The sequence below is a fragment of the Rhinichthys klamathensis genome, unplaced genomic scaffold (assembly GCF_029890125.1).
Source record: "Rhinichthys klamathensis goyatoka isolate OS25496 unplaced genomic scaffold, OSU_Roscu_1.1 h1tg000019l_1, whole genome shotgun sequence".
Classification (NCBI taxonomy): Eukaryota; Metazoa; Chordata; class Actinopteri; order Cypriniformes; family Leuciscidae; genus Rhinichthys; species Rhinichthys klamathensis.
The window spans coordinates 263,603-407,781 of NW_026606570.1; the positions used below are offsets into that span (position 1 = coordinate 263,603).

The 144,179-nt window shown below is 39.1% G+C and overlaps 5 protein-coding genes across 6 annotated transcripts; 2 read left to right on the plus strand and 3 right to left on the minus strand.

The window, feature by feature from the left end:
* Positions 1-7,008: 7,008 nt before the first annotated feature.
* On the minus strand, positions 7,009-27,570 carry anapc2 (anaphase promoting complex subunit 2). Of its 2 annotated transcripts, XM_056235806.1 has the most exons (15): positions 27,435-27,570; positions 27,212-27,288; positions 26,837-27,092; positions 25,316-25,640; positions 23,910-24,042; positions 21,738-21,939; positions 20,595-20,714; positions 20,379-20,496; positions 20,092-20,270; positions 18,963-19,104; positions 11,585-11,660; positions 11,029-11,232; positions 10,067-10,199; positions 7,727-7,968; positions 7,009-7,314 (listed from the first exon to the last, which is right to left on the minus strand). In XM_056235806.1, the coding sequence occupies exons 2-15, from the start codon at positions 27,275-27,277 to the stop codon at positions 7,102-7,104; spliced, it is 2,409 nt and encodes an 802-aa protein (XP_056091781.1). In that variant the 5' UTR covers positions 27,278-27,288; positions 27,435-27,570; the 3' UTR covers positions 7,009-7,101. The 2 variants fall into 2 exon arrangements, with proteins under 2 accessions (XP_056091781.1, XP_056091772.1); XM_056235797.1 differs by having other exon boundaries at positions 27,212-27,487.
* A 123-nt stretch (positions 27,571-27,693) lies between these two features.
* ssna1 (Sjogren syndrome nuclear autoantigen 1) lies at positions 27,694-32,437 on the plus strand. The gene is made up of 3 exons (XM_056235866.1): positions 27,694-28,007; positions 30,035-30,234; positions 32,281-32,437. The coding sequence occupies exons 1-3, from the start codon at positions 27,956-27,958 to the stop codon at positions 32,374-32,376; spliced, it is 348 nt and encodes a 115-aa protein (XP_056091841.1). The 5' UTR covers positions 27,694-27,955; the 3' UTR covers positions 32,377-32,437.
* Positions 32,438-35,144: 2,707 nt separating this feature from the next.
* tprn (taperin) lies at positions 35,145-71,252 on the minus strand. The gene is made up of 4 exons (XM_056235818.1): positions 69,105-71,252; positions 43,477-43,675; positions 42,720-42,835; positions 35,145-35,788 (listed from the first exon to the last, which is right to left on the minus strand). Exons 1-4 carry the CDS (start codon positions 71,073-71,075, stop codon positions 35,726-35,728), a joined length of 2,349 nt encoding a protein of 782 aa, XP_056091793.1. The 5' UTR covers positions 71,076-71,252; the 3' UTR covers positions 35,145-35,725.
* A 1,217-nt stretch (positions 71,253-72,469) lies between these two features.
* tmem203 (transmembrane protein 203) lies at positions 72,470-74,079 on the minus strand. The gene is made up of 2 exons (XM_056235842.1): positions 73,971-74,079; positions 72,470-73,449 (listed from the first exon to the last, which is right to left on the minus strand). The coding sequence occupies exon 2, from the start codon at positions 73,228-73,230 to the stop codon at positions 72,808-72,810; it is 423 nt and encodes a 140-aa protein (XP_056091817.1). The 5' UTR covers positions 73,231-73,449; positions 73,971-74,079; the 3' UTR covers positions 72,470-72,807.
* A 3,350-nt stretch (positions 74,080-77,429) lies between these two features.
* alad (aminolevulinate dehydratase) lies at positions 77,430-91,250 on the plus strand. Its single transcript, XM_056235703.1, has 11 exons — positions 77,430-77,531; positions 78,846-78,968; positions 79,142-79,192; positions 80,379-80,475; positions 80,575-80,710; positions 86,639-86,722; positions 90,307-90,395; positions 90,480-90,535; positions 90,655-90,742; positions 91,023-91,129; positions 91,217-91,250. Exons 2-11 carry the CDS (start codon positions 78,850-78,852, stop codon positions 91,248-91,250), a joined length of 861 nt encoding a protein of 286 aa, XP_056091678.1. The 5' UTR covers positions 77,430-77,531; positions 78,846-78,849.
* Positions 91,251-144,179: the final 52,929 nt, after the last annotated feature.

Consider the following 144,179-nt stretch of genomic DNA (forward strand, 5'->3'; position numbering starts at 1 on the left):
GGAGTCAGGATGAATTTCAGGGGATTTATAATTATAAGTACAATGTAAAAACTATATGGTAGCCGTTTCATTCTAAATTCACACACACTGAATCTCACTGAGGAGTTGGACGCTCCATATAAAGCATTTATTTGGCCTACAAGGAAGAAAGTCGTCACTAATGGATTGTTCTCTTCATTTAAAAGATGATTTTTCTCATTGAAGTTTGATTTGAGAAGAATAAATCCTCTTGGCACGCTCAAACTAACATGTTTGTCAACTTAAGACGGGATCGGGAGGATGGAATATATTTTTTACATTGTGCATTTATATTTCATTCTAAATTCCCCAACTTAGCTTTGCCTACTATTTAGAAAGCCAACAACAATTTGTTATTGGTAATAGCCTATAATATTAATTGTAATTTTATTGTTGTCATTTCTTTCAACTCATCAATTAGCCAGAGGAAAAGATTAAATCCATCCCCTTTTTTTAATCAAATCTTTCCCATATTTACCATTTTTAAATAAAATGCTTAAAATTGAATCGAGGCGAGTTGAACAATTATTTGGGACAAGTAAATTTGATTATCACAATTAATTCATGCAGATAATTTAAATTTATGTTCATGTTTTTATTTCTATTAGTGTTGCCCCAAGCCCATAGGTATGTGGGTTCTAACTTCTAAGAACGTCCTATGTTGTTACAATAAACTAAAGTTACAGAGAGGTTTAATATTACAACCTAACAATAATCATTTTGTAGGATAAATATAGGAATATGATTTCAAATTTTGAGACACACACAGCACAAAAGTAGCCTAGATGTTGAAGCAAAATGTGTTACAAGTGGCGCAAAAAACGGGGTAGGCCTATGCAGTAGGCTATGCAGTGCATAGGGGCGCCGGACGGGAAGGGGGCGCCATTGTGGCAAAATAAATCTTTGAAAATCTCCTTTAATAAAACTTTATAAATAATAATAAAAGAAATGTTAAAAATGATGAAAGGAAACGTTTTTATTTTTTACTTTTGTTTAGCATTTTAACTGATTATTGCTTCTCTGGAATAAGTGTTGTTGTTCCCAATCGGTCAGTGACTACTACGTAGGTAATGACTGACCAATAAGAATCTCACTAGAGAGGCCAATCTACTTCGAGTGAAACTAAACAAGCCAATGCACATTGGCGTGCAATCATTTGCATCAGCTGTGCAGCCTCGCAGCGCGGGTATTTAACGAGCAGCTGGTGCGATTGCACACTAGCTTTTTGCTTCGGAGCCAAGCACTTCGTCTGCAAGCCTCTTCTGGACACTTTGGTGTGGGCGTGACAGCATAGCAGCCTGAGCGGTCTTCTCTTCTCTCTCTCTTTTTTGTTTTCTGTTTTTTATTTTTAAACTGAGCAAAACAAAAAAAGCTGTTTTCACAGCTGGAAAGGGGCGCGGTGAGAGCGCTCAACAGCCGTTTTCACGGCTGGTAAGACCAGCGAGAGAGAACAGCGCACAGACAGGTGCACATTCCTGTCTGTGTTTGCGGTGACCGTTCCACTGCATGCTCACCAAGGAGAGCAGTCCCTAAAAAAGCTTACACAGATAGTTCGCATCTTTTTAAAGATGACGTTCTATCTGTGTGTTTCTGGATGTGGTCATTACCTGGGGTCCCGGGATGGTCACGATCGCTGTTCGTGGATGAGTCATGTACCCATTGTGGGAAGATAAAAATCTCGGAGCTGCGGTCGAGACTCTCGTTCCTGCAAAGGGGCAGAGTTCCCGTGCCTCTGCCTCGATCCAATCTTCCTCAGAGGGTTGCTTCGGGCAGTGACACGGGAGACCTGAGGATTACGGTGAGCGCGCTTCCTTCGGGGAACCAACCTCCTAGGAACCCTCACCCCTCTCACGCTCCGCAGCCAGTTGAGCCACCAAAGGAACGTGCTGGACCATCCTCGAGGTGTGTACCAGTCGTTTCATTTGGTGCTCCCCGCGACGATCAGATGTCGATCGCTGCATCGGGTCAGACTTCTCAGCGGACGACGTCTCGGAACCGCTGCCTCCTTCGGGTGTGCCAGCGGTGCCCGAGTCAGACCCAGAGATGATGGCCATGCTTTCCCGGGCCGCCAACAGGATCGGGCTCGAGTGGAACCCTCCACCGTGTCCCAAGCCCTAGAGGCTGGACGATTGGTATCTCGGGGTGATGCGTGCTGGTTCTCAGCAACCCACCCCAGTACCTTTCTTCCCGGAGGTACATGAGGAGCTCACGGGGATGTGGACTGCCAGAAACCGTGTCAGTGGCTCCTCCTCCCTCACCACCCTTGATGGTGGGGCAGCTAAGGGATACACACGTGTGCCACCAGTGGAGCGGGCCGCTGCAGTGCAGCTGTGCCCTACCTCCACTTGGCGCGGAGAACCGTGTCTTCCTTCCCGGGCCTGTAGGTACTCGTCGGACCTATTCGACGAGGCTTAGAAGGCCTGTGGGGAAGCTGCCTCTGCCATGCACCCCATGGCGTTACTGCAGGTCCATCAGGCCAAGGCACTGAAGGACCTGCACGAGGGTGGTCATGATCCACAAGTTCTTCAAGAACTTCGTGCCGCAACGGACCTCACGCTTCGTGCGACGAAGGTCACTCCGCGGTCAGTGGGTCATGCTATGTCCACCTTGGTGATCCAGGAACACCATCTCTGGCTGTGTCTGGCCAACATGAGGGAGACCGACAAGCTCCGGTTCCTTAACTCCCCTGTGTCCCAGACCGGCCTCTTCGGCGACGCGGTCGAGAACTTCGCCCAGCAGTTCTCGGCTGTACAAAAGCAGACAGAGGCTATCAAATACATCCTGCCGCGGCGGTCAGCTGCTGCCTCTACCCCACCGCCCGCGGCTCCTCAGTCTGCTCGTTGCCGGGGGCGTCCTCCTGTGTCTGCCCCTGCTCCCGCGCCGCAGCAGCAGCCTCCACCTAAATGGCGCCGTGGAGCCAGTCGCAGGCAGGCCGCCCCACCCGTCCAGGCCCCCGCCAAGAAGGGCGGAAAAGCCAGAGGGAAGCGGCCCCAGGATGGACGACCCAGAGATGGATGGGACTGCTCTCCAAGAGACGGTGACCGCACCGCTCCTCCCCCGGAAGAGGGCCGGGAGGAATATCCTTCTGTTTGTGTTCCGCCGCTGGCCTCATAAACCAGCGGTACCCAAATTTTCAATAAAAGAGCAGTATCTCCGAAGAGGGCCCAGAGAGCAGTTGGAGGAGAGAATCCTCACCACTCTCATCCGCCTCTGCTATCGCCAGCGGGCAACAGTGTGCGGTTCGAGAACACCACCGAGCCGCCTCCTGCACCTCCTGCCCCGTGGAAACAGGTAAGTGTTGCAAAGCACAATCAGACCCCGCTACGGGCCGCCTCCCAGCGAGAGCCTCCCGAGCCGCGTCCCTGTGTTCCACCTCGCTGCCCCACACCGGGTACACCTACGGTTCCTTTGGTCCCGCTTGTACGGTCTCTGCGAGCCTGGTTAGCGCTCCCCAGTCCGTCTCGCTGGCTCATTCGCACCATCAGGCTCGGCTATGCGATTCAGTTCGCCCGGCGTCCCCCCAAGTTTCGGGCCATCCATTCCACTACAGTGAGAGCAGCCGATGCCCATGTCTTGCAAGTGGAGATCGCAGTCCTACTGGCGAAGGACGCGATATAGCCGGTCCCTCCAGCTGATATGAGGTCAGGGCCCTACAGTCCCTACTTCATTGTACCCAAGAAAGGTGGTGGGTTACGACTGATCTTGGATCTGCGAGTTTTGAATCGGAGCCTCCACAAGGACCAGATAGTGAACCTGCAAGCGCTGCCCCTAGAGGAGGCAGACCCAGCCCTGGCTTTGCTCTGTCCCCTTCGCGCTCTGCGTATGTACATGGGCAGAACTCAAAGCGTCAGGACCTCAGACTAGCTCTTTGTCTGTTACGGAGGCCAGCAGAAGGGAAAGGCTGTCTCCAAGCAGAGGATGGCCCACTGGATAGTGGATGCCATCGCCTTGGCTTACCATGCACAAGGCGTGCCCTGCCCACTCAGGTTGCATGCACACTCCATGAGAGGTGTTGCATCCTCCTGCGCGCTGGCACGTGGCTCCTTACTAACAGATATCTGTAGAGCTGCGGGCTGGACGACACCTAACACGTTCGCTAGATATAATAGCCTACGTGTAGAGCCGGTCTCCTCCTGTGTGCTCACCCTAAACGTGTAGAAGCACCGAGAGGTCCGGCTATGTCGCCTCTCTAGCGAAATTCCTATTGGTCAGTCATGACCTACGTATCCGTTCCCTCCCTCAGGGAACGAGGGTTACCGTATGTAACCGAGACTTTTTTTTTTAAGGGGCAAGTGAAAGAGAATTTTACTTGCCCGGCCAGACAAGTAGCTTAAAAATCACTAGGGACGCATCGAAACGCGAGAATGATTCTGGTTGTATTAGCTACATTCTATGTGAAATTGATAATGGATAGTGTAACGTTAGGCCTATTTCTGGTAACAAGGTCACACTGCCTTGTCTCTTTGTGAGAGAGACTTTCTTTCGTGGAGAAATCGAAACAAATGAGCTCAATAGCACACAATAATCTCACAGAAGAAACATACTGAGGTAAAAATTTAAAATGTTGAGAAAAGAGAAAAAAAATATATATACTGTATATAACGTATGATAGGCTAGCTAGTTACATATGAGTGCAGTTGCGCCCCTGCTGTTACAGTATACTATTAGCCTGCCTGTCGTCCCTATTATTCTATATACTATGTATATTGTCACTCAGATTTATACTCTGCATTTTATATATCATCAAATAATATAAATTATTTTTATACGTGACAAATGCTATGCATGATCAATTATGAAAAATTGCATTCCTTATAGTGGTTGAAAGCATAATACATTTGCTAATCTGATTTACAGTTTAGATTCAAGTATGGTTTAATGATTCAGTTTTTTTTTTTTATCAAATGGTGGCAGAGAGAAAGTTGCTTCTTTTATGAAACAGTGAGACTAACAATTTGCAACAAAACCAGATAAAATCCCTGTTGAACAGTGAACACTAGAATTGCCATTTCATAAGTTGCCATTAGAGGTCAGACACGTTCATTTGTAACTACAGAAGGAGGACAACTTTTTTTATTTAGTTAAATTACAGACAAGTACAATACAAAAAGTACAAGACAAATACAAGGCATTGAGGTACAGTTCAGAGTATGTAAAACAAAGAATAACAACTAAAATGTAAAAAAAAAAAAAAAAAAAAAGGTGCTATATAATATTATGGCAGTTACATGCATTTGAAAAGCTTTTGTTTTGTTTTGTGATCTCATGTTTGAAAGAGTTTCAACGTTTATTGTGAGATCAATATTATGAAAGGTAATATATGAGGGTTTCTTTTGAGTTATTTTTATTTTATGAATATACAACTTTTTCAAAAGCCTTATTTTTCTGAAAAACAAAATTACATTATTAATCTTTTAATTATTTTGGCAAACAAAAAGGTCATGAGGTTCTAAATTAAGAGTTCTATTTAGGAGGACAACTACCACCAAAAATCTCAAAAATAATAAACCAATCTGAAAAAAGGATCACTATTCCAAAGTCAATGTTCATGGAGGGATTAAACACTTAAAAATACATTTTCATGTTTTAAAGAATTAAAACAGCACCTCTGTGATCCAGAATCAACAAAAACTTTACTGTGTTCCACAGAGCTGGAAACTACAGTGGTTGCCATGAATCCACTTTCATCCAAGGCCAACCCAGATGCATAACCTAGTGTCAAGAGCTCAGTCTTGGACACAGAGCAATGGGAAAAGCAGTTTGATCTGATGATTCAGCTCTCATCCTATTTCATACTGAGTATGTATGTATGTTCTGGGAAAATCAGAAGAGGCCTTCAGTTGACCATCTACTATGCTGCCCCTACAGCATTTCAACCTTCAGGGCAACGTTTGGAGCACAGGGTGCAGAACAGATGTCCACCTTTCTTTCCTCAAAGAACTCAGGGTCCTGGCTGCACTCTGAACATCAAGTAGTGACACAATCCAGCACCAAATTGATATGTAGTTGCAGTTACTTATACTTAGTAGAAATAACATGTAACCCTTTTATGTACAGGAAACATCTTGCACTAAAGGTATAGTTCACCCAAAAATGAAAATTCTGTCATTAATTACTCACCCTCATGTCATTCCAAGCCCGTAAGACTTTAGTGTGATGAAATCTGAGAGCTTTCTGTCCCTCCATTGGCAGCTACACAACTACAATTTTGACGCTTTAAAAAGTTCATAAAGAGATCGTAAAACTAATCCATATGAATTGAGAGGTTTAGTCCAAATTTTCTGAAGAGACAACTGCTTTATATGATGAACAGATTTAATTTAGTCTTTTATTCACATATAAACTTCGATCAGCGAACATGAACAGAAGCTCAACTGAACCTGCTTGACGCACGAGAATGAATCTCATTGGGTCTCGCACGTCAAGTGAACATGCTTGAGCTTCCGTTTACCATGACTGATGTGTGATTTGATGAATGTTTATATGTGAATAAAAGCCTAAATTCAATCTGTTCATCATATAAAGCGATCAAGTCTTTTCAGAAAATTTGGACTAAACCTCTCAATTCATATGGATTCGTTTTACGATCTCTTTATGAACTTTTTGAAGCGTCAACAGTGGTAGTTGTGTAGCTGCCAATTGAGGTACAGAAAGCACTCAGGTTTTATCAAAAAGATCTTCATTTGTGTTCCGAAGATGAACAAAAGTCTTAGGGGTTTGGAACGACATGAGGGCAAGTAAATAATGACAGAACTTTCATTTTTGGGTGAACTATCCATTAAGCAAAAGAGGGACAAAACCAACATAAATGTTTATTTATTTTTTCACTAAACTTTTCCCTCAAATTGTTAGGCTGATAATTTGTATTTAAAAATGTGTAAATCAAATATTTGAATTTGTATTTGAACTTAAAACACAATCTCAAAAGCATTTTCACTAGTGCCCCAGACCCTACTATATTTTACAAACCAAAAAGATTGCAACAAGAGATTACAAACATGTCATAATTTTATTATTTTGCACAATGAACAATTTGTGTCTTTGACATCATCATTTTTCTGGTCTCCGCTTACTAGTTTTTGACTATTGAGTGGTCTTAGGTAGTCTGTAGACACCAGTGGACACAATAAGCTGGTGGGCTCTGACTTTCTTCTGCAGGAAGGCCTGCAGCTCATTCACATCCATCTCAGTGACTCCAGGCCCGGCGGCCACGAACATTCTAAGCATGGAGTGGATCCTCTCCAAAGTCATGCTCTCCAGGTTAGTCAGCATGGCCTGAATGTAGGCCCAGAACAGCTGAGAAACAACAAGGGAAAATAGTTTATCATTAACTTAGCATTACATGCAAGTAAGGCCCTGAGCAGTGTTACATTATTGCGTTAAGACGGTAACATTTTACAATAAGGATCGTTAGTTAACATGAACTAATAATGAACTGCACGTATACAGCATTTATTAATCTTTGTTAATGTTAATTTCAACATTTACTAATACTTTATTAAAATCTTGTTAACATTAGTCAATGCACTGTGAACTAACAATGAACAGCTGTATTTTTTAACTAACGTTAAAAAAAGATGAACAAATACAGTAACACATGGATTGCTAATGGTTGGTTCATGTTAGTTAATACATTAACTAATGTTAACTAATGAACCTTATTGTAAAGTTTTACCGTTATGACAAGTGTTGGAAGTGTATAACTAACCTGTAGTTTCTCTTCTCTCTGTTCAGACTGTGTTGCGGTGTTGGAGTCTCCCTCCTCATCACTGTCTATGAGCATGACACTTCTGTCAGATCTCTCTCTGCAAGAGCTTGTCTCCTGGACAGTATATCGACCTCCGGCTTCCTCCCGCAGCACACCCTGCTGCTGCCACAGCGCCAACTTCCTGCGCACCATCTCTTGAGGTACGCCCAGGATGCCACTCAGCTCTTCCAAGGTCCATGTGCCTAATAAAGAACAACAATCAAGATTATGTCACTTATTGGCGCACTAGGTAGTGCGTATGCGTATGTTCCATCGTCCCGAAGTCGGTGGGAAGTTAAATGGCTGAAATAAGGTCTGTGGTTGACACAAGCTCAAGGTATTTTCACATTTAATTCTACAACATAAAATACATCAGTAATAGCTACTTGTGATTTTTATAAAACCTTTTACTTTTCTTAAAAAAAAGCCATTTGCTAACAAGTGGCTAAATGTGACAACAGATGTTGTTGTGCACATTAAACGTCATCACACCGAACAGGAAAACTGCTAAATATGCTCACTAGTCCGTTTTCAAGTCAAGTCACCTTTATTTATGTATCGCTTTATACAAGACGGATTGTTTCAAAGCGGCATTACAGTGATGACAGGAAAATGATGCATTGTGGGTGTTGTTCAGCTGAAGTCAGTTCTGTGCAACAGGTATGAGCTGCATTTTATTTGTGATCAGCTAATTTCAAGATCAAAGACCACATTAGGAGAGAGAGTGGCATCAGCGAGATAATTTAGTCTCACTACTCACTACTACAACCCGTCTCCATACCGGCATGTTGAGTCCGATCTTCAACCAGGTGGAACTGGATAAATATTGTGAATGTTCTGAACCAGTCTGACTTCTGACCTGTAATGCTGCCTGAATCATAATCATACACTGTTCGTTCGTTGACCAGAAGAGAACTGGCCCCCAATTGAGCCAGGGTTCTCCCAAGGTTTTTCCTTCATTCTGTCACCTGATGAGTTTTGGTTCCTTGCCACCGTCGCCTTTGGCTTTTGGGTTGCTTAGTTGGGGTAACTTAATATTCAGCAATATTATTGATCTGCCTGCATTGACGCCATTATATGAGAACTGAACTGAGCTGGACGATAACATCACTGTTTTCTCCAGAGCGGCTATATATATATATGAACTAAATTAATAACTTTTTTACAACAAAAATGAACTTAACTTAAAGGTAATCACTGAACTTACTTAAAGGTACACTGTGTAGTTTTTTAAAGTAGTTTATTAGCTAAAATCATTGTCTTTATTCATAAATAATTCCTCATTGGTGTAAAATTACCTCTGCCAATGATCTGACTTATCCTCGTAAGCGAAGAATTTCTTATCTTTAATTACATTGGATGGGTAATTACATTCCGCCATCTTGAAAAACTATAATAGCAGAGAGGGACAAAAATCACTAGCCTACCTAAACGCGTTTCCACAACGTGTTTTCATTCAGAGCCAGCGTCACGTGACTGAAACCAGCTGAAACGGACAAGAAGATCAGTGAGAGGCTCTTGTCACTGCCCCGGCAAATTTGAAAGGCTGCACTGCACGGTACTTCATAATGCAGGATCATACTTATGCCGAGCCACAGGAGAAGGAATCCTCGTCGCCAAAAAAGCAACAAATTTCAGGATGCAATGCCAAACTTTCAGTTTGCGCGTCGGATTGCTAAGGCTACTCATCAGCAGCGGACCATATGTGGTGATACGTGTTGCAGTAGCACTGTCATATCTGGCTTCCTAACACGCTCTAACACATTTATTTTTTTACCATTTCAGGAGGAGTAAAATTTACACAACCAGTTGCATTTACACTTGTCCAGTTTTGATTGGAATGAGTCTCATACCCTGAAACGTATGTTTGAGTGATTGGATTTAAATTCATCTCAAATGTGTTTCGGAGGGCATTTACACCTGATCTTTTCATGATCTAATACCTATCCAATCAGAGAAAACCTATGAGGTTAATAGGTGTAAACAGGCCCTGTATTATTCTTCAGCCAAAAAGAAAATTCTATCAGACCTTTTAAAGATTTCAGTGATTAAACACTTTCTGTCCGTTCTTCACACAAAACTGCAGTATGATTATAGAAAGCTTGGAATATTTTGCATATGTCGTACTACTTTTTTTTTATCATTTTTGGAGCTTGACTGCAATAGTTGCTTTTCACTTCATGTAGAAAAACGTAGCCATTTTTACTAAAGTTCTTTTGTGCTCCACAAAAAAAAACCTATACAGGTTTGGAATGACATAAGGGTGAAGAAATTATTTTTGGGTAAACTAATTTTCCACACCTTTGTCCTGGAAGTGTAAAATAATGGCAGCATGGATGGGAGACACTGTGAGGTTTGCGATGGTTCTGTCCTCGAGCTCCACATCCAGCGTAACAGAGCCCAGGTGAGGCTTCCACCTCAGAGTCCTCATGGCCTGCACAACAATAAAGAAAGAAAAAAGAAAAAACAATATATGGCTTAAGATATAATAATAATATTTCTACATTACACTGGAATCATAAAGACAAATCAGGTGATAAATCCTGTATAATCATGACGAACTAAAGAATCGAATCAAACTCTTGGTACTGTGTTGGGTGAACACTTGGGGCCTTATCATACACTTGGAGCAATGTAGCGCCAGGCTCGACACAAGTGTTTTTTGCTAGTTTCAGCCCGACGCAGTTATCATTTTCACATCCGCCATTTGTGTGCCCATGGGCGTGCTGTTCTGAAAACGAGGAGTGTTCAGGCGCATTGTTGGTGCGTTGCTATTTTGAGGCAACTGAAAAAGACTGCGCCATTGACCAACAAAAACCTGGTCTAGACTCTGAAGTCAATGGCGCAGTATTTTTTTTTGTTATTTAAAGGGAGCATTAGTAATATGCGCCTATAGGCGGGTGCACAACGCACGTACACTCTGATTATTACACACACAGGGACACACAGCAGCACACAAACATGCCAAATATTAAAAGATTATTATTGTGTACATAAAGATATGGTGGAATCCAGCTTGTCCCATAGACAAATGTTGTCCCAAACACACCCATTACTCATTAAGAGAATAGGGACCAACCCTTTTAGACCATGACCCAGGTGCGCCACCATTTTTCCCGTCGTTAAAATGGCAAAAGTGGATTCGGACACGCGCTAAGTGCACTTGCGCCATGTGCTTAGATCGTTAAAATGGGGCCCTTGATGTCCAATGTAAAATCTGGGTCCTAAAACAAAACCAGTTGAGAACCACTAGACTGGAGTACCTTGAGTTTCTCAAAGCGGTGTGTGTAGTCCTCCATGGCTTTAGAAGCAACTGCAGGCAGTTCCAACTTCTCCTCCTTCAGCTGGGGCCAGAACTCAGATGAGATGATCATGGCAGACAGCAGTAATGTAGACTGCTCCTCTACAGGAAGACGACTCTCTTCATCTCGGATATTAGTATTGATGCGCCTAGAGTCTGCTACATCCTGCAGAGGAAGACAGACAAGTTCAATATAAATAGCACACGTAATGGAAGTAAATCCCATTGAGGTTCAATTCAATTCAATTCAAATTTATTTGTATAGCGCTTTTCACAATACATATTGTTTCAAAGCAGCTTTACAGAAAGTGCATTTCAGAAATGTACATAGAAGAATACAGTTAGTTAATCATCATGTATTAATTTAGGGCATAACATATCGCCGGCGTTGAGTCGTCTCTTCACAGGCGTCGAGTCGTCTCATCGCAGGTCACATATCATGATAACAAGATGACGGATAACCAAGAGCAGTGGATTTGCGGACCAGAGCTGAGAAGCGAGCGGAGTGGAAAGCATACCTTTAGCATCACCTCGCAATAATGCATGTGGGACTCGCCAAACCTCAGTTTCAGCAGTTCAACGTTGCGAATCTCTCTATAAACACAAACACAGAGAGAATTTAAGGTCATTGTGCAAAAAAATTATAATAGTCTTTTCTTCCCTATTGTGACGTGCTGTATATCTGAGTGAAATGGCTTCTTAAAAAAATAATTACGTGCGTGGATAATTCATTTATAATAAATACTGCAATATTGCATAAAAAAATAAGATTTGTCAATTTTGATTTAAGTAAACAAAAACTGTACATATTAAAAACACGGCACATTCCATTATCTCATTGTCATGGGAATTTTTAATTTTCTCTTGATCATTTGTAGTAGTTCATTATACTATGAAAACATAAAATAACTTTAAGAACTCAAAAGGTCCTCTCCCATCAGAAAAAATTGCATTTTTACTAGGTTGAAATAAGGGTTGTAAAAATGAATCTGTTCCCTAATTATGCAGTTTTCACACAGTTGAATACATTTACATTTATGGAGATTATTTTATACAAAGTGACATACAGTGCATTTAAGGTGTAGGCCTACATTTTTAACAGACCATGTAATTTCCTTGGGAATTTGAACACATGCCACATCCAAGTGATCTGAGGGTGCGGGCACTTCGGTCTTTTCCGGAAAGCACCGGAAGTGATCTCTCGCGCATGTACGTCGGAAAAGACCGAAGCGCCCGCGCCCTCAGATCACTTGGACATGGCTGTGTTTACAAGAGGTAAAAACGATATAAATACTGTTTGTTTTCTCGCTCATTTCGTGTCTTAGGCCATCAATGTGTACTTACATTTACGAGTCATTAAATCATGTTTAATTTGGACTTCTCTGTGCATGCTCTTTGAGGAAGTGACCATAGACCTGCATTATATGACTGACAGACAAGAACGGTTTGACCTAAAAATATTAAAATTGAAACTACTGCGGAAACAAAGACACCTACATCTTGGATGCCCTTGAGGTAAGCTAAAACGTACCAAAAATTAATTTCAAAGTGAACTATCCCTTTAACACTGTGTCACATCACTCCTTTTAATAGTTTGGGAACTGAGGATACTAATTGTTGCAGTTTTGCAAGTGTCTTTTGTCCAATCTCGCCTGATACAAGACCGCTGGTCAACAGTCTGTGGTCGTCAATGTCTGATTCTCCTTTTCATGATTGGCCATACATTTTAAGTAGGAGACAGATCTGGACTTTTATTGTGTAGAGTGTCTAAGAAAGCACTCTGTTGTAACACATGCTGAATAAGGCCTGGCATTGTCTTGCTTCCCAAAAAAGATGTCATCTTGATGCCATTAAATGTACAATCCCAATATATGCCTCCACATCAATGGTACCTTCACACACATGCAAGTCACCCATTCCGTTTGCACTGATGCACCCCATACCATAACAGATATTTGCTTTTGCACCCATCGCTGATGAAAGTCTGGATGGTCCCTTTTGTCTTTAGGACAGAGAACGTCTCGGTTACGTATGGTAACCCTCGTTCCCTGAGGAGGGGACGGAGACGTCTCGTCGGAGGAGTTTCCAACGAATTGGGAACACGCTAGGGAGACCAATTGCCTTCGAGTGAATTAAAACGAGCCAATGAATATTGGCATGCAGGACTTGCATTCCGCGCCCCGCCTGCCAGTGCGGGTATAAAGCGGAAGCGAGCGCACACACATATGCTTTACGCTGAGGAGCCGGACGGTGTCCAGTCCTCCGCGAAGGTACAGCAAGCATGGCGATGAGACGTCTCCGTTCCCTCCTCAGGGAACGAGGGTTATCATACGTAACCGAGACGTTCCCTTTCGTTCGGGAACTCCTACGTCTCGTCGGAGGAGTTTCAAATGAATTGGGATCCCTAATAACACGCCATGGTGCTGGCCCCTTCCAGCGCCCAGCTTAGCTTCCCGCCAAAGCAGTTTCTTAGTTTTCTTTACGGCGGGAGCTAGCTAGGAAGAATCACACTGCTGTTCTGCAAGACGGTGCTAACCCGGAGGGTAGCTGGAACGTGCAAGAAATGGGTCACCGTAGGGAGGCACTGTTAAGGCCACCCAGTCTAATAACAACTCCTACGAGAGGTAATAGACCTGGCGCCGGACGATCCGCCTCGCCTGGTGCCGGAGGGGTGATGGAGGAACTCACGAGGTTAGCCATTTGTTGGGGAACTAACGGAGCAAAATACGCACGTATCCGGCACTACTGGCCGGGAGGAAACAGGTTCAACACGTAAGCTATAAAATCTAGCGAACGTGTTAGGTGTCGCCCAGCCCGCAGCTCTACAGATGTCTGCCAGCGAGGCGCCTTGCGCCAGCGCCCAGGAGGAGGCGACACTCCTAGTGGAGTGTGCCGTCAACCTAGGTGGGCAAGGCACGTCCTGGGACTCATAAGCCCGGAAGATAGCATCCACTAGCCAGTGGGCTAACCTTTGCTTGGAGACAGCCTTCCCCTTCTGCTGGCCTCCGTAACAGACGAAGAGCTGCTTTGAGGTCCTAAAGCTTTGCACTCTGTCCACGTAACAACGTAGAGCGCGTACGGGACAGAGAAAAGCTAGGGCTGGGTCTGCCTCCTCTGGGGGCAGCACTTGCAGGTTCACTACCTGATCTACAAACGGAGTGGTAGGAACCTTGGGCACATATCCGAACCGGGGTCTCAGAGCAACGTGAGAAAGACCCGGTCCGAACTCCAGGCACGATTCGTCGACCGAAAATGCCTGCAGATCCCCTACCCTCTTGAAAGAGGCCAGAGCCAACAGGAGAGCTGTCTTCATAGACAAGATATTTAACTCCGTCGTATTTAAGGGCTTAAAAGGGGCCCTCTGGTGTGCTCTGAGCACTAGAGTTAAGTCCCAAGAGGGTACGGGGTGCGGATTACGAGGCGGATTTAGCCTCCTAGCACCCTTAAGGAATCTGATGACCAGGTCGTGCTTTCCTAATGACTTACCTTCTACTGCATCGTGATGAGCGGCTAATGCGGCAACATACACTTTGAGGGTGGAGGGAGACAGCCTTCGCTCCAACCCATCTTGCAGGAAGGAAAGCACGACTCTGATCGGGCAAGTTCGGGGGTCTTCCCGGTGGGAAGAACACCAATCGACGAACAGGTTCCACTTCAACGCATAGAGGCGCCTCGTAGAGGGGGAATGGGCCAAGGAGGTGTTGTCCTTGGCCCATTCATCAGAGGAATGGGCCAAGGAGGTGTTGTCGCGAGGAGCATAAGTTCTGGGAACCAGGTCTGGTTGGGCCAGTACGGCGCAACTAGCAAGACCTGCTCCTCGTCCTCCCTGACCTTGCACAGAGTCTGTGCGAGAAGGCTCACTGGAAGAAACGCATATTTGCGTTTCCTCCCTGACCTTGCACAGAGTCTGTGCGAGAAGGCTCACTGGGGGAAACGCATATTTGCGAAGGCCCTGGGGCCAGCTGTGCGCCAGTGCATCCGTGCCGAGGGATCCTCCGGTCAGGGAATAAAACAACTGGCAATGGGTCGTGTCCGGAGAGGCAAACAGATCTATCTGAGCGGCTCCAAAGATTCCCCATATCAGCTGAACCGCCTGGGGATGGAGTCGACATTCTCCCGGAAGGGGCGGCTGCCGTGAGAGCTCGTCGGCTGCACAGTTGAGCACACCAGGGATGTGAATGGCCCGAAGCGACCTCAGATGCTTCTGACTCCATAGGATGAGATGGCGGGCAAGTCGCGACATACGACGGGAGCGTAGACCACCTTGATGGTTGATGTACGCAACGGTCGCAGTACTGTCCGTATGGACCAGTACATGCTTGTGCAGAAGCAGCCCTTTGAGGCAGCACAAGGCCAAGCGTACTGGCTGCAACTCTAGGCAGTTGATGTGCCAATGCAGCTGAGGCCCCGTCCACATACCTGAACTGCATGCCCGTTGTACGTGGCCCCCCATCTGTTGGCAGAGGCATCTGTGAAAACCAAACGCTAGCCAGGCTTCGAGAGACCGTACCAACGAGCCGATCCGGACCACCGGCGTACCCGCTGAGGGGCAGCGAGGTGAAAGGCAGGGACCGGACTCCGGAGGCATTGCTGCGGCCAAGAGAGGGGTCTGGGTGTGCGGGGCAACACCTACCCGCTTCTACCGGGGGCAGGCAGCAGGGAAGGCCCGTCTTTCTCTGAGGCGTTCGGCTGCTGGCTGCCCCGAGGCGAAGGAAGGAGGGGAAACGAGGAGCGAGGCCCGAGGGCGTCGAGGCCGTGGCGGTGTCACTGTCATCTGAGCGATGGAAGAGGGGGAAAGGAGTGGCAAGGCATGGGAGCGTCGCTCACTGCAGTCCGCACCTCTTGTGACCCAGAGATGGAAGAAATTGCTCTATTGAAAATGTGGGTACCACTGGACTCCGGGGAGCCAGCGGCGGAACAGAAAATGAACAAAGATTCTCTACCCGGCCCTCCTCCGGGGGAGGGAGAGGTGAGGACACCATCTCCCGGAGAGCAACTTCCTCCAGCTCTGTGTCGCCCGTCTCAGGGCTGCTGAGACAGGTGGCGCCGTCTTCCTGCGAAAGCTAGACGTCACAGTAGAGCTGGCTGTGACATCTATTCCACAGGGGACTGACACCCTTGGCGACAAACAGACTGAGGAGAAACCACGAGTGACTCGGTAGCACATTGGGTCAAGCTCTTGGTCTCCTCAACCTGCTTCTGAACTGTGGAGGGCCACTAAGCACAGTCTCCAACAGTGTCGCCGAAATAGGCAAACCTTGTGAGATAGGAGCACAGAGAAAGCGAACTTTGGCGATGTCTCGCACCTCTGCAAGGTTTAGCCGTGGGACGCTTCTGGACCACCAGTGTGGACATCGTTTGGCCGAGGGCCAGTGCTGTGACTTAAACCATTCTCTCGGTCAGTCACAATGCACAGCTCAATCCCGACTCAGAACTACCCTCGTGTACTGCGTGTTTTGGCCTCACACAGACTTGTAGTGGGGAAGAGGTGGTCTGCCATTAGCAAAGCCACCCCACCACCAAGGGTAATGAGAGAGGAAAAAACTTTCTCTGCAAATTTTGGCATGTTTGGCTTTCCACATTGGCACCATTATGCTTCCATACTGCTAAAGTTTTTTCACACACATCCGGGCAGGCACAGGGGCGGGGCAAGGCGATTACGCGTCGCACAGTGCCCCCAGAGTAGCCCGGGAAGTGTGGCTGTCAAGTCTGAATCTCATTCAGCATGAGTACACACACCATTACAGTGGGAACTCAGCATCATCATTTCCAAAGTGTAACAGCCCTCTCTCCGATGTAGCGATCGACATCTGATCCTCCCCTGGAGCCCTGAATGAAATAGCTGGTCCCTCATGAGAAGGACCAGAAAATCCACCCGAAAGCTGCCAGGCATGCAAAACAGTGAACGTGGCCATAACCTTGATGGCACACGGCACGCTGAGCGCTCAACCCCTCGTGAGAAAGGCAAAACGGTCATGCTCTCATAAGAGCTAGAGGAGTGAGGGGTCCGAGGAGGTGGTCTCGTCAGAGAACGCTCACTGTAATCCTCAGATCACTAATGCTATTAACCAAAGTAGCCCTTTTCCGGTGGCCACCAGAAGAGGAACTAGATCGGGGAATAGGCAAAGGGACTCCACCTCGTTTGAGGCACTTAAGTCTCGACCGCGCATCTAGAGCGCCGAATGACGCGTGCTGGGTTGCCGTGACAACCCGCGTTGTCAGCCGGCAGCTCGACGGCACACGGCACGCTGAGCGGCTAAAGCCTTTACGAGAAAGGGGAGACGAACAACGTGCCGACGGGGTCATGCTCTCATGAGAGAACATAAACCACCCACGAACGCAGTCTCAACTGGCACGTGAAACAGTGATCATGGCCGTCAAATGAGGACAGGAAACGACCGCATCCAGAAACACACGGGTGAAACGTCATCCTGAAAAGGACGCGATCTTCACCCGTGTTGCTCTTTTCACAGAAAACGCTCTCTTATTGTGCTGAAGCACACAGAGATAAACGCGGCAACACAGCGGGGAAACTGCAAGCCCGCTGTGCGCAGTCTGCGCACTCAACTGAATACCAGCTGTGACAACAGCTCTTTGAAAAAAAAGGCAGATCGCGTGAAGCAGCAGCTGGTACCCGGGAGATCGCGAAGATCTCTGAAGCGCCGTCACACCAACACAGAGAGGTCTCGGAGAAAACAGCAGACACGTTGAGCGTGAAGATAATATACCAATCTTGAAGCTCATCCACTCAGAGGACACAACCGGTCGGCTCCGAAGCAAAAAGCATATGTGTGTGCTCTCGCTTCCGCTTTATACCCGCACTGGCAGGCGGGGCGCAGAATGCAAGTCCTACATGCCAATATTCATTGGCTCGTTTTAATTCACTCGAAGGCAATTGGTCTCCCTAGCGGGATCCCAATTCGTTGGAAACTCCTCTGACGAGACGTAAGAGTTCCCGAACGAAAGGGAACTCAATGTCCTTTTTTCCCAAAAACAAGCTGAAATGTGGACTCGTTTGACTGCAGACTGCACTGTGTATTGAGCCCTCTGAGATGAGCTCAGGCCCAGAGAACTCGCCGCCATCTCTGTATTGAACAGATTTATAGATTTCTCCTTGCGTAACAGAGATTCAAGTGGCATTTCTTGATGCAGCAGCAGACTGTTAAGAGACAACGGTTTTCCAAAATACTCCTGAGGCCACGTGGCTATATTTAACAGAGTAGCATGACGGTTTCTCATGTAATGCCGTCTGAGGGCTTAAAGGTCACGCATATTCATCAGAGGTTTCCTGCCTTGCCCAACACAGACTGAAATTTCTCTGGATTCCCTGAATATTTTCACAATATTATGTCTGGCAGAAGGTGAAATACCTAAATACTTTGCAATCTTGCTTTGAGAAATGTGATTTTTGAATTGTTTTACAATTCTCTCATGATATTTGGCACAAAGTGATGAGCCATGACCCATCTTTGCTTGCAAAGACTGAGACGCTCCTTTTACCCTCAAACACAATACCATCCACTATTACCAATTCACATACTTATTGTGGACTGTTTCAAAAGAGTTTAACTTGGATATACTATAAGCTTTTCACTTTAAATTTGCCTCTGTCCCAACTTTTTAGGAGTGTGTTGCATCCATTAAAATCTAAATTTGTTTATATTTACAAAATACAATTAAGTTGTTCAGTGAAAACTTTGGAAAACTTATTTGTGCTTTTGTCAGTTAAATAAAGTTGAAAGAGAATTAACAAATCACAGATTCTTGATTTCATTGCATTTTACACAATGTCACACATTTTCTGCTTTTTTTCAAACCAGTTAAAAAGCTAGTTCAGGAGCATTAAGTAAAGGATTATAGTGGAAGTGGAAACAGAGTATTATATTGGTGGGTTACCTGACTGTGTTGTAGTTGAGCTGATGAAGAAGTCGGTCAGCCAGTACAGTCTTGTACTCATTAATGAAGATCTCTTTACTGCCATAAATGCTGACCAGCAGACTAATAATGTCAGAAGAACGCCGTTTAGAGCCAGTTTTATCTACAGAAAGACAGAGAAAAGAGAGAGAGCTGAAATGTGGACTGCCAGTTAGGACCCATATATCTGTGACTGCAGTTTGTATTGACTTTTCTACACAGGTTGGTGAATTTGAGAAAAAAAATATACTACCATCAATATATTATCATTGCCATGAAACTGCATTTAGCATTACATACTTTAGTTTAGATATTAATATTGTTAAAGTCCCCAAGTGGTAAAAAAAAAAAGACATCAAGCTTTTAATGTTGTTTATATGTCTATGTGGTGTTTTTAATATGCTTAAGTCAACACCATTGCAGAGTATTTTCTCTTTAAAACTGCAGTGAACCAAAGACAGTCTCGAAAACGCGGTTTGAAATCGCTGGTGTTTCTGACGTCACAAACTACCTTGTAACCAATCACGTCAACGTGTGATCGTCAATGAGTGATCGTCAAAGTGTGGATCTCTGAGCTGGTGTGAGTTAGTGGAGACAGGGCTAATTTGCATATTCAAAGAACCGCATATACTTAATGAGGCAATAGTGTAGTTATCCAATGGTGAATTACATTCAAGCAATTACATTTAAATATGTAATTTTGGTGATCAAAGGTGAGTTTTAAGGGATAAAATTGAGGACTTTAATACAATTAATAGTAATTATATATTAATGTATGTTTTTATTCAGAAAAGAATCCTGAAAAAAAAAAAAAAAGATTAGTTTCACAAAAATGTTAAGCAGCAAAGCCGTTTTAAAACATTGATAATACGGTAATAAGAAATGTTTCTAGAGAACCAAATCACCATATTAGAATGCTTTCTGAAGGATCATGTAAATTTAGCTTTGCCCATAAAAGGAATAAATTACATTTCAAAATATTAAAATAGAAAACGTTTTTTTTTTTTTTTAAAGGGTAATAATTATACGGCGTACAGTATATATGTCAATTGTTACTTTCATTTGGGGCTTGAAGTATTCATGTTGGTGTGTGTTGGTGGTTAATACCAACCTGTGAGAGCATCGGTAGGATCTGGAGTCCAGTCCTCTGGATCACTTCCCTCATCTTCACTATCCTGTGTCTCCAAGGTAACAGGGTCAGCTCGAGAAAGCTCATTGGCAAGATCAGAACAACCCTCCGCATCACCTGTCAGACTGCCCACTATCTGGCGCACAGTGTCCTCACGGGTTCTGTAATTTCCAACATTAGAAAAAAAGACTAACCACTTCAGTACTGGACCTGGTTTACAAAAAAGCACAACTTCTTTGAGACAGACGACACCAGTGCAGTTGACAAACCTGAGATACTTGCGAATGGGTTGGCAGGCCACTTGCAAGATGACCATGGAGGGGTCGAGCTCTCTTAGAGCTTTGATGGCTGAGATGTAAACAGTGATAATGTCAGATGTATGGACTCCTGAAGTGGGAAAAGAAAGGTAAAAGCATGGTAAATGTCAGAACATTTTTACACGAGTTTAGTATTCCACGAGTGTGAAAATGGCCTGAATCACCGACCTGGATGCAGCAGTCGTGTTTCAAAGGCTGATTTGAGAGAGGCCAGAAGCTGCTGTCTCTGATTGGTCCTTTCTAGACAGAACTTAAGATCCTCAATGGCGGGAATAGACTCTGGAAAATCTGCAACAATTAAGCAGAGAAAAATACATGAAAACAACTAGGATAAGTGTAGGAGCCAATTAGCGCTCAAATAGGAACCAATCTTTGGTTTCTTAGATGTTACCTGGAAGCACAGACAGTTTTTGACCACATACACATACACTTACGATACCAGTACAAAGTCACGTGTACATGAAGTTTATCTGGAGAACAATGGAGTATGACGGAAATAAACTGAACCCATGGTTTTAACTGCCTACGACATGGACTTTCATGAATCAGACAGAACTTAAGATCCTCAATGGCGGGAATAGACTCTGGAAAATCTGCAACAATTAAGCAGAGAAAAATACATGAAAACAACTAGGATAAGTGTAGGAGCCAATAAGCGCTCAAATAGGAACCAATCTTTGGTTTCTTAGATGTTACCTGGAAGCACAGACAGTTTTTGACCACATACACATACACTTACGATACCAGTACAAAGTCACGTGTACATGAAGTTTATCTGGAGAACAATGGAGTATGACGGAAATAAACTGAACCCATGGTTTTAACTGCCTACGACATGGACTTTCATGAATCAAACAATTAAGGTAAAAGTGCGTCAATTACTCAACCACGGGAAAGCACCTCAGGGGCTTAAAGTTTGGGCTTGGCCTCTATAATAAGATTACATGCAGTATATACGTTTTCCTAGCATTAGCCCCGCTCGTTTGCAGGGTTCGCTTCATCTGAATTACCCGCACACACACATTGGATTTGGCACAGGTTTTACACCGAATGCCCTTCCTGTCTATCACACTCACACACACTCTTATGGCCAATTTGACATGTCTAATCCACCTAACCTGCATGTCTTTGGACTGTGTGGGAGAAAACGGAGCACCTGTAGGAAACTCATGCTGACACAGGTAGAATATGCAAACTCCACACAGAAAAGACTCCTGGCTCAGGCAGGACATTCTTGCTGTGAGGCAACAGTGCTACCCACTGAGAACCCATAACAAGCAGTATGCTACACAAATGGAGTTTCTTTCTCACCTCGTATGATGCTGAAGAGTTCTTCGATCCTCATGTTTACGTAGATACGGCAGAAAAACTGGTGCATATGACAGTGCCAGCGCTGGAGGAGAGCATTGGTTGGCTGACCCGTCTTGCCATCTGTGGTTGTGGCATCATTTTCCACCTCTTCCACCTTACTGGCAAACACCCTGCTCAGCCATCCTAAAACCTGCCCCAACCACTGGAAACACAGTGATTAATAAGGCACTTTAACCTTGAATATTAAAATATAACAAAAGAGCTTGTTTTCACAAATGAAACAAAAAATGACTAAGAACATTTAATACATTTCAGTTGGTAACACTTTACATTCATGTTCTGCAGGTACATACTATGTAACTACAATAGTTAAAATAACTGGTTAAAGTTACTAGTTAATAGCCTTGAACCTGACTTTAACCTATGTACAGTAGTCAACATTTGAAGTAGATCAAAAAAGTTAATCAAAGTTGTCCTAAGACAAGAACGGGTATTGTTCAAAATTCATGTATAACTTTGATGAAAGGTTTTGATCCACTTCAAATGTTGACAAGTGTAGTTACCTATTACGCAGTACTTTGTTAGTAAAGTACACATACAGTTGTGGTCAAAGTTTACATGCACCTTGCAGAATTTGCAAAATGTTAATTATTTTAACACAAGAGGGATCATAAAAAATGCATGTTATTATTGTTTTTATTGAGAACTGTCCTGAATAAGATATTTTTAAGTTTACATATAGTCCACAAGACAATAATTTTTAAAACAATGAATTTATAAAAATGACCCCATTAAAAAGTTTACATACGCTTGATTCTTAAAACGGTGTGTGGTCACCTGGATGATCCACAACTGTTTATCCTGAACAGTTTAACTGCCCACTTTTTTTTTTTTTCAGAAAAATCCTCCAGGTCCGGCAAATTCTTTGGTTTTCCAGCATCTTTTACCCTGCATATTTGAACCCTTTCCAGCAGTGACTGTATGATTTTGAGATCCATCTTTTTCCACTGAGGAAAATTGAGGGACTCAAACACAACTATTAAAAAAAGTAAAAAACATTTACTGATGCTCAAGAAAGAAACACGATGCACTAAGAGCCAGGGGGTGAAAACGTTTTAAATTTGAAGATCAGGATGTATTATACCTATTTTGTCTTCTGGGAAACATCCAAGTATCTTCTGTAGCTTCTGAAGAGTAGTACTAAATGAAAAAATATATAATCTTTAAACAAAATAAATGTTTCATCCTGTTCAAAAGTTTTCAACCCCTGGTTCTTAATGCCATCAGAAAACAAAAACAGTCATGGATCATCTAGGTCAAGACACAGGTCAAGTTCGCAAACTTTTGAAAGGGGTCAAACTTTTTAAAACTATTATTTTGTCTTCTGGACTATATGTAAATATTTTTTATGTAAATATCTCATTCAGGATGTTACTAAATAAAAAAAATGAAAACATTTATGATCCCTCTTATTATGTTAAAATATTTAACTTTTTAGAGATTCTGCAAGGTATATGTAAACTTTTAACAACAACTGTACTTTTAAATAAAGTGCGACTATGATTTTTATGATGTATTGTTTTTTTTAACCAATTGACCATTTTGAATAGATTAGTCTTGAACAAATTAGTCTCTAATTTGTGTGATGGAATAATAAAGCTGAACATTATTTACTTATTAAATCTAGACAAGCACAGCCTTTTAATATTAGTGGTATTTGTTAAATTTGTTGTATTTGCATGACTACTACTGTTCATACTTAAGGTCATGTAGCTGAATATTGAATATTCCCAAACCCTCAATATTAAACTTTAGGTTATAATCCGCATTGTGGTTGAAGAGATCGACTTTGTGGCAGTGAGTTTTGCACAGGAGAGAACCACTAACATTTTCTCTAGAAAATTTATCATGTTTGTTTTCATAACTTTAAAAGTTCAATAGTTTGAGTAATGATTTAAATTAGCACACATCAGGATTTGCACACACTGAAGTCATGTTGGCCAAGGTTTTGTTAACTAATGCACCTCATTTTAAAACTACATGCATCAAGTGACACATTTTGGATTCTTAAAGGAATGTCGATACAAGTTTGAGTATCAACATGGTTAACGTTTCTGTAGATCATATAAAATAAAATATTTTCTGCTGTGTAACTGAATGAAAGTTGTGTACATCATTGAAGTCTGTGAGAAAAGAGCTCTCGTATTCTCCCCTGCAGCGCTGCTCCATCCTCTGCTCTATCAGCTGGTGCAGGATGCTGGTCACGGCCTCAGAGCTCACGCGTTCTAACAGCTGGAGTCTGGACCTGAAATCACCAAACACATTTATTAAGGCGTTATATATCCCAGAACTCTACCTCTGAGTCTGAAACAAACGCCACATTGGTATATGTGACCCTGGATCACAAAACCAGTCACAGTAGCACAGGTCTATTTGTGGCAATAGCCAAAAATACATTGTATGGGTCAAAATTATCGATTTTTCTTTTATGCCAAAAATCATTAGGATATTAAGTAAAGATCATGTTCCATGACGATATTTTGTAAATTTCCTACCGTACATATATAAAACATTTATTTTTGTGAGTGAAAGCAGCACAATCGCAAACATAAATGGACAACTTTAAAGGCGATTTTCTCAATATTTTGATTTTTTTTGCACCCTCAGATTCCAGATTTTCAAATAGTTGTATCTCGGCTAAATATTGTCACATCCTAACAAACCACACATCAATGGAAAGCTTATTTATTCAGCTTTCAGACTATGTATACATCTCAATTTAAAAAAAATTGACCCATGTGACTGGTTTTGTGGTCCAGGGTCACATATTTGGAATTAAAGACAACCATACTACTTTTGAAGTACATATCACAGAATATGCATATTTTCTTTATGTGTGGAATAATGTAACAATGCAATGAGATCAACAAACATACGAATGCCCCTGTATGAATTGTTGTTATATTTATATCATATATGATATAGTTACATAATATCACACAAGCAAGAGTGATGTTTTTCCTGAATCTGAGCATGATTGCAAATGTGCTATTGATTTATACAACAATTCAATAAATAAGTTAATATTGAAAGTTATATTTTAGACAGAATTTTGTTTATAACATAGGTTTTTGCTCAATTTCACCAACAAAAATAGTTTAGAACCAAGCCACAACAGAACCGTTGTGCGACTTCAAGCAACACACAACCGTGTTTCATTACTGAATGATTCTGCTTTTTTTTTAAGTTAAAAAGTCAAAGATTCAATTACCTATTCTTAAAAACAGTCACTTGCTTTAGTCCTGATTAAATCAGCCATTTAAACAAATTGGTTGAATGAAATACCAGAAAATATTGAGATATCATTTTCACACTCCTAATTGAAGGTTCAAAATAATCATATTTATTTCCAGATCATTCCTTTAAACATGATGCCACATAGTAATGTGCCAAATGCAAAAAAAACTATGTAACATACTACAGTGAATACTGAATAATGTTATATAGTGTTTAAAAAAAATACTAGGATGTAGTAAGCATCTGTAGTTGAATCAGAATGGTACTTCTCTTCAACTCACAGTATGTGGCTGAGCTCTTGAAGCTGCTCTAGAGCTTCCTGACACCAACAAAGGTGAAGGAGGGAGGCACAGCCTGGACACAAACCGCCTACATCATGTTCCGCTGAGCCCTCCTCAGCCTCCACAGCTTCCCCTGCCTGACTCATGTGCACAGAGAATGTGCGGCTATAAAACTCCAACACACGCTCCTGCAGCACAGGTGGAGGAGAGAACAGGAGAATGGCACGAACGACAGAGAAGGCTCTCTCAGTCAGACCACGGGCCCCTGGACCACACAGACCCCCACGGCTCTCATCCTGCCATGAGCCCAGTCTCTCAAGACCACCTTGAAAGAAAAAAAAGGGAGAGTACAATTAAAACAGTAGACTCAGGAAACACTGGACAAGTAAAAACTATTCAGATTTCACATTATGGCATTATATCAATGGAAATTAATAACATTACACTCATTAATTCTCAAAATTATTGTAATGCAAAAAACTATATATATATAAGTTGAAAAGTTTTAGATCGGTAAGATTTTTAATGTTTTTAAAAGAAGTCTCTTCTGCTAACCAAGGCTGCATTTATTTGATACATCAAAAACAGTAATATTGTGAAATATTTGTACAATTTAAAATAACTCTTTTCTATTTGAATATACAGTACTGTGCAAAAGTCTTAGGCACGTTAGTATTTCACCCCAAAAAAAGGTTTTAAACCAGTTATTTATATCTTTTGCTGTAGTGTGTCAGTAGGAAATATCAGTTTACATTTCCAAACATTAATTTGCCATTAATTGTAATAATCCGGTGAGATTTTTGTATGCACAAGCAGTCTGACAACAGCCGGTATGATCCACACAGAGATCTGATGTCACCATCATCGAGTCTGTCTGTGATTACAAGTAGAAATTGAAAAAACGGAGACCAAAAGAACCACAGCAACATTTCCAAGACGTTTGAAAAAACCTTCCTGCAAAGCTACCTGAAAAACTATGTGCAAGTGTACCTGGACAAAAGCTGCCTACTAAAGTGCCTAAGACTTTTGCAAAGTACTGTATTTTAAAATGCAATTTATTTCTGTGTTGCCAAAACTGAATTTTCAGCATCATTACTCCAGTCTTTAGTGTAACGTGATCCTTCATCTTCAGAAATCATTCTAATATGCTGATTTGCTGCTCAAGAAACATTTATTATTATCATAGAAAGCTTTTGTAACATTATAAATGTCTTTACTGTCACTTTTGATCAATTTAATGCATCCTTGCTGAATAAAAGTATACATTTCTTTAAATTCTTCCACTTCTGACACCATAATATTAAGTATTATAAATATAATAAAGTAACCTTGATTTTCGGTTGTAATATTCCTGACAGATTTCATAAGTTGCAACCAGCAACAAACAAACAATTTATATAGGCTTGTTTGATGTTTCCTAATAAAAAAAATTTTGTCAATGGGTCAGCAACAATATGCAAACCCTATACTCGTCTAACCCCCAAAACACATAGGCTTCGCTAAAATATAGTTGTGACATACCGAGGAAAGGTTCCAGCTGTTGCAGAAGGTTTCTGAAGGCTTTAAGTAAAGCATTTGCCCTGTCCCTCTCCTGAGACTCTCCCTCTGGCTGCTTGAGCCCCGTCCAGAACTCAGGAGCAACAGATGTAGTCAAACGAACCTGCAGAGTCTCCAGCAGCCAACCCTCCACATACTGACCCAGTCCATGCCCACCTAGCAGGGCCAAGGCATCACAGAGAACCTCATCTGTCAAAGCATTGGTTGACAGAGGAGACACCTAAAGAGACATGGTTAGAAAACAGCTTTTGGCACGCAAATGTACTTCAACAATACAATGCTATAACATGGTCATGTCCAAAATGGTATTTGATACACTGCAGTATATTTACCACTCACCAGTGCAGATGTCACTGTGTCCCAGGCTGCTGACAGTCCCTGTGGCATTGTCTGCACCTCGTTCATTCCAACTCAGACTGTAAACAATAGTCATATATCCTGGGTTAAATGTATATTGTTCGGTGCCGTTACCATACGTGCATAGTCATTTTACCACGAGACTCAAATTTAGTGCCAAAATTATATGATCAAAGCCATTCGAAGGATTGTCAATAGTAATTACACGGCGAAATTGTAGCGCTCTTCTTTAAACTCATGTCGCGCGTCGATGACGACATTGTCGATGCCGGAAGTTGTCTAAAATAGCAATATTGTTCAAAATAATAATAAGATACTTTGACATTGAATAAATGTGGGAGGCGCCCAGTGTATTTGCATTTCATTGTAATTTTAATGTTCTGACAGTATTTGGTTTAATGTAATGATTTTATTTTAAATATAACTATTCTAAATTCTAACATAAAAGTCCACGCAAACTGTCGTGGTGACGCTTCTTGGGCGTTCCCATGGAAACAGGAGGGAGACTTGACTTAGCCGCTTCTGGAATGTTTTCTTTAAAGTTACTCCCCTCGCAAGTTTGCAGCTTTTAACGCGCGGTAAAGTGTGTGGCTTGCGAATTCCAGAAACAGTTTACACCAGAAGGTACAACTAACTAACTGACTTCACTGCATGAAACGCTTTTAGTGTTAAAACGAGTGCAGGCAGGCCTTTTCTTGTAGTTTGCGAGCTAACCTGCTAATCAGAATGACCCAGCAAGGAGCTGCGCTGCAAACCTACAACAATGAGCTTGTCAAATGTAAGTAACCATCGACCCAGATGTACTATTTTGCTGTCAGGGGAACATACATTTTATTTTTCATATATATTTTTTTTTTTTTACTTGTACGCGTGATGATGAGTAAGTTAGAAGGAACTTGAATGCAGCTAGTCTCCGTTGACATTTGCAGTCATTATACTAGCTTTGAAGTGATTAGAAGACTACCGTGACACCTATAGTGTATTGTGCCTTTCTTTGTTCTTTCCCTGATAGAACAATTGTTTGCTTTTAGCCAAGACGACATCTGAGGGTTTGTGAGAGACATCAATATGATCTCATTTGAAGCTGGAGAAACAGAATCCATTAAATTACATTCAGTAGCCTTAATAAAAATTATTTGGACACCTGTATGTCAGTGTCATTGCATTCGATAACAAAATATTAAACCACTGGAATGAAGTCAGTTCTCTTCAACTAACACAGGTGTCCAGCAGAGTAACCACTGGTGTATTTCATTACATGAACTAAGAACATGATTCACCAATATTTGACAAGCAGCTGTTTATCTGTTGTAGTTTAGTGATTTAAAATGAATACAACACAATTTGCAAAAATGTTCCTCTTGGGGGAAAAAGGGTTATTTTTATTTTTATGAGGTAGTTACTGTCCAGATACTTTTTAGGGCAACTGTACCCACCCACAACACGATCTTTTCATTTAATTTTGCTCAAAAGTTTAGTATATTTTTTATTTATTTTTTACATTTTAGAGGGATTTTTTTTACATTTTAGAGGGACATTTTAGGTTTCTTTTTTTTAGCCTATTAACTTTTCGTTTCAGATTTGTGTTGTAGTTTTAAACTTTTTGGTTATATATACAGTACTGTGCAAAAGTCTTAGACACGTTAGTATTTTCACCCCAAAAAAATGGTTTTAAGCCAGTTATTTATATCTTTTGCTATAGTGTGTCAGTTTACCTTTCCAAACATTAATTTTGCCATTAATTGTAATTATCCAGTGAGATTTTTGTATGCACAAGCAGTCTGACAACAGCCGGTATGATCCACACAGAGATCTGATCTCACCATCATCGAGTTTGTCTGTGATTACATGAAGAAACAGAAAAAAACTGAGACAGACTAAATCCAGAAGATCTGCAGCAACGTCTCCAAGACGCTTGAAGAAACAGACGTAAAAAGCAAGAAGTGTACCTGGACAAAAGCTGTTTTAAACGCAAAGAGTGATCACACCAAAATATTGATTTGATTTAGTTAATATAAGTTAATTGATAAATAAAATCTATTTATGACATTGTTTTTGAAAGCATCCTCACTTTACAGCATTTTTACACAAGTGCCTAAAACTTTACACAGTACTGTAGTTTGCAGGATGGTTTCTTCAAGCGTCTTGGAGACGTTGCTGCAGTTCTTCTGGATTTAGTCTATCTCAGTTCTTTCAGTTTCTTCATGCAATCTCACTGGATTATTACAATTAATGGCAAAATAAATTTTTAGAAATGTAAACTGATATTTCCTACTGACACACTTTAGCAAAATATATAAATAACTGGCTTAAAACCACTTTTGGAGGGTGAAAATACTAACGTGCCTAAGACTTTGCACAGTACTGTATAGTTTATATATATATATATATATATGTTTAGTTTAATTTATTGATTTATAAAGCACATTTAAAAACAACAGATATTGAAACTAAAGTGATGTACAAGAACTATAAAACACAATTAAAACATGAATAATTAAAACAAATGTGTTTTATATATATATATATACACACACACAGAGAGTGTATATATATATATATATATATATATATCACTTTACTGGACTGTTTGAATTAGTGTTTGATAAAATCCTGTTCTTTATTGCACAAATCAGCAGGAAGAACTGCTGAGCAAGCCCTCATCAGCAACTTATACACACTCCCCTCTTAGTTATCACAACATGAATGTAAAGAAACACAACACTGATTAAACATATTTTAGATGTGCCTGGAGCTGCCTCTTTTTAAAGAACTGGCCCTTTTCATCCTCCTCCTCTTTTTCAGGTATAGAGGAGCTGTGCTCTAAAAGAGAAGATCTAAATCGGCTGATCCAACAGGAGGAAGCAGAGAAAACTCGTCTTCAGCATGACATCCGTGTGCTGACAGAGAAGCTGAGTCGTGTGAACGAGAGCCTGGCACGCCGTCTCAGTGCCCGCGCTGACTTTGACCGCACCATTGCAGAGACGGAGGCTGCTTACATGAAGGTAAGGACATAATCAACCTGTTTAATACATCATGTTGTCTTCATGCAGAGTGACCAGAAAAAACAAAAACTAGCTTTATTAATGTTGCACAGGTGAGACCTTCACTGTCTCCTTTTTTTTTTTGTCGACCAGTGCCAATATCTTAAATGAAACTTACACAACATTTATAAAATGAATGAAGTGAATTACTTAAATTGATGACAAGATAAATGTTGTTAGTTGGCCAGGCAAAATTATTAGGCCTAGCTGATATTGTCTCAAAATGGCCAGATGTTGGCTTATAAATATTGTATTGTGTTTTCATCATGAATATTTTGTTTATTAGTCGACCACTTATAAGTGTTTTTTCCTCCAATGTGCAGTGCTAATGTTAATATCACATATCTAGCAGGATGGCCGATAAAATTAGTCTTGTACTGTAATTTTGATATATATATATATATATATATGGCGAATGGAATGGAACAAATGCATATAACAAACTATAGGAGGTAAATCCAGTAAGTCAAGGAGCTACTATTCTGTAAATAGATATGACCAGGTTATATACCAGGAGATGTTGAATTGGACATTCAAGACTCACTCATTCATATTGATTGAAAGGGGAAGAGAAACCGGTTTGTGATTTGTGTAAAAATTTCTTGAGTGTAAAACATATTTTAATAGAATGCCCATTTTTAAATGATATTAGAAAACTTTTTTTTTTATTCAGAAAATATATTAATGGAGATTTTTAAAAAGGTTTCTCCTGGAGTAATTTTTTAATTTCTATCATTAAATTGAAAGATTCGATGTAAATGCGATTTATTACTGTTGTGGTTATTGGTATATACGTATGTATATCTTCGTATAGGCCTATTGATTGTTTTTTTTAAAGACAAAAGACAAAATTGTTAGATTATTGTAAACAATGTATTGAAGTGATATTGTTGTAATCATAATTATGTTTGAAAAGGGAAATACTGTTGATTGCCATGAATATAGCCATGGCTTCTATGGTGTTTAATCATAAATAAATAATATAATTATATATATATATATATATATATATATATGTGGTTCAAAAGTTTGGGTCAGTAAGATCTTTTTTAAAAGGGAATTAATAAATGTATGCATTTAATTAATGAAAAGTGACAGAAGACATTTAATTTGTTATAAAATCTATTTCAAACTTTATATTCATCAGAGAATAAAAAAAATAAAAATAAGCAATATGCAAGAATATGTCATTTTAACATTGATAATACAGAAATGTTTCTTGAGCTCCAAACAGCACATTTTGAGCATAATATATAATGATTGCTAATACATTTTCTTTATAAATCTATTTACTTATATTTAATTCTCCTTACTCAAATTAAGGCCTTATAAGGGTCTTAAATCAGATTATGTTATGGCATTATATGTTGCATGCATTGCAAAAAAAAATATCTTCCTAAGTATTTTTCCCTGTTTTCCAATACAAATATTTAAACATCTTTGATACATTTACATTAGATGCAAATGCAAGTCTTTAAATTTGAGTTTGAAGAGAATTTGAATTAAGTTTAAGCTTAAAACAAGAACACATATCTGTCAATGAGTTATGAAGATACAGTAAAAGTTATGTCCATAATCTTGTGGTGGAGAGTAGAGGTATTCCAGCTAGTTTTCTTTCTAAAATGAATTAAAAATGAATGGACATATGTTGGAAATTGTATTGTCAAACGTGTTGCTAATACAAATTATTAGGTTTCTCAATAGACATTTACATATAGATAACATATTGACGTATTTGCTTCAATTTTCTTTACTTAATCTTAAAAAGGTTTTTTAAAAATCTTTCAGAAACCCTGTTTTTTTAGCAGTACTTTTTTTTCTTTTCTTTTTTAAATAATGATGCTTATGTGTGGACAGCCACCACATTTCAGACTAATTAATCTGAATGATACAACTGAGCCAACCAAAGAAGTAGGGCAACATGCAGAGGTTAGTTAGTTAGTTAGTTAGTTACACAAAGAAAATGTGTTTTATGGTTTCAACAAATACCTTGTCTGTCTTTCTCAGATTCTTGAAAGCTCTCAGACACTGTTAAGCGTTTTGAAGAAGGAAACTGGGAATCTGACCAAAGCCACTGAACCAAGAAGCAGCAAAGATCATTGATAAATACTGAATTTTCCCATTCACTCAGTCCTTTCATTTGTCTATATTCCATTCATCTCCTCTCTCTGTGTAACTTCTCATTCTTATCAGGAAGCTGTGTATGTAAAGTGTATAGATTTGTAATAATGTTTTGATATACGAGTAGTGTTTAATGTAATGCTTTTATTTAAATTTAATGTTTTAATAAATCAAATGAACAAGTTATCTGTTTGATGTTATTTATCAATAACTATAAGCTATAAAGGCTATAAAGGGAATTTCTGTATGTAAATAAATAATATCTCAAGACAAAGTGGGAAAACTCCGCAACCTTCATCTGTTTATTGAATATTTCCTTGTGTTTTCCCCTCCGAGTTCATCAAAACCAAATTGTACATTTAATATTCTCTTGATGCAGAAAACAGAAAGAATGAGAAAAAGTTTTGACAAACTAGTACATTTGACAAAAAGTACATTAACCACCAGAGCAATGAGCAGCTTGATTGGAGTTACAGTAACTAATGAAACACTTAAAGTTGCATTACATTTTGTAAGACACAAAAGCAATAGTTCCCAACCCTCTAACTGTCTAATATGCATCCCTCAAGAATATTTTATGTTTGCTAAGAACATCTGGAGGATCTACTGTCTATAGACTGGGATGGTAAGCGAGTGCTAAAGTGACATACTGCAGAACTAGAATGTAAGATTTGGTTGAATTCTAACACTTGGTGAAATAGTTTTATTTCTTAATAGTTTTATTTAAGTTTTTTCTTAAATAAAAATTGCCTTTAATTATAATATATAAAAGAATCATGGGTTCAAATTTTTGTTCAGACAGGCAGCAAAAATCAGATATTTTTTTTTTTAATACACTACCATTCAAAAGTCTGAGGTCAATAAGATATTTTTTTATGTTTTGAAAGTCGCATGCTTACCAAGGCTGCATTTATTTAATTAAAACTGATATTATATATATTATTGCAACTTAAAATAATTATTTTCTGTTTTAATATATTTTAAAATGTAATTTATTCCTGTAATGGCAAAGCTACATTTTCAGCAGCCATTACAGTCCTCAGTGTCAAGTGATCTTTCAGAAATCATTCTAATATGCTGATTTGGTGCTCAAGTAACATGTCTACTTTTCAATGTTAAAACAGTTGTGCTGCTAAATATTTTTGTGGAAACCGTGATACTTTTTTTCAGGATTCTTTGATGAATAGAAAGATCAAAAGAGCAGCATTTATTTTAAATAATTTTTTTTAACAATGTAGAAGTCTTTACTGTCACTTCTGATCAATTTAATGCATCTTTGCTGAATACAAGTTTTCAATTCTTTCAAAAATCGTATTGACCGCAGAACGTTTGAAAGGTAGTATATGTTTAGTTTGTATTTAATGTTATGCTCCCAGTGAACACAGAATATAATTTTTATTAAATAAATTATAATATGAAAGTAATTTTAGATTCCTTAAAGGCATTATTCCAACCAACTCTCAAAACTTAACTGCATCAGGTGCAAAATAAAGCAAAAACAAAGACAGTGCAAATGAATGAATACAAAAGCATAGGACTAAGATGTACATGTAAGCTGTCTTATCAACACTCATGTAATTTTGTACATGATGTCAAATTATCAAAAGAATTATCCTGAAACACCTCAGTGCTACTGTTTGCCCCTTTGACTAAAAATATGAAAAAGTGGTAAAAGAGATCAAATAAATTATGAAAACTTTATCCTGGAGTGTACAAACTATACATCAATACTGGTCGGAAAGGCTGAGGAGACAAGTGAGCTGATACACCGAAGCCATTTAACAGACATGACACACTCAAGTCAGTTGGCATTGTGTGTATTTAGTCTTCATGTTTCTCACACACACATGCTTACAGCATGTCCAATCAAAAATCCACAAAATAATGTTTCCTACCTTCATGACTAAAACTGACCGCTCCCATTTGTACTGCAAGAATGTCCAGTTCAGAACACATAAGGATATAAACTTCAGCATGATTATTGATCAAACTGATGCATCAGTTAGTAACACTGTGCTTAAAATGGCATAATAAAACAATCTCAGATCGTAAATCTCACAAAACCTGCCAAGAACATTTCCAGGTCATATTTCATCCCAAAAATAGATACATTATATTTTGCTCAAACAGTATTTTAAGGATTATTAGGAGGCAAATAATTAGGTACATCCAGTCCCACCGAATTTGTCATTACCGTAACGTGAACATTTAATAATGCAATAAAAAAAAATCTATTATATATAGGAGTGTTTTTTTTTTTACTGTAATGCAGTAAGACTACCAGATTATGAATAATGGGGAAAACAACTCACACGTATTACGGTAATAAGAATTTCGGAGGAAAACAAGCTTAAATGTCATGGAAATAATGTCAGAATGATGGGCCTAAAAACAGGCATCATTTTAAAAAAAAAATGTAAAAAAAATTTTTTTCGGGGTCAAATGTAACCTGGGCATGTCTTGACAGGATTGACTTGAATTTAAAATTGCATTTGTGATCCAAATCATGACCAAGTATTTTTATGTATATTTGTGTAATCAATCAATTCTTTTACCATGAAAAAGCAAAACAGAATGAATTTGCTTAACCAGCTCACTCTATTCAGCAATTAAGAGCAGCTCTTAAAAAAAACAACAGATCTAGATTCACTAAGTCAACACTAACATGTTGTTAGTATTTCATCTGTATAGTATATCGGTCTGTGCATTAGAAATGTCTACCTTGAAACACAGACATACAAAAGGAAACATGAAACTAAAGTGGACGAATTCTATAGTTTGGGAGTCATACAGACCTACACATGCACATACAAAAACATCACATAGAACAAGGATTGTGGCACCCTTTCACCAGTCATACATAAACAAGTCACTTATTTCATTTTTTTTGTTGCTTCACCCTCTTATTGTCCTCTTTCTGGAGTCCTCAAGTTTCCTTCTCTGTTTAAAGGACAAGTCTTTCATCTTTCACTCTTTTAGAAATTTGGTCACTTTCATGAGGTGAGTATTACATACGTAGAGCAAGTACGTGATGGAAGAGTGAAATTCAAGAGCGGAATGGCTATTCAAGCCATTTTCCACGTTAACACAGTCCATCACGCTCACAATCGGTGGCAACAGGAGGTCAGATGTGTGTGACACATCCGCTACGTGGATCAGCGGTGAGGAAAACCCTGCTGTTGACGCTGATGGCGTACGGCCACGGAATACGAAATGTATGTTTACGTGTTGGTTGCTACAGGTCTCCATTGTTCTGGAAGTTTTTTCTTTGCATCCAGGCTGGTGCTGGCAGGCATTGGTTGGTCCCGTATCTTCCCGACGTCTGGAAGGTTTAGAAGTAGAGGGCTGGTTCACTGCTGAAGTCTGACAGAGAGGAGCTATCGGCAGGTGTCAGCTGGTGAACAACAACAAAGACAAAGTTAATCAATAGGTTTAATTCCATGGTTGTCTTATGAATTATAGGTGAAAATATTTGCTTTGACAATGATTTGATTATGGTTGTTGACTAAATGAACTTTTGTTCAGAATTTGGTTCTGTGCAGGTCAATTTACACTTTTACTGTCACTCGGGGGTGTGTTTCATTTTAACATATTTCGGGATTCTTTGATGAATAATTTCAAAGAACAGCATTTGTGTGAAACAGAAATCTATAGTAACATTATAAATGTCTTTACTGTTACTTTTGATGAATGTAATGCATCACTGCTAAATAAAAGTCTTAACTGTTGCTCAGGGGTTTGTTCTACTCCTAAAACGAAGTATTAAACTTTGGTGTGTAACTTGTCTTGAACAACTGTTTGTGCTATGAACATACAGTAAAAAAAAACAAAAAAAAAACATGTGGTTTGTTGAAAAGAGAAATGCTACCCGGTTTACAAGTGATCCAAAGCTGATACAATGGTAATACATCTCTGATCACTAATATTAGTCAAAGAATTAGTTAAATAACTGACTATCCACTGTTGTGCTGATGACACTCAATTATATATTTCATCACGGCCAGATGAAAACACTAACTCATCAAAATTGACAGAGTGTCTTAAAGATATAAAATGCTGGATGACGCGTAATTTCCTGCTACTAAATCCAGATAAAACGGAGGTATTACTTGTTGGTCCAAAAAACTACCCACAAAACCACTTACAATACAACTTTAATATAGAAGGATGTCCTGTTACTTTATCCTCTACGGTAAAAGACCTGGGAGTTATACCGTAACAGGTTGGAGTCTGTTTGTTATTGTAGCACTTAAGTATTGCTGTTCATAACAGCTAGTTTCGATTTGGGCCATTGTCGGGATATTTGCTTTCGCTGTGCTAATTGCAAGGGCTACCACAGCTGTCCTCACTCAGACGATTGATAGCATTATTTCTATGTAGTGTGCGCGCTGTCGCGGAAGCGTCAGCGGAAGCATTCAGCTCTCGTGTTCAGCCTCCTCGTGTGAAGACCGACTCGGGTAAAGACCTGCGACTCTACCTGCGCGACTCCACCGAGCAAGGACACCTGCAAGGCACTTAAAGTATCTTCTTCACCTTTTCCTTTCCCTTTTTCTTATTTCCCTTAATCATCATGTGCTTTCAATACATTCCTGTTGTCTCTCGACAACGCTCTCTCACCACGCACAGAAGGCAGCGCAATACTGCTTATCTGCGCCCTTTTCTCTCATCCTCACACTCACCTCTCACTCTTTCTATGGGTCTATGGAATTGTCAATCAGCAGTCAATAAAGCTGACTTCATTCCAGCCTTTGCATCTCATTTTACTCTTAATATCTTGGGCTTGACTGAGACCTGGATCCGTCCAGAAGACTCAGCAACCCCTGCTGCTCTCTCTAACAACTTCTCTTTCTCTCACACACCTCGCCAGTCGGGGAGGGGTGGGGGCACTGGTCTTCTCATTTCTAACAATTGGAAATATTCACCTCTCTCTTCTCTATGCAATAACAACTCATTTGAATATCATGCTATTACACTTACAACTCCCATGAAGATCCATATTGTAGTTATTTATCGCCCCCCAGGTCAACTGGGAAGCTTTGTAGAAGAGCTGGATGTGTTGCTGTCCTCTTTCCCTCAGGATGGCATCCCACTTGTAGTCTTTGGCGATTTCAACATTCACCTATCGAAGCCGTATGCAACAGACTTCATCTCTCTCCTAGCCTCTTTCGATCTCAAACGGCTCATCACCACCGGTACTCACAAGTCAGGCAACCAACTGGACCTGGTTTACACACGCAACTGTATCACAGACAACATTTTGGTGAAACCTCTCCAAGTTTCAGATCATTTCCTCATTACTTTCAATCTACAACTCACTACCCATGCTCCACCAACATCCCCACCATTTACTTTCAGACGAAACCTGCGCTCACTTTCTCCATCCCATCTTTCCTCTGCTGTGTCATCTTCTCTTCCCTCACCCTCACATTTCTCATCTCTGGATGTGAATACTGCAACGGATACTTTATGCTCCATCCTAACCTCTTCTTTAGACAATATCTGCCCTCTCTCCTCTAGGCCAGCACGCGCTACTCCCTCTAACCCCTGGTTATCTGAGGTTCTTCGTGAACACCAGACCGAACTCAGGGCAGCGGAGAGGAAATGGCGCAATTCAAAAGACACATCTGACCTCAGTAGGTATCAATCTCTGCTCTCTGCCTTCTCTGTTGATGTTCACGCCGCAAAATCTTCATATTTCCACAACAAGATCAACAGCGCCTCTAACACACGTTCACTGTTCAAGACATTCAATTCTCTCCTCTGTCCACCTCCACCACCACCCACCTCCTCTTTAACTGCTGATGATTTTGCTAACTTCTTCACTAACAAAACTACAACTATCAGCAGTCAGTTCTCAGCACAGGAACCCAGACTAACCTCTCCCACAGCCAATAACCTTCTCTCCTCCTTCACTCCACTAACCGAGGAAGAAGTATCTAAACTTCTCCTCTCCAGTCATCCTACCACCTGCCCTCTAGACCCCATCCCCTCACACCTTCTACAAGCCATCTCTCCCACACTTCTACCAGCTCTCACACACATTATCAACTCATCCCTCCACACTGGCATTTTCCCTACAGCATTTAAGCAGGCTCGGGTAACTCCTCTGCTTAAAAAATCAACATTAAACACATCACTTCTAGAGAACTACAGACCTGTCTCTCTCCTACCATTCATTGCGAAAACACTTGAACGAGTGGCTTTTAACCAAGTATCATCCTTCCTGTCTCTGAACAACCAGCTGGATGTCAACCAATCTGGCTTCAAGAAAGGACATTCAACTGAGACTGCATTGCTGTCAGTCACGGAAGCCCTACGGATCGCAAAAGCTGCTTCCAAATCATCAGTTCTCATTCTACTGGACCTGTCTGCTGCCTTCGACACTGTGAATCATCAGATCCTCTTGTCCGCCCTCTCATCACTGGGCATCACTGGAACCTCCCTCAACTGGTTTGAGTCCTATCTCACAGGTAGGTCCTTCAAGGTCACATGGAGAGGTGAGGTATCCAAAGCACATCAACTGACCACAGGGGTTCCTCAGGGTTCAGTTCTCGGACCGCTCCTCTTCTCCATTTACACCACATCACTGGGACCCATCATACAGGCACATGGTTTCTCTTACCATTGCTATGCTGATGACACCCAGCTCTACCTCTCATTTCAACCAGATGATCCCACAGTAGCTGTACGGATCTCAAGCTGTCTGGCGGACATCTCGGCATGGATGAGGGAACATCACCTGCAGCTCAACCTGGCAAAGACTGAGCTTCTCGTCCTCCCTGCCAATCCGTCTCTACAGCACGACCTCACTATCCAGCTAGATTCTTCCTCAATCACCCCATCAAGGTCGGTCAGAAATCTTGGAGTAATCTTTGATGATCAGCTGACCTTCACAGACCACATTACAAAGACAGCTCGATCATGCAGGTTTGCCATGCACAACATCAGGAAGATCAGGCCTTTCCTAACTGAGCATGCAACACAACTTCTCGTCCAGGCTCTGGTCATTTCTAGGCTTGATTACTGCAATGCTCTTCTGGCTGGACTTCCATCATGTGCAACTAAACCTCTACAAATGATCCAGAATGCTGCAGCTCGTCTTGTCTTCAACGAGCCCAAAAGGGCCCACGTCACTCCTCTATTCATCTCTCTGCACTGGCTACCACTCGCTGCTCGCATCAAGTTCAAGACTTTGACGCTTGCTTACAGATTGACCACAGGTTCAGCTCCCTCCTACTTCCACTCACTACTACAAGTCTACATCCCTACCAGAAGCCTACGATCGGTCAATGAGCGACGGCTCGTGGTACCATCACAGCGGGGCACAAAATCACTCTCCAGAACATTCTCATTCACGGTTCCATGCTGGTGGAATGATCTCCCCACCCTCATCCGGAATGCAGAATCCCTGACAGCATTCAAAAGACATCTGAAAACTCATCTCTTCCGGGAGCATTTAACATAAAAAAAAAAAAAAAAAAAAAAAAAAAATCCTTTCCTCTAAATCCTCGCTTGCCTGGCTTATGCTACTCCGAGCTATGTCTGAACTTTGTATTTTGAGCACTTCTTGCGTTGCTTTTGCCTCTTCACGATGACTCGCTTGGTTTAGTCCTCAGTTGTAAGTCGCTTTGGATAAAAGCGTCTGCTAAATGACTAAATGTAAATGTAAATGTAAATGTTATACTAGACCGCAACTTGTCTTTCGAAAATCATATTTCATATGTTACAAGAACAGCCTTTTTCCACCTTAGAAACATTGCTAAATTACGTAACATGCTATCTGTTTCTGATGCAGAAAAGTTAGTTCATGCATTCATGACCTCGAGACTAGATTACTGTAATGCTTTATTAGCTGGTTGTCCTGCATCCTCAATAAACAAGCTACAGTTAGTGCAAAATGCAGCCGCTAGAGTTCTTACTAGGTCAAGAAAATATGATCATATAACACCAATTTTATCATCTCTACACTGGTTACCTATCAAGTTCCGTATCAATTACAAAGTACTATTACTGACCTATAAAGCCCTAAATGGTTTAGCTCCTGTGTATTTAATAGACCTTCTATCGCCCTACAATCCATCGCGTTCTTTAAGATCACTAAATTCGAGGCTTCTGGTCATTCCTAGGATATCTAAGTCCACTAAAGGAGGGAGGGCGTTCTCACATTTAGCTCCAAAACTCTGGAATAGCCTTCCTGATATTGTTCGAGGCTCTGACTCGCTGTCCCAGTTTAAAACTAGATTAAAGACGCATCTCTTTAGCCAAGCATTTACATAATGCTTACCTTTTATACCACTGTTGAATCAGATCAAATGCATTTAATACTATAAAACTTGAAGAGACTGTAGGTTATTTGTATAGGTTGCATAGTATTTACAGTCATTTTGTTCCTGTGTATATTGCGTGAATGACGGGTGGTTGGGCAGATATTGTGTTTTGCGGTAGGTGGTATGCCATACGGAACCGTTGCCACTGAAACTGCATTAACGCACCAGTGGGGCTTGACAGCCTTAGTCAAACGGGTTGGCGCGTATGGTTGGGTTGCGGAGAGATTGTGGTTAGGTCTCAGCAGCAGGAGGGACGTAGAGGTCAGTAAGCAAGGCTGAGTTGAGTGGGGGACGGAGGGGGGTGATTTTGGGACGCAAGAGTCACTGTCTTCATGTTTTATCATTCACGCCTGTGTTATGGAAATCATCATTATGAACAGCAGCTACGCTAATTATTTTCCCTTTTTGCTTTTCTGCTGTTATCTCGGGACGCGAGTCCTGAGAAAATGGCGTTCGTCAGCTCCAGTTTGTATCCAGCCTCTCACGGAGACTTCAGATGCCCCAATCACAAAGCCTGTGAAGTGACGACTCAACACGGGCGATATGGACTCTCTATGGTGGACGGCACTGATCCTCAACAACTCGTCTTAATACCGGCGTGATTACTTGGACTTCCAAAAGATGGAAATGGATAAATACTCTAAATGTTCCGATCCAATCTGACTTGTAATGCTGCCCGAATCATGCACTGTTCCTTCGTTGGCCAGAGGAGAACTGGCCCCCGACTGAGTCTGGTTTCTCCCAAGGTTTTTTTTCTTGTTTTTTTTTTTCTCCACTCTGTCACCTGATGGAGTTTTGGTTCCTTGCCACTGTTGCCTTGGCTTTTGGCTTGCTGAGTTGGGGACATTTAATATTCAATAATATTATTGATCTGCCTTTCTTAAGGTGGACGTTGACGCAATTTTCTTTTAGAAACAAACTTTGTTATATTGTTTTCATGTTATCACTGTGAAGCGCTTTGATACAATCTGTATTGTAAAAAGCGCTATATAAATAAAGGTGACTTGACTTGACTATCCCATAAACTCTAAAAATATTGGTATCGATCTCACAATTCATACTATAAATTCACGTTTTTAAAGTTTTTCTTGTGTATTTATTTATTTAATAAACAGTAAAGAGTTTTAATACTGTACTTTATTGGTTATCGGCAATAATTCTTAACATATATCATGTTTAATTCCACAGTATACATATATATAATTATATATATACACAATTAAAAAAAAATCTGCAAAAAAAGGAATATATTATTTATATAAATATATTGGCAATATTATTACAATTTAAAATACGTACCTGTTTTCTATTTTAATATATTTAAAAATGGGATTGATTCCTGAATTTTCAGTAGTCATTAGTCTTCAGTGTCACATGATCCTTCAGGAATCATTCTGTTTTTTTGTTTGTTTTTTTAAGTTTCATATTAAACATATTTGCTTAATATGCTTATTTTCATGGAAACCTGATGCTTTTTTCAAGATTCCTTGATTAACAGAAAGTTAAAAAATAACAGCATTTATGTGAAACAGAAATCAATTGTAACATTATAAATGTCTTTACTCTCACTTTTGATGAATGTAAAGCATCATTGCTGAATAAAAGTATTAATTTCTTCTTCTTTTTTTAAAATCTGACCCCAAGCTGTTGAATGGTAGTGTTTCTTGTTTGCAGTTGTGCTTAAATGTTTCTATGGTTATCTCTGTAACCTATTGTGAACAAGAGACACTGCTGTATTCCATGGACACACAGAACAATAATTTATGAGAGTCACTTGTGCATTTTAATGCAGTTGTCATTACCATAGAGGCCACAGAAAATTGAGGGAGGGCTATTTTCACTTGGGCCCGTGATAAACCACCCAGAACGCCCAAGCAACTAGCAAGCAATGCCAAATAGAAAACACTGTACACCTCGTTTTACATGAACAGGGACCAGTCACATTTTCTATTCATTTTACACTGTATATATTCTTTTTTTTGTTTTGTTTTGTTTTACCATGACCCCCTCTGTACTCTGTGAAGTGTCTTCCTCCCGGTGAGCCGACTCATCGAGCTTGTGTTCCTGCCAGGCATTAAACTCCACTGAGTGTTTGGGTGTGTAACTGGACAGATCTGAGGACACGAGAAGAACGATATTAATCAATGTCAAAACAGACTGAAGAATCATCACAGAAACTATACTTCATCTAAAAATATTTTAGACATATAATTGCAATTATGTACATTTTTATATTATAACATTTTTATATACACCTTTCCTTGTACCTTTACATATACAGTATGTTGACTTCTTAAATGTTAAAATTTGTTCTTATTTGTTTCTGCAAAATGTGCTTGTCAACTACCCAAATGCAATAAATGTAACACCTCATTACTGACCAGCAGGTGTCCACACTGTTCAAATGTAGAGCCATAGAGCTTTATTGTAACACTGAGAGATCAGCCCAACAAATCATCCTCACCTCATTCATTTCAACAAGCATCTCTACAATACTGAACATGAATCATTATTTTATATCTACTATGGATTCATCAAACTGCCCCCACTTCCTGTAAGACCACAAGAAACAGGTCCCAATTTGCAATGCATCCTATTTATCATTCCAAGAGTTGCATCCCAAAAGATATATAGGACAAAACGTTTGGATAAAAATAGGATGTGAACCGAATCCATTTCCTGTTCACCTCATCCATGGTTTCTGTGCCTTCCTCTCATTCTATCCCTTTCCTGTCATTCTTCTCATCTTACTAACCCGTGGTGTTGTTGGAGTGAGTGGGTGAGCTGGTGTAGCTGGCACGAGGAATGCTTATCCTCCCTGCAATGATCCCTCCGTCATCTTCTCCTCTTTTTTCCTCTCCTTCGTCCTCTTCCTCTCCGCTCTCCCACGCGCTGGTCTCGGACGGGTATTCAAATGTGCTCTGTAGGCTGGACTCGTTGAAGGATATTTTTAACTGTGGTGGAGACAGAGGACAGTTTGTTAGGTTTCAGACCTGCACGCAATCTGCAAATGCAAAACTTCAAATAATGCTGTGAAGATTTCCACGAGTTCCAAGAGTTTGAATGGATACTGAAGGAAATGTCCAGCATATCTGTGAACTATTTCGATACTAAGTAGGACTAAGAATAAGATACTAAGACAAAGTGTGACGACTTTGAATAAGGTAAAATATAGGGCAGGTTTGATTTGTGTAACAGTTTTTGGTCACTACATAATTATCCAATTTGTGTTATTTTGTAGTTTTGTAGGCTTTAAAATGATTCTGAAATGCAATAATGAAACCTAAAATTAGGTGAGGTGTGTCCAAACTTGTATATGGCTCTATGGCAGGTCCTGTCCTGACCAAAACAAATATTTGTTTAGCAAAACTTTACCAGGCCTGTGCACCTGATGTATTTATCTACACCATGGACCTATGGAAACAAATGGAGGCATTTTTTTGACTATGCACATAATGCAAACGAAAGGGAAATTGTGGGTCCAAAATTAAGCATTAACAGAGAACACAGTTTCCTTATTGCTTTATTTGTTACTCCTTATTACGATTTATTTAAGCTTGTCTGATAATCTAAGTCAGTCATGGTCATAAATGTTGACACGCAAATCGATTGGGAAATCAAATGAACTAAGAGCACCTTTTTGGAAGTGGTGTGATGGTACCGTATCATAGTTCTTTCAAATATAACGTAGCATTGAATGATTACCATATCATTCACCATCATTATTTGTTACTGGACCCACTTTATAAGTGTCTTTAACTATGTATTAACATTCAAATTAATAATTTAATAGAATTGCACTTATTGTGTACATTCATGTACATTGTACTTATATTTAATACCGGCATGTAATTATAGCTGTAATTCATTTCTGTAGTTACTTCAGTAATTACACTGTTGACCTTACCCATACCCCTTAACCCACACTTGAAACTAAACATAAGAAATGTATCCCTGGCCTTTATCCATATCCTACCTCAATAGCTGCAAAAGTGGTCTGCAATATAACATGAACACAAGAATGTCATACAGACTTAAGGACTGGCTTCTTTAAAAAACTATCACCTTGAAACCAACAAGAACACTCTAGCATTCACATATTAACGTATTCAGGACTCCATAGCAACGCTTTGGCAACCACTCACAACACCTTAACATTACGTTAATCTTATTAAGGACTTATCAGACGAATAAATACTGTGTTGTCTGATTCAAACTCAACGTGAAGGAAGATATTATACCTATAGTATGTATGTAGTGTCCAAAGCACCCTAGTGAGAGTCACCTGGTCAACGTCTGTGCCCTGGCCCTTGTGTATCAGCGCTGTCCTAAATCTACTCTAATCTCAATCACATGTCCTAGACTACATATAAGCAAGCTTATTTTACAAGGATGTGAACATGGCCTTACATGGCATGCCCGTCAAAACGATCGGACAAAGGCCACACATAATTGGGTGATGTTTATTTGGTGTAATAAACATAACCTTATATACCCTCTTATATACAATGATCATGATCACACGGGTGTGTGTGTGTGTGCGGCGTGCACGCATGAGCAAAAGTTTCTAAACTACCATTTTTAATGTTTTTGTTAATGTTATGTTTTTGAAAGAAGTCTCTTGTGCTCATTAAGCCTGCATTTATTTTATCAAAAATACAGAAAAATAAGTCATATTGTGAAAGGTTTTTTATAAAATAATGGTTTTATATTTTACTATACTTTAAAATGTAATTTATCCCTGATCAAAGCTGAATTTTCATCAGCCATTACTCCAGTCTTCAGTGTCACATTATCTTTCAGAAATCATCATATGTATAATATTGATATATAACATATATCAATTTAACATATCCTTGCTAAATAAAAGTTTTAATTTCTTTCAAAAAAAGATAAAATACTTTGCCCAAACTTTTGAATGGTGTATATTGTTGTCTTTTTTCTTTTCTTTTTTTACTTTTTATTCATCAAAGAATCCTGAAAAAAGTATCCCAGGTAATAAAAAAAACCTGTGAACCTAAAACCTCTTTCAGAGGTGTTGTACAAACTTTGCTCTCTTTTAGCAACTTAGTGTTGCCAAATCTATTATGGTTACATAACACAGTGGACATGGGTGGGTAGACTGGGTGTGTAGTCAAATCTGTCACTCTTTTTATAAATAAAAAAAAGATAGAAACATGATACCTAAAGGATTAACTCATGGCATTATATAAGCTGTGCTTCCTGAAATAAAAGACATTCAGCACCTTCAGAAAGTATCCACCCTCCTTTCATCTTTTTTTTCTGCTAAATCTCTAATAACACAAATCATTTATGAATCTACACACTCACTTTATAAGGTACACCTGTTCAACAGCTTTTTAATGCAAATATCTAATCAGCCAATCACATGGCAGTAACTCAGTGCATTTAGGCATGTAGACATGGTCAAGATAATCTGCTGAAGTTTAAACCGAGCATCAGAATGGGGAAGAAAGGTGATTTAAGTGACTTTGAACGTGGCATGGTTGTTGGTGTCAGACAGGCTGGTCTGAGTATTTCAGAAACTGGTGATCTACTGGGATTTTCACACACAACCATCTCTAAGGTTTAAAGATAATGGTCAGAAAAAGAGTAAATATCCAGTGAGTGGCAGTTCAGTGGCTGAAAATGCCATGTTTGTCTGCAGAAGAGCATCTCTGAACGCACAATAGGCTAAAGCAGCAAGAAGACACGCTGGGTGACATTCGTGTCTGCTAAGAACAGGAAACAAGCTACAGTATAATTCGCAAGAGCTCACCAAAATTGGACAATAGAAGATTGTTAAAACGTTGCCTGGTGTGATGAGTCTTGATTTCTACTGAGACATTCAGATGGTAAGGTCAGAATTTGGTGTAAACAACATGAAAGCATGGATCCATCCTGCCTTGTATCAACAGTTCAGGCTGCTGGTGCTGGTGTAATGGTGTGAGGGATATTTTCTTGGCACACTTTGGGCCTCTTAGTACCAATTGAGCATCATCCTGAGAATTGTTGCTGAACATATTCATCCCTTTATGACCACAGTGTAGCATCTTCTGATGCTACTTCCAGCAGGTTAACGTGCCATGTTACAAAGCTCAAAACATCTCAAACCGGTTTCTTGAACATGACAATGAGTTCACTATACTCAAATGGCCTCTACAGTCACCAGATCTCAGTTCTATAGAATACCTGTGGGATGTAGTGAAGCAGGAAATTTGCATCATGGATGTGAAGCCAACAAATCTGCAGCAATTGCGTGATCCTTATGTCAATAAGGACCAAAATCTCTGAGGAATGTTTTCAGCACTTTGTTGAATCTATACCACGAAGAATTAAGGCAGTTCTGAAGGCAAAAGGTGCTACATCTCTGTACTAGCAAGGTGTACCTAAAAAGTGGCGTGCGTGTGTGTGTGATAAAAAATGATAAATTACAGATAAAAAAATAAAGAATTAATTATAAATTAAAGGCTTATAAATGAATAAGACTTGAAATAAGACTTCTAATTAAATAAATGTAAGACTTTAGCAGTTATTAATTTTGTTCATTGTCCTTTAGCAGCAATTACAGCCTAGAATTTTCTTGGGTTTGAGTTTTGCAAATTTAAAGTTTTGCCTAATCCTAAATGCAAATTTGTTCCAACTCCAAAGTAGATGCTGAATATGTGTGGACTACAATTTTCAGATCATACTACTGATTCTCAATTAGAAATGGGTCTTGGATCATAATACTAACTTTTTGCGATCCATTTTTTCATAGCCTTTGCTGTGTGATCTGGGTCATTGCGCAGCTGGAAAATGAATCTCCACCCAAAATTAAGATCTCTGGCAGAATGAATCTAGTTTTCTATACAGATTTGCCAGTGTCCAAGTTGCCATGATAACAACAGCCTTTTCAGTTTCCTCTACTAAAAAAAAAAAAAAAAAAAACCGCCAAAGCATGATGCTTCCACTACCTTGTGGTGCTTTTCCACTGCATGGTACGGTGCGGTACGGCTCGCTTCGGCTCGCTTTAAATGGTACCACCTCTGTTGAGGTTCCAAGCGTACCGTACCGATACTAAAATGTGACGTGAAACACTGCAGATCACTGATTGGTCAGACAGAATCGTCACTACCAGCGTCATTGTATTTGCGAGACATCAAACCCGCTAGATTTAAAGGATTAGTTCACTTTTAAAAAAACTTTTGCTGATAATTTACTCACCCCCATGTCATCCAAGATGTCCATGTCTTTCTTTCTTCAGTCGAAAAGAAATTAATGTTTTTGATGAAAACATTCCAGGATTTTTCTCCATATAATGCACTTTGCTGGGCACCAAACGGTTCAAGGTCTAAATGACCGTTTCAGTGCAGCTTCAAAGGGCTTTAAACGGTGAATAAGGGTCTTATCTAGCGAAACGATCGGTCATTTCAAAAATGAATAAAAAAGTTAAAGTTTTATAGGCACAAATGCTCGCCTTGCGAACTCTCCTGTTCGAACTCGTTCATCAAAATGAACGAAATCTTTTTTCGAGTCAATGACTGGAAAAAAGATTCGTTCATTTTGATGAACGCGTCAATGACTCGAAAAAAGATTCGTTCATTTTGATGAACGAGTTCGAACAGGAGAGTTCGCAAGGCGAGCATTTGTGCCTATAAAACTTTAACTTTTTTATTTATTTTTGAATTGACAGATCGTTTCTCTAGATAAGACCCTTATTCATCGTCTGGTATCATTTAAAGCCCTTTGAAGCTGAACTGAAACGGTCATTTAGACCTTGAACCGTTTGGCTACCATTGAAGTCCATTATATGGAGAAAAATCCTGGAATGTTTTCATCAAAAACATTAATTTCTTTTCGACTGAAGAAAGAAAGACATGGACATCTTGGATGACATGGGGGTGAGTAAATTATCAGCAAAAGTTTTTTAAAAAGTGAACTAATCCTTTAAATAGCCAGTAACAGCCACCGCTGTAGCCTGTTTTAAAACTACTTGCTTGACTTGCTTGAAGAAAAAAGAAAGAAAGAAAACTTTTTTTTTTTTTAAGTGGCTGAATCGTGGTCAGTGGACGAAGTGCAGACGTTCCTCTCGTTGGTTGCCGAGGAGCGGATAAACTAGATCAGACTATAATCCCACCCACTTTGAAGCGGTACTAACTGCAGTGGAAAAGCAAACCGAGCTAAAGCGAACCGAGCCGTGCTGTGCTGAGCCGAGTCGTACCACGCAGTGGAAAAGCGAAGCGAGCCGAACCGTGCCGCGGCAAGCCGAACCGTACTGAGCCGTACCAGCAGTGGAAAAGCGGCAATAGTTGACAGTAGTTATTTGGGTGTTGGGATGTATTTGTTTTGTTTTGAAATTCTGCCATGTCTTAAGACTTCATGATGAAACAACTTATTTGCATTTCCAATTTAAACCTTCAAAATGTAAAATTAAATTTAAACTTTTTTATTTGACTTTGCAGCACATTAAATCGTCGAAACCTTGGATTTATTTCTTCGCTGAGCGCTTTTGAAACTCTTTGTGTCTAGAGCATCTATGTGTTCTTAAAATGCAATGGGCAGCTCAAAGGTTTTGGAATAGAGCAATTACATCAGATTTAAATATGTAAGAATTCAGCACCAGCCTTAGCATTAAACAACACTTGCGACCATAGCCATTTTCCCACTCAACTACTGTAGTTTCTTTAACCTACTGCTTTCTGAGGCATGATTTACCCAAACTCTGAATAAGCCACTGGCAGTAACAAGCAAAGTTTCTGGTGTGGAGTTATTTAGTCATTCTTGGCTCATGCTGAAATATTTCCTGACTATTCAGCCAGCGTTAAAAAATATGAGCACAGCTTGATATGCTGTCAGTTTCAACCATTTCCCATCGCAATTCACCAGCACAAATATTTTAAAATATATTCTTTGGAGTGAGAAAAAAAAGTCAAATTCCATTCAAGCAGATCAATCATTATTTAAAAATATTTTCAGAGTGCTCATATAACACATTCTGGATGAAGATATTGGAAGAATGAGCACCATTGGAAAGGATTCTTCATATCCACTCCATTTTGCTCTCTACGCCTATTATTAAAGCTTGAATTATTGAGAAAGAGTTTAACAGTGATTTACTCGTTACTTGAAAAAAGTAATCTGATACCTACTTCCCTACCCAGTGAACACTAAGTTAGATCAATTCATAACACTGTAACATCAACCTCTTATTGGGAATCAGGAATGATTTTGCAGCTCATTGTCTATTACAGTATACAATGTAAATGAAAGAGTGCAGATACAGTAAAATACAACAAGCTTTCTGTAAAAGTTACTTTTCATTACACTACTGTAAAATGATCTTACAGTAGATAAAGCACTAAAAAAGAAAAGGTCAAATAATTGAATATGAACTTGGTATACAATACAGTACAGTACAGTAAAAATAAATAAATACATTCAGCGTCCTCTGCACCTTCTGCCAAATTTCATTACGGTAGACTGTACTACAGCTGTTTCTTGGTCTTCTGACTTTCAGACTTTCTCTACCTCCCTTAGGCAGTCATTTCTCAGTTCTGCAAAAATGCAGTTCATGTTAAAAAAAAAAGCTGGCCACAAATAAATTTGACAATCATGAGTTTGAGGCTATAGAACATGTGCTACAGGTTACTGTATACAGAATAGTGAAAATTCCATCATATAAAGTACTGAAAGATCTAATCCTGGACTGCTACAGCAAGTTCAGTCTGAGAGTATCTGGTGGCCCGCTGTCTTCAGACTGGAATTATCACTGGATGTACTATCTCGGTGATTGTCTTTGCGTTGGTGATGAATATGCTAGTCAAGTCAGCAGAGACGAAGTGTAGAGGTCCCCGCCGCTAGTCTGGAGCCACATATTAGAGCCTTCATGGATGACCTCACGGTTACAACATCGACAGTGCCCGGAGCCAGATGGATCCTCCAGGAGTTAGAGAAGCTTATATTGTGGGCACGTATGAGTTTTAAACCTCCAAAATCCCGGTCTTGAAGAAAGAAAAGGTGACGATGACTCCAAGTTGGGAGAAGACCTTTTCCCGTCTGTCACAGAAAAACCAATGAGGAGTCTTGGGAAGGTCTTCAGATGCAGCCTTTATCAAGTCCACCAAGTCCAATCTGCGGGGGTGTCTTGAGAACTGTGGACAGCATAGAAACCTCCCAAGAATCCTCTGGTCCCTACTCATCTACGAAGAACCTATGACGGTAGTGGAAGGTTTTGAGTATAGAGTGAGCAGCTATCTACGCAAATGGTTGGACATGCCATGCAGCTTGAGCCGTGTTGGGTTGTCAGGCTCCCATTCAGCTCCATCAGGGAGGAATTCATAATTGCACGGGCATGAGAACATCTGCAGTATTCGGGGTCGAAGGATGCTAAAGTGTCCAGAGCAGGCTTCATCATGAGGACAGGGAGGAAGCGGAAGGCAGCTGAGGCAGTCCAAAAGGCAGAAGCTAGGCTGAACCACAAGGCTCTCACCTGGACTGTGTTGCAGCCCCGTTGCAGCACTGTCACCGAGAAGGAAAGGTTGAGGCTAGTGCAAGAATAGGTACGTGCTTCAGTGGAGGAAGAATGAGCAAGAAGGATTGTAGCAATGAAGAAACAGGGTGCCTGGATGAAGTGGGAGCAGGCAATGGAGCAGAAGGTCACCTAACAGGATATGTGGAAATGGAACCCCGAGAGGATTAAGTTAGCCCAGCATCCCTAGCCCTGCCAACTTGTTGGTTTGGGGCAAGGTAGAAACTCCAGCATGCCCCCTGTGTTCCAAGACAGACTTTCTTGAACACATCTTGAGCAGCTTCTCCTGGGTCCTGGGCTATTGCCATTATCACTGGAGACACGACCAAGTCCTCAAGACTATAGCTGAGGCAATCAGTAAGGGGATCAGCGAGAGCAGAAGCGCCAACACTACCGCCAGGATGATTGCATTCATCAAGGAGGGAGAGCAGCCCTTGAGAAAAAGCAACCCTATTGGCTTGCTCTACACAGCACGAGATTGGGTGATGACAGTTGAGGTGGATAGGCAGCTGAAAATTCCAGCACACATCACCCAGTCCATGCTTAGACTGCTTTAACATCCTGGTCTCAGAGTCTACGAAACAGCTTATCCTACTGGAGCTAACTGTGCCTTGACAATGGGTGGAAAACTAGATGCATGCCAGTGGAGGTGGGTTGCCAAGGATTTGCAGGTCATTCCCTCAGCTTGCCAGAGAAGAGCCATCAGCAACAGCACGAAGGCTGCAGAGCTGGCATCAAGATAGCTATGGTTGAAAAGAGGTGACACGTGGGGACCGCAAAATGCCACTTGGACACAGTCCAAGACTTGACCAACCTCTGTCGGGTCACCTGGAAGAGGGTGTCTGTTGAAAGACCCAAAACACCCAATGATGCTAGGAAACAACACTGATAAATTGTCCAACTTTTGTGCATCAGTGGTTGTGTGAATAACTGATACTAACATACTGTGTGTGTAAGTAGTATAAAAACCCTGTAGATGATTCTTTCAGCTCTCTCTCTAGTGTCAGGATGCATTTTCTAAAGCATATAAATCACCCGTGGCCCTATTTATATTATCCTGAGATTCTGATAGGTGTATCATAAGTTTTGCTACTTAATGTTTACTCATGGATAAATGTGTGCAATTTTAGTTCACATTGTGATGCTTCAGTTAATTATATTATGTGTTTGTTTTATGAATAAGATCATGGTTAAACCTGTGTAAAATGAGGGTATTTCTGTGTAAGTTTTGTGTTTTGGGCGGCAGTGGCTCAGTGGTTCATGTAGGTTGTCTACAAACTGGAAGGTTGGTGGTTCAATCCCCGGTTCCACTTGACCAAGTGTCGAGGTGTCCATGAGCAAGTCACCTAACCCCAGCTGCTCCCGACGAGCTGGATGGCGCCTTGCATGGCTGACACCGCCGTCGGTGTATGAATGAGTGTGTGAATGGGTGAATGTGAGGCAAAATGTAAAGCGCTTTGGTGGCCATGGAGTCTGTGAAAGCGCTATATAAATGCAGTCCATTTACCATTTTGCAGAAATCATTGAGAAAATTGGAATATGTGTGAAAACAGGTGAAATTAATTAACAAATGTGAGTAATGTGTCTTTTTTTTATTGGAACTGAATGAAGTTTGCATGGGAAATTGTGACAACTGAATCAGTTTTGTGTTGGCAATTGAGAAATACTGTCATTTTCAAGAATTTCTATTGTCGATTGCAACTGCAATGAACAATCAATTAATCAATAACATTAACCCTGCAAAATGCAAGTTAAAGACTCCAAAGTGCATGTAGTGCAGGGTGGCACCACTACTCCAAAAGTGGTGGGGGAAAATGTTAATGCTTTTACAGTGTATAATTGCTGTTTTATGATCTTGTGATTTTAAACACTTTATAACAAGGTTGTAAACATTACAATTTAACATGTACTACATTTTAAATTATGTATCATAAATTAATGCATATATTTTTCACACATTTGTACATCTGTTCATTTTTAAAAATATTTTTGCCCATTGTTATTTCATGTTAGTTCTTTCTTTATTTTTTATCGTTTTATTTTAATATTAAAATGTATTGGTATATACATTTATATAAGCCAAATTAAAACCATATTTTACTTTTTCTTTGTATCAGCCCAAGATGATTCTGAAAGAAAATGTGGCGAGAGTCTATTGTTATGCTGTAACTGATTCAACTTTCAGGCTTATCTAAACTGCACGCTCATGTTGTAAATGTGGTCATTCCAGCAAATAGTTTGCTTTGTACATTCAGTTTCACAGCATTAAGTTAAAGAGGGCAAACATTATCATTCAACTGAACTGAGCACATGCATTTTAGACACTTTTTGTTCTTGCTTCGTCCTAACACAATTATTAAAGTGTCACTTTGCAGATTTTTTATGCTACAATATACATTTAAAGAATGCAAATAGATTTGAAAATGGCTTTTGTATTGGTATTGTCCTCTTATTACATTTATTATTGTTAATTTAGTATAATAATAATATAGTTTAATATTTTATAAAATGGGGATATAACTTTTCCCCAGAAAAACTGAGTATACACGTTTAGCAGAACTATCAGACCAGAACTCACTAGAGATGCTGTCCTTATTTGTACCAAGGTTGAGACTTCATGTAAACACACACACACACACACAAATACTGGTGGTTTCTCTCTGAATTACAACCTTTGGTTGGCAGCACACTGTGAAGCAGAAGCTGTCCAGCAAATGCTGAAGCTCTTTGTCTGTATGCTTGTGTGTGAGGGGAAAGATTGTTACGGCCTCTCATTGAAGTGTAGAGCAGACTGAGCAGATGCCTGATTAGAGCTAATCTGCTGCCAGGGTGTTTAATATTAGAAATCCCTCAGCACAGTACAGCTGGTAAGACCTACAATACATAAACACACACACACACACACACATGGTTTCATAAGCGTGTGATGTAGGTGAACCAGCATAATAGACATGTGTATTCTTGCATGATCTAGGGGATTACAATATTTCAGTCACGTCTGAATCATTTCACTGGCCACTAAGGCTTGCGAAAAATCCATTACTGTAATATTGAAGGTTAAAATTAACAACTGATTTGAATAAAAAACATTTAAATTGACAATTTTTTTAATAATAATAACATTATTATATTAACTTTTTAATTACATAATTATGTTTCTACTCCAATTCGTTTTTTGTATGATAAACATTTAAAAGGTGGCTGTCATTTTATTCAAACATTCATTAAATATTGAAGAACAGCATGAAACAGAAGTTGCAATAGTCCTTTCTTCCCTATTGTGATATACTGTACGAATGAAACAACAAGATTAAATGTAGGATGTGACTTGATTTTGTCCATTGGGAATTGATAGGATTGTTGTCATTTGCTATTGCATCAATCTCATGTGACTGACAGGCTGTCACACTAGTAAACATCATCAGAGAAGAGAATTCGCTACAAGAGGGATAGGAAGTTATTTTGATTAAAGATTACAAGTAGGGATGCTTGATATGTCTATTTAAATGTGTTAAACCTTGTACAATGTTACACGAATGAGTGAAAACTTTATGAATTAAATGAGAACAGAGCGATTGCAAATCAAATAGGCCTATTCACAGCATTAATGAATGACATAACAGCAATGGAATGCCTTCAAATATTCATCAAATTGAAAACCACCTCTCAATAACAACAGCACTGTAAAAGTGTGTATCTGTGCCCTAACCAAATTAGTATTAGTGTCCTCATTGTAAACGAAATGCTGCAGGAACTGACAAAAATCATAGCCAATCAGAACATCTGATGTGTAATAAACAGCAAGGTAGAGCAGAATTTTGAACCAATGAGATTTCGTGGTAAATTTTAAGATTCAATTCAATTAAGTTCATTCATTTGGATATATCAGGTACAGTATATATCATTTTTTTCTCAAGAGAAAACCTCATTCAACTAAAGCTGTAAACAATACAGAAAACCTTGTCACTTGATACTTCTATAATATTAAAGTTGGCATGAAATGTAAGCTGCAATAGTCTTTTTCCCCCAATTGTTACACCTACTCAAGTGAATTGGCTTCTCTAAATTATTTGTATACAAAAAAACATTTAAATCCCACATAAGGCAGTTTTTTATAATAATACATTTATAATGAAATAATTATGTTTCTACTACAATTCAAAAACTTGTTTTCATGACGGATTTATTCAAACATACATTGATATTGAAGAACAGGATAAGTAAAAATATAATGAATATGAAATATATTGCCTATTTAGCAAAAAGCTCCAGTTTCTATACAGTTTTTTCTATATCGAGCTATAATGGTAATTGAAAGGCTTTTCTGTGGTAAATGTAATTATGTGCATATTGTGAAGGGAGGCAACTGAAAACAGCATCGACTTAAAGATCGATTGTCGATTCTTTGAATTTAGGAATCAATATCAGTTTATCAAAATAAAAAACAATTAAAATCAAGAATTACCCATATTATAAAAGAATATTTTCAACCCAGCCTTAGTGGGAAATTATAGTAAGACATATGTAATAGGAACATGCTAAGGTTATATTCTTTATGTTCATCTTCTATTGCACAAGTGGGTAATATTAGCTGAAAATTAATGTAAGGGCACACATTTCGAAACAAAAAAGCATCCGTGTACCTTTGGTCAAAGTCAATAAAATATTAATTGGGACACACTAAATACAATTTCACATATATTTAGGACAGATAATATGCAAATAGACACAGCCAGCCAAGGTGTTGTTGAGGTCACAGCAAGTTAAAACAAAAAGATGGAAATGGAAAAGATTTTATCACCTTATCTTGTCATGCCTGGTTTGGACACATGCCTGGTTTGGGTGTGCATGAGAAACTGACTACAACGCATTGTTTTGTTTGTGGACAAGGAGAATGTTTCTACATAGTAGTCACAGTATAAATGAATGGGATATGAGTAGGCCTGATGGAATCAAAAGTCAAATGCACTTCATTCACACCGCTATACGTATTTATTTAATAACTGTTTTGGCTTTTGCTTCAGTTCAAATTGAAAATTCTGTCATCATGTAATCAATCATAAAGGGTTATTAAATGTCCGTAAAGGGCTGCAGAGATGCGGGCCATAGGTAAGGAAACAGCCTAATGCTGGCCACACATTACAAGATATTTGGGCCGATTATGGACCGATTTCTCCCCTTCTCTTCTGACAATCCTAGGTAAAGTCCCAATTATTTTGATGGTTCTACAGATTATTTTAGATTTTCCAGTGGTGTGAAGTGTGTTAATGCCAATTCACACTACAGGATTTTAAGCCCGATTTAAGCCCGATTTGCAAGTCAATGAGATCGCCGACAGGTCGGGCTGTGATCGGGGGCAAATCAGCGGGTGATCAGTGCTCGCCAATCTTTATGTATGAACTAGTCAACGACACATCAAAGAGGCTCGCTGAAGCCTCACCGACCGCCAGACAAATATCTAGCATCTTAAGCCTAGTTCACACTACATGATTTTAAAACGTCGGGCTGAACTGTGCGGTTCACACTACATGACTTGCTCTCTGTGAAATCAGGAGTGTTCAAGTTGTTGAGCTAGTTCACACCACACGACACAACGTGATTGATCCGCAACAGGAGGTAACGCACTACACGAGTTGACAACAACTCTGTCACCCAACGATTCTATCTTGTCTACAAACCACGTTTTGTCACGAAAAATCACGCGATAAAACGAACCGGAAATGACGCGAAACAGCACACAATACCCAGCGAAGAAGACGAAGAACACAACACGCGAACATGCCTTGCTCTGATTGGCTGTAGCTCATGACATCACGTGAGCTTGAGTCGTGCGACAGCTCTGGATATCTAGCATGCTACATATTTTTCTGGGCTCGGCGACGCGTCTGCGAGGCGTCTGCGAGGCATCTGCGAGCATCTTTGAAGCGTTGTTGGCTCTTTCATACTAACAGATTGGCGAGCGTTCATCGCCCGCTAATCCCCCGCGATTTGCACGCGATAACACCCTGACCTGTAGGCGAGCTCAACGATTTGCAAATCGGGCTTAAATCAGGCTTAAAATCATGTAGTGTGAACTAGGCTTTAAAAATAACTGGAGCTATCGGCCGACTCGACATCCTGTGGTGTCAAGTGTCGCGACGAGCTACAACCAATGAGAGAGCAAGGCATGGGTTGAGGCAGAGACTATTTATATATAGAGACATGCCACTTCATCAATCCTTAATACAACTATATAGGGAAAACCCGTAACGCCAAAGATGGCGGTTGTATGCACATGTCCCTCCCCTCCCGCTGGAAAGCCAATCGTCTGCTTTTAACAGTCAAGCCGGGAAACATGGTTCCACTGACGCATGCGCACAGTTGAAGTTTGCGACAGCGCAAAATACGTTACTGTTTGAAAAGGCGGCAGATTTGATATGCAGTGTATGTGTGAGTTGTGTAATATCAGACATCAGAAGTCTCCCGCAGATTGATAGCGGCTCCCTGATGCCCGCAAATTAGTTCAAATCTCCCGGAATCTAGAGCGAGCGAGCACATACTGTGCTTCAAACTGTGTAGCGCACGCACGACAGAGGGAGAGAACCCTTGCGCATGCGTAGTAAAAGTATAACCTGTGGGGAAAAAGGCGTTTTAAACCTTATTTTGGGGCAAAGTCATCAAACTTTTTCAGCGATTTTTATCATATTTTACTGCTGTTTCTATACAAGCAGTTTTTATGTCCTGGTGACCAGTGAAACTGCAGTTCTGACTCTCTGCCCATTCATTTAGATAGGAGCCTGGTCTTGTAAGTCCGAAATAGCTGCCTGGAGGCGTTGCCAAGATGGCGGCCGAGTGGCATGACTTGCCTAAAAGGACTTTGGTTGAGGTCACCGGAAGAAAAACAGTAACAGCAACATGCCAAACCACAACATGAGCAGGCAGCTACTTTTTCATTATAAACATGTTTTACTCAACTCCAACTCTGTTTGTTTTTTCCTTTTTTAGGCGGTTTTCGGAACAGATCATCGCGCAAACAGCTTGCGCTAATTGGGCTAACTGCAGCGCTAATTTCTTCCCGACGCCCATTTTCGAATAAACAACTCCTGTCATTTCCAGTTCCACTTCTCGCATGGTTTTTCGTGACAAAACGTGGTTTGGGGACCGGATAGAGTCGTTAGTTGTTGTCATCTTGTGTAGTGTGTGACCCCCAGTTGCGAATAATTTACGTAGTGTGAACACCACAACAACTTCAAGACTCCAGACATCAAGTTTTGTAGTCTGAACAGCACAGCGATCTGCCGACGCTTAAAGTCGTGTAGTCTGAACTAGACATAAGAGTGACTGAATCTGCTCGGAAGAACGTGAGAGCCACCCTTATCTCGGATGAGAAATCCTGTTGCGCGGGGGGAACCCCGAGGACAAACGTGTGAAGTGAACGAATGGAGATTATCATGTGGAATGAAACAATACCCAATCAGAAAGCGAGCTGACGGAAGACTCACCAGCTTGTTCACACCATCTCCAAACTCTCCATGACTTCATCTAAACATTTTTCTTTTTCCCCCCCACAAATTTTCTGTTAAAAGCAGTCCATAAACTATAAGCGCCAATTCTTTTTGTCGGTCGTCCACCACGTTTGTTTACTTTAAAGTCACTTTAAACATTGTTTGTGAATGGAATCTGTTAGTGTGTAGTGTGCTTTCCTGGTCACATCGCGGCACTCCACACTAGGAACAAAACGGTTAAATCGATGATTTCTTATCGTCACGTTTGTGGTCTCTCACATTTTGAAAAAGATTTTAAATATCTTTTAGTGTGGCCCCAGCTTAAATGGATGGCCAGTAGGGAGTTACAGTATTATCAAAATGTTAAAACTGCTCTTTTCCACAGAATGAAAATGTATTGTGATCCGTAGCCAAATGCCTGGAAGTATGTTTCTATTTTGCATTTACAAATGTAATAGTTTTTTAGTATTTCAAACTATATTTTCAGCATAACAATGTTAAAAGTTGGAAAAAAAAATGTACATAATTCATGAATTTAAGCAAGAAGAATATCTGAATGTCTCTATGCAGGACGTGTTAGTGCTGAAAGGGCTCCCTGTAGTTTTCCGTAAAAATAAAAGTTTGACCGTGTAATTTTAGAAAAGAACAAAATTAAGACAGCCGTATCAGTTGTATTGTAAAATACAACTATTGTATTATTTTTCTTAAGGTGAGTTCACACTTGTAGTTCGGTTCGCTTGGTCCTGACCAAAAATAAAACCATTTAGTCTAGCGTTCACAGTGGCATTTTAACACCGAACTTGAAGATACCGAACCTAAAGGCACAGGGATATGTTCACAACCTGATTGGTCGGATTTTATTGCATATATTTCGTCGTGACGGAACTTACAGAATATCTAAAACAATGCTGCGTACTGGGCTAAATGCACTCGTTGTGTGTGCGTAGCCTACATATGATGGTATTTTGACCAGCTGAGAACTCGTGAAGAGCTTACAAAATGTGTAAAGCAGTGCACAATAAATGAAAACTTGTGCAGTTTCCATGTGGGCCTAGATTTGATGCTTATTTACGGAAAGGCTTGAAATATTAATCAGGCCTAACATAAGCACTCATGAACAACACTGTCTAAAGGTGTGTAACGCTGCCGGGTCTGGGCGGTTTGATAAATCATTTGCAAGTATAGGGCAGAAGTAGGGAAGGAAATGTTTTGGAAACAAAAAGGCACAGATACCTAATTTAAGATTTCTAATGACAGGATAGAAAAGCTGTGGTCTCTGTTGCTCAGCGACAGGAACCATACCTATTTTTAGAGAAAAGAGCAGAGGAGGAAATACAGCAAAGAGCATGAGAGCATGCAAACAGTGAAAAGACAAGTACGCATGGAAAACAGGGAGACAGAGAGAGAAAGAAGATTCCTATCAACAGGCTTATCACAGAAAACCAGGGCAGAAAAACACATGGCTGGATGCCTGTATCATAACATACATACATAAACACACACAGTCATATCATTCTTTCTGTGATGACCTGCAGTGGTCAGCTGGTATTTTTGAGCAGCTAGCCTTGAGCTTATGGTCAAAGTTTATAAGATTTGCATTGACTATTTCAATTCAGACTCTCAAACAACAAATTAGCATATGTGAAAACATCCATGCTAGTCAGCAAGAGCACAAATATTCCACACAAATGTTTGTCATTCAGTTTGTGTCATTTAAAAGAATATACGAGGTTAAAATTAATTCAAGGAATTGGTCATCCATAAAAATGAAATTGTCACAATTTACTCATTCCAACTCTAATAGGTTTGCGTAAGGAACAGGCTGAAAATTATATGTTTAATCACATAATTGTTCGGTTTGTCAAATCTCATTCTTGTTCTAATTCAAATATGGCAGTTTTCTAGCCTGGTTAAAACCAGACCATTCTCAGTTGTAACTGAGTTATGGTCTGGCAAAGCGTCATAGACAAATCATTTCCAGAGGGGCGTCACCAACGGACGTCGCGGATAGACCTAAACCCAATCAGAGCGATGAAGGAGATGACGTATGCAGAGCGGCGGAAAAAAATATCTCCGAGTGTTGTTCTTTTCTCGGTTTTTAACTAAAAGGAAACGTTCAAATCGCTTAAAACAGACGCGATAGCTGATTCGAACGAGTGATGTTCGACGGCGGCATTCATCTTTGTAATGTAGGCTACAAAATCTGCTTCAAAATCATGTTCAAAATCCCAGCACGGTCGTCATCGTGTAAAGCCCGCCCCAACGTTTCTGATTGGTGCCGCGATTTCGGCGGATTGGAAATGAGCTTGAATGAGCTCTTTGCCAGACTTACTTTCAGAGCAAATCTAAATTTGCCGGAAGTTGTCTGGGTTTTCCCAGGCTAGCAGTTTTCAGCAATAATGTCACATTCACCAGGTCTAAGACATTCTCGCATGTGTTTGTGTTACAAATGCTGTGCTGTCTGAATATGAGGGGATATTACTTTTGAGACCAAACTCTAATTTGACTTTCTAAATATATTATTTAAAAAAAAATCTATTTAAATCCTACAAGTGAATTTAGGCAGCACAAAATTTTAAATGTACTGATTGGATTTTCTACAAAAAACAAGGAACTCCCGCACACTATCCGTACTTGCAAATGAGTATCAACATTTTATTAACAAAATTTCGGTCTCACGACCTTCATCAGGCATGCCTGATGTTCTTGCATGTTCCTTGTTTTTTGTAGATTTTTTGACCTACTTATATGGTCTTTTTTCCCCACGCACCTATCACCTGCAGGTGTGAGACGGTGTTTGCTAATTTTAAGATTTTCGAAAAATTATATTTAACCGTGTGAATATATTAATAATATATTTTTTTGATGATTTTTTGGTTTTTAAAGATTGTGAGTGTTAGATGACAGCAAAGGTAATCTAAATGTAAAATCAGGAGAAATAATAAGCAAGCACAATAAAATTCCAATATCAGCCAATTTAAGGTGCGTTCACACCATGTTGGAATTACCATTATTACGAGACTCCGACTTGTAAAAGGCAAAGACTTGTAAAAGACTTGTTCATATTCTCTTAGAACTCGTAATTGTAACTTATAAAATCAGAATTTTCGGAGAGCTTGTATGTGTTGGTACACTTGCACTTGACTGTGACAGATTCCTTTTGCCGTTGATAGTGTTGCCATTGAAACGCATGATTCTGAGGACGTGTCACACGATCCTTCATTCTAATATGCCGATCAAGAAACATTTCTTCCTATTATCAATGTTTGAAACAGCTGTGCTGCTTAATACTTTTATGGAAACCGTGCTAACTTTTTTCCAGGATTCTTTGATGTATGGAAACAGCATTTATTTAAAATAGAAATCTTTAGTAATATTGTAAATGTCTTTACTGTCACTTTTGACCAATTTCACTCATGGCTACTACTACAAGGAAAAGAGAACACAATACATTATTCAAAATGTGTTCCATAGAAAACCTAATAGCTTATGGGTTTGAAATGACAAGAGGGTGAGTAAATAATGACAGAATTTTCATCTTTGGGTAAACTGTTTCTTTAAGGAAATAATTAACTCAAAAAGCACTCTCACATTCACGTTAACTTTCTCTCTCTCTCTCTCACTTCAGCTCTCTATGATCCTCTCTGTCTCTCACACACATGCTGGAGTGACTCTTGAATTAAACATGACAGCGACAGTGGCGCTTTGCAGTCTGAATTCTAATTACATCGACTCTATTGTAGACACTGCTGCCATGTGACAGACGCTCACACACTCTCACACACACACAGAAGTGGTCCATATGGGATTACACAATGGCGTCAAGACTGTAGGACACATCACTAAATTATCTGAACTACAAAGTCCAAACACAACAATGCATACCAAAGGCAAAGTAAACACACAAACACACAGCTGCTGAAGAGCCAGTGTCTGTCTGTAAGGAGAACTTCCTGGAGGACGCCAGTAAGGTTACGAGAGGGGAGGAACGGGGGAGGGGCAGAAACGGAGGAAGTGAGGATAAGGACAGAGACAGAGGTGTGGTGCATGATGGAGGAGACGGAATTCTGTCTGGTCAATAATTAAACATGGTGGACTTTCACACTCGTAGCAGGACATACAGGAGAAGAGGAGGGTTTCCATCCGCCTCCTTGTGTGTTCTTAAGGCACACATCATAAAATTAGACATTTTACAGACAGAAATACATTTTGCAAGCTAAAAGAATCTGCAACCAGAGGTGTGTCCTCGCATGTGGAGGGGAAATTATGTATTAGTTAACATAGTAAAGGAGAATAAAAGTTGACCAAACAAAAATATGTCTGAATGTATGGGTCCATTACAAATAAGAATTTTTCCTTTAAATATTCAGAAACCTAATCGAAGCGGAGAAGAAAGAGAACTTTGAAAGTGACTGCAGCAAGGAACGTGTTCTTTTAAAACTGGAGGATTTCGTCTCTATTTCGTCTTTCGCTTCGAGTGTTTTCTTTTCTCTAACATCCAAATCACGTGTGCGGGATTTCAGTCTGTGTTTTTTGATGAAAATAAACAAAATATGGTCAAATTTATTTTCAAACGTAAGTTATTAAATATTACACTTTTAAAAAGCAATTTCATTTAACTGTATAACCATTAAGTTGTCGCTCTTATCTGCACTTTTTTGTTGTTTTTACTCTTGCCTATGTTTTTGTTCATTCCTGAGTGGTCTTGCTTCCTAATAAATGGTCACCTTTTGATTTTTACTGTTGCCTGTGTTGTTACTCCAATAATTCTGTGTGTGATTTTAATTCCAACCTAATTTGGGTTCATTTTATTCCAGCAACAAAGTCAAAACCACCCAGCACTGGGTTGCCAAAGTTTTCAACCCTACATTTTTTTAAGAGTGTAGACATCTTAATTCTCATTATTTAAAAAAAAAGTTTTAAAATAGATTTTACAAGATAAAAATTATTTTTAAAAATTGTGCAAAAAATGTTCATACGTTAGCCGAGCACTAAAATGATGCAACATTAAAGTTTGTAAAACAAATCTTGCTCCACCCTTTATCATTACTCAAAGTAGTAAGAACGAGAGACAATCTGCATTAATTGATACAGTTTTAGGTAATAGTGAGCCTTTAGCTGATTTGCAGAAGTATTTCAGTAAAACAGCTATAAAATAAGTTAGCCGCCTAGCCGGAGACCTACACAATATAAAACACAATTCTCATTATTTAAAAAAAAAAAAAAAAGTTTTAAAATAGATTATGCAAGATAAAAGGTATATTTAAAAATTGTGCAAAACATGTAAATGTAATTGTGCAAAACAATATAAAACACAAAACTATTAATTATTTTGAACACCAGGTAAAAAATATATACGTCAATAATTAATCATACTTACAGTCTGTGATTCAGAGGAGAAAGTTTGTCCAAATAAAGTGGGTACTGTCCCATCTTTAATGGATAAGTGCTTTGTAAATCCCATTTAGACGTCACAGAGATTTGAGAAGCATCATCAAAAGGTCGCTGTTGTATCACTGTGGTGATTTTAACCACTGACTCTTCACATCCCAATTCTTTAGAAGTGTATGCATAAAGAATTTGCCTTTGCAACGCAGAAAACAGCATCTTCTCGACATGTACACAACACGAACCAGCTAGTGTTTGAGAGTGGTTCAAAGTAGACGTTGTTCGCGGGCAGCCAATGCAGACCATAGGTGGGCATTATGCAAATGTATTACATTGTTACATATGAATGTTACAGAAATGACTGAGGACTAATTTCGGCAGTTCAGAATTAACCATAAGCTTGGCGAACAGGTTTAGAGGATTTGATGTTTTCCCATTCAAAGAGATAGCAGCTGCACTTGCATGCCCGAGAGGCGTTTCAAAGATGGCCACAGAGTGAAATGACTTGTCTTAAAGGGGCTTTGGTAAAGCCCCCACACACTTTCTAAAGCTGGGCATTGTCAAATTAAACCTTTAATGGTTCATTAAAACACTCCCTCTTCAAGCGCCTCAGAATGAGCAGCAGAGACATAAAAGCTAATGTTAAACCATAACGAAAGTCCTCTGACATATTCTGCCTCAGGCTTTTAATAATATTAACTTTCTATAAACACACTATAAATCTGAGCACTTTCATGTTCAGATCAAAGATCTAATTATTAGGGTAATGTTTATGCGATACTTAAATATTGTATATTATAATATTATATAAATAAATTACTCGTATAAGGTTTTGGTCATATGGCCCCCTCATAATCGTGATTAAAATATTGACCAAAATAATTCTGTCATAATCAAGCATCCCTGCTAGTTATAAATGTGCACTGTATGGTGTATGCAGACTGGAACACTGTATTCTCTACTAATGTAATATTTAATGAACAGAGCAGTATTTAGAGTAGACATTGTCAGGCAAATTGCTATTTTATAATTTCATGTCAACAATCCAGACACTTTAAAGGCCATCATCTCTGATTCTCTGTTACATTGTGCTATATTACAGAGTAAATTTGACACCATATTCAGACAGCAAATAACTCATGATCTTTCCAATGAATGAAATCAGACCATGCTAAGCTACACACATACTTCTGCTTCCAAAAACATTAGATATTTTAGTCTTTAACTAAAACCACTCATATTAATTATATGTATTATTACACGTTTACAATGGTTGAGCACAGACTTGGGTCTGTAGATGTGTTCTTGAACTAAATCACTCTCATTCTCAGTAGGAGTGTGATCTCAAGTCACAAGCAAAACTAAAGGTCATAACATAATCATGATTATCCAACACAACAACAGGATTCAGTCAAGCCCCAGAGAATAATGAGCCGACCCGGGGCAGACAATATGCTAAGAGCATTGGTGAGATTTTAGCCCAACCCCCTCAACCACAGCTCATACAAGACCCCAAGAGAAAAGATAAGAAGAATCAATCATTCTAGGGTGATTTTGTTGGGGAGTGCATCTGCATAAGAAATAAAAAAGTAAAAACTTGAATTTTTTTTGAGTGCAGAATCTTTTAGGGCTGAAGAATTTGGGAAAAACTTGTGGGTGTTCGGTTCGCACTTGGATACACTTGACAAGAACCAACTCAAACCTCTTTCAGTAACGCTTTTTTTTTTTATCTCTGTCCACTTGGGGTCTTGTACGTCACATTACCACTGTTTTTGACCCATTCAACATGACTATAAAATAATTATTGTGATGTTTTTTTATTGTGATTATTATTAAGTACAAATATTAAACAAATTATTGTAATACTATTGTACTGTGAAATTTTTTTTTTATAAAAAATAAAAGTCATGTATTTTACAGTACAACTGTACAATTACAATACTAATATTTACACTTTAATTTATTTCAATTAAATCAAGTTTTTCTTTTTGCGGGGGCCGGGGGGTATTTCAGCGTCTCGGTCTATTTTATTTCAATCTATTGTGCAGTCTAAATTAGTGGTACTTGCCAAGGCTAGAAGATCCTCGAAGATAATAATTAACACATATCCAACCAACCACAGCAAAACAATGCCCTAGCATCCAGTCATAACACCTTAACAACTACATAGCAATGCCCTAGCAGCCAGCCATAAGACCTTAGCAACTGCAAAGCAACACTTTGCATACTAGCATTTAGTCACCACTTATAACACCTTATATTAACTGCATATAGCAACCATGCCAAAACATCCTAGCAACCATACCAACAGTAACACTTTGAAAACCACAACAAACCAAAACATCCTAGCATTATGGCATTGAGTTATCCATGGGAAACCAATTACAGTTAGTTTAGTAATGTAAATGTATTTGAAAAAAACAAAATCATGGTAAAAAAAAAATGCTGAATAGTCTAACACAACCGTGACATCAAGAACTTGAAGAGCTTTTAGAGTATGTAGGCCATAAAGACTCCCCCCTCAGTTCTGCAGAAATAAAGTAATACAGTAAATTCCAAAGAAATGACAATGACATCTCCTTGATGTTGCCATAATCGTTTCCTTAAGCTCCTAACCAGGAAGAGCTTCAATAAAAGCTCTAAAACCCAACAAAACAAAGGTGTGGCATGAGCCAATCCTCAATCACTAACATCACCTACAAACACAACAGAGAGAGAGAACAAAAGCAGCACATAACCCAACCTGGGCCTGGCCAGCTGGATGCTTCACCAAGGTGAGGCAACAACACTGTTAGTAACATGAAATCATTTTTTTTTATCAATGATCAACTTACCATGATTCCATTATGAATTCAAATGTACCCCCAAAAAATGAATCATTTATTCATTGTGAAATGTACAAAAGTGCCCACAAATGCATTTCACACTGATGTAGTTCAAGAAAATTGTGAGTAATGCGTACCTTATGTCTGAGCCCTGTATGAATAGGATTGGCCTGTTCACACCAAGCCCAATAACTAGATTACTATAACGAATCCGAAACCTATATTAGTGTCCACACCAGGCAGCTGATAATAATGATCTATTTCTGCACACTGCGGTAATGTCGTCTGCCACTTTAAATCAACAGAATCATGCAACAACGGAACAGAAAAGAACAGAAAAGTTTAAATACTGTCTTAAAAACAGCGCTCAGGTTGCGAGACTTTAGCATCACAAAACTAGTCATCATAGTACACAAAGAAATATCTATACATAATGACTGAAACAATAACAGGCATTTTCTTGAAAATTATTATTTATTTATTTTTGAAGTACTAATGTGCTGCTTTAGCAGTAGTAGGGATGCTTATCAGAGAGAGTTTACTGTGCAGACAATCTAATAACACAACTACTGTAGCTGTCAGCATGCTAAAATCCTCACAGAGAAATAGTGTCTCCATTCATCTCCATTAACAGTACCGCTAAAATATTAAAGCTAAAACAAAATTTGAAGAACAAAAATAGTAAAACTCTAATAATTGACTCTAATGTCAAACAACTGGAACCATCATTAGTTTGAATACATTCTATGGATCTAAACCTAGTTTGATAAACCTAGTTGACAGCACCACTGCGTAGAGGAAGTGAAACAGATCATTGGTGCTTGTTTGGTTTCCTGTTTTTAGATCGATTTTGACTGTGAATGGAAGCATGTTATGCGACAAGTCAAACAAACCTCAAGTACGGCTTTGTAAAGTTACAAATAGTTATCAGTTCTAAATACAAATCCTAACTATGTAGATATATTTCTTGAGAGTAATGAGACACAAAACAAATACAATCAAATGTCACCTTTTAGCAAAATGCACATATGCCAAAATAGTTTTTGAAAGGGAGAATAAACAGGTTCCCTAATGTTTGCAGTTTCACATTTCCTTCAGGATTCACTGACAAATCTGAGAGAACTTTATTAGATCTCACTAAATCCTATACTTGACTCCAAACAGAACATGTGACTCTTTTTCCACCATAAATCACCTGACCTCCTCGCAAGTTTTTTACTGCTGTTTACATTAAAGTCACAATGTGAGCATATACTACATGCTGTTTTTGACATGTCACATTTTCTGTATTATTTGCATATAGCATTTTTGTTATATTGTTTTCTAAAGTTTTTTTACTTTAAGTTGCCCTTCGAAATGTTTAGTGTTGCTTGAGTTTTCAAATTCGTTTCACTATAAAGCACAGAATCTCCCAAGACAGTTATAACTTGTTTGGACCGATGATGTCTAGCAGGAAGTATCTCATTGTTACTGCATGTGACATGAACAACTCAAAATCCACAAGCTTACAAAATGTAAGTGGAATACCTTAACAGCTTTTCAAGATCCAAATACTCAGTTTACAGTTTCCACTTGATCAGTGACCTTCTAGTACAAGAAAAACCAATAAAGTACAGCACTATGATGACACATTTTGAATGATGCAGTGGTAAAGAATATAGTGAACCTTTGAACAGGTCATAAACACCCAACAACTGTCTTATAAAACATCCTTAAAGCCTTTTTTTAAAAACATTTGAGCGTGGATTTGCACAGATTTCAAACTTTACAAAAAAACGTATTTGTCTTTTTCAAGTCATTAAGAACATAAAAACTTATTAAATAAACACTTTCTTAAATTTGATAAATTCTTCTTAAATGATTAATTCACTCAAAATGGAATTATTTACTAAACCCTCACGTGGTGCCAAAACCTTTATGACTTTTTTTCTTTAGTGGAACACACAAGAGGATATTAGGCAGAATAAAAATAAATGGTGACTGAGGGTTCCTAATATTTCCTTGTGTGCCCCACAGAATAAAGCAAGTAATACAGGTTTTGAATGAAATGAGGGTGAGTAAATTTCTTTTTGGGTGAACTGTCATTTTAAGCCTCTTCTTAAAGACATAACATTTATTGAATACATGTCTAGTGAGTGAAGTCTAGATATTATGCTAAATATGATAACATATTTACCTTTTTTCCTGATGATCCAGTCTTCGAGAGGCAGGATCGCCCCAGGGAAAGATAGCCCCCAATGACCTCGATCTCTTCTGCAGCAGGGTAACGCTTTTTAATCAGGGTGCCCAGATGGGCATAAGGGGCTTGTGGCGTGCTCGGAGATTCAGTGACAACCTCCGGGGTCTCAGAAGGCTGAGGCTCGGGCCTCCGTTTTGGAACAACTGTAAATGTATTCCCTTTGCGCCTCTGCAGTGCAGGGCTCACGACGGACGGCATGGGCTCCACGACTACGTCATCGATGTTCGTAATAGGCAGCATATCGATTGGAGGTTCCTCTGGGGGTGAGGCTGATTTGACAGGTGAGCCAATTGAGGGTGGAGAAGATGGGGTTGGGGAGGTGGGTGTGGCAGGTGGGGTATGTTGCGGAGACCCTGTTTTGGCTTCTATGGTCACCTTTTCTGTAAGCTTTGGTCCGAGGGGTGTGAAAGAAGTAGGCAGGGGGGTTGGCACAGCGGGCTCTGAAACTGCCACACCCACCAGGGGTCGTGGGGACGGGGGGGAGAGGACAGGACTGGACGGGGCAGTGCTGCCAGGTGACGAGATGGCCGCGCGACTCTTGGGAATGACGGTGAAGGAATTGCGAGACTGAAGACGCAGGTTGGCGAGCGCACGGGCCTGTAGATCACCGGCCGGAAGGAGAGAAAGATCGGGGCGAGGGGATGGCCGGATCTCGAAGCTGGGCGATAAGGGGGGTGACGTGGGGCTAGGAGTGCAGTCGGCACGGGCACGGTGGCTCTCCGGAGAGCATGGCACCTTGGCTTTGGAGGCCCCATCTGTGCTGTCCCAGTCCCGTTCTCTAACAGGCTTGGATGGGGACATCTCAGCGTCCTCCTTGGGATGCACAGTGACACTTCGTCCCCCACTCCCCTCAAAACGTCTACGTGCAGAAGACACTAACTGAGGGGACCCGGAAACAGGCGTACTGCTCCCTGAGTCACAAGGAGAGGCGAGATGATTGATTACGGTAGACTGTGCGTTTTGGAAGACTTTGCTGTGTGGAGAGCCAGCTTGCGGAGACACTGGACATTTTGGCACCACGTCTGGCTTGGGTCTGGAGCTTGGCCTGACAGGAGTATGGTCCAAGTCCAGGAGGTTTTCTGTGCTGCGCGACTTGGGCTGCAACCTGCCATAATTCCTATCAAATTTCTGTAGCATGCGACTCACCCTCCCTTGGCCCTCCAGCGGAGAGGAAGCGGGTCGTCCCAGCGTGCTGAGGTTTTCCTCGCTTTTACTAAGCGCAGTATCGTAAATAACCACTTCCTTCGCGCGTATCTCCGTAACAGGACTACCTCTCTGATCTAAAAGGTCATTGAGAGAGCTATATCCGCTCACCGTGCCATTCTGCTGCAGTTTCGACGCGTGCTTCAAACTACATCCTTCCGGAAAGTACTCAGGGTCGGATTCAATGATGATGATATTCTCAGCGCGTATAGTCCGTATCCCGGGAACGCTGCCATATAACTCGAGGATGTGCTGAACGGGACGCGCGGCGTTCTCTTGGGTCTGACGCTTCTTGCGTTCTTTCTCCAGTTTAATGAATGGGTTTTCCTGCAGCGGACCCAAGCTCTCTTGCAGCACCAGGCTCTCTTGCGCTCCGTTGTCTCTTTCTGTTATCTCCTCCGAGTCGTAAGGATCTGCGGACGGCCAGTGCCCTTTTGTTTTCACCGGTGACAGATCCGGGCTTTTAGTCGCGCGCTTGGCAGCAGTAACGGTATAGTTCCTGCTAGAATGTGCGCTGGTAATATCGTCCTTGTTGTTGCTGGCCGTTCCCTCGCCGTTAAGTCGAGATGCGACGGACTCGGCACCTGCTCCGGACCCGCCGCCCTTCGCCTTCCTCCGCTCAAGGATCTCGCGTTTCCAGGCCGGCATCCTCGGGCTCTCCTGCCCTGGCTCTTGGCGAAGAACGCGAAGATCTCCGCCCGACATTATGGGAGAAACGGGGTTTATGGGGAAACGTGTGAAACAGAATAATCTCTCGCTGTACCTGCAGCTCTTCTTCTTATTCGTCCTCGTACATCATTGCAGCCGCAACAATGTATCCTGCATGATGATGATGTGCCAGTCTACCGACACGACCCCGCCCTCGGAGAGTGACGTCACCCTTTCGTCTCAGGGTGGACACCTCATTTGGTCATTTTGACTTGAGACACACCTTTTGTTTTAACATATGCCCCGCCCACTTACCCTCTACTATTGTGAACATTAAAGCGAGCCCCGTCAGTCAAACATAGCGAGACCCACCCATAGCTTTAACCCTTTCAGTATTTCGGAATTTGAATTAACATTGCGAAAGTTAACGTAAGTAAGTGAAAAATAAAATATTCAGTCCTTGTATGTTTGTGCACACTTGGTGAATAAAACTCATTTTGATCTTAATAAATTATCTATTATAAATAATATCTAAACTGCAAAGAATTATAAGCCTATATGCTACTGTTTTCGAAAGAAATGTAAAAAGCAATTAGCCTACATTTTTAAATATTGATAAAAATTAACTTATTGAAAAATAAATTAACAAAAACATTAAAACTCTTTATTAATAATACTATTTTTTGGATCAAAAATTTGGTTAAATAAATATTTTACATATTTATTTGAATAAATCTAATAATAAGTACAACAATTTCCAGTGATGACGTGGTACAACTGGTGTTCTGGTCATAATCCAGTTTTAATATTAATTAAATGGAACATAAAAAAAAGATTCTAGCAAGACATAAGTACAGCGCGTCAAGTTATTTATAGACTACTTCATCCAATAACTGTAGCCTAGTATGCGCCTACGCTGTGAATTTAGATGACCTCAAAATAATTTCGAAGAGAGGAATACATGTTCGTTTAAGATATGGGTGAGCGACCTTTAATACAATTGTTGCCATTTACAGCCACAATGGCTTGCAATAAGTACTGCATGTCCAGTGTGGCAATTCATTGTTTAAAAATGCCTAAACATATGTTCAAGGAAATTATTTTATGCTATCACAAACCGAGTGCAAAGTCCAACAATAACATTACTTGTTATTATAATATACCTGCTAAAAGGAAATAAATAGAAATGCTTTTTGTTTCTCTATTAATCTCTATAACTCAAATGGAAAATGACATCTAATGCAAACAACACTCTGTTATTTCTACAGTTTAATTAGACAAATGAGAAATTGTGACGTGTTAAAGCTACAGTGCCATCTAGCGATTATTATACGACTTACATTTTAACGCAAGATAACCAACCAAACATAAATATCAAACAACAAAAATAGGTAACTTTTAGATCACTTCAAGGCATGGTCACAAAGGAAGAAGATCAAGAGAACAGGGAGTGTTTGAATGTTGATGGTTTATTTACAATTGTACAAAAAACAATAAAAGGTAATAACACAGATAAAGCAACATTGACAGTATTCAGAGAAAATCCAGACCAAATCTCTCATAGCACTTAAGGACAATAATAATAATAATCAAAAAAATTGCACATTACTTTGCATCGTTTGAAATACCATGTTTACATGCTTGAGACAGAAATTCAGTTGAATACATTTAAAAAAAAAAAAAGGTCACGATGATTTTGCAACGATTTATTCCTCCTGGTTTAAATGACACCAGCAGGAGTCCATTTCATTCCCATAAGTCCCTTGGCATGTGTGCAGACCGCAGTCCTTTAATTGACACGACAAGCGCGAATCATGAGCAGTTGCAGAAGGATGAAAAGCGGGGAAACAATGAGCCCGAACCACAAATCATGTGCCTGGTCCTGTTCAGCCAGTTTCTGGCACAGCAGCACCTCGCACACCAGCTTGAGGCTGAGCACGGTCAGCACCCACAGCAAGCGCAGCACTGCCAGACGCTTCTCTCCTTCTTGATAGAGGCGGATGGATACAATGGCTGTGAAGTAGGTGCTGAGGCCATCAGCAGCAAACAAGGGTGAGAAGACAAGCCACCAGCTCATCTCAAGAGTCTGCTTGTCCAAGTCCATGTGCAGGGCCACCAGTACGCTGAAGACCAGCAGCGCGCCCAAGTGGAGGAACAGCTCGAATGTGGCAAAGCCCAGCCATTGCACCAGCTCTCGCAAAGAGAACAGCATTATTAATGGGGCACCACTGAGCGTTGTTTACTCGGGAGACTAAGGTCAAACACTAGCCTAGGAAACTGGAAGTGAAGAGACGCATTCAAATAAGTTAATGGATATTCAAGTCTATGAAAAATCCTCCAATGAAGACTGTTTCACTATTTTGGCAGCATCATGCTCCTTCTGAGATGGATCAGGTCCACCTTCTGATTCATTTGACAGCTCTATCAAAACCTGAAGAAATGGGGGGAAAGATTTCATTATCAAAATACAACTATTACAAGAAATGCAAATAAATTCAACTTTCTAATTGTATGGAAAACACTGATACCATGAAACACAGATGGAGTAAGAAAGCTATTCTACTGTATACAATTATAGTGAGTTATTATTATATTAGCCTACAATGATATTTGCATGATATGCAACCATGCCCAAAAACATGGTTGGCTAACTTACTGACTAAATGAATAACATTTAAATCAATCCAGGCTTCAAAAAGGATTATTTAACTATCCTTAACATCAAAGCTTCTATATTATAAATATACATTATAATCTAGGTTAACACTGCAGATAAACATGTTATTAGTAAATTTACGTCCATCATTTTGAAGAATTTAATTTGTAAGTATAAACAAGCGAGCTGTCAGTTAGCATATGATGACGAGTACTAAATGCGCCAGTGATATTGATTTTACCTTACATATATCACTCGCAGTGATGGTTGAAGGCAAACAAATAATGATAACCTACATCTTTAAAAGATCGTTATTGAACGGATGGGTTTGACAGCGGTGGATATGCAGCTGTAATGAACCAAGCTAGCTGAGATGAGCTATTTACCTTCTAATAGGAGCCCGGGGAAATATCGTGAGATTTCACATACGAACCACGAGAAATATCGCGAGACCCTTGAAACTGGATACATTCTACGGAGGCCGAGAGGCAGCAAGACTAATGAAATCGCAGAAAAATGCATAGGAAAAATGGGAAAGCGCCAGCATGACAACTAGAATGAAACGGAGGTTGAACAACGGGCGTGGCTTATAGGCCCCAGTCTCTTAGGCACTCACTATAAGTATACATTTTCTTATTTTAACTCTGTATATTTTATTGTATGACTGAATGGTAACTAAGAAGCATTATTCAAGTCACTGCTAAAATGAAATATAGCCAGCTCTATCAAGTGGTACCTGTTACTTTTCTCCGCGCTGCTTAGGATGGATCAATCATAGTCGTTTGTGATTAAATGATAAGGTTCAGAAATTTTGTAAAGCCTACATTAACGTATTTTTATTTATATCTCAGGTACGAGAGCTTGATAAAATATATATATACAAGATTATACTTTTTATAGCACTGATGTCCCCAATAAGACAAAACTTACTGAAATGTGATTCGGACTAAATGGAAAATTTGCCATTCTGATCCACCAATCGCCACCTAGAGGAAGACAAGTTTCGTGTAGTCTAACCATAGACTGTAAAAAGATGGACGACGCCCCTTCGCTCTTTTCCATTGGAGAGAACCGGAGAGAACTGAAGCCGCCATAGGAAGCCGCCAGTGTCCCGATATGGCGCTGACATATTGGAACTTGAGTCTGCGCAGTAGCGTTTTCGGGACCAGTCATGCGCAGTCGTGAGCAGGAAGTAAAGCCGCGAAATCAAGGCCCCGCCCTCACTGTCGCTGAATCAATCGTAAGCAGCACACGCCCTGCACTTTTCTTAAGTGGCCTTGTCTGCTCCGTTCCTCTACAATGATGTCTGCTGATTGCAGTACCTCATTAACCCCTTCAGACCTGAATTATGTTTCAAGTTTCTGAAAAATATAAAAGTACATTTTCCCAGCTCATGAGGCTTCTATTAATGAGACCAAATGAAAAAAAATAAAAAAAATATTGTCTTTCATTGTAATTTTTTTTGTCCATTCCAATGGACGTCAGGTCAAAACAGGTGTACTTCCCAAAAATGTACCAACATGAAATAAATTAATAAACATTAAATTTGTTGGTCTATACTTTAAGCTTTTTGTCAAGGTCAAAAACTTTTCAGCAGTATACCATTTCAACTTTAATTTTGAGGTTTTTGTTTTACAGATTGCACATTGTTTGTGACAAACTAAATATCTTTGAATCAATCAATATGGTCATATTAAAGTCATTTTCTGTATGCATCTTTCTTTTTTTTTAGATCAAAAACTTGAACATTATAACATTGCAACTTTAATTGTAAGGTTTTTGCTTTATAGATCGCACATTTGTTTATTCATAACAAAATAAACCTAGGAATCAATGAATGCATTCACGTTAGAGTCATTTCCAGTGTGCATCTTTGAAACAATTTCTCTGTTAACGGTTTTCTTGTATTTTTACAGTACATTACTGGCAGCACGGTTGCCAGCAAGTTACTGTATTTCGATTTCCAGTAACTGTAGTGTAATTCACTTTACAGTGCACAAGATCAGTACTGTAGACTACAAAATAGTACTTTACTGTATTTTTACTGTATTTCGTAATTTGGTCTGCTTCTGCTGTAATTAATTATACGGTATTGTACTGTAATATCTATATTGATACATTACTGCTAAATATTATTGTAATTTTCAAAATAGTTTCTAATAATGATAATATTATAATAATATAATATAGTTATTAGGAAAATATATAGTAGGAAAAAAAATACTATGGAAGTCAATGGCTACTGTCAACTGTCTTGTTACCGACATTCTTTAAAATATCTTATTTTGTGTTCAGCAGAATACAGAAACTCATACAGGTTTGAAACAACATGAGGGTGAGTAAGTGATGACAAATATAATTTTTGGCCAAAAATTCAAATTAGCCCATGATTTACTCACCCTCTAGCCATCCTAGGTGTATATGACATTCTTCTTTCAGACGAACACAATCAGAGTTATATAAAAAAAATGCCCTGGCTCTTCCAAGCTTTATAATGGCAGTGAATGGTTGTTTCTGTTTTGGAAGTCCATAAAAGTGCATCTATCCATCATAAAAGTGCATCTATCCATCATAAAAGTGCATATCCATAAAAAAATATTAATATAAAATAAAATATGAAACATATTCATACTCAAGTTGCGCTTTAGATTGAAGTCAAATCCGTATGTTCATTTGGCCGGAAGCTAGTTATTTTACTTTATAAAGTTTTAAATACGGATATTTTTCTTACATCTCCATCTTCCTCATCACTCCACATAAAGTCAACATCTGAGATATTTTCATCAGCTATATGTTCAAGCACTTCAAGAACTGTATATTCTGCATATGAAAAAGTTTTAAAAATGTATCGGTACTGTGATATAGATTTTTTTATATAAGAAATTTCAATCAGCATTACTGGACATGTGATTTCAGTAACAGGCTTTCGAACCCACTGTCCATTCTAATGGACAGACACATTTGAAAAAATCCTGATTTAAAACGTGCAATTCTACAATCGATTTTTAACTTTAATTAATAAGTTCAATCTTTCTATTTTACATACAAACTATGAAATAATGGCAAAAATATATAAAAAATGTCAATAAAACCATAGAAAATGTTGCTTGCTTCTGTGCTTGGAGTGAAGTGCTGCCATGCTTCTCTTCAATGAAGTGTATTTTTTTATAATTACTACATCCAGAGCTTTACTGCCATTTGATTGGATGACAAACGTCCAATCTCATGGACTGCAGGCTTTAAACTAGGTGAAATGCTCCAGAAGTAAAAAAAAAAGGAGGCTGACATGTGATGTCCATTGTAATGGACGCAGGGTCTGAATGAGTTAAAATAAGGTAAATACAACTACTCAACACAGTCAACATTATGAAAAAAAGTCCGTTAGTACTTCAGTGACTACTTCGCAAAGAGAAGCTGTCAATCACAGCTGACAATCATGATGTCACAGCACCGTTTTTATAGCATCAAATAACTAACTAAAAACTAACTTATTTTAAAAACAAACACTTGAAATTACATCAACGTGATAGAAACTACAGTAAATGACAGAAACTATCTTTAGAAAAAAGATATGTGAAGTGTAATTTAATTGTTTAGTTGGTCTCACGTCCCGTTGAATAACATGGGGAGGCGGGGCTTATGACCTATACTAGGACCGGTCACCGGGGGGCGATCGAGACGTTTTGGCTTCACTTTTGAGGGCTTGTGCGGCACGCTTGAGTCTAACAGGAAACAGTTGACAGATAGCAACATTCCTCTCATGAAACACACACGACGTTTGAGGTTCAAGAAGGAGCAACACTTCAGTTAGCAAGGTCTGGGTCATTTACAGTTTCCATTCCCATCCTGAACACAAAGTAAGTTCATCTTAGTGGTATGTATTCACATGCTTTCTGATGTTTATGAAATACTCAAATTAGTATGCCTTTTAAAAGCTTCAAGTCTCCGTAATATTTACATTATACAGTATTTTGCAGTAGTAAGGACGGTCACTATTAGCTTAGAAAAACCTGTCAAAAATGTTACCAGATATTAGGGTGATATTATTCGTACACTCTGATGTGTACGAAATATTAGACCAATTCATTACATTGTGTAAATCTTAAATGTTTAAGTACTTTTTGTCTAATAATTATTCACATTTCAAAATTTATAGAGAAATTAGTAATGAGTTGATCTGATGCAATATGTAACGTTATGCTTGAATTATAATTCAATATGCATGCATGCATGCATTATAATGAATAATTTCTGCTTAACAGCTTCAAAATTGAAATTATTAGTGTACTTTTATAAATGTGATGACACCATGGTAGTACAATAATGGTATGGTTATACAAGTTACTCTGAGACACCTCAGTCTTCCATGTATATGCCATTTTTGTTTTGGGTAGATAATAGATGAACCCTATATCACTTTATTGTGAAAAAAATATATATATCTTTTCATTGATTCAAAAATGGTTGCTGCAGTTTTAGCAATACGTGTCTTGTTAGTATTTCTGCATGCCTGCTTCAGTTGTATGGTGGGAATGCGTCAGAATCGCTCATTGCTCATTCATTTAGAAGATTTATTTTCATAAAATCAGTGGACAGAATAACATAATTAACCCCAAGTTCCCAACCACTCAGGATGTGTTCATTCAATTGAGATCATTTTTTAAAATGGCATTTTTCTTTTTTTAAATATATTTAAATATATTTTATTTGGATTATAATTTTTTATTTTTAAACTGTAAATATCAAAATAAAATGGATGATTTTATTTGTTTGATACTTTTTGTAATTAAATTAATAATTAGTAATAATTAATAATACAATTAATAATAATTAACTAATTTAAACATTTTTATAATGATTTTAATTAGATAAGATGTTAAATGTAGTAGGTTTACAGGTGAACAACAATACATTCAAATTCACATATATCATCTGAAATCATTATGTCCTCTAATGCAGTCTCGCTTTTCAGGTGAATTTATTTTATTTCTTCATTCATTTTTTGTTTTAAGAATGATTTGATGCGTTTTTTATTCTGGGAAACAAGACAATGAATTGATTAATAATATTTTTTTCTGCAGTGTATGTAACTATGATTCATAATTTTGCAGTTACGTCACATGTGTAGCAGATTGTGTCAGTAAGTGTTTGTCTTCCATTTGAATCTACAGGACGATGACACAGCCAGCAGACTCCATTCTACACAGTGGTTACTTTCACCCAACTCTCCGATACTGGCAGACCTGTGCTTCAGACCTTAGACCAGATAACCTCATATATCCTATCTTCATTACGTAATGTCTTCCCCCTCATTATATTTATTTGTTGATTGTATATAGGTTAAGGAGTTATTAAAGTTGTTTAAGCTTTTTAAAGTTTAAAGTTGTTCAAAGTTGCTTGTTTAAAGGTACTATTGTCCGTTTGTTTGATTGAAGACAAACAGTTTTTACCCAACTGATTTTAACAGTGACAGTCCTGATGCAGTGGAACCAATTGCAAGTCTACCTGGTCAAGCGAGGTATCATCCTTCACTGTCATTTTTTTGTATCTTTCATATCTCTCATCTTTGTTTCTCATCGTTTACTAAAGTAACAAGTATCACTGAATTGTCATTGAATTAAGGAGTCTAATGGATTACTAATGGAGTTTAACATGAAGCTAGACTGTTATGATCAATTTTAAACATTTAAAGAAAAACTGGCACTTGGCATTAATAATGTACATAACAGTTTGTTGTTGTTGTTTTTAAACTAAGGATAACATCTTTAACCTTCAGAAAGTGTTTTGTCTGGCTCAGGACCTCAACCCTGTTATAAATATTTGGGACAAGGATGAAAATAGGGGTGCCTAGTTTAGGACCATAGGTTGATTTGTAGTTCCCTATTTTATTATTAATTAATATATTAGTTTAATCATGTCAGTTAGCTTTGATGTTTTGTATAAGACTTGCATAAAAGACTCTAGAAGGAAGGACTATGGGAAACATCTTTTTAAATATTCAAGATGTGTATGGTTGATATAGCAAAGATGAAGTTTGCATGTAAAGTTTGGGCTGGTGGTCTGAGATAAGATTCAGGCAGGGTGGTAGCCAACAAAGCACAAAGATAAGCCAAGGATCCGTTTATTCTGGGTTGTTAAGTCTGGGCGGTTGTAGTCAAAGTGAGGTCTGCTTACATAGTCAAGTAATATAGACTGCATTCAGAAAGGAATACTATCATGCTGGTTATTACTTACTTAAAAAAATAGTATGTGAAAAAATACTAAGCACATTATGCAGCACAGCAGATAATTTAGTTACTAATTTAGTAATAAACAGTATTATGCAATGTTGTCACATGACCTCATGGAACATTATTGCATGTTTCATTCAGCGTGGGATGTCTAGTTATCTCAGACGAAGAAACATTTAATAAAAATGTCTTAACTGTTTAAAGTCTGATCAAATAATTAGCTAAATTGCGACAGACAGTTCATTTATTTTACTATAAATGAGAGAAATTCGCAATATAAAGGAAGCTCTAGTAAAGTAAGTCCCATCTTCTGAATAGGCAGTTGGCAAAGTCATCGTGTCATTGCAGCTGCTGTGTCCTGAAACTCCCGCTTAGGACTGCAGATAGCTTTAGTGTGTCATATAAACAAAAAAGAATGCCAATGTATTGTTAAGAAATTTTATAATAAATAATGTTTCATTCTGTTGATTTCAGATATGGCGTCAATAAGATAGAGGGTTTAATTCGTCCCCTTGTGGATAAAGGCCTGAAGTGTGTGCTGATTTTTGGAGTTCCTGCAAATGTTGCGAAGGTCATTGAGAAGTGAAATGGTTCAGTAATATTTCTGTCATTCATTTTATGAGGGAGTTGATTAAATATTGTTTCTTTGTCTTCTCATTTCCTGTCCCAGGATGAGAGAGGCTCTGGTGCAGACAGAGATGACACTCCTGCAGTGCTGGCTGTGAAGAAACTGAGGAGCACATTCCCTGAACTTGTGTTGGCCTGTGATGTGTGCCTTTGCCCCTACACCTCTCATGGCCACTGTGGTTAGTTTCAGTATTGGATCTGTTTACATCATTTAATGGTGCACCAAGTAAGTTTTTTCAGGGATTTACAGAAATTAATAATAACCTTTATTTTCTATAGCGCCTTTAAATGTACATCTCAAAGCGCTGTACAAAAACAATTAAAACAGCAAAGATACAATACACAGTAAAATAAACTTAAAAGACAATAAACATAAGACAATAAATCAAATAAAAGCTAACCTAAAAAAATTAGTTTTTAGCTGAGATTTAAAAATACCAAAAGATTTGGCTTGCCTGATCTCAATCGGTAGAGAATTCCAAAGTTTTGGAGCTAATGAAGAAAAAGCCCTATCTCCCATTAATCTCAAACGAGTTAAGGGAACAGTTAAAAGACCAGTTTCCGAAGAACGAAGATCACGTTTTGGAGTATATGGAGTTAAAAGCTCAGTCAAATATTGAGGTGCCAAACCATGCAGTGCCTTGTAAGTAAGGCCATGCTTAAAAATATTCTTGTTTGCCGTAACCCGACCGACCCTGTCAAATTAGGACCGACCCAATTATTTATTTTTTTCCCATTTTAGTCCGACCGACTTGCCGGTTGTAAACTTGCATTAAGACCGACCGATTTTTTTTTTACTCTTCAAACAACTAATACAAATGCAATAAAATAATATACATTTATTATAGTAAGTATTGTGAATATAAATTGCGTAGGCTACGTTCTTTCTTTTAAATAAAAACCCGTGGCGTCATCTATTATGATTATGTTTACACCATTGGTTTACGCATGTCACACTATGGCCTGTGCGTTCGCTTCGTTTCATTCACTGTCAATGGTTCGCGCTCGGTGATGATGGCTGCGGCGCGGCTGCTTGTGAAATACGTCTGTATGAGCCTACATTTAGTCGCTCATTATTCGAAATTCTTAATGGTCAAATAGGGAATCGATGTTAACGGCCTTTTCTCGGAGCCCGTCCAGCTCGTCATGACATGCCCACCGCGAACGCGCGTCACACAGCAACTGCAGGCTCTGACAAACAAACACACATAAGTGTGGGAAGCCAAACACACCGAAAGGGGGACGAAACGGCGCGGTGTGTTACAGAGTTCGCGCTGCGCTGACTTGTAATCTGCGTGGCTCAATGGACCGAGACGCGCGAGCGCGACAGACTCGACAGCGCAGGAGAAGTGTTTGCTTGCGCCAGCCAATGGTCAGAGCGGCGCGAATTAATCTCACCAGCGCCGCTGACCAATAAAACAGCACATCCCATACCGAAATGTACTAAATTGCACAAAAGAAAATCGACCATTCCATAATATGTCAGGACTACTTAATCGGCCTATAGTTTCCTACAATGCGCCTAGCTATTTGACCACACTGATTTCCGTTAATAATAGCAGATGTTTATGGGTCAAATCTCTCACTCTCTCCCTGCAACTTTTTGTTACCCTCCTTTCCTGCCCCTAGACCAGAAAGGGGGCTTGTAACAGTATGGGTCAAATGTAAACGAATGGTGCCAAACGCGCTGTTTTATTGGTCGGCGCGGCGCTGGTGAGATTAGTCATTTTAATTTATTTGTTTCCCTCTGAAAATCCACTTTCATTGAAATCTAGTGGCTCCTTTTTTTCTTTTGATTCTGCCTATTTTTTTCCAAATGAATGCAGCTGGAATTAATGCAATAAATATGTTTGTTTTTTTACAAAGATTTCAAATTGTTTGTGGTCTATAACCTGTATCAGAATGAGGTTCGCAATGGTGCGCCCGAAGGCATGGGGGTTGAAGACCCAGTCAGTGACGTCACGATATGCAAATTTGTTTAAATTCATACCGACCTAATCACCATGACCAAAATTATCCTTTTTTTTTTACATTGAATCTTGAAAAAAAAATATATAGACCTACCTACCGACCCTTTTTTTTTTTTTTTTTGCTGTTACTGCAAACCAAAATATTTTTAAGGATGGCCTAAGCATCAACATTTTGAAGTCCACCCTAAACCTAATGGGAAGCCAGTGCAAAGACTCCAAAACGGGAGTAATATGGTCTCGTATATTAGTTCTAGTAAGGATTCTGGCAGCCGAATTTTGCAAAACCTGCATTCTGTTTAGGGTAACTTTTGACACGCCACCTAACATGGCATTACAGTAATCACTATGCGAAAACACAAAAGTGTTTATCAATCTCTCAGCAACAGTAAACGACAGCATTGGACGCAATCTGGCAATATTTCTAAGATGGAAAAATTTAATTTTAACAGTATTCAAAACATGTGGCTCAAACGTTAGATTGGCATCAAAAATTCCTCAATTTTGTTTGAAACTCCACAGTAGAGCCATCAAGAGTTAGAGTGACCGGCTCTGCTTTGTGTAGTTGGTGGGGTGAACCAACAAGCATAATCTCTGTTAAGACAACGAAAATTATCTGTCATCCATTCCTTCATGGTTTTGTTCGACCCCACGCTCTGCTTTCACTCACACATTAGTCAGACTGTCAAATCATTCTTTTTTCACCTGCGGAATATTGTTCGTATTCCCCCCTCTCTTACCTTTATAGATGCGGAAACTGTTATTCATGCTTTTATCACTTCCAGATTGGATTTCTGTAATTCATTATACAGCGGATTACCCACCAAAGCAATACACCGCCTTCAAATGGTTCAAAACTCTGCAGCACGTGCCCTCACATATAATAAAAAATCTGCCCACATCACTCATATCCTTCACCAACTGCACTGGCTTCCTGTCATAAACCGCATCCAATTTAAACTGTTAGTTCTAGTATATAAAGCTGTACACGGCCCGGCACCCAAATACCTTGTTGATTTGGTACAGCCATATGTTCCAACTCGGGCCCTTAGGTCTAGCACTGAAAACCTACTCGTGGTACCCCGGGTCAGACTCTCCACGGTGGGTGGTAGGGCTTTTAGTGTTGTTGGCCCTAAGCTGTGGAATAAGCTGCCCCCGAATCTTCGTGCGACCGACAACATCCGGACCTTTAAAAAACAACTTAAAACTCATATCTTCAAGCTTGTCCAATAAATCAGTATCCTCATCACTGCTTTCTCTGTTCTTCACTTTTCCAGCTTTTTCGTAATATGGTACATACTTCGTCGTAATTGTATATTTTGATAAATAATACAATATGTCTTTCTTTGATTCATGTCAATCAGTGTATGCTTGTTTCCATCTGTTTTGTCTCTCATAAGCAGATGGCCTTTGTATTTGTTTGCTTGTTGTTTGTTTGCTATTTGTATTACATTGTGAAGCGACCTTGGGTTCTTGAAAGGCGCTATAGAAAATAAACATATTATTATTATTATTATTCATCTTAGAAATACACTCAGAAAGAAAATTAACTGGCACAATTTCATTAGGTCTAAAATGAATGTAGATCTGGGTATCATCTGCATAGAAATGAAATTTTAGACCAATTGATCTCAAAAGCTGGCCAAGAGGATAAACATAAATATTAAAAAGAAGAGGGCCCAAAATTGACCCCTGAGGGACGCCAGACTGCAGATTACAAGTAATGCGAGTTACGTAATTAGATTACTTTTTTCAAGTAACTAGTATAGTAACGCATTACTTTTAAATGTAAAACAAAATATCGGAGTTACTTTTTCAAATAAGTAATGCAAGTTACTCTGTGTTCCCATTCATTGACTGACAGCTCTCCTGTCCCCATGTTGAGAGAAATCAGTGTTGTGTGCGCTGTGTAAACATGATGATTATTGTAGTTCTAGAATAAATCTGAGCATGCATTTACTCATCTCACTTGAACAAAAGCACATTCATAATAATAATAATAATAATGCATTTTATTTAATGGCGCCTTTCATAACACCCAAGGTCACCTCACAAGCAATATACAGGTCACTGCATAAGACAAAACACACAACAAACAAGTCACATATTCAGATAAAGTGCAGTAAAGTCTCAATAAAACATGTTATAAAAAAGCCTGTATGAAAAGATATGTCTTAATACGCGTTTTAAAAGTCAACAAGCACTTGCTATTGCGAACATCAATGGGAAGAGAGTTCCATAGGCGGGGGGCAGCATAACTAAAAGATCTGGCACCCATGGCAGTAAGTCGAATTTGAGGTACCACAAGAGAAATTGAAGATGAAGATCTGAGAGCACGTGAAGGAGTGTAAATATGGAGAAGTTGAGTAAGGTATTGTGGTGCAAGATTATGAAGTGCCTTATAAGTAAGTAGCAAGATTTTGAATTCAACACCATACTGGAAGCCAGTGCAATTGCTGAAGAACTAGAGAAATGTGCTCAGTATAATGTGTTCTAGAGAGAACACGAGCTGCAGAATTCTGAACCAACTGAAGCTTATGTAGCAGTTTGGAGGTAATACCTGTGAGAAGAGCATTACAGTAGTCTATACGTAAAGTGACTAGTGCGTGAATAAGAACGGCAGTATTACTATTTGAAAGAAAGGGACGAAGACGGTTAATATTACGCAAGTGGAAGTATGCAATCCGCGTGATATTATTACTTTGAGCTTCAAAGCATAGTGTGCCATCCATGATGACACCCAAACTTTTAACCTGTGATGAAGGACAGATTGCAGTATTGTCAATGTACAAAGAAAAACAATTAGATTTAGACACAACAGATCTAGTGCCAACAAGCAGAGCCTCAGTTTTGTTGCCATTTACCTTCAAAAAGTTAGCTGAAAGCCAATCTTTAATTGTTTGTGATACAAACTGAACTGTGAGTAATTTGAACCATTACACCCCTAGTAGCTACCTTAATCTGACTGTTTAAACACCGTTTAAACTTTATAATATTGTTATCATTTTCGTTTGTGTATTTTTTAACATTTAATATTTAATATCTGTTATATTTGATTTTTTAACAGCCCAAGCATACATGCAGGCCTGTAGAATGGTGTGTAAAACAAATTCATAAGAAAAAAAAATGTAAATAATAAATCAGCAACATTGCAAAGGTTTCTGCCAGTAGTGGGCACTCGTGCAACGGATGCAATGACATACATCCAAGTGAACAAGATGGAGGAAAGTTAGCAAGGGAAAAATGGACTTAAACGCAGCCCTGCAAACCAGAATGGTAGCACAGCTGAAAGGTTTGTTTGGCTTGCACCCTCTACTGTACAGGAGTGAATTTGCATTCCTTTCCGCCTGAGGCTTATTCACGTCACTTTTGGTGTGAAAGGGCCTTTACATTTGCCAAAAATATATATATATTTTTTAAATTACTTTCCTTAAAAGGTAATGCAATTAGGGAGTAACACAATATTGTAACACATTGCTTTCCCCAACACTGTTCATGTAATGGCTCATAAACAAAAAATGGATCATATTAAAATTCTATTCAATTAAAAATAAATAATAAATATTTAAAATATAACAGTAAAATACATTAAGTGAATTTAGGCACATTTGTACTTTAAGAAAAATGGATATTGGAAAATTAAGATACAATTTAAATATCCAGAATCAACTGATAATAAAATTATAATATTGGCTGTTAACTAAAATGCCACTAATATGTTGTGCTTCCCTTTTTTGAGACCTAAACAAATAGTATGTTTTCACAAAATATATTTCAATGTTTTTTCACATGACCATCTACTCACTTATAATTTCATATTTCCTATTTTATTCACAATGGCATTTTTAACCAAACATCTGTGCTTTGGCATGATGCTGCATCCATGCTGATAAGTGTTAGTATGAAGCCCAAGAACACTGTTATATCGAACAGTGAAACAACAGAGCTCACCTTTGAAAATGTACAAATAATTACTGAATGCTCCTTTAATCATAAACAAAGGTGGGACGACTACTATTATAGACACCTTTAGTCTTGTCTTTTATCAATCCTATGCAATTTGTTTTACCTGGTATTTTTAAATGAACCCTTTACAGTGATATTACCATAGTGTGTGTCTTTCTTTGTGGCACCTTTAAGGAATCCTGCGTGAAGATGGCAGCCTGGATAATGCCGCAAGCTGTTTGAGGTTGGCTGAAGTAGCTCTGGCTTATGCTCTAGCAGGTTAGTCCTAAATTATATTAATTTATAGCACACATAATCTTTGCATTTTTGAATAATACACTGAACAAAATTATAAACTCAACACTTTTCACTCACAGGTGTGGCATATCAAGATGCTGATTAGACAGCATGATTATTTTACAGATGTGCCTTAGGCTGGCCACAATGAAAGGCCACTCCAAAATGTGTTTTACTGTATTGGGGGGTCGGCGTATACGACAGCATGTTCCAGGTCCTCCCAATGTCCAGCAACTTCGCACAGCCATTGAAGAGGAGTGGACCAACATTCCACAGGCCACAATCAACAACCCTTTTTTTTATTGTGGCCAGCCTAAGGCACACCTGTGCAATAATCATGCTGTCTAATCAGCATCTTGATATGCCACACCTGTGAGGTGGATGGATTATCTCGGCAAAGGAAAATGCTCACTAATGGCGGCCATACATACATTCGTCCGATTTTGAGCCGAATTCTCACTCGTGCGACTCTTTTTCGGGTCGGACTGATTTTCAGCTTTGTCGTGCGTCGTTTGTCGTGCAGTGTACAAGTCAAGTCAAGTCATCTTCATTTATATAGCGCTTTTAACAATGGATTGTTTCAAAGCAGCTTTACAGAGATAAACATATAATTTAAGGTAACAGAGATTGTTTTGGCTTTATAGCGGTTCTTGAAAAATGTTATTTCCAGGAAAAAGGACCCAAGGTCTAACTAGGACCAAGGAGCAGGACCGGAGCACAGAACGTTTTAATATATTTATTAGTGCAAAATGACCAACGTTTCGACGCACATGCGTGAAGAAGACGCATGTGCGTCGAAACGTTGGTCATTTTGCACCAATAAATATATTAAAACGTTCTGTGCTCCGGTCCTGCTCCTTGGTCCTAGTTAGACCTTGGGTCCTTTTTCTCAGATTGTGGTGTCCTGTTCCGAGAGCACTGGCTAGGCTGAGGCGCAAGTGATTCCTTTCTAATGTTATTTCCAGCTAAAGTTAGTTTTGATTGATTCACCTCCGTCGAAATCATTTGTTATTAAATTAGGGGCCGCTAAGACGACGCCGTTCTCTCTAAACAGACTTTAAACGCGAACCTGTGATTAGCGCTGACGGCGTTCACATGCACATTAAGAATTTATTCTATAGTTATGTGCTTTTGAAAATATGTGCGCAGGTTTGTAATTCCTTACAACCCATGCCTAAACAAACTACTTGTCTTGCCTATAAATTTTGATACAGAATTTTGTTTTATTTTATCACTTCGGGGTACGCGAACCGAATTCACAACGCTTTATCTGTAGAGTGGGAAAGGGATCCTCCATAGGGAGAGGATAGTTGACACTTCAGCACTGCATTGTCATCGGGTCCAGGCAAAGCTCCTTCGTCAGATCTGGATACGGCCTGGATCCGGCAGGGTGTACAGGGAGAAACGAGAGGCGATTAACCTCTCCCGATCGACAATCGGATGGTCGGATAAATTTCTGGCATGTCAGAAATTTTGGTCGCTCCTTGTGACTATATCGCACAGTTGAAGCAAAGCTATGAACCGATTGCCCTGAACTCAGTGTTTTTTCCCTCACTGCGCCTGCGCGAAATCAGAAGTTTAACCATTTCATCTGCAGCAAAAATAAAATTAAAATAAAAACGAAAAGAGGGAGATCTTTAAGTTCTGTAGTTCAAACTAGCTACAAATTACTGTTGCTTACCTCCAGTTCGTGTTTGGATTAACCATATATTACCCACGTCTTCCAAGCCACCTGCGATGTAACGCCTCTTTTATTAATTTGTTAAACAATGTTTTTGAAATAAACCTGTTTTTAATTTATTGATGATTAATTATTGCAATGTTCAGACATATTATAGACTGTTAATAGTTATTTATATGCCTATAATTCATTGTAATCGACCTAAATGTTTTAGACAATTTTCAATGAGGAGGAGTAAGCTTCTATGTAATATTTTATTATCCTCACAGCACGTTGGTTATGTGCTGTGAAATTATTGCATGGCAAATTAATTATAGCGGATCAATTTAATAATAAAATTAGCCTGGGTCTCCCCTAATAATGATAATACAATAATACTAATAATAATTTAATGCATAAATTGGAAATGTTAAATCATCTTGATATTGATAGCTGATGCTTGTTTTGACAATATCTCTGGATACATGATATCGTCTATAGGCGCAATCCAGGGGTTTATCGCAGATATTTCACACGTATAGTGTGAGCAGTGAAGCGCAGCTCGATGATCGGACCGTATAGTGTGAGCACATAAATCCTGAACTTTGGCTTTACATCGCATGCGATTTATTCGTTCAGTGGCCCTCATTTATCAAAAGTGCGTACACCAAATTTCCAGCGTACACCTGGCGTACACCCAAACCCACGGTGACTTTGAGATTTATCAATATGGACGTTGGTGTACGGAACGCTCAAATCCTACGCCAGCTCAGGAGGTGGTGTACGCACGTTTTGTGTTAGTGCAGAAATGCGCAGAAAAACAATTCCTAACACCACAAATCGCACTGACAAACTAAAAGATATGATATATTATGACCAACAACAACAACATAGTAATTATAAACTTCAGTGTTTATTTTTGTGCAACATGGACTTCAATGTTTAATTTGTGTGACTTTACCAAAGCATTTGATTTGAAGCCATATGTATTCCTTCAGTTGCGAGCCTGTGCGCTTTACCCTGACGTTTCATGCTTAGGCCCGGCAGGTGCGCACGGACTGGGTTCGGTAATGAAAGGCTTTCAATGACCAAAAAATAATTCAGACTGACAAAATAATAAAAAATACATTCTTCTTCTTTTAAATAATAATAATACAAATAAATAATAATAACGACGTTCTTCTTCTAAATAACAACAAGCGTCATTAATAATAAAAATCATAATAATAAGAAGAATATTACAAATTGTCATGCAATTATTAATGTGAATGAATGGTACTCCACATCACATCATCATCGTCACTATTGTACACCCCAATACATGTGACGCGATTCGAAATTGAATGCTAATTGTTTCAAAAGACGTGCCGTAAAATATTGCATTGTGATAGGACATTTCGGCTCCACGTCGGAGAAGTTTCTCTTCTATGCCGTCTTCCGTGTGTACATGGCGTAAAATGAGGGCATGGGGGAAGCGGAGACTTGAATATATAGGGGCGTGCTATTCTAATGACGATCGTTTTCAGCCGCGGGATTTATCAAGGGCAGGTATTGCGTACACCTGGATTTCAAAGGTACGCACAGCTTCATAAATCAGGCGGTGAGAGGAGTGTAAGCATAATCTAACGCCAACATATACGCCCGTTTCTACGCAAGAATGATAAATGAGGGCCAGTGTGAGCAGACATCGCACAGTGTATGCCCGCCTTAACACAGATTTAGACAGATTTGTGAACAATATTTGAGAGAAATAGGCCTTTTGTGTACATAGAAAAAGTCTTAGATCTTTGAGTTCAGCTCATGAAAAATGGGGGCAAAAACAAAAGTGTTGCGTTTATAATTTTGTTCAGTGTAGGTCTATAGAAGTCATCATCATCACATTAGGTCACACTTTTTCTCCGCTTAGGCTGCCACATCATCGCCCCTTCTGATATGATGGATGGACGAATTGCAGCCATTAAGCAAGCACTAATCAGTAATGATCTTGGCAACAAGGTAGAGAAATCTTGCTTTTGGGTCACACAAAATAGTTAAATAGAATATTGCAGATTCTGACTCTAGCTCTTTCCCCTTTCTTAGGTGTCAGTGCTGAGCTACAGTGCTAAATTTGCCTCCTGCTACTATGGACCATTCAGGTATTATATATTCCCTTTATCAACTTCCTTCATAGTTGTTATATATTCTTATAAGATGAGAACAACTGGATGGGTTTATTCTTTGTAAACCAAAATATAATTTTCCTTAACATTTGAAGGGATGCTGCCCAGTCTAAACCTGCTTTTGGAGACAGACGATGCTATCAGCTTCCCCCTGGTGCCAGAGGACTAGCACTGCGGGCCTGTGTAAGAGAACGTCACTTTTTTAAAGACCCCATGTAATCACCTGATGAGCACAATTTTCTTTCCTGTGTTTACATGTTTTATAACAGGAATTTATTGAAAAGCCACTTTTAACATGGAATCTGAACTACTAAAACAGCACTGATATAACAATCCAGGACCCTAAATCAATTTTTAACTACAGAAATGGGCACAATGACTAGACCTGTGGTTTTTTTCTTCTATTGTATGGGATGCAGCAAGTGAAGTAAAAGTATAAGGAAACTACTTTTTTTGCTGGTAGGACCGGGACGTGAAGGAAGGTGCTGACATGCTGATGGTGAAACCTGGATTACCATACCTTGATATTGTGAGAGAGGTCAAGAATAAGGTAATAACTGTAGAGTCAGTGTATTATTATATTTATAGTTATTTTTTTAGTCCTTTTCTGACACCTCATATTACATCTCAGCTTTAAAATCTTATCTTACATTGTAGAAATTTAGTCCCAAAAATGTATTTGAAGACTTAAAGGAATAGTTCACCCAAAAATGAAAATGCTCCCATAATATACTCTCCCTCAAGCCATCCTAGGTGTATATGACTTTCTTCTTTCAGACAAACACAATCAGAGTTATATTAATTAATATCCTGGCTCTTCCCAGCTTTGTTATGGCATTGAATAGTGCACAAGTTTAAGCTCCAAAAAGCGCATCCATCCATGATAAAAGTAATCCATACGACTCAAGTGGGTTAATAAATGCCTTCTGAAGAGAAGTGATGGGTTTTTATAAGAAAAATATTTATATTTAAAACTTTATAAACTGTAATCACTGGCTAGATGTGCTTTTTGGAGCTTCAAAAAACTCGGGCAATATTCAGTGTCATTACCCAGCTGGGTCCCACTTTATATTAAGTGGCCCTAATACCTGTGAACTTACATGGTTACTAGATATGTACTTAGTATGTAACTACAGTGTAAATACACATTGGTACATAGTATCTACAACTGTAATATTTGTGTAACTACACATATGTAACAACCCAAGGAAAGGTATGTGTAAGTACAAATGTGTAACAGGACATTGGTAACAACACTTTTTCCACTACAGTAAGTACACATGTGTAACAGGCATTATGTAACTACATTTTGTAACAACAATATGTATTCACACAAGTTGTTCCACTTCCACACGCAGTCTTCCATACTGTAGTTACCAGTTAAGAACACACTGAAACCATGATGATTCCTATGTGTATACCATGTATTTACTATATGACCGGCAGGACTTATGTTGAATTACAGCTAAAGTTTTCCCTTGTGGTACCAGTGTACATACATGGTAACTCCTCAGGAACTCTGCACTTGATACAATGTGTTAAACTGTCATAACTTACATGTATTATGCAAAACCCAAACCTCTGTGCAACTGTACTAACAGTGTACTTACATGGTAAGTCCTCAGGAACTATCCACTTAATATAAAGTGTAAAATGGTCATAACTTACTGTGTATTATGCAAAACCCAACCCTGTGCAACTGTACTAACAGTGTACTTACATGGTAACTCCTCAGGAACTGTCCACTTAATATAATGTGTAAAACGGTCATAACTTACATGTATTATGCAAAACCCAAACCTCTGTGCAACTGTACTAACAGTGTACTTACATGGTAACTCCTCAGGAACTGTCCACTTAATATAAAGTGTAAAATGGTCATAACTTACTGTGTATTATGCAAAACCCAAACCTCTGTGCAACTGTACTAACAGTGTACCAACATGGTAACTCCTCAGGAACTGTCCACTTAATATAAAGTGTAAAATGGTCATAACTTACTGTGTATTATGCAAAACCCAACCCTGTGCAACTGTACTAACAGTGTACTTACATGGTAACTCCTCAGGAACTGTCCACTTAATATAAAGTGTAAAACGGTCATAACTTACATGTATTATGCAAAACCCAAACCTCTGTGCAACTGTACTAACAGTGTACTTACATGGTAACTCCTCAGGAACTGTCCACTTAATATAAAGTGTAAAATGGTCATAACTTACTGTGTATTATGCAAAACCCAAACCTCTGTGCAACTGTACTAACAGTGTACCAACATGGTAACTCCTCAGGAACTGTCCACTTAATATAAAGTGTAAAACGGTCATAACTTACTGTGTATTATGCAAAACCCAAACCTCTGTGCAACTGTACTAACAGTGTACTTACATGGTAACTCCTCAGGAACTGTCCACTTAAAATAAAGTGTAAAATGGTCATAACTTACATGTATTATGCAAAACCCAAACCTCTGTGCAACACTGCATTAACACTGTACATACATGGTAACTCCTCAGGAACTGTCCACTTAATATAAAGTGTAATTGTTAGGGTCATTGTTGTGTACCACAGTAAATGCAAAACACAAGGTTACGTAGTGGATAGTAAACTCTGAAATATAAATGTGATAGTTATGCTTTGATAGATTCTGGGATATTACGGCATAGCACTTTTAAAGATTTACTCTTTATTTTAGATTTTTTTTATTTGACATTGTGGTGACCTATTTGCCTTTACAGTAAATTACAGTGTTCTGTAAACAATAAACAAGAATTGCCTACACTTTAAAACCTTAAAAATACCTTGTTTAATCGTTTAACCATTTTGTAGTATTTAGTTTATTTACCGTGAGACACAAAAAGCGTTTTCTCCAATAAAACACAACATAAATTCACAAAAAACATCAATTGTATTAGCTTGATGTAATCCAAATATTTAGAATCCATACGTTGTTTGCAAGAAACAGATCCAAATTCAGCCCTTTATGATCTTAATCTCCATTTCTCAGCAGCGACCGCCAACGTCAAATCCCGCGCTCAGGCGCGCTGGTGATGAATTCAAATTAAAAAAATGCGCCTTCAAGAAGCGTTACGACATGTTTTACGGCCGTGATATCAAACGCTCATTGGCTATGATTGGCTCTCGCCTGCTTCGTCACAGATTGCGACATGCCGTGTTTCAGTTGGTGTACATTTGGAAATGGGGAAGCGCGCGCGCCTTCACAGAGCGAACCGAAACCGGATTAACATTTTCATGGATTAATAATTTATATTCTGATCTGTACCTCATACACAACTATTATAATACTGACAGAGAGGACTGCGGCTGCAACGCATCATCATGTGAACGACTTTTGGTACCGGTTTTGACATTTTCGCAATAAACAAATTATTGTGAAATTTATAACGTTAACGTTAAGTTACTTGTCTGTCTGTTATGTTTTTATTTTCTTCATAAGTGTAGCCTACGTAGTTTTAAGGAATGGTTATGGGTAGGTTTAGGGGTATGAGTAGGATTAGTGGCTCAAAATATATTTTAATGCTATTGTTAATAAAACTATGAGAGGTTTGGGTTTGCTGAGATGGTCTCTGTTATGACCGTTTTTTACACTTTATATTAAGTGGACCGTTCCCGAGGAGTTACCATGTAAGTAAATTACACTGTTAATACAGTGTTGCACAGAGGTTTGGGTTTTGCATAATACACAGTAAGTTATGACCGTTTTACACTTTATATTAAGTGGACAGTTCCTGAGGAGTTACCATGTAAGTACACTGGTAATACAGTGTTGCACAGAGGTTGGGTTTTGCATAATACACAGTAAGTTATGACCGTTTTACACTTTATATTAAGTGGACAGTTCCTGAGGATTTACCATGTTAGTACACTGTTAGTACAGTTGCACATATGTTTGGGTTTTGCATAATACACAGTAAGTTATGACCATTTTACACTTTATATTAAGTGGACAGTTCCTGAGGAGTTACCATGTTGGTACACTGTTAGTACAGTTTTGGGTTTTGCATAATACACAGTAAGTTATGACCATTTTACACTTTATATTAAGTGGACAGTTCCTGAGGAGTTACCATGTAAGTACCACACTGTTAGTACAGTTGCACAGAGGTTTGGGTTTTGCATAATACACAGTAAGTTATGACCATTTTACACTTTATATTAAGTGGACAGTTCCTGAGGAGTTACCATGCAAGTACACTGTTAGTACAGTTGCACAGAGGTTTGGGTTTTGCATAATACACAGTAAGTTATGACAGTTTAACACATTGTATCAAGTGCAGAGTTCCTGAGGAGTTACCATGTATGTACACTGGTACCACAAGGGAAAACTTTAGCTGTAATTCAACATAAGTCCTGCCGGTCATATAGTAAATACATGGTATACACATAGGAATCATCATGGTTTCAGTGTGTTCTTAACTGGTAACTACAGTATGGAAGACTGCGTGTGGAAGTGGAACAACTTGTGTGAATACATATTGTTGTTACAAAATGTAGTTACATAATGCCTGTTACACATGTGTACCTACTGTAGTGGAAAAAGTGTTGTTACCAATGTCCTGTTACACATTTGTACTTACACATACCTTTCCTTGGGTTGTTACATATGTGTAGTTACACAAATATTACAGTTGTAGATACTATGTACCAATGTGTATTTACACTGTAGTTACATACTAAGTACATATCTAGTAACCATGTAAGTTCACAGGTATTAGGGCCACTTAATATAAAGTGGGACCCAAAGCGGGGAAGAGCCAGGATATTTTTTAATATAATTAGGTGTTCAAGCACGAAGTGCTGAAAACCTATTGTATTCGTTCCGATTTTTAGGTGTTCAAGCACGAAGTGCTGAAAACCTATTGTATTTGTACTGATTTTTATTATTATTAGGTGTTCAAGCACGAAGTGCTGAAAACCTATTGTATTTGTACTGATTTTTATTATTATTATTATTATTAGGTGTTCAAGCACGAAGTGCTGAAAACCTATTGTATTTGTACTGATTTTTATTATTATTATTATTATTATTATTATTATTCTCCTGTAAAACGCATCGTGCAGCCCAAACCGTAAGTGCTGGAGAGTTGAAACTTTGTCAGATGGTAGTACAAAAATCGAGGAGAGGTTATAAAATTATGAGCCCGATTGGCCCATAGGTGGCGCTATAGCGATCAATTGCGCGAAACAGCTCATAACTCCTAAACCGTAAGTCGTAGACTCAAGTGTCTTATATCATTGGAAAGCTGGAGGCCTGAAGTAAAAAACGTATATCTCCGATTTCATTTCCGGTATGCAAATTTTTCCGCCATTTTGAATTTTGTCAAAAACCTAATTTTGCGAACTAGTCCCTGGTTTTTCGCCCGATCAAAACCAAACAAATGCATACATGTTCTCTGGAGTCTGATTATCAATCGTTATCGAAAAAAAGTTGAATTTTCGATTTCCGGTCGCTAGGGGGAGTAAAATGATCGTTGTGGGAGGAGCCTATTTTACTAAAATGGCTATAACTCGAAAAGTAAATGAGATATCTTCACCAAACTCAAGAGACATGTGTATGAGGACAGTTTGAGGTCACAGTAAAAAGATCGCGACGATCGAACTCTAGGTGGCGCTATAACATAAAAAAAACATAAAAAGGGCTATGACCACCTGACCGTTAGTCCGATTGACTTGAAAATTGGTATGCAGTGTCTTGGTCCAAGGCCCCATGTATGTGTATGAGGAAATTGGCGTAACTCAAAAAACATGGCCGCCATTGGCCAATGAATTTGAGCACCTATTAGACGAGGTTAACGAAGGCCGATCGGAACGAAACTCGATGGGCATGTTCGACTCATGGCCTAAGAGGTCTGTAAGAGTTTTGAAAGAAATCGGCCACTAGTTGGCGCTAACGAGTTTTACGGCTCTGTAATCACGTGGCGTTGCACACATCCCCACAATATGCATATCATTTGATAGATCTCCTCATGCTAAACAACTTTGCCTCTAGGACCATTGCTGTCAATTAAATCGTTCATTAAATATTCACGAATATGTTAAAAACCTACTTTTGCGAACTAGTCCCTGGTTTTTCGCCCGATCGGAACCAGACCAGTCTAGGTCAATTCTCTGGACTCTCTAGATCAATAATTATCGAAAAAAAGTTGAACTTTTTTTTTTTCGTATGGCTATAATAGGGTCATTTAGAAAAGGGGCGTGTCCAAATACACTCAAAAGCCTATAAATCATAAATAAAAACTCAGAACTTGACAAAAATTGATGAGCATATGTGTTATACCATGGTGAAGAAGCATGCAAAGTTTCATGGAGATCGGACAATAGATGGCGCTATAACTGTTGAAAAGCTTTAAAACCATGCATTTCCTATGGTAAATTGCCTGTATTGGCTGTAAATGGCCTTTTCCATCTATGATAGTAAAATTTTCATATCTTAATGTTTAAAACCAGTGCAGTACAATTATCTGGACTCTCTAGATCAATAATTATCAGAAAAGGTATAATTTCTTCATTTGAATGGTTATAATAGTGTAAATTGGATGGCTATAAGATTTTGGATGGCTATAACAGCCAATAAGTGGTATTTTACTGCCCCCTGCTGTCATTTCATCATACTACTCCCTAATATTGTTATATATAATTGAAATGTAGACTTTATTAAATCATTATTTTAACATTTACAATCACATTTTGTCCAAATTCATCTATTGGAGTATTATGGACTGCATTTATTTATTTTATTTATTACTATTTACAATTGTGTCACAGGAAGGCTGAAAACGAAAGTATAACGTTGGGCCACGCCCCCCAAGTACAAATTCACTCATAACTCGAAAACAGAAAGTCTCTGCACGCTCAAATTTTGATGGTAAGGTTCTCTCGGGGTTCTTGATCCAAATCTATCGTCGCGGGGCTCGGGAACGCCCCCCGCGACGAATTCTTAGTTAATGTTAACTAATGTAGTTAACATTAACTAAGAATGAACAATACTCCTTCAGCATTTGTTAATCTTTGTTAATGTTAATTTCAACATTTACAAATACTTTATTAAAATCTTGTTAACATTAGTTAATGCACTGTGAACTAACATAAACTAACAATGAACAGCTGGATTTGTATTAACTAATGTTAACAAAGATGAACAAAAACAGTAACAAATGTATTGCTCATGGTTAGTTCATGTTAATTAATACATTAACTACTGTTTAATAAATGAACCTTATTGTAAAGTGTTACCGACATTTTTAATCTTTTTTATCAGCTTTCAGCATTGGCTAACAAACAAACGCTTAAAGCTATTTTTTTATTAGTTTTAATATAGTTTTATATTATTACATCACAAAGAAATATGTTAAATGCATGCTTATACACCATTAAAAGAGATTTTCACAATAACATATCCCGTGTGTGTGTGTGTGTGTAAGCATATGTCTACATATGAATGAAAAAGCACTTGTGTGACCAGCAGAGGACAGTAGAAGACCACTTATTGGCTCACTTTCATTTTGACACACTTGATTAGGAATGGGAATTAATAAGAATTTAACGATTCCGATTCCATTATCGATATTGCTTATCGATTCGATTCCTTATGGATTCTCTTATCGATTCTCATTGGGTGAGGGAATAAGTACAAATTTGTTTGTTTGTATTAACTTATTGAACTTATAACTTATTTTGTTTGTTAATTATTATTAACTCGCTGACACAGCACAGAGTATTAGGGGTGTGAACCTACAATGGTCTCACGGTTCGGTTCGATTCCGATTATCATGTCATCGATTCAGTTCAATTCGATATCTCGATGCATTACATGCACTGCAATTGATGTGTGTGTGTGTGTGTGTGTGTGTGCGTGCGCGTGTTCACCCGTTCGTGAAGTCGCAGTGATAGAAACAGTGACATTCCAGTTTAAGTTTCATGGGACTAAAGTCTGTTCATGATGTGTGGCCAAATGTTTCTGCATATTGGAGGTTGGAACCGATAAGCGGATCGTTAAGCAGGCATACTAACGGTTCCAGGGAATTGGTTAACTGGGCACCGGTTCTGAAGAAGAAAATTAATATAAAATAGTACTGCAAAAAAACAGTTTGCTGTAGTGTAAAGCTATTCTATTGCTGTTATATATTTATTGTCCAACATTTACATTTTAGTACAATTACATTTATTTGCTGAATTCGTTTATTTAATTGAACTTATTTTTGTATGTAAGGTTATGTGTACCTCCTGGGAAACGGTCTAACGTTATAACTTTATGAACTTACATCACTTTATTCTTCTTACCTGTCACACTTAATGTAGAGATTAATATAATTAATTAAATCCTTGAACTTCCCTGTCTCAAGTTATGTGGGGGAAAAGCCTAGTAGCAACTTCTTTTTAACGGATATAACGTTAACTGTTGTGAATTAAAATAATCACCTAATTATTTCAACCTAAAAATGACCTCTGCACTGGACTAAATATATGTACAATATATGACTGCCGAGTCGCTTTCACCCCAAAATGGCGGACGCGTAGGGCTGCTGCTGGGCGCTGGTGTTGCAATGGAACGTTCTATTGGCTTTCACTTCTTGTCAATATACGTTCTTTGCCTGAACTAACAATGAACAGCTGGATTTGTATTAACTAACGTTAACACTAGAAGTGCCAGAATTCCATAACTACTAGAACTGCCACAAGCGGTCATTTTGACCGTTAGATTGCAAACTCTATATCTTTAATGATAAATACCCAATTGAGAGATTAATGCATTTGTTGTATTAAGATATCTTTTAAAAACAAAACAACACCAAACTGTACATTTTAAAAAGTTTAATTATACATTTATAAATAATAATATCAGTAGCCCGTAATTATCGCATAGGGCCTATTCACAACAGAGCTATATTTCCATATCCCTTCAACATAACTCAGAACAAGATAATAACAACTAAAAGTATCTTATTTAGATATTCTTTTGACAGTGAGAGAGACAATGTCACGGTTTATGAATTCGCTGTCTCCTTTCTCGTCTTGTTGTGTGTGTGTGTGCGTGGTCGCTGATCAATGCAGCTGATCAGCACGTGCGCTCTGATCAACGCGCCAGCTGCAACTGATTAGCGATTCGACCCTTTTCAGTGTTACTGTTCTCGCCTAGTCTTTGGGTGTTTCTCAAAACCAAGAATGCAAAGAACGGACTTGTGTTCTTGGGGAGAACGCTCTTGCTAGTTGTTCTTGGAAGAATGAACTCACAAGGTGACGAGCACACAGAACGCTGCTGACAGTTTGAGACGATGTGTTCTTGCTGGTATTGCGCAATAATACCCCCGCACAGACACCGTCTGCAGTACCCAAACATAACGAGAATTATTGACGATAACAGCCAGGCTGCAATGGTCTCTTGGCTGTGGGGAAAAACGAGTCTGTGAGCAAACTGGCCGGTTGGCTCGATAGCTAACGTTACACCCGCCGGCGCTTATGGAAATTCTCACTTCCGAAAACGTTTGAGCACATTTTCGATTAGCCATACATTTTCGTAAAAATGCCAATATTTGAAATCTACACAGTTGATTTCTCGCATCAAATGTTCTCAGAAGTGAATTTAGTGATGAAATAGTGTACGTAATTGTAGAAAAACGAAATACTGTATTGACCTGCCTCTCCTTCCTCGAATGCCGAATTGAATGCTGGGATATTTCTGCCGTCAAGTTCACACAAGTTACCAACCGATGCATCCTCGGTAAAATGGGCGTGTCAAGAACACATCCGGGATTTTTAACTGTTCTTGCCAAAATGCAAACTTCTGTATTGGGACAGTACTTGGGCCACAAAAGATGACGTTTCACAAGAACACAAGGACACAAGTACAGACAAGAACACAGATTGAGAAAGGCCCTTTGTCAGATCGTTGTGGATTTTTCCTGCGTGTTTGTTCCCTGCCTGTATCTGTTTTCCGTGTGTCATCCCGTGTTCAGCACTCCTGGTTCAGCACTCACTCCAGCGTCCCTGTGCTGCCAAGGGCTTCATACCGGACATTTGCACACCTTCACTCTCCCAGCATCTGACCAGCTCTCAATAAACATATCTGTCATTTTGCAATTGAATCTTCTGATTTTTTCCTAATAGACAAAGGTCAACCGCGAGAAATGTAACAAAAGAATACCGCGAAATTCAGTGCGGTCAATATGACCGTCTATGGCCGAAATAGGTAAATATGTTCATTTGTTTGTTTGCCTTATGTGTAATTTATATTAAAAACATTTTAAATGAAAATACAGACACTTTTAGGAAAAGTCGGGTACCAGCAGGATTTTATTTATTTTTTCAACAAAGTTATTGCAGATATAAAATTCAAAACGGTCAAAATGACCGTCGTGGCCGTTCTAGTGTTAACAAGGATGAACAAAAACAGTAACAAATGTATTGCTCATGGTTAGTTCATGTTAATTAATACATTAACTAATGTTTAATAAATGAACCTTATTGTAAAGTGTTACCGACATTTTTAATCTTTTTTATCAGCTTTCAGCATTGGCTAACAAACAAACGCTTAAAGCTATTTTTTTATTAGTTTTAATATAGTTTTATATTATTACATCACAAAGAAATATGTGAAATGCATGCTTATACACCATTAAAAGAGATTTTCACAATGACATATCCCGTGTGTGTGTGTGTGTGTGTGTGTGTGTGTGTAAGCATAGGTCTACATATGAATGCAAAAGCACTTGTGAAAACACTTTATTATTAAGTAGAGTGACCAGCAGAGGGCAGTAGAAGACCACTTATTGGCTCACTTTCATTTTGACACACTTGATTTTCACCAGTATTCTGCACTAAAGCAAACCAGTTTTTCCATGTGAACTATTATAACACAATTATATTTTGTCAAAGTTTATCACTTCATTTTTATTGACACTTCACATTAATGCTAGCAATATGGTGCATCATGGTAAATCACGATAGAAACATGGTAAATCATTGTAAACAATACTATTACATGGTGTATCATGGCAAATCATGCTACAATCCTGCGGTAAATCATTCTAGAATGTGGTATATCATGGTAAATCATCCTATAACATGGTAAATCATGCTACAATCATACTAAATCATACTAGAATATGTTCAATTGTGGTAAATCATGCTAGAACAGGATAAATCATGGTGAATCATACTAGAACTTGGCATGTCATGGTAAACTATGGTAAATCATGCTAGATTCATGGTAAATCATACTGGAACATTGTAAATAATGAAAAATCACACTGAAATGGGGTATATCATGGTAAATCATGCTAAAACATGGTCTATTCTCAGTGGTTAAATGCTTGCTACATACAACTTAATGTCTTTTGATGCTTTTGTGCTTAAGGGCCTTAAAGGCCTTAAATGCTTGAACACCGCTAAATGCTGCTTGCAGCTTTAATTATTATTATTATTATTCTTCTGCCGTAAAACGCATCGTGCAGAACAAACCGTAAGTGCTGGAGCTCTGAAACTTTGTCAGATGGTAGTACAAAAATCGAGGAGAGCCTCAGAAAGTATGACCCCGATTGGCCTATAGGTGGCGCTACAGCAATCAATTGCGCGAAACTGCTCATAACTCCTAAACCGTATGTCGTAGACTCAAGTGTCTTATATCATTGGAAAGCTGGAGGCCTGAAGAACAAAACGTATATCTCCGATTTCATTTCCGGTATGCAAATTTTTCCGCCATTTTGAATTTTGTCAAAAACCTACTTTTGCGAACTAGTCCCTGGTTTTTCGCCCGATCAAAACCAGACAAATGCATACATGTTCTCTGGAGTCTGAATATCAATAATCATTGAAAAAAAGTTGAATTTTCGATTCACGGTTGCTAGGGGGAGTAAAATGATAGTTGTGGGAGGAGCCTATTTTACTAAAATGGCTATAACTCGAGAAGTAAATGAGATATCTTCACCAATCTCAAGAGACATGTGTATGAGGACAGTCTGAGGTCACAGTAAAAAAACCGCGTCGATCTAACACTAGGTGGCGCTATAACATTAAATAAACATAAAAAGGGCTATGACCACCTGACCGTTAGTCCGATTGACTTGAAAATTGGTATGCAGTGTCTTGGTCCAAGGTGCCATGAATGTGTATGAGGAAATTGGCATAACTCAAAAAACATGGCCGCCATCGGCCAATGAATTTGAGCACCTATTAGACAAGGTTAACGGAGGCCAATCGGAACGAAACTCGATGGGCATGTTTGACTCATGGCCCAAGAGGTCTGTAAGAGTTTTGAAAGAAATTGGCCACTAGTTGGCGCTAACAAGTTTTATGGCTCTGTAATCACGTGGTGTTGCACACATCCCCGAAATATGCATATCATTTGATAGATCTCCTCAGGCTGAACAACTTTGCCTCTAGAACCATTGCTGTCAATCAAATTGTTCATTAAATATTCACGAATATGTTAAAAACCTACTTTTGCGAACTAGTCCCTGGATTTTCGCCCGATCAGAACCAGACCAGTCTAGGGCAATTCTCTGGACTCTCTAGATCAATAATCATTGAAAAAAAGTTTAACTTTTGCATTTTTCGTATGGCTATAACAGGGTCATTTAGAAAAGGGGCGTGTCAAATACACACAAAAGCCTATAAATCATAAATAAAAACTCAGAACTTGACAAAAATTGAAGAGCATATGTGTCATACCATGGTAAAGAAGCATGCAAAGTTTCATGGAGATCGGACAATAGGTGGCGCTATAACTGTTGAAAAGCTTTTAAAACCATGCATTTCCTATGGTAAATTGCCTGTATTGGCTGTAAATGGCTTTTTCCATCTATGATCGTAAAATCTTAATGTCTAAAACCGGTGCAGTACAATTCTCTGGACTCTCTACATCAATAATTATCAGAAAAGGTTGAACTTCTTCATTTGAATGGCTATAATAGTGTAAATTGGATGGCTGTAACATTTTGGATGGCTATAACAGCCAATAAGTGGTATTTTACTGCCCCCTGCTGTCATTTCATCATACTACTCCCTAATATTGTTATATATAATTGAAATGTAGACTTTATTAAATCATTATTTTAACATTTACAATCACATTTTGTCCAAATTCATCTATTGGAGTATTATGGACTGCATTTATTTATTTTATGTATTACTGTTTACAATTGTGTCACAGGAAGGCTAAAATACGAAAGTATAACGTTGGGCCACGCCCCCCAAGTACAAATTCACTCATAACTCGAAAACAGAAAGTCTCTGCACGCTAGGTAAGGTTCTCTCGGGGTTCTTGATCCAAATCTATCGTCGCGGGGCTCGGGAACGCCCCCCGCGACGAATTCTTAGTTAATGTTAACTAATGTAGTTAACATTAACTAAGAATGAACAATACTCCTTCAGCATTTGTTAATCTTTGTTAATGTTAATTTCAACATTTACAAATACTTTATTAAAATCTTGTTAACATTAGTTAATGCACTGTGAACTAACATGAACTAACAATGAACAGCTGGATTTGTATTAACTAATGTTAACAAAGATGAACAAAAACAGTAACAAATGTATTGCTCATGGTTCATGTTAATTAATACATTAACTACTGTTTAATAAATGAACCTTATTGTAAAGTGTTACCGACATTTTTAATCTTTTTTATCAGCTTTCAGCATTGGCTAACAAACAAACGCTTAAAGCTATTTTTTTATTAGTTTTAATATAGTTTTATATTATTACATCACAAAGAAATATGTTAAATGCATGCTTATACACCATTAAAAGAGATTTTCACAATAACATATCCCGTGTGTGTGTGTGTAAGCATATGTCTACATTTGAATGCAAAAGCACTTGTGTGACCAGCAGAGGGCAGTAGAAGACCATTTATTGGCTCACTTTCATTTTGACACACTTGATTAGGGATGGGAATTGATAAGAATTTAACAATTCCGATTCCATTATCGATATTGCCTATCGATTCGATTCCTTATCGATTCTCTTATCGATTCTCATTGGGTGAGGGAATAAGTACAAATTTGTTTGTTTGTATTAACTTATTGAACTTATAACTTATTTTGTTTGTTAATTATTATTAACTCGCTGACACAGCACAGAGTATTAGGGGTGTGAACCTACAATGGTCTCACGGTTCGGTACGATTATCATGTTATCGATTCAGTTCAATTTGATATCTCGATGCATTACATGCACTGCATCCTCAATTTTACTTCAAAAGTGATGTGTGTGTGCGTGTGCGTGTTCACCCGTTCGTGAAGTCGCAGTGACAGAAACAGTGACATTCCAGTTTAAGTTGTGTGTGCGCGCGCGCGTCTCATATGAGTATGTGCCTGGAGAGTTTTGCGCATCTCGTGTGTGTAGAGTTTGCATGTATGCGTGAGCGACTTTAGGTGTGTCGTTGTGCATTTCATATGTATTTGTTTGAGCATTCAGCAGTATACATGTATGTTTGACTACTTAGTATACGTGTATATGCAAGTGTTTCATATTTGTGTGCGTGAATGAAGTTTGATTTAAGCCCTAGACGGCACCTCATATATTGTCGTCTTTTCGCGTGAAATATAACCAAACGAGCGCTTCTGCCTCGATGTTATGTTTGATGCGTTCTGAATCAAAATAACGCAGCTCGTGTGTGACGTCATGACACATTTGCAACGAGCGGAACCGATAAGCGGAATCGTTAAGCAGGCATACTAACGGTTCCAGGGAATTGGTTAACTGGGCACCGGTTCTGAAGAAGAAACATGGTAAATCATTGTAAACAATACTATTACATGGTGTATCATGGCAAATCATGCTATAATCCTGCGGTAAATCATTCTACAGGGTATCCGCGGGTCCTTAAAAAGTCTTAAAAAGTCTTAAATTAGATTTTAAAAATGTATGGCCTTAAAAAGTCTTAAAAAGTCTTATTTTGACTTATGAAAGGTCTTAAATTTTCAATGGCAATTTGAGTTAGACATATCTAAATGTTTTCCAAATTAAAACTATCTAATTAGCGTACTTTTTTATTTACTATTCGTTCTTTGTGGATTTGCTCGTTCACGTGACATTTCGCGTCACATTCGCGCCAGCATTAGGCTACGTCTGTCTCCTGCACGCGAAACAGCAGGAGAGGAGAAGAAAGCTGGTTAATTTCAGTTCAATTGTAAGTTCATTCTTTATGTGCGTAGTGGTGTGCGATGTGTATTGTCTATTATGATATTGTAATCATTGTTTTACTTTAACGTTAACTATGTACGAGGGCGCACTGCGAGCTGACATCGCATTTGTCTCTCATGCTTGCTTTCACTGCGTGATGTGTCAGTGCAGTTATAGGTATGTTCCCTAAGACGTATAAAGTTTTTGTATTTTATATATCATATGTTGTTATCATACAATATTACATCAGCAAGAGGGCTGTTTTCCCTTGCACAATAGCAAATATGATATTTATTTTATAACAGTTAAATTAACATTGTTACATTTTATAAACAATATTGTCAATATTGTTTGTTTTCCCTTTATTTCGCTGACGAGAATTTCAAAATGAAACCGTAGCAGAGACTCAAAGCAAAAGACAGCAATGATTTCTTGACTGAAATCCGCGTTTTGAACGAATCATTTTAACGATTCAATGAACAATCACTTGCAGTTCCCGAATGAATCAGCCGTTTGAACAAATCGTTTGTATGAATGACTCCCTGAGACAGTGACTTGCCGCCACCTACTGGCAGGTTTAGTTTCACATTTAAAGTACCCTGTAATTAAAATGTTACAATTAGAAATCAGTTCATATTTAAATATTGAATTAAGAATTGAAAGAATTGAATATATCATAGCTTTATTTATGCAATTGTAAATGGAGTATAAATATATTAATGCCAGTTCTGATGCTGCTTCTGTGTCTCCTCTGCACTGCAAAAATGGATTTTGATTTAATGATTTAATATAACTGGTAACAGTGGTATTGTGTTATTATTCTAATATAATTTAATTTGAATGTTAGAATTTGACATAAAAGGTGATGCATACCTCTAAGTAAAAAAAAAAAAAGAAAAAGTCCATATATGGGTGAAAATGCCCCTGGAACTCAATTTAAGGTTGCAAATATTGCCCTTTAATAAAAAAATGTTAATTCCTTTCACTGCTGTGAACTGACCACTGCATAGAATATGAAAAATATGAATATCTTCGTGAGTCAGGTGTCAACAACAGGCCTAAACCAGCCATGGTACCAGTACACAAACACAATCAGTAAAATATCATCTAATTATCATCAACAAAACTTTGAAAATATTGAGACATTTTTTTTTAAATATTGCGCACCCCTAATGTAAGGTATTAATTTTGATTTCTTCAGGTCTTAAAAAGGTCTTAAAAAGCCTTAAATTTGACTTTAAAGGTGAACTAATTAACTTTTTTACCTTAACCGAACAGCTTTGGAGTCATTGTAATGTTTATATTACTGATTTCGTGTTGAATGGTGGTCGTCTCGCACCCCCCTGGTGCCTGTGAGCCGCAAAACCACCCTTGCAACTTTGGGCCGGCGAGACGCCGGCCTGAGTGTTAGGAAGTATCGTGTGATATCAGGTCTCGCGAGGTAACAAATTGCTTTACGGCAAAAAAACAGATCTGATAAAATTCTGATAAAATGAGCATCAAACAGAAATAACCCGGCGCCGTATACATGTGGTGTTGGGCGCGCGCAGCTCTTAAAGGGGCCATACCTTATTTCCACTCGTTACAGCGTCCATCCCACTGAACAGGTACCGGTGTACAGGGGGAGGGGATCCGGCCGTGAGTGCGAGCCATCTCTGCGTGAGTGCTATTCACGACAGTACAAGAGCTCCACAGCGACTCTAGGGGTCGCTGTTTGACAAAAACGGAATTCTTACTGAGCGCTGCTTTAAGAAGTGTGCAGATACCCTGTTCTAGAATGTGGTATATCATGGTAAATCATCCTATAACATGGTAAATCATGCTAGAATCATATTAAATCATACTAGAATATGTTCAATTGTGGTAAATCATGAACTTTTGCATTTTTCGTATGGCTATAACAGAGTCATTTAGAAAAGGGGTGTGTCAAATACACACAAAAGCCTATAAATCATAAATTAAAACTCAGAACTTCACAAAAATTGGTGAGCATATGTGTCATAACATGGTGAAGAAGCATGCAAAGTTTCATGGAGATCGGACCATAGTTGGCGCTATAACTATCAAAAAGCTTTAAAACCATACATTTCCTATGGTAAATTGCCTGTATTGGCTGTAAATGCTGATCTCTTAAATGAATGCTCAGATCTTCTTTTAAAAAGGTCAAGAACATGTTTAATATCACTCTGAACGGCATTGAAAAATTTCAGACAAATCAGACAAAATTTGCCTCTATAATTAATTGTCACAGGAAGCCTCAAAACGAAAGTAAAACATTGGGCCACGCCCCCCAAGTACAAATACACTCATAACTCGAAAACGGAAAGTCTCTGCGCGCTCAAATTTTGATGGTAAGGTCCTCTCGGGGATCTTGATCCAAATCTATCGTCGCGGGGCTTGGGAGCGCCCCCCCGCGGATCGCTAATCTGTGAGAACCCCAACTTGAAACGGCTGTAACTCTTGATCCAGACCATCTAGATCCTTGTTGGAAAGGGCCCGTCCTCATCTAGCTTCGATTCGAGTTTGGTGCGATTTGGCCTGGGCATTCCCGAGATATAAGCCCACAAAGATATGCATTTAAACGGACATTACTCCCGCCCCCAATCACCCAGCAACACCGGGATGGTCTTGATCAACAGAGCTCCTCTAACACTATCTAAGTTCTGAGTTTCAGATTTTTTCACTTTCTCCTTCCCAAGATATAAGTAAAAAAAAAAAAACGAATTTCCCGTCATTCATTTCAACCGTTTATGTAGGCTGTAAAACCGCTGTTGTCCACTAGAGGGAGCAACAGCATTAGACATTTTTAATCTTTTTAACCAGTTTTCAGCAATGGCTAACAAACAAATGCTTAAAGATATTTATTATGTTGGAAATAATATTTATAATAAATAATATAATATTAAGTAATGATTTATTAGAAAGTTTAATATTTTTACAACACAAATAAATATCTGAAATGCTTAAGGACCACAAAAAGATTTTCACAATATCATAACCCAAAATTGTGTGTGTGTGTGTGTGTGTGTGTGTAAGCATGCACAATGGAATTCACATTGAAAGACTGGTTTGCTTTAGTGCACAATACTGATTAAACCAAGTAGTTCAAAATAAAAGTGGTACTATAGCAATAAGTGGTCTTCTACTACCCTCTGCTGGACATTATACTTATTAATAGTCTTTTCACATGTGCTTTTGCATTCATATATTTAGACACTAAAAAATAACCTTATGTGACAATTACTATAATAACACAATCATATTTTGTCTTTCAATTCACTTTACTGTTCTGAAGCTTCACATAATTGCTAGCAACGTGGTAAATCATGGTAAATCACGATAGAAACATGGTAAATCACAGTAAATAATATTATTACATGGTGTATCATGATAAATCATGCTAGCAATGTGATTTATCATGGTAAAGCATGTTACAATCCTGGTAAATCATCCTATAACATGGTAAATCAAGGTAAACTAAGACAAATCAAGGTAAACTATGATAAAGCATGCTAGAATCATATTACATCATAGGCTACTAGAATGTGTTCAATTGTGGTAAATCATGCAAGAACAGGGTAAACCATGGTGAATCATACTAGAACTCGGTATATCATAGTAAACTATGGTAAATCATACTGTAACATAGTAAATCATTAACAATCACACTGAAATGTTGTATATCATGGCAAATCATGCTAAAACATGGTCTATTCCATCTATGATGTCAGTGGTTAAATGCTTGCTACATAAACCTTAATGTCTTTTGATGCTTTTGAGCTTAACTGTCTTAACTGTCTTAAATGCTTGAACACCGCTAAATGCTGCTAGCAGCTTTAATTATTAGGTGTTCAAGCACAAAGTGCTGAAAACCTATTGTAATTGTAAGGATTTTTATTATTATTATTATTTTTCTTCTGCCGTAAAACGCATCGTGCAGCCCAAACTGTAAGTGCTGGAGCTCTGAAACTTTGCCAGATGGTAGTACAAAAATCGAGGAGAGGTTATCAAAGTATGAGCCCGATTGGCCCATAGGTGGCGCCACAGCAACACGATTTACTAAAATGGCCATAACTCCTCAACCGTTTGACCTAGAATCAAGATTTTCACATCCCTGTGATCCCTGGCTCAAGACGAACAAGATGTATATCTCGGATTCGCGATTTGAGCCTCGGAAAAAATTTTATGGCCGATTTTGTCCAAAACCTACTTTTGCAAACTAGTCCCTGGTTTTTTGCCTGATCGGAACCAAACTGGTGCAGAAATGTTCTCTGGAGTGAGAGGATCAATAATTATCGAAAAAAAGTTGAAAATTTGCATTTGGTTGGCTATAACAGGGTCATTTAGGAAATGGTTCAGGGCAAAATGCAGTCAAAAGCCTATAAATCCTGAAGAAAAAGTCCGAAGTTCACCAAAATTGATGAGCATATGTGTCCTAACATGCTGAGGAAGCATGCAAAGTTTCATGGAGATCGGACCATAGGTGGCGCTATAACCGCCAAAAAGGTCGCTTATTATTAGGTGTTCAAGCACAAAGTGCTGAAAACCTATTGTAATTGTAAGGATTTTTATTATTATTTTTCTTCTGCCGTAAAACGCATCGTGCAGCCCAAACCGTAAGTGCTGGAGCCTTGAAACTTTGCCAGATGGTAGTACAAAAATCGAGGAGAGGTTATCAAAGTATGAGCCCGATTGGCCCATAGGTGGCGCCACAGCAACACGATTTACTAAAATGGCCGTAACTCCTCAACCGTTTGTCCTAGAATCAAGGTTTTTACATCACCGTGATCCCTGGCTCAAGACGAACAAGATGTATATCTCGGATTGTCGATTTGAGCCTCGGAAAAAATTTTATGGCCGATTTTGTCCAAAACCTACTTTTGCAAACTAGTCCCTGGTTTTTTGCCTGATCGGAACCAAACTGGTGCAGAAATGTTCTCTGGAGTGAGAGGATCAATAATTATCGAAAAAAAGTTGAAAATTTGCATTTGGTTGGCTATAACAGGGTCATTTAGGAAATGGTTCAGGGCAAAATGCAGTCAAAAGCCTATAAATCCTGAAGAAAAAGTCCGAAGTTCACCAAAATTGATGAGCATATGTGTCCTAACATGCTGAGGAAGCATGCAAAGTTTCATGGAGATTGGACAAAAGGTGGCGCTATAACCGCCAAAAAGGTCGCTTATTATTAGGTGTTCAAGCACAAAGTGCTGAAAACCTATTGTAATTGTAAGGATTTTTATTAGGTGTTCAAGCACAAAGTGCTGAAAACCTATTGTAATTGTAAGGATTTTTATTATTATTATTATTTTTCTTCTGCCGTAAAACGCATCGTGCAGCCCAAACTGTAAGTGCTGGAGCTCTGAAACTTTGCCAGATGGTAGTACAAAAATCGAGGAGAGGTTATCAAAGTATGAGCCCGATTGGCCCATAGGTGGCGCTACAGCAAGCAAAAGTACTAAAATGGCCATAACTCCTCAGCCGTTTGACCTAGAATCGAGATTGTCACATCACAGTGATCCCTGGCTCAAGACGAACAAGATGTATATCTCGGATTCTCGATTTGAGCCTCGGAAAAATTTTTATGGCCGATTTTGTCCAAAACCTACTTTTGCAAACTAGTCCCTGGTTTTTGGCTTGATCTGAACCAAACTGGCGCAGAAATGTTCTGTGGAGTCTGACTATCAATAGTTATTGAGAAAAAGTTGAAAATTTGCATTTGGTTGGCCATAACAGAGGCATGTAGGAAATGGTTCATGGCAAAATGCAGTCAAAAGCCTATAAATCCTGAAGAAAAAGTCAGAACTTCACCAAAATTGATGAGCATATGTGTCATAACATGCTGAGGAAGCATGCAAAGTTTCATGGAGATTGGACAAAAGGTGGCGCTATAACCGCCAAAAAGGTCGCTTATTATTAGGTGTTCAAGCACAAAGTGCTGAAAACCTATTGTAATTGTAAGGATTTTTATTATTATTATTATTTTTCTTCTGCCGTAAAACGCATCGTGCAGCCCAAACTGTAAGTGCTGGAGCTCTGAAACTTTGCCAGATGGTAGTACAAAAATCGAGGAGAGGTTATCAAAGTATGAGCCCGATTGGCCCATAGGTGGCGCCACAGCAACACGATTTACTAAAATGGCCATAACTCCTCAACCGTTTGTCCTAGAATCAAGATTTTCACATCCCTGTGATCCCTGGTTCAAGACGAACAAGATGTATATCTCGGATTGTCGATTTGAGCCTCGGAAAAAATTTTATGGCCGATTTTGTCCAAAACCTACTTTTGCAAACTAGTCCCTGGTTTTTGGCTTGATCTGAACCAAACTGGCGCAGAAATGTTCTGTGGAGTCTGACTATCAATAGTTATTGAGAAAAAGTTGAAAATTTGCATTTGGTTGGCCATAACAGAGGCATGTAGGAAATGGTTCATGGCAAAATGCAGTCAAAAGCCTATAAATCCTGAAGAAAAAGTCAGAACTTCACCAAAATTGATGAGCATATGTGTCATAACATGCTGAGGAAGCATGCAAAGTTTCATGGAGATTGGACAAAAGGTGGCGCTATAACCGCCAAAAAGGTCGCTTATTATTAGGTGTTCAAGCACAAAGTGCTGAAAACCTATTGTAATTGTAAGGATTTTTATTATTAGGTGTTCAAGCACGAAGTGCTGAAAACCTATTGTATTTGTACTGATTTTTATTATTATTATTATTATTAGGTGTTCAAGCACGAAGTGCTGAAAACCTATTGTATTTGTACTGATTTTTATTATTATTATTATTATTATTATTATTATTATTCTTCTGCCGTAAAACGCATCGTGCAGAACAAACCGTAAGTGCTGGAGCTCTGAAACTTTGTCAGATGGTAGTACAAAAATCGAGGAGAGCCTCAGAAAGTATGACCCCGATTGGCCTATAGGTGGCGCTACAGCAATCAATTGCGCGAAACTGCTCATAACTCCTAAACCGTATGTCGTAGACTCAAGTGTCTTATATCATTGGAAAGCTGGAGGCCTGAAGAACAAAACGTATATCTCCGATTTCATTTCCGGTATGCAAATTTTTCCGCCATTTTGAATTTTGTCAAAAACCTACTTTTGCGAACTAGTCTCTGGTTTTTCGCCCGATCAAAACCAGACAAATGCATACATGTTCTCTGGAGTCTGAATATCAATAATCATTGAAAAAAAGTTGAATTTTCGATTCACGGTCGCTAGGGGGAGTAAAATGATCGTTGTGGGAGGAGCCTATTTTACTAATATGGCTATAACTCGAGAAGTAAATGAGATATCTTCACCAATCTTGGAACACATGTGTATGAGTTCAATCTGAGGTCACAGTAAAAAAATCGCGTCGACCTAACACTAGGTGGCGCTATAACACACAAAAAACCTAAATCGGGCTATGACCACCTGACCGTTAGTCCGATTGACTTAAAAATTGGTATGCAGTGTCTTGGTCCAAGGTGCCATGTATGTGTATGAGGAAATTGGCGTAACTCAAAAAACATAGCCGCCATCAGCCAATGAATTTGAGCACCTATTACACGAGGTTAACGGAGGCCAATCGGAACGAAACTCGACGGACATGTTTGACTCATGGCCCAAGAGGTCTGTAAGAGTTTTGAAAGAAATTGGCCACTAGTTGGCGCTAACGAGTTTTACGGCTCTGTAATCACGTGGTGTTGCACACATCCCGAAAATATGCATATCATTTGATAGATCTCCTCAGGATGAACAACTTTCCCTCTAGAACCATTGCTGTCAATCAAATCGTTCATTAAATATTCACGAATATGTTAAAAACCTACTTTTGCGAACTAGTCCCTGGATTTTTGCCCGATTGGAACCAGACCAGTCTAGGACAATTCTCTGGACTCTCTAGATCAATAATCATTGAAAAAAAGTTGAACTTTTGCATTTTTCGTATGGCTATAACAGGGTCATTTAGAAAAGGGGCGTGTCAAATACACACAAAAGCCTATAAATCATAAATAAAAACTCAGAACTAAACAAAAATTGGTGAGCATATGTGTCATAACATGGTGAAGAAGCATGCAAAGTTTCATGGAGATCGGACCATAGTTGGCGCTATAACTGTCAAAAAGCTTTAAAACCATACATTTCCTATGGCAAATTGCCTGTATTGGCTGTAAATGCTGATCTCTTAAATGAATGCTCAGATCTTCTTTAAAAAAGGTCAAGAACATGTGTAATATCACTCTGTACGGCATTGAAAAATTTCAGACAAATCAGACAAAATTTGCCTCTATAATTAATTGTCACAGGAAGCCTCAAAACGAAAGTAAAACATTGGGCCACGCCCCCCCAAGCACGAATTCACTCATAACTCGAAAACGGAAAGTCTCTGCCCGCTCAATTTTTGATTGTAAGGTCCTCTCAGGGATCTTGATCCAAATCTTTCGTCGCGGGGCTCGGGAGCGCCCCCCCGCGGATCGCTAATCTGTGAGAACCCCAACTTGAAACGGCTGTAACTCTTGATCCACACCATCTAGATCCTTGTGGAAGAGCTTGTTGGAAAGGGCTCGTCCTCATCTAGCTTCGATTCGAGTTTGGTGCGATTTGGCCTGGGCATTCCCGAGATATAAGCCCACAAAGATATGCATTTAAACGGACATTACTCCCGACAGCAATCACTCAGCAACACGGGGATGGTCTTGTTCAAGAGGGCTCCTCTAACCCTATCTAAGTTCTGAGTTTCAGATTTTTTCACTTTCTCGTTCCCGAGATATAAGTAAAAAAAAAAACGAATTTCCTGTCATTCATTTCAACCGTTTATGTAGGCTGTAAAACCGCTGTTGTCCACTAGAGGGAGCAACAGCATTAGATATTTTTAATCTTTTTTAACCAGTTTTCAGCAATGGCTAACAAACAAATGCTTATAATATAATATTAAATAATGATTTATTAGAAAGTTTAATATTTTTACATCACAAATAAATATCTGAAATGCTTAAGGACCACAAAAAGAGATTTTCACAATATCATAACCCACAATTGTGTGTGTGTGTGTGTGTTTGTGTGTGTGTGTAAGCATGCATAATGGTATTCACATTGAAAGACTGGTTTGCTTTAGTGCACAATACTCAGGGTTTCTGCAGGGTTTAGTCAGTCAAATTTAAGACCTTTTAAGACCTTTTTATGACCAATATTATTTAAATTTATGACCTACTCGAATTACGAAAAATAACTTCCTTTCAAAAGTCTTTTTTTATTGACTTTCATTAAAAGTAATAAGTTTAATTATTTAAAGGTTCCATTTTCTTAAGAGTAACAAACTGAAGGCTCCCTTTTCCTAAGTATCAATAACACAGGAACAACACAACACTTATCACGATAATATCAGTCAATATCGATAATTATGACGATAAATGTCAATTCTTTATTTCTTTGAACTTTGAAGGCAGATTTTTGTTCCTAACTGAAAGTTGTAGAAACCAGAGCGTTAATTGTGGTTTTAAACTACTCTTTATTGTCAAAACATATCATGACAAACACTTGCCAAACAGGTGAACATTTCACAAATCTGAGGTAGAACATTCAAACATTTGTATTTTTTCCTTAACAAAAATAATATCTTTATTTCAAAATTAATTCCTTAGTTTCTGCATGTGCTAATGGGGGATATTGTTTCAAGTCTTGAAACAGGTTTGTGTTGCCTGACTTTGATGGCACGTATCTTTATGAAATGTATGAAAAACAGTAGGCTATAGCCTAAATACATAAATACTGTAATTATATTCCATTAGTCCTTTAATACATTGTCTACATTAATAATATAATACAATTCAATATGTATCCCACATTTCATGGTGCAGTTAATATTACTAGGCTAACGTTACAGTAAAACCATGGTAAAGGATGTAAATGTGTAGATGGAAAAGCTTTCTGACTGTATAGTTGCGCACAGTGTTTCTCCTGTTCGTCAGCGCTGTTTCATCTGCCTTTAAACTGGTTTAAATCACTGAGACATTTGTGTTCTTCGCTGAATTCAAGTGCTTCTCACTGGATCTCGTGATCGAGACTGATCAAAGTTAACCATAGACAGTAAAAGAACGCGTCTGCTCTAGTGAGCTTGATCGCGCTACGCTGCCGTTTGGACTTCGAGCCGAGCGGATAAACGCTCCGTGAGGCGCGCGCGGTTCAAATGAGTTTCGTTCCGCTTTTGGCGCATAAACATGATGTAACATTTATCGAACTCTTAATATCGTTTTATAGAGAAAACATTATATCGCGATAATGAATGAATGAGCATATCAATTTAAGATGTGGCTAAATGTAATTTATGACCTTGTATGGAAAAGCCGGACGTTTTTATGACTTTTTATTGCCTAAAATTCTTATTATTAAATTTAAGACGTTTTATGACTTTTTATGACCCCGCGGAAACCCTGATACTGATTAAACCAAGTAGTTCAAAATAAAAGTGGTACTATAGCAATAAGTGGTCTTCTACTACCCTCTGCTGGACATTATACTTATTAATAGTCTTTTCACATGTGCTTTTGCATTCATATATTCAGACACTAAAAAATAACCTTATGTGACAATTACTATAATAACACAATCATATTTTGTCTTTCAATTCACTTTACTGTTCTGAAGCTTCACATAATTGCTAACAACGTGGTAAATCATAGTAAATCATGCTACAATCCTGCTGAATCATTCTAGAATGTGGTATATCATGATAAATTATTGTGTAACATTCGGTCACAACAAGGTAACATCAAGGTAAACTAAGACAAACCATGGTAAACTGACTATTGTAGTACATTGAGAAATATGAATCCTGAAGGACAATTGCAGTAAACATATCTTTTTTCCATCACATAGTTAAAATATCTGTATCTACAACAGAATGTGTGTGTGTAGTCCTAGGTTTCTGAATAAATGCTGAATAATCTGATTAATAGCTTGCAAAGACATTAAATGCTTATAGACCATTAAAATATATTTATATAATGACTTTGTGTGTATGTGTGTGTGTGTGTGTGATCAAATGTCTACATATGAGTGTAAAAGCACCTGTGAAAACACTTTATTAATAAGTAGAATGGCCAGCAGAGGGCAGTAGAAGACCACTTATTGTCTCACTCTCATTTTGACACACTTGATTTTCAACAGTAAATCAAAGCACTAAAGCAAACCAGTTTTTCCATGTTAACTATTATAACACAATCATTTTTTGTCAGAGTTTATCACTTCATTTTTATTGGCCCTTCACATCAATGCAGCAATGTGGTAAATCATGGTAAATCACGATAGAAACATGGTAAATCATAGAAAAAAATACTATTACATGGTGGATCATGGCAAATAATGCTAGCAATGTGATGAATCATGGTAAATCATGCTACAATCCTGGTAAATCATTCTAGAATGTGGTATATCATGGTAAATCATCCTATAACATGGGAAATCATGGTAAACTGTGGTAAATCATGCTAGATTCATGGTAAATCATACTGGAACATGGTAGATCATGAAAAATCACACTAAATTTGGTATATCATGGTAAATCATGCTAAAACATGGTCTATTCCATCTATGATGTCAATGTTTAAATGCTTGCTACATAAAACTTAATGTCTTTTGATGTTTTTGTGCTTAACGGCCTTAAAGGCCTTAACTGCTTGAACACCGCTAAATGCTGCTAGTTATTATTATTAGGTGTTCAAGCACGAAGTGCTGAAAACCTATTGTATCTGTACTGATTTTTATTATTTTTATTATTATTCTTCCGCCGTAAAACGCATCGTGCAGCCCAAACCGTAAATGCTAGAGACTTGAAACTTTGTCAGATGGTAGTACAAAAATCGAGGAGAGCTTATCAAATTATGAGCCCGATTGGCCCATAGGTGGCGCTATAGCAACCAATTGCGCAAAACTGCTCATAACTCCTAGACCGTAAGTCGTAGACTCAAGTGTCTTATATCATTGGAAAGCTGGACTCCTGACTTAAAAAACGTATATCTCCGATTTCATTTGCGTCATGATAAATTTTCCGCCATTTTGAATTTTGTCAAAAAACGACTTTTGCAAACTAGTCCCTGATTTTTTGCCCGATCGGAACCAAACCAGTGCACAAATGTTCTGTGGAGTCTGAACATAAATTATAATCGAAAAAAAGTTGAAATTTCGATTTCCGGTCGCTAGGGGGCGCAAAAATAACTTTGTGGGAGGAGCCTATTTTTCTAAAATGGCTATAACTCCAGAAGTAAATTAGATAGGCTCACCAAACTTGGTACACGTGTGCATGAGTTCAATCTGAGGTCACAGTAAAAAAAATCGCGATGATCGAACACTAGGTGGCGCTATAACATGAAAAAAACATATAAAGGACTGACCGTTAGTCCGATTGACTTGAAAATTGGTATGCAGTGTCTTGGTCCAAGGCCCCATGTATGTCTATGAGGACATTGACGTATCTCAAAAAACATGGCCGCCATTGACCAATGAATTTGAGACGAGGTTAACAGAGGCCAATCGGAACGAAACTCGATGGGCATGTTCGACTCATGGCCTAAGAGGTCTGTAAGAGTTTTGAAAGAAATCGGCCACTAGTTGGCGCTAACGAGTTTTACGGCTCTGTAATCACATGGTGTTGCACATATCCCCACAAAATGCATATCAAATGATAGATCTCCTCATGCTGAACAACTTTGCCTCTAGAACCATTGCTGTCAATCAAATCGTTCATTAAATATTCACGAATATGTTAAAAACCTACTTTTGCGAACTAGTCCCTGGTTTTTCGCCCGATCGGAACCAGACTAGTCTAGGACAATTCTCTGGACTCTCAAGATCAATAATTATCAAAAAAAAGTTTAACTTTGCCCTTTGGTTCACTGTAACAGGGTCATTTAGAAAATGGGAGTGTCAAAATACACTCAAAAGCCTATAAAACATAAATGAAAACTCAGAACTTCACAAAAATTGATGAGCATATGTGTCATACCATGGTGAAGAAGCATGCAAAGTTTCATGGAGATCGGACCATTAGTGGCGCTATAACTGTTAAAAAGCTTTAAAACCATACATTTCCTATGGTAAATTGTCTGTATTGGCTGTAAATGGTGTTTTCCATCTATTATGTCAGTGGTTAAATGTATGCTAAATAAAACTTAATGTCTTAAATGCTTATGTGCTTAACGGCCTTAAAGGCCTTAACTGCTTGAACACCGCTAAATGCTGCTTGCAGCTTTAATTATTATTATTCTTCTGCCGTAAAACGCATCGTGCAGAACAAACCGTAAGTGCTGGAGCTCTGAAACTTTGTCAGATGGTAGTACAAAAATCGAGGAGAGCCTCAGAAAGTATGACCCCGATTGGCCTATAGGTGGCGCTACAGCAATCAATTGCGCGAAACTGCTCATAACTCCTAAACCGTATGTCGTAGACTCAAGTGTCTTATATCATTGGAAAGCTGGAGGCCTGAAGAACAAAACGTATATCTCCGATTTCATTTCCGGTATGCAAATTTTTCCGCCATTTTGAATTTTGTCAAAAACCTACTTTTGCGAACTAGTCCCTGGTTTTTCGCCCGATCAAAACCAGACAAATGCATACATGTTCTCTGGAGTCTGAATATCAATAATCATTGAAAAAAAGTTGAATTTTCGATTCACGGTCGCTAGGGGGAGTAAAATGATCGTTGTGGGAGGAGCCTATTTTACTAATATGGCTATAACTCGAGAAGTAAATGAGATATCTTCACCAATCTTGGAACACATGTGTATGAGTTCAATCTGAGGTCACAGTAAAAAAATCGCGTCGACCTAACACTAGGTGGCGCTATAACACACAAAAAACCTAAATCGGGCTATGACCACCTGACCGTTAGTCCAATTGACTTAAAAATTGGTATGCAGTGTCTTGGTCCAAGGTGCCATGTATGTGTATGAGGAAATTGCCGTAACTCAAAAAACATGGCCGCCATCGGCCAATGAATTTGAGCACCTATTACACGAGGTTAACGGAGGCCAATCGGAACGAAACTCGACGGACATGTTTGACTCATGGCCCAAGAGGTCTGTAAGAGTTTTGAAAGAAATTGGCCACTAGTTGGCGCTAACGAGTTTTACGGCTCTGTAATCACGTGGTGTTGCACACATCCCGAAAATATGCATATCATTTGATAGATCTCCTCAGGATGAACAACTTTCCCTCTAGAACCATTGCTGTCAATCAAATCGTTCATTAAATATTCACGAATATGTTAAAAACCTACTTTTGCGAACTAGTCCCTGGATTTTTGCCCGATTGGAACCAGACCAGTCTAGGACAATTCTCTGGACTCTCTAGATCAATAATCATTGAAAAAAAGTTGAACTTTTGCATTTTTCGTATGGCTATAACAGGGTCATTTAGAAAAGGGGCGTGTCAAATACACACAAAAGCCTATAAATCATAAATAAAAACTCAGAACTAAACAAAAATTGGTGAGCATATGTGTCATAACATGGTGAAGAAGCATGCAAAGTTTCATGGAGATCGGACCATAGTTGGCGCTATAACTGTCAAAAAGCTTTAAAACCATACATTTCCTATGGCAAATTGCCTGTATTGGCTGTAAATGCTGATCTCTTAAATGAATGCTCAGATCTTCTTTAAAAAAGGTCAAGAACATGTGTAATATCACTCTGTACGGCATTGAAAAATTTCAGACAAATCAGACAAAATTTGCCTCTATAATTAATTGTCACAGGAAGCCTCAAAACGAAAGTAAAACATTGGGCCACGCCCCCCCAAGCACGAATTCACTCATAACTCGAAAACGGAAAGTCTCTGCCCGCTCAAATTTTGATGGTAAGGTCCTCTCGGGGATCTTGATCCAAATCTTTCGTCGCGGGGCTCGGGAGCGCCCCCCCCCCAACCTCCCCCCCCCCCCCGCCCCCCCCCCCCCCCCCGCGGATCGCTAATCTGTGAGAACCCCAACTTGAAACGGCTGTAACTCTTGATCCACACCATCTAGATCCTTGTGGAAGAGCTTGTTGGAAAGGGCTCGTCCTCAGCTAGCTTCGATTCGAGTTTGGTGCGATTTGGCCTGGGCATTCCCGAGATATAAGCCCACAAAGATATGCATTTAAACAGCAATCACTCAGCAACACGGGGAGCCCCCTTATTCAAGAGGGCTCCTCTAACCCTATCTAAGTTCTGAGTTTCAGATTTTTTCACTTTCTCGTTCCCGAGATATAAGTAAAAAAAAAAAACGAATTTCGTGTCATTCATTTCAACCGTTTATGTAGGCTGTAAAACCGCTGTTGTCCACTAGAGGGAGCAACAGCATTAGACGTTTTTAATCTTTTTAACCAGTTTTCAGCAATGGCTAACAAACAAATGCTTAAAGATATTTATTATGTTGGAAATAATATTTATAATAAATAATATAATATTAAATAATGATTTATTAGAAAGTTGAATATTTTTACATCACAAATAAATATCTGAAATGCTTAAGGACCACAAAAAGAGATTTTCACAATATCATAACCCAAAATTGTGTGTGTGTGTGTGTGTGTGTAAGCATGCACAATGGAATTCACATTGAAAGACTGGTTTGCTTTAGTGCACAATATTGATTAAACCAAGTAGTTCAAAATAAAAGTGGTACTATAGCAATAAGTGGTATTCTACTACCCTCTGCTGGACATTATACTTATTAATAGTCTTTTCACATGTGCTTTTGCATTCATATATTCAGACACTAAAAAATAACCTTATGTGACAATTACTATAATAACACAATCATATTTTGTCTTTCAATTCACTTTACTGTTCTGAAGCTTCACATAATTGCTAACAACGTGGTAAATCATAGTAAATCATGCTACAATCCTGCTGAATCATTCTAGAATGTGGTATATCATGATAAATTATTGTGTAACATTCGGTCACAACAAGGTAACATCAAGGTAAACTAAGACAAACCATGGTAAACTGACTATTGTAGTACATTGAGAAATATGAATCCTGAAGGACAATTGCAGTAAACATATCTTTTTTCCATCACATAGTTAAAATATCTGTATCTACAACAGAATGTGTGTGTGTAGTCCTAGGTTTCTGAATAAATGCTGAATAATCTGATTAATAGCTCGCAAAGACATTAAATGCTTATAGACCATTAAAATATATTTATATAATGACTTTGTGTGTATGTGTGTGTGTGTGTGTGTGATCAAATGTCTACATATGAGTGTAAAAGCACCTGTGAAAACACTTTATTAATAAGTAGAATGGCCAGCAGAGGGCAGTAGAAGACCACTTATTGTCTCACTCTCATTTTGACACACTTGATTTTCAACAGTAAATCAAAGCACTAAAGCAAACCAGTTTTTCCATGTTAACTATTATAACACAATCATTTTTTGTCAGAGTTTATCACTTCATTTTTATTGGCCCTTCACATCAATGCAGCAATGTGGTAAATCATGGTAAATCACGATAGAAACATGGTAAATCATAGAAAAAAATACTATTACATGGTGGATCATGGCAAATAATGCTAGCAATGTGATGAATCATGGTAAATCATGCTACAATCCTGGTAAATCATTCTAGAATGTGGTATATCATGGTAAATCATCCTATAACATGGGAAATCATGGTAAACTGTGGTAAATCATGCTAGATTCATGGTAAATCATACTGGAACATGGTAGATCATGAAAAATCACACTAAATTTGGTATATCATGGTAAATCATGCTAAAACATGGTCTATTCCATCTATGATGTCAATGTTTAAATGCTTGCTACATAAAACTTAATGTCTTTTGATGTTTTTGTGCTTAACGGCCTTAAAGGCCTTAACTGCTTGAACACCGCTAAATGCTGCTAGCAGCTTTAATTATTAGGGGTTCAAGCACGAAGTGCTGAAACCCTATTGTTATTGTTAATTTTCCCATGATGCAACATTCAGACATAAAACTGATCGGGCAGAACGAACCGTAAGTCGTAGAGCTTTGAAACTTTGGGGGCTGGTAGTACTCACACCGCCTACAACGTCACCAAGGCCCGCCCCGATTGGCCCATAGGTGGCGCTACAGCGGCCAAAAGTACGAAACGGCTCATAACTCCTCAACCGTTAGGCGTAGGCTCAAGTGTCTTACATCGTTGGAATCCTTGGCTCAAGCCGGACAAGATACCTGCCTCGGATTGGCTCGTCACCCTGGGTACATTTTCGGGTATTTTGGGTTTTTCCAAAAACCTACTTTTGCGAACTAGTCCTAGGTTTTTGGCCCGGCCGGAACCAAACCAGTGCAGCGAGATTCTATGGAGTCTGAATGTCAATAATTATCAAAAAAAAGTGGAAATTTCGGTTCACGGTCCCTAAGGGACGCCAAAACGTTCCGAGTGGGAGGAGCCCCTTTTACTAAATTGGCTATAACTCGTGAACGGAACGAGATATTTTCACCAAACTCAGCGCACCTGTGTAAGAGCTCATTCTGTGGTCGCCTGAAAAAGGACGCGGCGACTGGCCACTTGGTGGCGCTATAACTGTTAAAAAGGTGTCAAAATGATGTTTTTTCAATGGCAAATCCCATGAAATGGCTAAAAGCGGCCCTCTTCCTGCCTGATTTGCATACAACCTCACAAAACCGGGCGTGCGCATGCGTCACCTGATCCTAAAGAGGCTTGGAAACTTTTATGGACGTCGGGCCATCGGTGGCGCTTTAACTGCTATAAAGGTGAAAAAATGCTCCATAATATCCTACGCAAAATGACATTTAAGTGACTGAAAAATGGTCTGCTCTGCTCAGAACTTCACCAAATTAGCTGAGCACGTGCGCCATATTATTCTAAAGAAGCGTGCAAACTTTTATGGAGATCGGGCCATCAGTGGAGGTGTCACAGTTTAAAAGGTAAAAAAAAAAATCACCACATTTCCATGATAAACGAGCTAAAAGGGCAGAAAACTTACTTTTTCCTCTCCGAGGCACATGTTAAAAGGCTTGATAAAGTTTTTGGAACGCAGCAGCGCAAGCGGCAAGTGCCTAGACCCTATGGTTTTTTTTTTAGAGGCCTTTTTGTGGCCCTTTTTTAGGCCATTATTAGGGGTTCAAGCACGAAGTGCTGAAACCCTATTGTTATTGTTAATTTTCCCATGATGCAACATTCAGACATAAAACTGATCGGGCAGAACGAACCGTAAGTCGTAGAGCTTTGAAACTTTGGGGGCTGGTAGTACTCACACCGCCTACAACGTCACCAAGGCCCGCCCCGATTGGCCCATAGGTGGCGCTACAGCGGCCAAAAGTACGAAACGGCTCATAACTCCTCAACCGTTAGGCGTAGGCTCAAGTGTCTTACATCGTTGGAATCCTTGGCTCAAGCCGGACAAGATACCTGCCTCGGATTGGCTCGTCACCCTGGGTACATTTTCGGGTATTTTGGGTTTTTCCAAAAACCTACTTTTGCGAACTAGTCCTAGGTTTTTGGCCCGGCCGGAACCAAACCAGTGCAGCGAGATTCTATGGAGTCTGAATGTCAATAATTATCAAAAAAAAGTGGAAATTTCGGTTCACGGTCCCTAAGGGACGCCAAAACGTTCCGAGTGGGAGGAGCCCCTTTTACTAAATTGGCTATAACTCGTGAACGGAACGAGATATTTTCACCAAACTCAGCGCACCTGTGTAAGAGCTCATTCTGTGGTCGCCTGAAAAAGGACGCGGCGACTGGCCACTTGGTGGCGCTATAACTGTTAAAAAGGTGTCAAAATGATGTTTTTTCAATGGCAAATCCCATGAAATGGCTAAAAGCGGCCCTCTTCCTGCCTGATTTGCATACAACCTCACAAAACCGGGCGTGCGCATGCGTCACCTGATCCTAAAGAGGCTTGGAAACTTTTATGGACGTCGGGCCATCGGTGGCGCTTTAACTGCTATAAAGGTGAAAAAATGCTCCATAATATCCTACGCAAAATGACATTTAAGTGACTGAAAAATGGTCTGCTCTGCTCAGAACTTCACCAAATTAGCTGAGCACGTGCGCCATATTATTCTAAAGAAGCGTGCAAACTTTTATGGAGATCGGGCCATCAGTGGAGGTGTCACAGTTTAAAAGGTAAAAAAAAAAATCACCACATTTCCATGATAAACGAGCTAAAAGGGCAGAAAACTTACTTTTTCCTCTCCGAGGCACATGTTAAAAGGCTTGATAAAGTTTTTGGAACGCAGCAGCGCAAGCGGCAAGTGCCTAGACCCTATGGTTTTTTTTTTAGAGGCCTTTTTGTGGCCCTTTTTTAGGCCATTATTAGGGGTTCAAGCACGAAGTGCTGAAACCCTATTGTTATTGTTAATTTTCCCATGATGCAACATTCAGACATAAAACTGATCGGGCAGAACGAACCGTAAGTCGTAGAGCTTTGAAACTTTGGGGGCTGGTAGTACTCACACCGCCTACAACGTCACCAAGGCCCGCCCCGATTGGCCCATAGGTGGCGCTACAGCGGCCAAAAGTACGAAACGGCTCATAACTCCTCAACCGTTAGGCGTAGGCTCAAGTGTCTTACATCGTTGGAATCCTTGGCTCAAGCCGGACAAGATACCTGCCTCGGATTGGCTCGTCACCCTGGGTACATTTTCGGGTATTTTGGGTTTTTCCAAAAACCTACTTTTGCGAACTAGTCCTAGGTTTTTGGCCCGGCCGGAACCAAACCAGTGCAGCGAGATTCTATGGAGTCTGAATGTCAATAATTATCAAAAAAAAGTGGAAATTTCGGTTCACGGTCCCTAAGGGACGCCAAAACGTTCCGAGTGGGAGGAGCCCCTTTTACTAAATTGGCTATAACTCGTGAACGGAACGAGATATTTTCACCAAACTCAGCGCACCTGTGTAAGAGCTCATTCTGTGGTCGCCTGAAAAAGGACGCGGCGACTGGCCACTTGGTGGCGCTATAACTGTTAAAAAGGTGTCAAAATGATGTTTTTTCAATGGCAAATCCCATGAAATGGCTAAAAGCGGCCCTCTTCCTGCCTGATTTGCATACAACCTCACAAAACCGGGCGTGCGCATGCGTCACCTGATCCTAAAGAGGCTTGGAAACTTTTATGGACGTCGGGCCATCGGTGGCGCTTTAACTGCTATAAAGGTGAAAAAATGCTCCATAATATCCTACGCAAAATGACATTTAAGTGACTGAAAAATGGTCTGCTCTGCTCAGAACTTCACCAAATTAGCTGAGCACGTGCGCCATATTATTCTAAAGAAGCGTGCAAACTTTTATGGAGATCGGGCCATCAGTGGAGGTGTCACAGTTTAAAAGGTAAAAAAAAAAATCACCACATTTCCATGATAAACGAGCTAAAAGGGCAGAAAACTTACTTTTTCCTCTCCGAGGCACATGTTAAAAGGCTTGATAAAGTTTTTGGAACGCAGCAGCGCAAGCGGCAAGTGCCTAGACCCTATGGTTTTTTTTTTAGAGGCCTTTTTGTGGCCCTTTTTTAGGCCATTATTAGGGGTTCAAGCACGAAGTGCTGAAACCCTATTGTTATTGTTAATTTTCCCATGATGCAACATTCAGACATAAAACTGATCGGGCAGAACGAACCGTAAGTCGTAGAGCTTTGAAACTTTGGGGGCTGGTAGTACTCACACCGCCTACAACGTCACCAAGGCCCGCCCCGATTGGCCCATAGGTGGCGCTACAGCGGCCAAAAGTACGAAACGGCTCATAACTCCTCAACCGTTAGGCGTAGGCTCAAGTGTCTTACATCGTTGGAATCCTTGGCTCAAGCCGGACAAGATACCTGCCTCGGATTGGCTCGTCACCCTGGGTACATTTTCGGGTATTTTGGGTTTTTCCAAAAACCTACTTTTGCGAACTAGTCCTAGGTTTTTGGCCCGGCCGGAACCAAACCAGTGCAGCGAGATTCTATGGAGTCTGAATGTCAATAATTATCAAAAAAAAGTGGAAATTTCGGTTCACGGTCCCTAAGGGACGCCAAAACGTTCCGAGTGGGAGGAGCCCCTTTTACTAAATTGGCTATAACTCGTGAACGGAACGAGATATTTTCACCAAACTCAGCGCACCTGTGTAAGAGCTCATTCTGTGGTCGCCTGAAAAAGGACGCGGCGACTGGCCACTTGGTGGCGCTATAACTGTTAAAAAGGTGTCAAAATGATGTTTTTTCAATGGCAAATCCCATGAAATGGCTAAAAGCGGCCCTCTTCCTGCCTGATTTGCATACAACCTCACAAAACCGGGCGTGCGCATGCGTCACCTGATCCTAAAGAGGCTTGGAAACTTTTATGGACGTCGGGCCATCGGTGGCGCTTTAACTGCTATAAAGGTGAAAAAATGCTCCATAATATCCTACGCAAAATGACATTTAAGTGACTGAAAAATGGTCTGCTCTGCTCAGAACTTCACCAAATTAGCTGAGCACGTGCGCCATATTATTCTAAAGAAGCGTGCAAACTTTTATGGAGATCGGGCCATCAGTGGAGGTGTCACAGTTTAAAAGGTAAAAAAAAAAATCACCACATTTCCATGATAAACGAGCTAAAAGGGCAGAAAACTTACTTTTTCCTCTCCGAGGCACATGTTAAAAGGCTTGATAAAGTTTTTGGAACGCAGCAGCGCAAGCGGCAAGTGCCTAGACCCTATGGTTTTTTTTTTAGAGGCCTTTTTGTGGCCCTTTTTTAGGCCATTATTAGGGGTTCAAGCACGAAGTGCTGAAACCCTATTGTTATTGTTAATTTTCCCATGATGCAACATTCAGACATAAAACTGATCGGGCAGAACGAACCGTAAGTCGTAGAGCTTTGAAACTTTGGGGGCTGGTAGTACTCACACCGCCTACAACGTCACCAAGGCCCGCCCCGATTGGCCCATAGGTGGCGCTACAGCGGCCAAAAGTACGAAACGGCTCATAACTCCTCAACCGTTAGGCGTAGGCTCAAGTGTCTTACATCGTTGGAATCCTTGGCTCAAGCCGGACAAGATACCTGCCTCGGATTGGCTCGTCACCCTGGGTACATTTTCGGGTATTTTGGGTTTTTCCAAAAACCTACTTTTGCGAACTAGTCCTAGGTTTTTGGCCCGGCCGGAACCAAACCAGTGCAGCGAGATTCTATGGAGTCTGAATGTCAATAATTATCAAAAAAAAGTGGAAATTTCGGTTCACGGTCCCTAAGGGACGCCAAAACGTTCCGAGTGGGAGGAGCCCCTTTTACTAAATTGGCTATAACTCGTGAACGGAACGAGATATTTTCACCAAACTCAGCGCACCTGTGTAAGAGCTCATTCTGTGGTCGCCTGAAAAAGGACGCGGCGACTGGCCACTTGGTGGCGCTATAACTGTTAAAAAGGTGTCAAAATGATGTTTTTTCAATGGCAAATCCCATGAAATGGCTAAAAGCGGCCCTCTTCCTGCCTGATTTGCATACAACCTCACAAAACCGGGCGTGCGCATGCGTCACCTGATCCTAAAGAGGCTTGGAAACTTTTATGGACGTCGGGCCATCGGTGGCGCTTTAACTGCTATAAAGGTGAAAAAATGCTCCATAATATCCTACGCAAAATGACATTTAAGTGACTGAAAAATGGTCTGCTCTGCTCAGAACTTCACCAAATTAGCTGAGCACGTGCGCCATATTATTCTAAAGAAGCGTGCAAACTTTTATGGAGATCGGGCCATCAGTGGAGGTGTCACAGTTTAAAAGGTAAAAAAAAAAATCACCACATTTCCATGATAAACGAGCTAAAAGGGCAGAAAACTTACTTTTTCCTCTCCGAGGCACATGTTAAAAGGCTTGATAAAGTTTTTGGAACGCAGCAGCGCAAGCGGCAAGTGCCTAGACCCTATGGTTTTTTTTTTAGAGGCCTTTTTGTGGCCCTTTTTTAGGCCATTATTAGGGGTTCAAGCACGAAGTGCTGAAACCCTATTGTTATTGTTAATTTTCCCATGATGCAACATTCAGACATAAAACTGATCGGGCAGAACGAACCGTAAGTCGTAGAGCTTTGAAACTTTGGGGGCTGGTAGTACTCACACCGCCTACAACGTCACCAAGGCCCGCCCCGATTGGCCCATAGGTGGCGCTACAGCGGCCAAAAGTACGAAACGGCTCATAACTCCTCAACCGTTAGGCGTAGGCTCAAGTGTCTTACATCGTTGGAATCCTTGGCTCAAGCCGGACAAGATACCTGCCTCGGATTGGCTCGTCACCCTGGGTACATTTTCGGGTATTTTGGGTTTTTCCAAAAACCTACTTTTGCGAACTAGTCCTAGGTTTTTGGCCCGGCCGGAACCAAACCAGTGCAGCGAGATTCTATGGAGTCTGAATGTCAATAATTATCAAAAAAAAGTGGAAATTTCGGTTCACGGTCCCTAAGGGACGCCAAAACGTTCCGAGTGGGAGGAGCCCCTTTTACTAAATTGGCTATAACTCGTGAACGGAACGAGATATTTTCACCAAACTCAGCGCACCTGTGTAAGAGCTCATTCTGTGGTCGCCTGAAAAAGGACGCGGCGACTGGCCACTTGGTGGCGCTATAACTGTTAAAAAGGTGTCAAAATGATGTTTTTTCAATGGCAAATCCCATGAAATGGCTAAAAGCGGCCCTCTTCCTGCCTGATTTGCATACAACCTCACAAAACCGGGCGTGCGCATGCGTCACCTGATCCTAAAGAGGCTTGGAAACTTTTATGGACGTCGGGCCATCGGTGGCGCTTTAACTGCTATAAAGGTGAAAAAATGCTCCATAATATCCTACGCAAAATGACATTTAAGTGACTGAAAAATGGTCTGCTCTGCTCAGAACTTCACCAAATTAGCTGAGCACGTGCGCCATATTATTCTAAAGAAGCGTGCAAACTTTTATGGAGATCGGGCCATCAGTGGAGGTGTCACAGTTTAAAAGGTAAAAAAAAAAATCACCACATTTCCATGATAAACGAGCTAAAAGGGCAGAAAACTTACTTTTTCCTCTCCGAGGCACATGTTAAAAGGCTTGATAAAGTTTTTGGAACGCAGCAGCGCAAGCGGCAAGTGCCTAGACCCTATGGTTTTTTTTTTAGAGGCCTTTTTGTGGCCCTTTTTTAGGCCATTATTAGGGGTTCAAGCACGAAGTGCTGAAACCCTATTGTTATTGTTAATTTTCCCATGATGCAACATTCAGACATAAAACTGATCGGGCAGAACGAACCGTAAGTCGTAGAGCTTTGAAACTTTGGGGGCTGGTAGTACTCACACCGCCTACAACGTCACCAAGGCCCGCCCCGATTGGCCCATAGGTGGCGCTACAGCGGCCAAAAGTACGAAACGGCTCATAACTCCTCAACCGTTAGGCGTAGGCTCAAGTGTCTTACATCGTTGGAATCCTTGGCTCAAGCCGGACAAGATACCTGCCTCGGATTGGCTCGTCACCCTGGGTACATTTTCGGGTATTTTGGGTTTTTCCAAAAACCTACTTTTGCGAACTAGTCCTAGGTTTTTGGCCCGGCCGGAACCAAACCAGTGCAGCGAGATTCTATGGAGTCTGAATGTCAATAATTATCAAAAAAAAGTGGAAATTTCGGTTCACGGTCCCTAAGGGACGCCAAAACGTTCCGAGTGGGAGGAGCCCCTTTTACTAAATTGGCTATAACTCGTGAACGGAACGAGATATTTTCACCAAACTCAGCGCACCTGTGTAAGAGCTCATTCTGTGGTCGCCTGAAAAAGGACGCGGCGACTGGCCACTTGGTGGCGCTATAACTGTTAAAAAGGTGTCAAAATGATGTTTTTTCAATGGCAAATCCCATGAAATGGCTAAAAGCGGCCCTCTTCCTGCCTGATTTGCATACAACCTCACAAAACCGGGCGTGCGCATGCGTCACCTGATCCTAAAGAGGCTTGGAAACTTTTATGGACGTCGGGCCATCGGTGGCGCTTTAACTGCTATAAAGGTGAAAAAATGCTCCATAATATCCTACGCAAAATGACATTTAAGTGACTGAAAAATGGTCTGCTCTGCTCAGAACTTCACCAAATTAGCTGAGCACGTGCGCCATATTATTCTAAAGAAGCGTGCAAACTTTTATGGAGATCGGGCCATCAGTGGAGGTGTCACAGTTTAAAAGGTAAAAAAAAAAATCACCACATTTCCATGATAAACGAGCTAAAAGGGCAGAAAACTTACTTTTTCCTCTCCGAGGCACATGTTAAAAGGCTTGATAAAGTTTTTGGAACGCAGCAGCGCAAGCGGCAAGTGCCTAGACCCTATGGTTTTTTTTTTAGAGGCCTTTTTGTGGCCCTTTTTTAGGCCATTATTAGGGGTTCAAGCACGAAGTGCTGAAACCCTATTGTTATTGTTAATTTTCCCATGATGCAACATTCAGACATAAAACTGATCGGGCAGAACGAACCGTAAGTCGTAGAGCTTTGAAACTTTGGGGGCTGGTAGTACTCACACCGCCTACAACGTCACCAAGGCCCGCCCCGATTGGCCCATAGGTGGCGCTACAGCGGCCAAAAGTACGAAACGGCTCATAACTCCTCAACCGTTAGGCGTAGGCTCAAGTGTCTTACATCGTTGGAATCCTTGGCTCAAGCCGGACAAGATACCTGCCTCGGATTGGCTCGTCACCCTGGGTACATTTTCGGGTATTTTGGGTTTTTCCAAAAACCTACTTTTGCGAACTAGTCCTAGGTTTTTGGCCCGGCCGGAACCAAACCAGTGCAGCGAGATTCTATGGAGTCTGAATGTCAATAATTATCAAAAAAAAGTGGAAATTTCGGTTCACGGTCCCTAAGGGACGCCAAAACGTTCCGAGTGGGAGGAGCCCCTTTTACTAAATTGGCTATAACTCGTGAACGGAACGAGATATTTTCACCAAACTCAGCGCACCTGTGTAAGAGCTCATTCTGTGGTCGCCTGAAAAAGGACGCGGCGACTGGCCACTTGGTGGCGCTATAACTGTTAAAAAGGTGTCAAAATGATGTTTTTTCAATGGCAAATCCCATGAAATGGCTAAAAGCGGCCCTCTTCCTGCCTGATTTGCATACAACCTCACAAAACCGGGCGTGCGCATGCGTCACCTGATCCTAAAGAGGCTTGGAAACTTTTATGGACGTCGGGCCATCGGTGGCGCTTTAACTGCTATAAAGGTGAAAAAATGCTCCATAATATCCTACGCAAAATGACATTTAAGTGACTGAAAAATGGTCTGCTCTGCTCAGAACTTCACCAAATTAGCTGAGCACGTGCGCCATATTATTCTAAAGAAGCGTGCAAACTTTTATGGAGATCGGGCCATCAGTGGAGGTGTCACAGTTTAAAAGGTAAAAAAAAAAATCACCACATTTCCATGATAAACGAGCTAAAAGGGCAGAAAACTTACTTTTTCCTCTCCGAGGCACATGTTAAAAGGCTTGATAAAGTTTTTGGAACGCAGCAGCGCAAGCGGCAAGTGCCTAGACCCTATGGTTTTTTTTTTAGAGGCCTTTTTGTGGCCCTTTTTTAGGCCATTATTAGGGGTTCAAGCACGAAGTGCTGAAACCCTATTGTTATTGTTAATTTTCCCATGATGCAACATTCAGACATAAAACTGATCGGGCAGAACGAACCGTAAGTCGTAGAGCTTTGAAACTTTGGGGGCTGGTAGTACTCACACCGCCTACAACGTCACCAAGGCCCGCCCCGATTGGCCCATAGGTGGCGCTACAGCGGCCAAAAGTACGAAACGGCTCATAACTCCTCAACCGTTAGGCGTAGGCTCAAGTGTCTTACATCGTTGGAATCCTTGGCTCAAGCCGGACAAGATACCTGCCAGGTTTTGGCCCGCCCTTTGGGCTCCAATTACGAGTAAATTGCGTTTTTGTGTAAAACATACTTTTGCGAACTACTCCTAGGTTTTTGGCCTGATCGCAACCAAACCACTGCAGAAATATTCTCTGGAGTCTGATTGTTAATAATCATCAAAAAAAAAATTAATTTCAATTGTCGGTCGCTAAGGGGAACCAAAACGTTTGATGGCACCAGAGCCACTTTTACTAAAATGGTTATAACTTGTGAACGGAAAGAGATATTTTCGCTAAATTTGGGACACATGTTCATGAGCACAATCTGAGGTCACATGAAAAAAATTGCGACGATTGGCCACTTGGTGGCGCTATAACATGGAAAAAAATCATGACAATGGTTATAACCGCATCCAAACGTTAGTCTAATGAAAGATGGCATGCAGTGTCTTTGTCCAGGGTACCTTGATAATCTATAAGAACATTGCTGTATCTCAAAAACTCAGTATACGTCATCGGCATAATGCCCTGAAGGAGCCTGAGACTTTTCAAGCCAGCGTTTTTTCACGGGAGTGACCTCCCTATACTCCTGAATCCTTGCCGAGTCCAACAATACCAAACATGCCAGGTTTTGCCTTTTGGTTTTGTAACGTGTCATTTAGAGCTTAAAAAAATTACTGTTATCTTCGAAGACCATTAGTCCGATCGAGACAAAAAAAAAAAAAAAAACACAGGCAATTTGAAAACATAAGTAAATAGTAGGGGTGTAAGAAAAAATCGATACACTCGAGTATCGCGATATTTTATTTGGCAATACTGTATCGATTTTCAAAAACGCAATATCAATTTTTTTTTTTTTTACGTGCAAAAATATTCTTGGTAAAACCGTCGTTCACGTTAATGTTGTGTTTAAATATATAAATAATATGCGCGAGGGAGAGAGAGCAAGACAGCGCTCGTGTTGTTTGAAGACGTGAGAGTGCGCACGCGCGGCCGGGTGCTCTCTCTCTCTCTTCTCATGCGCCCTGTCAAGCGCAGCAGTCATTCTATTCTTCATCACTCACCGATCAAAAAATGCTTTGGCGGGACAAAAATTTGCTTTGGCGGCCACCAAAAAGCGAACTATCTGACGGGTTTTATAAGATTAAATACAACACAAATCTAAAAAACAGACGCGGCCTCTATTTGAGCCTGTACCCAAACCTGTAGCCACAGCAGGCGTGTAAAAGAGACAGGCGTCCATTTGGGACTCAGCTATTCTTTGAAGTTTTACGGTAGGCTATGTGTTGGATGTACCCTGTGTATGAATAATAGTGCAAGCATTTTTTTTTAATGACAGATTGCACCTCAGATTGCACTTTATGTGTTATGCATTAGCCTAGATGTCACATTCAGGGGCTATGTATTTTCTTTAACTGACAATTTACATTTGTTCCTCAATGTTTACTTTAGGAATCATGTTCGTTTTTTTGCAACACCAAAACGTGTTGGATGTACCCTGTGTACTAGGAATGCAAGCATTTTATTTTATTGACATAGACAGATGTCTTTTCTTTTTTCATATTGCACATAATGTGTTGTGTATTGTGACAGGGGCTATGTATTTTCTTTTATTATGGCCTACTTGAGCATATAAAAAATTGCTCACTAAGATCCTGTGAACCACAATCCCAAACTGGCAGTTTGATTTTCTGTGTACTGAATTGTTTACCTAAAGTAAACTTGTTTGAATTTTATAATGTCTTTTTTAAATAATACTTTTTCTAAAATTATAGTCCTACTTTTAAAAAAATCCCAATATATCGCCTTATGCACAGTATCGAAATATATTGCAATATATTGAATCGTGACCCATGTATTGTGATACGTATCGTATCGCCAGATTCTTGCCTATACACAGCCCTAGTAAATAGCTAAACAATAATGCCCAAATGTCAAAATTATGATAGGAACTGAAAAAAAAAATCCAATCAGTATCACCCATGCATCATTTTTATGTCTCAACTTCAAAACAAAATGAGTTATTTACAACAAATTTGAGACATGTATATGGGCACTCTTTGAGGACTACTAATAAAAGTGGTGGTATCAGGCAGGTCAAGCTGCTATAACTGTCAAAAAACACTTAAAAAAAATATTGTTCCTTAGTAAATTGCCTGTATTGGCTGTAAATGGTCTTTCCTATGATCTAAGTTTATTTATTTGGATCCCCATTAACCAGTACAGAGGCAGCTAGAGGCTTCTCTTCCTGGGGTCCCAACAATTAAATACAAATACTACATTTAATCAAAAAAATAAAAAGTTAAGTCAATGAACCTAACATTTATTCCAAATATCAAAATCAACAATTTACTATATATAGTGCTAATAAATGTTCCTTAAAATATTTTTTAAAACTCATTTTTCTTGTGTAGAGTGTCTCTTGTCAAAATGTGTAATATCAATTGTAAATCCTTCCATAGTTGTACACTTAACAATCACTGATTGTGCTGCAGTGACTGACAGCCCTGAGAAACAACAGCAGCGGCATATTCATTAGGCCCGCCCACAGTTCGCGCAGGCGCCGCCGTCAGTCAGCATTCAACAGAGGGAATCAGATGAGAACAGTACAGGCAGCAGCACACGGAGCATTTCTGCACACACTTCTTTCACAAAATCATAATCGAACGGGAACTGTGATTGAGTGCACTTGGAAACTTTGGATGCGTCAGGCTGTTGTGTTGTCATAGAGAGAAAAGTGGAGTGGAAATCTGTATTGAATTTGGTTTTGGTGAGTGATTTTTTTAAATATTAAATCTGAATATAAAAAGACATTTGAAAGATATAGATATGTCAATTTCAGAAATGATTTGATATGAGTAGACCGCACTCACAGCGCGAGCTGAGCTAGTTAGCTAAAGCTAAAGCTACCACGTGTAACGATGCTTATTGTATCATGAGTTGAGACAATGAGTGATTTATGAGTGTTGGTTGTTCTATAAATGTCGAGAAGTTAGATTAATGTGTCATTTGAGATGCGCATACTTAATTATTGGACGTTTGTCTTGTGTTTTGCAAGGCTGTGTTTCCTTGTTCTCAGTTTTTCCCTATGTGAATGTGATCCGCAGTATCCTGTTTTGAAACTATCAACTGGTAAGATGTCTCCAAGTTTCTTTTGTTTTTCGGACTCCTTTTAAACCTTTTTCGGTTTTAAAGGACTTTGATTCATGGGATTTAGTGATTGATTGGTTTATTTTTGCTTCTGAAATGAACAGACTTTGAACAAAGTCGGAGAACTTTGAACAACTCTTTAAACTGAATCCTTTGATTCACGAACTTTGTTCAACTGAGTCGTTTTATTCATGAACTTTGTTCAACTGAATCTTTTCATCTTTCCAGCATTTCCAATTCATAATGTTGAACATACTGTTTACTATTGACAGTAAATGTGTTTATTGGAAGGAATTCTGAATCATTGTGTTTTAAGTCGAATCCAATATCTGATTACATTTCTTTTTGTACATTTCATCATTCATTCATCCCAAAAGAAATGACTAGTCGTTAATGCTGTAACGTTAGTCAACCAGAGAAATCCTTAGTCGACCAAAGTCCTGTCCTGCACAACGATCAGTCAACAAAATAAAAATAAAAAAAGATGCGATGTTTTGCATTTTTATTGAACATTTATTAAACAATTGTCATAGAGCATTTATAAAACAACAAAAAATCAATACTACAAAACTATAATAATAAAATTAGTTGAAAATTAAATGATTTTTTTTTTTACTGAAAAGTGAGAAGTTCTGTCCTAGATCTATAGTGACCGTCACAATCGCGCACCTGATCACACCACACGCTACAAAAAATATAACTGCTAAAACTGCCAAATAATGTAAAATCATAACAAAAGCTCTCGTTTATACTGGTGTATATTCTTCTTTACTTTCAAAGCTTTGGGTTAACTTTTGTTCAGCCGATCTAGGCATTTTAAAACACACAAACCCAAATAGCCTAAAAAACAATCCTAATAATTATAGGCTGTATAGTAGGAAGGCATATATAGGGCCCTATGATTTCCGCGATCACGGAATCGCGGACGGAATTACGGAATTGGCAAATTAACGCGGAATCTAGTGTTAACGCGGAATTTCGTGGAATTTTACATATTTGGATTGAAATTCTGTTTTTGTGTGGGAGAAGACCGTATGTCTGGTGAAAATGCAGACCGGGGGACCTCCCGTCATTTCAGCTCCAATGACGGCATCAAAACAATGAAAAGCAGCTCCCACGGCTCTGCTTTCCTCGGCGAAAAAGTTAAGAAACTCGACGCTATAAGCCCTCAGTACCGAGCCGAGCAGTTCGCACGTGACTTTTATGCAGTGTTTCCCACACATAGACTAATTCGCGGCCACAAAATCAACTCCGGCCGCCACATATTGCGTTTCGTTTATTTTTTATACGCTATTTAAATCACGCATCGTATTCTTTCCGTTGTATTTCCTTTCCCCGCTCTCCCTCCATCTCTCTCACTCACGCGTCTCTCTCACATACACACACACACACACACAAACACACCGCGTCTGCGCCTGACTGGACAAAAGCGAAGCAAACTCCGCGAGCGACACTGGGCGAGAGAGAGACAGAGTGTGACTTTTATTTAAACTTTAAACTAATATAATTTATTTTACTGGACAGTTTAAAGCTCATAACCATATTTTGTTGTTACTTGAAGAGTTTAGTGTCATGTTGCATCATGCAGTATTTGTCCTGAAAAGGCTACTGAGTAAATGTCTATAATTTAAGGTCATTCCTATTTTATTTGTATACATTTTAACCATTAACTTTAAAAGCACACTCTTTTTATGACTAAAATAACAGTAAAGGGTAAAAAAAAATGAATTCCCAAAAATTAAAATGGAAAAAACGGAATTTGGGAAAAAATAAAACGGAATTTGGGAAAAAATAAAACGGATTTCATAGGGCCCTACATATAGGTTTATTTTCATTTTGTTACATTATTTAGGCTATTTTCAAACCTTTTTTATGTTGTGGGCAAAAAATACTAACATGTCCACATTCTTGGGTAAAAGACAGCTCCTCGACTTAACAATAAATCCTGCTTTGGAAAATATGTGCTCTGCAGGAGTGGAGGTTGCAGGGATGCAGAGCAGGCGTCTTTTGCGCGCTCAAATTCGTTATTTCAAATGTAGGCGCGCGGCATGCGCGCTCATAATGGAAGCGACACGGTCATCTTTTCCAAGCGCGTCCACGCCGCATCTAGATGAAAACATCTCAACTTTTCAGAATGCTGCAAGCGCACCGTAGGTCATGTGACAAGAACCTTAACAACAACAAGCTTAGAAACAACAGACGCCTCCGGAGCGCAACCGCCCTAGCGCTTTGGAAAAAGGAGAACGCGGCACGACTAGCGTTTTCTACGCCTATATGTGAATGGCGCAGCAGCATAGCTTGCACTCCACAGTCTTGTCTTTTTTTTTGTAAAATTCAGCCAGACAAAAGATTTAGATTTCTTGGAGATTTTGTCGACTAAAGCCAAAACAAATAGCATTCTAACTGAATGAATACAGCAGAACTACCTATATTCTTTACTGATCACGAAGCTGCAATGCAGCCAGCCACAGGTGCGGTTCCCGAGTGTTCTACATGGTGCGCTATACTGGCGCAGAATAGCCTAAATTAAAACATTTAAATTTGGGGATAAAACATAGGCTAATTATATTTAGAATACAGTAATATATAACTGCTTATAAAGGAATAAATATCAAGGAGTAAATCAATTAATTTATTTCTGTTGGTAAAAATTATGCAACTTGTCGACCAATGAGAATGTCAGTCGACCAAGACGGCATCAACTGATTAGTCGACTAAACGACTAAAGTTGACAGCCCTACTAGTCAGTGATGTCTGTTTTGATTTTTTGACTGTTATAAATTGTTTATATTTGTCACTCATCTTTCTGAAACAAACTACAAAGAGAACTATTTCCTTTTAATAAGGAAATAAATATAATTTTCTATTTGATAGCAATACCACTGTCACATGACACCTATCACAGGTCTGAGCTCGTCACTGTCATCACTGCAAAAAACAAAACAAAAAAAAACCTTTACATGTTAACATTGTGTTGAATAACATGGATTCATTGATTGTAATGACATGGATTGTGTCTAATGACATTGTGTCTTACATGGATTCATGGTTTTCTAAACAAACATTATCAAAACATGGAGCAAATCCGACCTTTCGCGAGTTGGGGAGTGCAATGTTCCATGCAGGGTGGAAAATTAACTTTTTTGCCCACCAGCCACAGTGGCTGGTGGATGCCCAATTTTACCAGCCACTTATTTTTTACCAGCCACTTTTTCCACAATTCAAATTTATAAAAGAAAGTGCACTAGCATATTTTGAATTCCTTCAATCATTTTTTTAAAATTATTAATACAAAATTAATACATACTATGACTCGTGCTCTTTTATTGACTCAAGGTTAGTTGTTCCTCTAACGAACGAATTGTTTGCATTTTCGGACGACGCATAGGTTCGACAGTAAGTACAGTGCATGGACTGTTCGACGGGAAGGTAGGCTAACCATTCCCTCGGTTTCCCTTTATCATCAATGCGCCACTTGTTCGAAAAGTACCTTCTCTTTTTATTTACTTCGCCCTCAACAGTTTGTACATTCATAGCTACTGCTGACTCCGCGGCGGGCCTCTTAACACCGGGTTTATGTCGCCACATTTTTTTAATTTTCCTTTCGTCTGTACCTCAGCTATATGTGTCACGGTCCGTTCAGCGCTGTGTCCGTGTCGCACAGCACTGAAAACCAATCAAATTAGTTACTCGACAAAAGTGCATTATTGTTACTTAGCAACAGCATTCTTTGACAAAAGCTGTCCAATCCGTTACAAGGAATGTTTTTAGTAACCAATAAAACTGTTTTACAATCTACCCGCCACTGTGGCTGGTATACAAGGCAAAGTCACCCGCCACTTTGAAAAAGTACCCGCCATTGGCTGGTGGCGGGTGCTAATTTCCCACCCTGGTTCCATGATGCGTAATAACATTCCATTCGTAGGGTATTGACTGTAACCCCTTATTTACACTCTTCAGTGCGTTACAGCTGTGATGCTCGGCTACCAGAGCTGATTGCGCCCAATCTAGTGAATGCTTGTGTTTACACCAGCCACGACGCAGCATTTCAGAAGCGTCTCTCCACGCCGCTTACCTAAAGATAGGCGCCTAGTTTATATTCGACGGACACCATGTCCAAGCCACACCGCACCTTATATACAAAATAAGAGTAAAGGTCAATTTCAAATATTTTGCGAACTAGTCCCTGTTTTTTTGCCCAAACGGGACCAGACCAGTCTAGGACAATTCTCTGGACTCTCTAGGTCAATAATTATCAAAAAAGTTGAACTTTTGTGTTTTTCATATTGTTATAACAGGATGATTTAGAAAAGGGGCGTGGCAATAACTCAAAAGCCTATAAATCATAAATAAAAACTCAGAACTTCACAAATTGGTGAGCATGTGACAACATAGTTAACAAACATGCAACATTTTATGGAGATCGGACCATAGGTGGCGTTATAACTGTTAAAAAGCTTTAAGACCATATATTTCCTATGGTAAATTGCCTGTATTGCCTGTAAATTGTTGTTTCCATCTATTATGTCACTGGTTAGGGTTAAGAGGCGCAAAATTAACGTTTTGGGAGGAGCCTATTTTTCTAAAATGGCTATAACTCAAAGTAAATGATATCTTCACTAAACTTGGTACACATGTGAATGAGTTCAATCTGAGGTCACAGTAAAAACATTGTGACGATCAAACAGTAGGTGGCGCTATAACATGAAAAAAAAAAAAAAATGGCTATGACCACATGACCGTTAGTCCGATTGACCTGAAATTTGGTGTGCAGTGTCTTGGTACCATGTATGTGTAAAAGGATAATGGCATATCTAAAAAAACATGGCCGCCATCGACCAATGAATTTTGAGCACATTAAACAAGGTTAACGGACGCCGAGGTTAACGGAGAATTTTGAAAGAAATCGGCCTTTGGCGCTAAAAAGTTTTACAGCTCTGTAATCACGTGGTGTTGCACACATCCACACAATATGCATATCTTTGATAGATCTAGTTAACGAAAATGTTATAAACCTACTTTTGTGAACTAGTCCTAGCTTTTTCGCTCAATCGAAACCAAACCAGTCTAGGACAATTCTCTGGACTCTGTTGAATTTCCTATGGTAAAATGCCTGTATTGGCTGTAAATGGTCTTTTCCATCTATTATGTCAGTGGTTAAATGTATGCTAAATAAAACTTAATGTCTTAAATGCTTATGTGCTTAAAGGCCTTAACTGCTTGAACCCCGATAAATGCTGCTTGCAGCTTTAATTATTATTATTATTATTATTCCGCCCTAAAACGCATCGTGCAGACCAAACCGTAAGAGCTAGAGACTTGATATTTGGGATTAAGGTAGCACAGAAATCGAGGAGAGGTTATCAAAATATGAGCCCGATTGGCCCATAGGTGGCGCTATAGCACAAAAAACAAAAAAATGGCACTATTTTCCTTAAATCTCAATAACCCTGTGTCCCAGCATCAAGTGTCTTATATCATTGGAATCCTTGGCTCAAGCAGAACAAAAAAGGCCTCAAGGATTTTATTTCCGGTATGCAAATTTTTCCGCTATTTCCGGTTTTGTCTAAAACCTACTTTTGCGAACTAGTCCCTGGTTTTTTGCCCGATTGGAACCAAACCAGTGCAGAAAGATTCTCTGGACACTGAATATCAATAATTATCGAAAAAAAGTGGAAATTTCGTTTCACGGTTGCTAGGGAGTGCCCAAACGTTCGAAGGAGGCGGAGCTAATTTTACTAAAATGGGTATAACTCGTGAACGAAATGAAATATTTTCACCAAACTTGGTACAAATGTGTATGAGCTCAATTCGAGGTCACAGTAAAAAAAACGCGGTGATTGGCCTCATGGTGGCGCTATAACATTAAAAAAACATAAAAGGGGGTGTGGCCATCTGACCGTTAGTCCGATTGACTTGAAAATTGGTATGCAGTGTCTTGGTCCAAGGTGCCATGTATGTGTAAAAGGATATTGGCGTATCTCAAAAAACATGGCCGCCATTGGCCAATGAAGTTTGAGCACCTGTGAGACGAGGTTAACGGAGGCCGATCGGAACGAAACTCTATGGGCATGTTCGACTCATGGCCCAAGAGGTCTGTAAGAGTTTTGAAAGAAATCGGCCACTAGTTGGCGCTAACGAGTTTTACGGCTCTGTAATCACGTGGTGTTGCACACATCCCCACAATATGCATATCATTTGATAGATCTCCTCATGTTGAACAACTTTGCCTCTAGAACCATTGCTGTCAATCAAACCGTTCATTAAATATTCACGAATATGTTAAAAACCTACTTTTGCGAACTAGTCCCTGGTTTTTCGCCCGATCGGAACCAGGCCAGTCTAGGACAATTCTCTGGACTCTCTAGATCAATAATTATCGAAAAAAAGTTGAACTTTGCCCTTTGCTTCGCTATAACAGGGTCATTTATAAAAGGGGTGTGTCAAAACACACTAAAAAGCCTATAAATCATAAATAAAAACTCAGAACTTCACAAAAATTGATGAGCATATATGTCATACCATGGTGAAGTAGCATGCAAAGTTTCATGGAGATCGGACAATAGGTGGCGCTATAACTGTTGAAAAGCTTTAAAACCATGTATTTCCTATGGTAAATTGCCTGTATTGGCTGTAAATGGTCTTTTCCATCTATGATCGTATAATTTTCATATCTTAATGTTTAAAACCAGTGCATTACAATTATCTGGACTCTCTAGATCAATAATTATCAGAAAAGGTATAATTACTTCATTTGGATGGCTATAATAGAGTGTAAATCGGATGGCTATAACAGCTTGGATAGCTATAACAGCCAATAAGTGGTATTTTACTGCCCCCTGCTGTCATTTCATCATACTACTCTCTAATATTTTTATATATAATTGATATTTAGACTTTATTAAATCATTTTAACATTTACAATCACATTTTGTCAAAATTCATCTAGTGCTCTGTACTCTCTAAAACAATAATTATAGAAAAATGTATAACTTCTTCATTTGTATGACTATAATAGGGTCAATTCAATATGTAACCTTGACCGAAAGGCAATATCTTTTCAATAAATGCTCATAGCTTCTTAAAAAAAGGTCAAGAACAGCTATAACTGCTTTAAAAAAGGCTAACAGCCAATAAGTGGTATTTTACTGCCCCCTGCTGTTTAAAAAAGTCATTTTGTCACACTACTCAACTATAAGTAATATTTAGACTTTATAAATTCACTATTTTAACATTTACAATAACATTTAGTCAAAAATCGTCTATTGAAGTGACAATTGAGTCACATTGGCTCCTGAAGTTCCAAATGTCTCTATCTACATCAGAATGAGCGTGTGTAGATTAAATGATATGAAAAACATGGCCTATTGTATAAGTAGGCTGTAATAGCACTGTTGTCCACTAGATGGAGCAGCAGCATTAGATATTTTTAATCTTTTTTTATCAGCTTTCAGCATTGGCTAACAAACAAATGCTCAAAGCATTTTCTTTATTTAGTTTTATATTATTACATTGCAAAGAAATATGTGAAATGCTCATATACCATTAAAACAGATTTTCACAATAACATATCCCTAAAATGTGTGTGTGTGTGTGTGTGTGTGTGTGTGTGTGTGTGTGTGTGTGTGTGTGTGTGTGTGTGTGTGTGTGTGTGTGTGTGTGTGTGTGTGTGTGTGTGTGTGTGTGTGTGTGTGTGTGTGTGTGTGTGTGTGTGTGTGTGTGTGTGTAAGCATGCATTATGGAGTTAACATGAAAAAAATGGTTTGCTTCAGTGGAGAATACTGGAGAAAAAAAGTAGTTGAAAATGAAAGTGAGCCAATAAGTGGTCTTCTACTGCCCTCTGCTGGCCACTCTTCTTATTAATAGTCTTTTTTTGTATATAGACACTATAAAATCACTTATATAACAATTACTATTATAACACATTCATATTTTGTCAGAGTTTATCACTTCAATTGTTCTTATGCTTCATATAATTGCTGTCAACGTGGTAAATAATGATAAATAACGCCAGAAACATGGTAAATCATAGTAAAAAAGGTAAATCATGCTAGAATCCTGGTAAATTATTCTAGAATGTGCTATATCATGGTAAATCATCATATAACATGGTATATCAAGGTAAACTATGGAAAATCATGTTAGATTCATGGTAAATCATACTGGAACATGGTAAATCATGAAAAATCACACTGAAATGTAGTATATCATGGTAAATCATGCTTGCTACATAAAACTTAATGTATTTTGATGCTTTTGTGCTTAACGGCCTGAAAGGCCTTAACTGCTTGAACACCGCTAAAATGCTGCTTGCAGCTTTAATTAGGTGTTCAAGCACGAAGTGCTGAAAACCTATTGTATTTGTACTGATTTTTATTATTATTATTATTATTATTTTCCCCTAAAACGCATCGTGCAGCCCAAACCGTAAGTGCTGGAGCTCTGAAACTTTGTCAGATGGTAGTACAAAAATCGAGGAGAGGTTCAGAGAGTATGACCCCGATTGGCCTATAGGTGGCGCTACAGCAATCAATTGCGCGTAACGGCTCATAACTCCTAAACCGTAAGGC

Excerpts from the sequence above, each read along its gene's own strand:
- anapc2 (XM_056235806.1), bottom strand. The coding sequence starts at position 27,277 with ATGAACGAGGTGCAGACAATGCCACAGGGACTGTCAGCAGCCTGGGAC. Across the intron at positions 20,715-21,737 it reads ACTCTTCAGCATCATACGAG|ATTTTCCAGAGTCTATTCCC; the intron begins GTGAGAAAGAAA and ends TAATTGTTGCAG. Across the intron at positions 7,969-10,066 it reads TTTACACTTCCAGGACAAAG|GCACATGGACCTTGGAAGAG; the intron begins GTGTGGAAAATT and ends GTTCTTTATTAG.
- ssna1 (XM_056235866.1), top strand. The coding sequence starts at position 27,956 with ATGACCCAGCAAGGAGCTGCGCTGCAAACCTACAACAATGAGCTTGTC. Across the intron at positions 28,008-30,034 it reads CAACAATGAGCTTGTCAAAT|GTATAGAGGAGCTGTGCTCT; the intron begins GTAAGTAACCAT and ends CCTCTTTTTCAG. Across the intron at positions 30,235-32,280 it reads CGGAGGCTGCTTACATGAAG|ATTCTTGAAAGCTCTCAGAC; the intron begins GTAAGGACATAA and ends TGTCTTTCTCAG.
- tprn (XM_056235818.1), bottom strand. The coding sequence starts at position 71,075 with ATGTCGGGCGGAGATCTTCGCGTTCTTCGCCAAGAGCCAGGGCAGGAG. Across the intron at positions 43,676-69,104 it reads CTGGATCATCAGGAAAAAAG|TTAAAAATATCCTTCAACGA; the intron begins GTAAATATGTTA and ends TCTCCACCACAG. Across the intron at positions 35,789-42,719 it reads AGAGTACAGAGGGGGTCATG|CTGACACCTGCCGATAGCTC; the intron begins GTAAAACAAAAC and ends GTTGTTCACCAG.
- tmem203 (XM_056235842.1), bottom strand. The coding sequence starts at position 73,230 with ATGCTGTTCTCTTTGCGAGAGCTGGTGCAATGGCTGGGCTTTGCCACA.
- alad (XM_056235703.1), top strand. The coding sequence starts at position 78,850 with ATGACACAGCCAGCAGACTCCATTCTACACAGTGGTTACTTTCACCCA. Across the intron at positions 78,969-79,141 it reads ATATATCCTATCTTCATTAC|TGACAGTCCTGATGCAGTGG; the intron begins GTAATGTCTTCC and ends TGATTTTAACAG. Across the intron at positions 91,130-91,216 it reads GTAATAACTGTAGAGTCAGT|AAATTTAGTCCCAAAAATGT; the intron begins GTATTATTATAT and ends CTTACATTGTAG.